This window comes from Diadema antillarum, unplaced genomic scaffold (assembly GCF_040938485.1).
Source record: "Diadema antillarum isolate AM-2024a unplaced genomic scaffold, OU_Dant_1.0 seq00001704_RagTag, whole genome shotgun sequence".
NCBI classification, from domain to species: domain Eukaryota; kingdom Metazoa; phylum Echinodermata; class Echinoidea; order Diadematoida; family Diadematidae; genus Diadema; species Diadema antillarum.
The window spans coordinates 202,481-346,659 of record NW_027272394.1 but is presented as its reverse complement, the minus strand read 5'-3'; the positions used below and the strand labels follow the sequence as shown (position 1 = coordinate 346,659).

General features: G+C 39.3%; 2 protein-coding genes across 2 annotated transcripts; one reads left to right on the top strand and one right to left on the bottom strand.

The window, feature by feature from the left end:
- Positions 1 to 4,636: 4,636 nt before the first annotated feature.
- On the bottom strand, positions 4,637 to 30,056 carry LOC139711797 (serine hydroxymethyltransferase, mitochondrial-like). Its single transcript, XM_071623649.1, has 13 exons — positions 29,806 to 30,056; positions 28,694 to 28,855; positions 20,585 to 20,664; positions 18,460 to 18,660; position 17,855; positions 16,941 to 17,021; positions 15,738 to 15,860; positions 14,975 to 15,114; positions 11,750 to 11,915; positions 10,398 to 10,497; positions 8,585 to 8,740; positions 8,099 to 8,206; positions 4,637 to 6,826 (listed from the first exon to the last, which is right to left on the bottom strand). The coding sequence occupies exons 1-13, from the start codon at positions 29,842 to 29,844 to the stop codon at positions 6,705 to 6,707; spliced, it is 1,479 nt and encodes a 492-aa protein (XP_071479750.1). The 5' UTR covers positions 29,845 to 30,056; the 3' UTR covers positions 4,637 to 6,704.
- A 30,506-nt stretch (positions 30,057 to 60,562) lies between these two features.
- On the top strand, positions 60,563 to 123,602 carry LOC139711799 (kinesin-like protein KIF23). The gene is made up of 22 exons (XM_071623651.1): positions 60,563 to 60,689; positions 62,633 to 62,696; positions 63,445 to 63,534; positions 64,408 to 64,443; positions 66,031 to 66,136; positions 66,933 to 67,069; positions 67,668 to 67,807; positions 69,369 to 69,533; positions 73,605 to 73,717; positions 74,493 to 74,614; positions 75,155 to 75,337; positions 76,356 to 76,475; positions 77,026 to 77,122; positions 77,666 to 77,766; positions 79,034 to 79,136; positions 79,884 to 80,092; positions 80,945 to 81,055; positions 82,049 to 82,328; positions 83,167 to 83,309; positions 84,342 to 84,506; positions 95,795 to 95,862; positions 122,609 to 123,602. The coding sequence occupies exons 1-22, from the start codon at positions 60,679 to 60,681 to the stop codon at positions 122,622 to 122,624; spliced, it is 2,580 nt and encodes an 859-aa protein (XP_071479752.1). The 5' UTR covers positions 60,563 to 60,678; the 3' UTR covers positions 122,625 to 123,602.
- Positions 123,603 to 144,179: the final 20,577 nt, after the last annotated feature.

Sequence of the window (144,179 nt, the reverse complement as noted above, 5' to 3'; positions counted from 1 at the left end):
TCTTGACCTTTTAATCGCAAATATCTCCATTTTGGCAAAATATGGACTTATTGGTTTTTTGCGAACAAACTCTATATGACTACATATCTCACAGTGAGTAGTTGGATGGTTTAATACATGAAAACACATGCATGAGAAAAAATTCATTCTGAGAAGAAAAAACACACAATACAGAAACTTTCATTACAATCGTTTTTGCATTTATTTGGTATTCACACTCCATGTTTTTCTCCACAAATATTTTTGCCTTACAGTCTGGTAGAAATGTCTGGCATTGCTAGTGCATTTATGCAGTCTGATCTGCCACACAATATATATTTTGCGATAAGAAAAGATATTTAGAAAAACCTGTATCTAAATGGACACATTCATAGCCTTGTGTGTTGTATCACAATCCAAGCACCACCAGTATATAAATACCAACATGACAGGACACGGGGAAAAATAAAGAGATAACTTTTTTTTTAAATTAATACATTTTAAAACTCTTAAACTTTGTTTAGGATATTCAATTGTTTTTTGTATAAAATAATTCTGTGATATGCTTTTCACACTTTGAACAGTTGAAAACACTTCCATCACTCCCTCAAAGAGACCCTGCAATGCCTCTGACATTGCTATAGTCTAATACCAAGAGTCAGGAAATACCCAATATATACTTTCCTTTTGAGTGATTAAAAGGAAAAACATCAATATTCAGGTCATATATGACAGTGAAGAGTAGGTACTTGTTACCTACAGAGTGTGAACCAGCACTCCCCTTTCTTGCCCAAACACATGCATATGTGCAAAAACATTGCTGCCAAACCTCTCGAGTAAATATTTAAAGCTTCGACCTGGAAAACTTGACATTGCGCACTGCAAATTCCTAGATGCACTGGCATAATCGACATTACCGGTACACATACGGAATCCATCTTGCTTCTAGAATTTTTGGTTTGCATGCATCCACCCAAAAATAACTAATTTTTCTCTGAAGAATATCTACAAATGGCAGATTTTCACATATTTGGGTTGAATACTGGCAAAATACTGCTTAGGTAGTTTTTGGTTTTTATTTGCCAGGGCTTGCAAGTGGAATACAAAATCCTAAGACCAGCAGGGCACAGACCAAACAAAATGTGGCTCACATCCTGTAATGTGAAGGGAAAGTGCTTTACCAAGACATACTGGGTATCTACAACCATACGTAACATGACATAAAAACACATTCCTTCCTCCTTTTTTTTTTCACATTTGTCACTCTTTAAGAGGATGGCCACATGTGACAATTTCACATAACTACACACTGTACCACAGACTAACAGTTAATGAACTATGAACAATGACATTGACCCCAATTCATCATCTTACATCCCACTATTCTTGACGTGAGACTATTTTTGGTGTGTGTGTGGGTTTTTTTTTTGGCACAAGTGTTGTTATGATGCAAAACAACAACTATCATTACTAGAAATAGAAGAATTTCAATAAATTTCTCATACATTGTAGGAGGATTAACCCTTGCCCTCTTCTCTTCTGGCTCTGCTGGTCTGCATCATTAGGGAGCTTTAAATTTTGACGCGCAGACGTTTGAGACGAGTGCGCTGGACGTTCTCCTCTCCCCTGCGTCGTGCTGAAAAGTAGCTTTAGATTACGCTGGGACGCAACGTATAAAAAAACAATCGCGCCCCCACATGATCGGTGCATGAAGTAGTTCTCTACGTTGCAACTGTGTGGATGGAAAAATAGCCCAGTACGCGTAGTGAAAAACTCAGGCGACGCAAGCTAAAAATAGATCAACTTAATGGGCACTTCTGCGCATGCTCAGAACATGTTTTTTTTCCCCTCTGAACGTCCACGCATCAAAATCTAAAGCTCCCTATAATGAAACACCTCATATTCACATACCATAATACTACACGCAATGGGCAAAGCAAATTTAAAGTACCATTTGGTCCACGACAGCAAAGCTGGCACTTCCTATCCTAGTTTTAACAAGCGTACATGTAAAATGATTTAAAGGTAAACATGAGGGATGTAAACATGGGCTTTATTTAATGACAGCAAGGTTGGATAGGGCTGCAGCAGTGAGACTGAGGAATTGAGTGCTTGCTGGGTGGGTGATGAGAACAAGTTGAGATTGGCTCAACAAGAAGCAAAATTGCAAAGACTATCCTTACTCTACAAATAATATACAGAATACCCTACCCTTACTCTACAAATAATATACAGAATACCCTACCCTTATTCTACAAATAATATACAGTATACTGTACCCTACAGACTACAAGCAAATAGACACAAAGAACTATCAACGACACACATAGACTAGGTAGCCAACAGATTACTGCGGACACAGACATTTTCGCAGTGTGGAAATTTTAGTGCATTTCATGCAACATGAAACTGGCACAAAAATTTTTAAAAACACAGTTTTTACTTGTGGTTCCCACATACCATTTTATATTTTAAGTTTTGCAGAATGGAAAACATAAAAAATTCATCTTACCCAACCACACCGTAAAAAAAAAAAAGATTAGAAGTGAAAAATAATCATAAATAAAAAAAATACTGATAAATTTATACTTTTACAGTATACCACACTCACACAGATGTTCCCATAACAAATGCCTGATTTCTGATTGTACAATGCATCAGCAAACATGTAAATGACAGCTTGAAACATCTAGTGAAGTTAAATGGATTGAAGCATACACACACACATTTCATGTTTAAAGTGTAAAATCCACTTAAGAAACTCCACTAGCAATCACATAGTACATTCACAATGCACAAGGGTTCTTCACAGTGTAATAACGGGACAATTACAGTAGCAGAACTGTTTTATAAAGAGAAAGAAAATAATTCATAGTGTGCAACAACAAGAACTACACACAGACAAACAAACAAATTACTATAAAATTTTGTCAAATACTTTTGATTCTCAATCCCAGTTAGAAAAAATCAATTTACCATTTGGGCAAGAATTGCTACAGAGTAGTACAAATTACATTTCAGACAGTGATTATCAATCTGGCAGACTTAGCTGAACAGAGTGCCGGTACGAGTAACTTCAAGCGATGAATAGTAAATTAATCAAATCACATGGAATGACTTTCCTTCTAAAGCGCAACTTTCTTCATTTGTCCAACACAAAAGGCTGTATGCAAGAATTTATGCAAGATGATGTACAGTGTGAATGTCTGTTGATATAATGAAGATTTTACAAGACTGATTGCCGTTCAAAAAACTGGCTTTTAGGTCTTCAATACTTCAGCAGAAAAGCTACATATGTTGTAGGGCGAAGTTGATTTGGTAAAAAAGAATGTCAGTGACACTTTTTCTCCCTCTCGTTCTCTCTATGCTTGCTTCTCTCTCACTCTCATCAGAAAGGTCGATGATCATTCCACCTCCCTGTTCCGGGCTCTCACATTCCTTTGATCCATGAGGAGTACAAAACTTGAAACATTTGGCTCCCGGGATACACACTATATGACACTCGGGAGTAATCCTTGGCAACCATGAAACATCCTACTCTATCTTGAGTTATCTCGTTTGTTTTTTTCTTTTTCTTCCATATATTTTTCTATCATATAAATACAGCAAAATATCTATTTCAAGCTATTTGATAGTTCTAACAAGGAATATGTGGCTATTCATTGCAAAAAAGAGACACTACATCCCACAATGGTGACATATTCGCTCCTATCACATGGTACTATTGTTTCATTATTGCAACGCACAAACACACACATATATATTATATAAATCTACTTCATCTGACTGGGTTACAAACTACACAAGAAAGTGTAAGTAACCAGACAGTTTGATTAAATATGATAAATATGAGGCAATGGTGCTATGTAAAAGTAGTACAAGCTATTAAAATCGATGATCATTCATATGATCCACATCATTTATCTGCTAGAATGTACAATTTGGAGACTTAAAAAGCAAAAACATTGTCATATTGCATTTCAACTATTCCAGACTGTGACAAATACAACAACCTTCATGACATAATAACCCTTGATCAATACACAGTGTGGTATCACTTGAGGGATAAAATCTAGCATTACTAATCCTCTGGCAAGAGTGAGTTCCTTAGTTATGGAAAGTTTTCATTTGTCCATTTATCAAAATCTTTCTAAACCAAGGAGGCATTACACTTTGAAATACCCTGAGACATCTATTTCAGAAAATACCTTCCTTTGAATCTGAAAACAGTACAAGATAAAAATGTATCTCTGCAGAAATACAGATTCAAAGGTTATATTTTTTTCTCCAACTTAGCTTCCATCCTTTCTCTACTGTACAAACCAAAGATCACTGTGAAATGGCCTTCCTAATCCTCCAACAATTTCTTTTTCCTTTACTTAGACTTTTCAGTGAAAAGTCTTCATATTCTGGTAAACAGAGTGCCACCATAACTTTTGACTCTTCATCTGAGACTTTTGAACACCAAACACACATGCAGTGACTCCAATGTCACATCACTGTGGACTCACATACATGTTTATGATCAAAGGTAATGCAAATTTTCTGAAGTGCCGTGCAAACTTGCACCTTATCATCCAAATAATGCACAGGCTAGAGTGCGTTAGTGGAAATGCATTGTCAATACCTGAGAGTGACCTATTCCAGTCTCCACAAACGTTACAAACATAAACCTGTGCATTATTTGTTTTATGAAATGGGTCAATGAACTGCGATATCAAGTAGTAAAACTTAGTATTTCAATACAATGGGGCCACTCTCTGACTGGTCGTGCAGATGACCATGTGAATCAAAGTGATGTTTTGGTTGGTGCAGAGCAAACAGCTAGCTGCACATGCAACGTAAAGGTACAGGTACTGGAGCATTCGGATATCTGCCATTCATGTACACCTAGGATAGAATGCCGTGCAGTTATGCTTTCTTGCTACACATTTTTTTTACCACCCGTGCATGTTGGTACAAAAATAAAGAGGATATGCATGACTCAATTTCAGTGCTTCTGATTGGCTACATCCCAAGATGTTGAGCACAAATATGCTGCCATGTTCAACTTTCTCCTACATAGACAGACACAGGAATGGAAAATTGTTTCACATCCTTCAAGCTTTCTGAGAGCCTCAAAACACTTGCAGCAATGTGTTGCAGCATAACGAGTTGTCCAACTGGGCAACTGTAATTCATAAACCATCCCTGTTTCAGTCCATAAATGCTTCAGCTAATTCTTTCACAGGATAAACCAGAGTATCAAAGTGACATGCTGGGTTGAAGCAGGTGTGTCAAATTTGTAGTTGAAACATGTCACATATTAATTTTGGGAAAAGTAAAGCATAAAAGGAGTTCAAATTTACAACATGAGTACAGAAAGTAGAGCAAAAAGAGTCAATGGTTATATTTTCGTTACTGAATATAAAGCTACTTAAAGTAAAAGCAAATAAATCTATCATTTTTAAGGAAAGGAAGATAAAAAGTGATGACTAACAGGCACCAACCACAAACTCCTATAACTATTAAGTGGTACAAGATGATTCCGAAGTGTTTAATAGTACTGAGGAAAGTGTACGGTTCTCTACTTTGAAAGAATGAAAAAAGAGTGGGCCATCACCCATATTAAAGAGTTCATCCTGCGGCACCAATGGTCTATAACATATTTTACATATTCATCCTACAATGTGTTAGACCTTTCTATAAAAGGCTACTATTCAATGCTCTTTGTGTCATAATGTTAATTACAATTTCTGGATAAAAGTCACACCTCCAATTCTAAATATGGAGGGCTTTTTAAACATGGCGGGATTCTGGACTGTTTCAGTCAGGATTCCTATGTTCCATGACACAATAGTATAATCAAATCACAGTCTACATACATATCCCATATGACATGGATCATTAAAAGCCAAGTATCATATTCAAGAAGCTCAAAACCCAGAGGAACATCTCCTCAGAGTCAAACAGACCAGCAAAACGATTGCAATTTTTTTTCTGGAAAATTGGCGAGCATCGCACCACAGCAAGCAATGTGCTACACACTAACCACAATTACTTTGATACAGATATAGCACATGTGCAGAAAAAAGAGCTAGACCTAAGATAAGCTTTTAAATACATTTTTGCATTCATCTTTCCCGAGGCTTTAAATAGATGTTTGCCTTTACACAAAATCTACAAAAATAGTTTCAGACATACTCTCAAAAGGTTGGCTTCACAGTCATCCAAGAGATCAGGAAAACAAAAAATCACACAAGAGTCCACTTGATGACATTAAAACAAAAGTATACATCATCTTAAATTGCTGACAGCAAATTGTGGTACACGGAGCAGACTTTACAAGTCTCTCTGAAAAATCCACCACATTATCTTCGGGTGTGACTGGAAAATGAGCCAGCATTTGCGTGACAAAATTTTGACATCCACCTCCTATTCTGTGTGGCACTTAGAAACTTCACAGCTTTTGAATTTTCATCTTTTTTTCTTTTCTTTTTTAATACAAAAAGCTAAGCATATCTTTAAGGTGCTTTTATACGAAAATGTTTGCTAGACCATGCAAATGAGACAAAGTGACCATGACGAGACTGTAGTGATATATTCACTACGGGCGGTCTGGAAATCAGATGATTTGCTCACGGAGTATGGCTGTGGTTTAGCAATGTCCAACGCAATAAGGTGTGAGGGTATCTTGCCTTGAGTGATTGCTGCAGTGTTTGCACCAGGTCTGGAGAGGTGTGACCTTACAATCCAGGCATGGGGTACTGGCGGGCGAAGCTCTCCACACGCGATTTCAGATCAGCAATCTTGCTGGCTGTGTCTGCATCATTGGCCAGGTGCTCCCTGAAATCCTTCTGCTTCTTGCCTGGAAGTGTGAGAAAAAAATAATAATAATGATGAAATAGGAAGGAAAAAACAAATAAAACCTAATTATATTTTTCAAAACAATTACGAGCAATAATAGATAAATAAATAAATGAATAAATTATAAGCAAATGAAATGTTGAAGACAAAATGAACTGCTGCTTTCATGATGACTTTTAATATCTTAATATTTTGTATCATACCTAATTTGCATATCTTTTAAATAGAAAATTTCATCCATTCAGTTTCACCTTATTCTAACTGCTTGGCGTGTTGAACAAATAAAGAGTGCTCTTCTCGTATGGTAACTACAACTTCTCGCTGGACACATAGGTTCTGTGACACTCCTATGACAGAAACTTCCTGTCTTGGTCGAGAGGACCGCACCAATACATCATCCATCTCAGTTTAATGATACAGTGGACAAATTATGACTCATCAATTTTGCAAAGACATTCTGACTTTGTTGTACAGGATTTAAAGTAGGAATGCCAACCTTGTAAAAAGCATTGTTGCATTCTGAAGGCTGTGAAAAGTGTATTTTCAGTGAAAAAAAAACAAACAGTATTTTTACATTCCTGCAGGAGACATACATTTCTGTGAAACCTGAAGCATTTTGTGCGAAACAAAATGCAAAACAAAATGCTGTAAAAAAAAAAATAACAGTTTTCATCTCTGCAAAAGTAAGCCATTAGGTCTGTCTTCATCAGACTGAAGTTTCAAAACAATGCATTATTTTGCAGTTAAGAAATTAGCGCAATGTCAAAATAACCCGCTATTTGTGCAAAGAAGACGCAAATAGAACACTATTTGATTGGGAAAATTTTCCCCAAATTCTCGGTTTAGCTTAGCTTGTGAAATAGCGCGAGAATTCACAAATTAGCGCGCTATTATGGTTGCATTTCCATCAGCCTGAAATTTTCTTGCTTCGCCCACACTGAGCCCACAGAGCTCTATATAGAGTTCTTCTCCTAAAACCGCAAAAAAAAAAAAAGTTCCGCTAGTTTGAACTTTGGTCTGATAAAGACATGCCTATTGAGAGATTTCCTTCCATTGGGAGACATACACTTTTATACAGCCATCTCCTTCAGAAGAGCTGTCTGAAAAATAATTTTCTGTCAAATCAAAATGCACTTTGGGCAAAGGTAATCACTGACAGAGATGATCAGTTCGTAATTTTGACCATTGCATGGTGGCAACTGACTTTCCATTCAAAAGGAAATACCCAGCATCAAATGTCACCAAAATAAAGACTTTTCTTTGCTATGCTCACCGACTTTGCTGACAATGTCCTGTGAGAGATCGACTGCCTCAGCGATGAAATCAGCAACCTTCACAAATTCTTCTTCCTTGAAATTCCTTGTCGTCAGAGCAGGGGTACCTGATACCAAAGCAACAAACAATGACAACAATCTTCATTCAGGTGGATCGAAAGTCACATAACAGTAGTCATCAGTTGACGACATAGTCAGACTGAAGTACATTAATGTATCAAGTCCATGGGTATTCATCCATTTCAAAATTGCATTGTAGTGTGACATCACGTATTCACACAACTCTAAATTTTATGTCATGACGTTGATTGAAAAAAGCACTGACCACATTCTGCAGCTCTATACATCTGTTCATTTATTCCTTTTTTTTTTTGCTTTTTTTTTTTTTTTGCTTTTTACGTGAAGAGTGAATTCATTTAAAAACTGAAACATGTCAAAGCTGCAGGCTATTTTAGCCAGCTAAAGACCATTAAAGAAAGACTCACCAAGTCGCATGCCGCCAGGCGTGAAGGCATTTTTGTCGCCTGGACACGTGTTCTTGTTGACTGTGACAGAGATCTTCTCCAGAATCAGTTCCACCTTGGTTCCGTCGAGGCCCATGGGTCGAAGGTCAACAAGAAGAAGGTGATTGTCAGTGCCACCTGGGAAATGAACAGAGAAAGATCATCAAAATGAGAATGAATAATAAGACCTTGCAAACATTATGTGGAATAGAATTACATGACTTGAGACATGTCCCTGTATACATGAGTCAAGCTCTACCCACTACCATGGTGGCTACTGCTAGCCGATGGGCGACTCAACCTCTGATGCCACAGGTAAAACGCCCATGATGTTTGAAGTTTCCCTTTTACATAACTGTGGCAGTTCCTAGAAAAAGCTGAAAAGACTATAACACCACATGACATATCTGCTGCACCAAAACATGAGAAGATTCCATTTCTACGTATGCGAAGTAATGCTCTGGAGATATCACTACTGATAAACAAAGATACCGTATACACCAATATTTCGCGAGGTTTTCATTTTCGCAAACTTCGCGAGTCAGCTGCTATTCGTGCAATTAAAAACACAAGAAAATATTGACTCTAATATTGACTCTACATGAATGTGACTACGGGTATACATTTCTTCATTCCGTACAAGACTCCATGATTGCGAATTTAACCACTCGCGAAATTGTTGGGAAGTCCAGATTCGCGAAAATTTAGACTTGCAAAATATATGGCGTATACAGTACTGTTCCTCAGACATTTATCTCAAAGTGTTCACAGCTACATGTATATGAGATAAGCATTATGCAGAATATTACAGATGTATGAATAGATTGCTGCAACTAAAACTGACCGAAATTGACCTTAAATGCTACCAGCTAGTGACCACACAAGTTATCCCTTCTAGAACTTAAATGATAAAATCTAAAAACGTATCATCAAAGTTGATTACAATTACACATCAAAGGCAAGGGCATTCAGGACAGCAACTAGGGGGAATTGTGTCTTACCCATATTGACATTTCAACATGTAAAAACACAATTCCTCAATAAGGGTGATAATTTATTACTGTATAAGCCAAATATTTCGCGAGGTTTTTATTTTCGCAAATTTCGTGAGTCAGGTGATGTTCACGAAATTAAAGACACGCGAAAAATATTGACTCCTATCCCAATGTGAATGTGACGTACGCCTGTACTCTTCTCCGTCAAGTACAGGAGTTTACGATTGCGAATTTAACCACTCACGAAATTGTCGGGAATTCCCGATTCGCAAAAATTTAGCCTCACAAAATTATGGCGTATACAGTACTTTGTCAAAACATGAGTATAAAGGGACTGTACAGTACTGGTTGAGGTAAGGATTCATGTTTTGAACATTCCTACGTGAGATGATGAAAAGCCTCTTATGAAATATGAAAGAGCATGTAATTTTAAGAAGGATTCAATGTTTATTTGATGAAAATTGGTTTTCAAATGGCTGAGATATCCAAAAAAGTGCTAATAATAAAAGGCGACATGCCCCAACTTTATTAGTATCTCTTTGTTTCACCTTGTTTTTGGATATCTCGGCCATTTCAAAACCAATTTTCATCGAATAAACTTTTGATACCCCTTAGAACTGCATGCTCTTTCACATCTCATAGAGTGGTTTCTGAATATCTCACAAAACGTTAAAAGCTAAATCTTCACCTCGACCAGAACTGTACCCACCCTTTAAAGTGGCATGAAAAAGAGAGAGAGAAAACAGAGGAATGTGATGAGATTGGGGAGGGCGTAAGGAATGGGGAGATGGAATCCAAACCTGTAAGCAGAGTGAATCCTTTCTCCACCAGCCTGGCACCAAGAGCCTGTGCGTTCTTGATGACTTGCACCTGGTAATCCCGGAACATCTGGGACTTGGCCTGACATAGCATCATCCACACACAAAATGGATTACTCTTCCACTGCCTCCTTCAAATTCATGGATATGCCTAGTACTGACAGTGAGCTGACAAAGAATTTTTCTGTTTTGTTTCAGTCTTATGTTGACTTGCTTCTTTCAACCCTGCTTCATCAACTAGGAATGAATTTTACTAGCATACATTGTCACTGTACCCAAGATTTAGTGTTCGCATTTAATAGCAGTAATGGATGAGAAAAATAAATGATAATGTTAAAGGCATAATTTACCATTTCCAGATGAAACAAAAACCCAGCATTAGTGCTTTAAAATAGTTCTAAAATATGAGTTAGGGATAGAAACAACCACTGTAAAACTTTGAATTAATAAAATTGATGCTAAGTACTGATGAATAAACAAAATGTGAACGACAGTTATAATAAAATTGCTCCCAGACTAAACCATCTACAGTTATGGTTTACTGAGAAAAATACTGATATCTCCTTATATTTAAGGCTTCATTGCAAAAATTTTATATGGTACAATGTTTTGTGGTACAGCAAACCTACGCATATGCATCAAATGTGATAGCTTGAACATTTTTTAAATCACTTCTCCGAAAGGTAAACAGGACTTTTCATATCCGAATCAATGTTTTTATAACCACACTTACTGTGCTATGTCCACCAGAGCCAACTGTTAATTCTTGAACTGACATTTAGACCATGAATAAGGTGCTGCCAAAACCCAAAGCTTGGCACTCAACCAAGAACTGACATTATTACAATCATACACATGTTGGCACATAAACCATGACGAATGTAAAATTTTTGATCTGATGCTGTCATACAACCAGAGATACAATTGCAATGAAACAAATATTTAACTCTTTATTACCAGAACTTATGTTTTTACAGTCACAAATTTTTGTCTCTGCATGTGAAGTCAAGTGCAGGTCTCCCAACATTCCCACATCCAAATCAGGGAGATCCCACATCCAAATCAGGGAGATTCCACATAGCAATATAAAGGGAGATATCTGTGTGCTACACACATTTCAATGGGCAAAAATAATTCCCAGATCAGGGAGACTTTAATCTTCTCTTATTCAGACATGAACAGATTTTTAGATTTTCAGGGAGACTCCTGCAGAATCAGGGAGACTTGGCAGCTCTGCAAGTGCTGCATTCAGAATCTAACATCACTCCATCAGTGGCTACAGTTACAAAGACTTTGTGACTATGTCACTACCACCAATGCTGCCCTTGGCTCACCTGCTTGAGTGCTACGGCCACTCCAGCAATCTGCATGTTGTGAGGACCCCCCTGGAGCCCTGGGAAGAGGGCCTCATCAATCCTACTCTTGTAGTTGTACATGATGTCCTTGCCTGTCTTTTCATTTGTCCCCTTCTTGCCAACGCGGTAGAAGATCAGTCCAGCCCTGCCAAAGGTTTGTTTCATTTATTCAATTTTCTCTTCTTTTTTGTTCTTGTTGATTCAACAACAAAATTACAGGATTATAGCAAAACATACAGTATTTCACATTCCTAGTGAATATATTTTTAGTCTACATGTCGAGTACAATCATGTCTCCCGCATTTTTTCTAAACCATTGATTAAAAACAAACAAACAAACAAACAAACAAACAAACAAACACATCCGCCGTATCTACGGGATATCCCATGGTTCGCGCAAACGCTGCGAATGCCAATCTACAGGATTAATCCATAGCAGAAATGGCTTGGACGATGATGTCATTTATATAGCTTATTATAGCCTGTGAACTCTGACCTGATATCCCACAGTCCTTTGCATCACTTCCTGTTACTGATATTTTCATTTGGATTTGTACTCACTTCAGAGGTTTACAGAAGGCTGCTGACAGAATAGGTCTACATCTATGTGAGATCGAATACTACTGTACGCAAACATATAGGCCTATTTCACTGTGGTCCGCAGAGCACAGATCTTTGAGTTATTATTACCTCCGCCAAGGGAGGAGGTTATGTTTTCGTTACCGTTGGTTTGTTCGTTAGTTAGTTCGTTCGTTAGTTAGTTTGTCCGTGTGCAAAATAACTCAAAAAGTAGTTAACGGATTGGGATGAAACTTGCAGGAAAGGTTGAGAATGACACAAGTACCAAACGATTAACTTTTGGTAGTGATCCAAGAATTTTGGGGGAATTTATGAAGGATTTTTGACATTTTGGCAGGTAGGGTCAATGAACTTGGGAGTTCAGGCTGCGCGTATGTGAGGTTTGCCTGCGTGCATTTGAGGTTTGCCTGCGCGCACTAAAGCGCGTGCTCTAGTTTCTGCTGGGGTGAGGCCGCCGTGCAGCTGAGTGTTTATGACGTAACAAAGGCTTCTATATAGGGAAATCTGGCAACTTTCAGCACCAAATGCAGTACGTATGGGTGGAAATCACTAATATGTCTACGGAAGAACAAGATCAGTGGTGAAAATTATTTGCATGCTTGGCGGAGGTCTGCGCTCTCAGAGTGCTTTTCTAGTTCTATGTCTTCATATTTGTAGGCATTATACCCTATGGGTTATTTACCATCGGAAAGCTTACACTATGAAGATTTCAATATTGATACTGTATGAACTGAAATTTTCGCGGTGGTTTTATTTTCACGAATTTTGCGAATCGCCTTTGAACTGCGAAAATTACAACACATGAAAATAACAATGCGTGAATAACTACATACAGTTAGACCCTCGCAACCGCAAAATGAACAACACGTGAAAATGTCCGCCAAGAAGCAATTTGCAAAAATATCTGCACACGAAAATTTCAGCTTGTACAGTAGTTGTTTTTCTGCATAAAGGCTATGGATATTTTTCATTTGTGGTTTCTTTTGAATAAGTGATGTTATTATTCATAAATATGTAAATCATACAAAAATACTAAAACCATATGACGTCACATAATTCATGACATGGCGCTGATTTACATCTTATATGAAAGGCCATTACTTTCTCTTTCAAATGATACATATTTCTCAATAGTTTTGTTTTCATAAGTGTCGGTGACATCACCTTGAATTTGAGATGGCACAGTTCAGTGAACGTTCGGGAAATAGCCTCCGGCAGCAACAGCCTTTAAACTACATTACACAACCAGCAGATATGGGTAAAGATTGCTGATGTTCAGATGTGGTAGCCTCCAAGATAAACATTAAGATTGATAAACTTTTTTGTCAGATTGTACTATTTATTGTCAAATTTAATGAAAGTCTGGAATTGATATCAACGATAAAAAAAAAACAATGATCCCAGGAATTACTTTGTATGATTTCTTGAAATTTTTCAATTGAATCATAACACAACTCAAATCACTCTATCTCAGCCATAAGTTGAAAGTATTCAAATTCAGCCTGAGTTGGGCCTTTAAAGGATATAACTTAATGAATCAAAATGTAAGCTCCATACATCACAGTTCATTATTGTCCAAAGTGCGACTGATATGCTAATCAAACACTTCCTGGAGTTCAGCTTCCTTAAAATTCTGATAAGCAGACATGCAGCCTGATAGATGAGATATAAAACTATCCAGGGTTTTTACACTTCCTACATCACCACACAGCAAGGAGTAATTATCCATTTTCATGGGCAGACCTGCCTTATAAATCTCAATAACGACTGCAGCACCTCTCTTCATTATAATCTTGGAATATAATAGGCAAAAGGATAGTGACTGCAAGATTTTTCTACAATATTTCCTTGGAATTTCTTGTGCATGCAAGAATCAATCAAAGGCAAACTCACAAGTGGCACGTTTAATCTCTTAACCCTAAAAAGATTAGGGAGGGCATCATGGTCATAAACTACATGCATGCCAAATTTTTTCAACAATCGACATTCCATGGCTGAGATCTTAATAGCCCAGGCCGTTTAGGGTTAATACACTGAATGCATTTTCGTATCGGGCTGAGCACTGGTATTCGGACCCAGGATTGAACATGGCTGATGGGAATGACAGACATGGAGTACTTCAGAGTAAAAGAGAGAGAAATCTAACAAACAGAAAAAAAAAATTATCAAGGAATATTGATGCTGTCTCATCTGCCAGAAAGTAAATGCTTCTAAACTAGAAACACTCAGAGAGCATAAATTGCTGTCATATTATGGTCACTAATGCCACACAACTGTGAAGGCATTCTTTCAAAATAATTCTGAATCTGCATCATGATAACCAGTGAAGGGTAATTACCTGTTCCTTTAATACCACAATGACCTCATTTTATCAAAATATCATCAAAATCCCTTCATAACTTTTCAAGTAATATTGCAAACAGACAAAAAAAACAAGAAAAAAAAGAACAAAGACAACCTCTTTGGAACTGATTGACAAATTGCCCTACATAGACGTAAAATTTACGTCCATGCAGGGCGATTTGTCAATCAGTTGCAATGAAAACACCTCGACGGAAGAATTTCATGTATTTGAAAGATAACCTCTATGGTTGAGGCAAAAATGTAAACGGGAGAGCACATTACCTTGCACCTCTCAGAGTCTTGTGGGTTGTTGTGGTGACAACGTCAGCGTAGTCAAAGGGAGATGGCGTGACCTTTGCTGCCACAAGGCCGCTAATGTGCGCCATGTCTGCCAACAAGACTGCACCAACATCATCACAGATCTAGAATGGGGGGGGGGGGGGGGGGACAAGAAGTCATCAACTCTATGCAATGAATTCCTTACAACCATGGGTAATTGTGGGTGATTATACCAACAGACAGTAATATTACTGCATTAGGGTTTATTCTGCACCTTTTACAGGAAAGCTCAAGTTGGCACATTCTTTTGTACACATGCTTGAACACAATTTTCATATACTTTGGCACATACAATTCAAAGACAACTCTTGTTGTCTCCACCCTATTATATTACATTCAACTTCTTTGAAAGAAATGTGCAACATCAACACTTAATCAATCGAAGATATTGGGCTAACGAGTTCTGAGCAAACTTTTCCTCTGGTACTGAAACCACAAGTTTTGTCAAATGCTTAAGTGAACACGCAGGACAATAATCAAAGGAGTAACAGTGAAGACTTCATGCAGGGCCTCATGTCATTAAAAGTTGTCACGGTAACAATTTTTAGCTGCAATGGAAAAGTGTCATGGTAATGATAAAAGAATCCTGCTTCCTGATTGGCTGTTGCTATGGGAAGTTGCTATTCTAGCAAGAGTTTCAATCCTAACATCTTTTATGAAATGTGAGCCTGGTTATGGCTGCCTCTGCCCACTTGCGTCCACTTACAGATCGGTATCTGTCATACTCCAACATCCTTGGGTAGGCGGAGTATCCAGCGATGATCATCTGAGGGCGGAACAGACGGGCAGTCTCAGCCAGTTTGTCATAGTCTATCAGGCCAGTCTCTTCCTGTGAAAAAGACATGGATTCAATATCGATTACAACAACTCAACCTCCTCAAAGACAAAAAAGATAACAAGCTGCATGTGGAGGCCACTTGGGATATCAAATTTTGAATTTAGGTTTTTGAGTGATTTAATACTGCATACAAGTATGCAAAGTCAAAGTTGATACATACACTGTAATGAGGGATCTTGAATTAGCATAGGCTCCTTGTAGAATACCTGTAAACTAATGGCTAATTCAGTAGACATACGATACAGCATGATATTTACTCATGGGTTGCTTGGAAAGATTTGAATTACATCACTGCTAAAGATGACCATTTCATGAGGCAACTCCAGCATACAAAGACATTCACAAGAAGTAATTTCCCTTCTAAAACAGGCAAATCTTTCATTGAGCAAGCAACATCATTTCTACAGCAGTTCATGACCAGCACCTTGCTATGAATATATCCAGATCTACCTCTGAATGCTGGAGGAATTTTTCATACTGCATCAAGATGGTAATGCACCATGATTTCTTTGTTTTGTCTTGTTTTGTTTCATCTAGAATCTTCAATATGTGATAGAGCAGATGAGTCTTCATTCTACGCTACAAGAACATGCATGCTAGCAAGCAGAGAATGTTGTGCGGCATGAGTTAGTCAACTCATCAACTCGTATAAGATGTTAAACTTTGCATTTTGTTTGAATAAGTCATTTTTCGTGACTATAATAGAAACTATAACATCATTTCTATTTTTTTAAGTGTTGACAATAAATATTTGTTAATCCACTTCATTACATGAAGCCAGATACGGAAGTAAATGACCAATCTTAAACTCTAAAGTATTAGCTAATTTGGTTGAAATTCAAAACTGGTTTACATGAAGATATTTTGACACTACATGCTAGAAAGATCTATTTCTGCTTATGACTCCAATAATATATTTTTGTGTGGGTGTGTGTGTGCATGTGTTGTGTGAAGGTACAGTCAAGTATTAAAGTAACACACTCCATAGGAATTGAGAGTTTCAAGATACACAACAGCTTGAAAAAGTGCAATAAAACAAAAGCACAACCACTTTTCAAAATGATAACTCACATTTAGCCTGTATGGCATGGACTCAAAATAAATCGATGTAGCCGAGATTCTTTTGGTTGGGGTCATGAAGCCATGGTCAAACTGAAAATAAAAGAAGAAACATTGGAGTCCAATAAATGTAACATACATATGCATCTGCAGGAAGTTAAATAGAAATATGCAAGATTTGAAATGTTATACTGCCTCTCCCCCACCCTCTCTATGACTTTCCCACCCCTCCATGACTCTTCCCCCACCCCTCCATGCCTCTTCCTCATCCTCTAAATGCCTCTTCCCCACCCTCTGATTCTTCCCCACCCTATGATTCTTCCTCACCCCTCCATGCCTTTTCCCCATCCTCTCTGACTCTTCCCACCCCTCCATGACTCTTCCCCACCCCTCTTGACTCTTCCCCACCCCTCAATGACTCTTCCCCACCCTCTCTGACTCTTCCCAACCCTCTCCATGTATCTTCCCACCCTCTCCATGACTCTTCCCAACCCTCTTTATGACAATTCCCCACCCTCTTTATGACTCTTCCCCACCCTCTCTATGACTTTTCTACCCCTCCATGCCTCTTCCCCACCCTCTCTATGATTCTTCCTTACCCCTCCATGTCTTTTCGCCATCCTCTCTGACTCTTCCCCACCCCTCAATGACTCTTCCCCACCCTCTCCATGACTCTTCCCCACCCTCTCCATGCCTCTTTCCCAGCATCTCCATGACTCTTCCCCACCCTTTCCATGCCTCTTCCCCATTCTCTCTGACTCTTCCCCACCTTCTCCATGCCTCTTCCCACCCTCTTCATGCCTCATCCCCACCCTCTCCATGTCTCTTCCCCACCCCCTCCATGACTCTTCCCACCCTCTCCATGACTCTTCCCCACCCCTACATGACTCTTCCCCACCCCTCCATGCCTCTACCGAACCCTTCACACTCTTCCCCACCCTTCCATGACTCTTCCCCACCCTCTCCATGACTCTTCCCCACCCTCTCCATGACTCTTCCCCACCCTCTCCATGCCTCTTCCACACCCTTTCCATGCCTCTTTTCTACCCTCTCCATGCCTCTTCCCCACCCTCAAAATGCCTCTCCCCACCCTCTATATACCTCTAACCCATCCTCTCCATTACTTTTCCCCATCCTCTCCCCCACCCTTCTGTCTCTTTCCCACCCCTCCATGCCTCTTCCCCACCCTCTCCATGCCTCTTCCCCACCCTCTCCATGCCTCTTCCCCACCCTCTCCATGACTCTCCCCCCACCCTCACACATGCCTCTTCCCCCACCCACTATATGCCTCTAACCCATCCTCTCCATTACTTTTCCCCATCCTGTCCCCCCACCCCGCTATGTCTCTTTCCCAACCCTCCATGCCTCTTCCCCACCCTCTCATGTCCTCTGACCCACTCTTTCCATGCCGCTTCCCCCACCTTCTCCATGCCTCTATCCCACCCTCTTCATGCCTCTTCGCCACCCTCCCTTGACTCCTTCCCACCCTCTCTGCCCCCCCCCCCTTTCCCATCTATTCATGGTAACTCACTGTCCACCATGTGGAAGATCAAGTCCCATCACTCTCTCATGTGGCTTCAACAGTCCAGTGTACACAGCAAAGTTCGCAGGAGATCCAGAATACGGCTGCACATTCACACCCCACTTTTCTGGGTCAAGGTCATATACATCTAGCGCCCTCTGCTGGCAGACTCTTTCGAGCTCATCGATCATATACGCGCCACCGTAATACCTGTATCACAAAGGAATAAGAGACAAAAGTTTCAAGGCTTGAATACACTGTGTAAATTCTTAAAGCACTAGTGCTAACAACTCTCCACCACTTTGCTTGTTTTTACAACAGCCTCAGGGGAAGACAGCAAACAGCGTGAATGCGAGCAAAATTCAAAACAAGATTTCATGCCACAAGCAAACTGCAAGGGGAGAGGCATTCAAATACAGCTTCAGTGTGGTACATCAGTTGTTGTTATTTAACAGCAGGTCAGACAAACAAGTGCACATGCATCAATGATGGATATACACCACCTAAAACACATTAAAACTAAATCCACAGGGCATTGAAACAACCTCAAGATTTTGCCACTCTGCTTGATATCAAGACATGCATTCAGAATCCACAAACTGAAAGGCAACCATAATCCTCATTCCTATCCTACTCCACGTGTCGGATAGGCAGCATTTTTCCCCTTATTGTACAATGCTTTTCTTTCCTTTTCTTTGGATATCTCACCTATTTCAAAACCAATTCTGAACAAGTAAATTTTGAATTACTAGTAACTGTATGCTCTTTTACATTTCATAAGAGGTTTCTCATTATCTCACAAATAAGTTCAAAACCTGAAGCTCCATATCAACCAAAACTGTATCATCCCTTTAAACAGGCATACAGCAGGGGTACAATCAATACTGTACAAGTAAGCTGCGGGTTACAAGAGAGCACCAGTACAAAGACAAGTAGGAAAAATGATCACTTATCACTTTGAAACTGGCAGGGCATGCTGGTCTACTGTTCAGGATAATGTTGGCACGTAATTACTAAAATGCATGTGGGCAAATTCCAAGATAAAGGGGAGCTGATATGACATTTAAGTGTGTTGACGTATCAATCAGTTCCATCATCACTGTTCATAAAAATGATTTATATGTTTTCTGCTTTTTCTTATTGTACAGGATTTCTAGAACCCATATTCATGTTTCACTATCATAAACATTATCTCAAAAATTTTTATGTCCCTCTAATTTTAGTGAGTACATACTTTTTATGGTAATCTAATTTTATCTCATTTTAACAAGTACATACAGCTATGTTTACATTGACCCGATCAAGACTTCCAGATTTGTATTCCAGAGTTTTTAGTGTGTGATTTCACCTCACTGTTAAGTAACAGCAATTAAGTCTGTTGGCTGCTATGCTTTACTAATACTATAGATATATATTTGTTTGCTTTGCTTTGTTTTTAGCAAAAAACAATTCAATTCAATTCAATTCAATAATGACAATCACAAAACAAAATCTACCGTGGAAATTAATGTTCCCCTCATTTTCCCACAGTCGGGTTTGAACTAGACAGGTGGGTGTTACAGGTAATGGTAATACTGTTAATAATACACGTAGCATGCCCTTTGAATTTTTTAATTCTCTGAAGTCTGTTTTGGGTTGGTTGGGTTCTTTAACCCGTTGAGGATGGGCTGACTTCCTGCCACACGCATTTCCCATACAAAATGTAGATACTTGCCAGAATATACTTGGACTCATCTTCAACAGGTTCAGGAAGCCAGGATCCTTGCAATACATAAAAGTGATGTCCTGCACTTTACAAGCTCAAATCTGTCCTGAATATTTTGTTGATTACTGCATTTGCTGTGTGAAACTCATTGGAATCTCAGATCTGTATGCAACACCAGGGGCAGATCCAGGAATCCTTGTGTCAGTGTGTGTGTGTGTGTGGGGGGGGGGGGGGGGGGGGGGGGGGGAGGGGGGTGTCTTCCCCCCCAACAGTAGGGAGATTTTTTTGTTTTTTATACATTATGTCTTTATGTTGGTCATCGTGCGATTAGGGGGCATGCCCAGTGCGCCCCCCCCCCCCCCCCCCCCCCCCCCCCCCCCCCATCTGCCACTGAACACCCATCTCTCTCTCTCTCTCTTTCGTGCTCACCTTCGACCTGGGTAGCCTTCTGAATATTTGTTTGTCAGGCATGATCCCGATGACTCCATCACTGCCCTGCTGGTGAAGTTCTGAAATTGGAAAGAACAATGTTATTTAAACTGTACAATGGCTGTTGCCCAGTGAGCTAGCCTTCAGTGCATGCAGTGCATGACAATGTCTATCGTTTCATAAGATTTTCTTTTGACAATTTACTGACTTTCATGTTGTCAACACGTAGTTTGAGCATTTGCATGAAATGATTTTCATCAAAAATAATTTGCTCCTTTGGAAAAAAACCTTGGTGTGTAAATCATAAGGAAAAGTGTTTGCTCTGTTTTGCACACTGTTTTCTGCAAGACCTTGAAACACAACATTTGCAATGTTAGTCTTGCTTGTTTTGCTTTGTTTTTATTTTTGTTTTTTGACAAAGAATGTGAAGCAATGCACCGACCTTGGAAGAAAATATTTCCAATAATGAAATGATAACAGGCTCACAACAGGTTGGGTGGGTCCCTTGGCAGAATTGGTGTTCAACTCAAGATTGATCCTTAATTTCATTCAATTCCATAAATCCACATTTTATAACACTGGATGGAGAGAAAAAGATATATCTCACATTTCTTCAAGGACAATATCTCCTTCCTATCTCTTTCACGGTTCTGCTGACTAATCAGTGTAAAGTTACACACAGGTACAACCTGGTACCATGATTATTTTATAAGCTTGTCAGTCATTAACATCACAGAGCATGAGCCAAATATGGCTTTATTATTGTACTACTTATCTCTGAATGAGCCAAATATGGCTTTATTATTGTACTACTTATCTCTGAATTTGCCATATATTGACATGTCAGCAGAAAAATGGTTGAATCAGCTGTCACTTGTTTACATATTTGGATATGTGCATGCTGTGTACATAGGCTACCCAATGTACTTTGGATAAGAGAATTTTGTAGTTGTATACAACATACATTTTATCAGTTACTGAATGTATGACTTAATGAATTGTTTGATTAGCCAACTGAGGTTTTATCACCAATTGATATAAATTAATGCTCATATCTAAGTATGCTGTAAAAAAAATCATTTCAGTCTGCACCAAATGGCCACATTTTAAGATATAAAATGCAAAAGCTCCCTCCCTTCTTGCCAATATATTCCTGACTTCTGTATCTGTTACCGACTCCTCAAAATTTAATAAATTATGACTTACAGTGTATATTGTCTTGCTGAAGGATGAATGTCATCATTCATACTCTTGTTTTTAAGTCCTATCCTTTGGATTGAGATTGAAGTGCACATTCCACTTTCTTACTACATGTAGAGGCAGAGTTAAGCAGGATTGACTAGCTGTGGAAGTATCGTCAACTCTGGAATACTTGTAAATGGTCAGAAAAACTTTTTACTATGTACTCTAGGAAGGTGTAGCAAGTCTGCAACTTTTTTAAAATGCAGTTTTTAACTTACTGATTACGGAGAACTGGTAAGTGACCCACACAGGTTTTATCACCAATTTTAAACTCCCCCCCCCCCCCCACCCCCGCTCCGCTCCCTCGCAATATCTCACTCTCACCTGTCAGTCAATGTTGGCAGCCCTGAAGGCTAGCAACACAGTACAGCTCAATGTTCCCCGCGCATACACAGTACGTTGCATAGAGATGCACTCACGTGCAATGAAGCAATGCAGGTATTATGTGTGAACAGCCATCCATGTACTAGGCGTAACAAAAAACATTTCCAACTTACATGATCCTTCATATTTCCAAATCTATCAAGTAACACTGACATTGATATGAGAAACAGCTCATTTAAAAATGAAAGTATAAACACATAGTTTAAGGGTTCAGATTTTGTTCTATTTTCAACCCTCTGTACAAAACTTTAACTTTGCACCAGGGTGAATTGGTGTGTTTAACAGGGCATTCAGACGCAAAAAATTGATACTAGAACGGTATAGCTATACCAAAACGGTATAGCTATACGATGAATTTATACATCTGAACGCTGACTAACGAAACCATGTATAACGAAACGACGTATAGCGAAACGACGGTCAGAGCATCGTTTCGAACTAGAACTCGATAACGAATCAGCATTCCACCATGTCCATTGTGCGTCTGAACGTATGGTGACTATAGAACGGTATAACTGGGCGGGGCTTAATGGGAGCGAGCACGAAAGGTGACCTTGTACCTGTCACTCATGGCCATAACAACATGCGCAGTGAGAAAATGCCCATCTATGCGACGTTTTTCCAGAATGGTCGAAATTAGCGTATGAACGGTCTATCGGCTATACGATGATTCTTTATACGTCGTTTCTTTATCGAGTTGTGGTATAAACTGGCTTGCGTCTGAATAGGGGGATAGGAGTGCATGGTTTAACACCCAGATAATGGTCCTGAACAATGACCAGGGTTTGAATGCTATATCACATGAGAAATTCCACTATCACAGCTAGTCTTTATTCATCCTGAATTGTAGTGTATGCCTTTTTTCATGTGCATGTACTTTACCCTGTTACCATGAATTCAGACTAGCAGTGCCAAGGGCAATCCATCATAATAGAGCATTCATGTGCCTTGAAGCAAGAGACCAGGGTTCCGTAATATCAAAAGATATAATCAATCAACTATATAATCAATTATAACTCTTCATAAAACAGGGCCCAGAAGTGTAGTCAGCAGAGCTCTGAAAAGGTGGTATTTGTTGTATTCATGTCTATTGTTCAAGGTCATTGTACTGTAAGCACACAGTCATATACGCATCATTGGTTCCTGTGTTAAGTTCAATTTGTACACAGGGTTCAAATTTAACCAAAATCTTCAACTCAACTTTAAAATTAATCATGGTTGTAATGAAACTGACTCATGCTTTTCTGTTCAAATCACCTCCAACTACATGTACATGTAAATTGTACACTATTCAGCTATTACTCATATCAATGGCAGTGTTATGTGATATATATAATTTTCGGACTATTATCAAGGATCAAAAGTGGGAAATGTTTTTGTGACACCTAGTATGTGCGACGAAAGTTGCTTAGTCGAATCATGGATGACAACTGGTCCTTCTTGTTTTATCTGGAGATCTTGACAACATTGTTATCGGCATTGATATTGTGGTTTCAGTCTCTACTCATTTCATCACTGCTGGTGACAACTAGCTCATGCTAGTTGCCACAGTGTGTATGTACCTTCACAGACAACCAGGGCATTCAGACACACAAAAAAATCTATACTAGAACAGTATAGCTATACCAAAACGGTATAGCTAGATACGATTAATTTATACGACTGAACGCTGACTAACTAAACGACGTATAGCGAAACGATGGTCAGAGCATCGAATCAGCATTTCGTGTGCGTCTGAACGTATGCCAACCATAGAACTTTATAACTGGGTGGGGCTTAATGGGAGCGCGCACAAAAGGTGACCCCACAGCTGTCACTCGTGACTAAATAACAGCATGCGCAGTGGGAAACTGCACATCTATACGATGTGTCCCAGAATGGTCAAAATTAGTGTCTGAACGGTCTGTCGGCTGTACGACGATTCTTTATACGTTGTTACGTTATCGAGTTTTGGTATAAAATGGCATGCGTCTGAATAGGGGGAACATTGTACATAAGGACGAAGCAAGAGTAAAGCGGTAACATAAACCACAATTTGGCCTTGTAGGCAGTACTGTACCGAGTTGTCTTGAAGTATCCTTATGAATATGGAGACATTTCTTTATATCACCGTGACGAATGCTAAGTTTTTTGACTGACATGATGGAATTCTTTTCAGATATGATCAGATTCTAGTTACCAGCACATGAAAAAGTCCTTTCAAAATGTCATCAGATTGTGAAATCTTTTCAGTCTCTTTCTGAAATACAGTACTCTCCGCATAATCGGGTAGGCTCTAGCAGAGCATTTCTTACCCGATTAAGCGGAGTACCCGATTAACAGCAGAACACGTCTCATTCACAATTGACATACACAATGTGTATGTACATGCATTGTGCACTGCACCAAACACCTACACTGTATGCATAATTACGCGTGCTTGCACAGCACATTATACATACAGTTGTACCTTACACTTGCTCAGTCACGAGCAATAATTTACACTCTTTTTATGGACAAATGTCTTTAGACAACTTTGTCATTTGACTATAGACTCCTCGCTAACACGCAGGCGTTGAACACGTCTCTTTGCGTGCACTAGCCACGTAGAACGTTGAGTCACTTTTCGAGAAGTGACTGAAGAAAAGCAAAATTATGGAGCTGGTGCATGGCCTGATTTTCTTTGCAAACTTCTCATATTGTGAATGTTGTTGCGAAGCAAGGGAGGAGCGCAAGTGTGTTCAACTCCTGTCTGTCTAGCAGTTGTGAGTGCCAGCTATGTTCGTTTACGTGTGGAAAGACGGTACTGGTACATGAGTTTTCATGTTTAATCACTCCCCAAATGATCGGTCTTCTTTGCAAATTAAGCAGGGAATGCGATTAGCAGTGGAAAATTTGACATTCATGATTTCTTAAAGTGTTATATCTGCGATAAAATATGGGTAGAAATTAGATTAGAAGAAATTGTTTACCCATTTATGCGGAGAGGCAACCCGATTATCAGGTAATTTTAATGTGCATTGGAATTGATTTTGACATTACTACCCGATTAAACGGAGTACCCGTTTAAGCGATACCCGATTACGCGGAGAGTACTGTACTATGAATTATAGTTTATTTGTTGAGTGTAGACCCATGGAACTCTTAATTGTTAGGTGCAGTGCATGTTCTCTGCTTTATCAGTGATCACAGCTATATTCTATGTTTTGTACACTGTACAAATTGCCAACTTAGATTTGAGACTGAATAATCATAGATTCCTAGGGTGAATTCAGAAGTCACATATACATGCCAATATTGTTTCTTTGTCCGTCCTTTGAATCAATTATCATTTAGTACAATGTCCAGTCTTTTTAAAAGAGAAATACGACTTTAATTCACATCTTTCTCACTCTCTATTACATAGGTCTGCAATTTACTTTCATTATGGAAACCATGAAAACAGTCAAAAGATAAGGAATGATTTCATAACATCATGGGTATTGAATCCAAGCAATGACGGGGAGAGATAAAGAGAGAAATGGTGTGCGTATACCAGTGTGTGTGTGTGTGTGTATCTGTTCCGTTGTTTGGGTGTGTAGGTGCAAGCAATGATAGCTCGTTCTATAAATTGTGAAATGCTATAGATTTGCTGGCTTGATTGAAAAACAGGTAGGCCCAACATCAAATCTTTCCCATATTTGTGCATCATTTTCTCTATCCCGCAATTGTTTTATTCAGTCATAAAATGTGTATGTGTATGTGTATATATATATATATATATATATATATATATGTGAATATACATTCTTTTATTTGTTATTGCCATTAATTTGTGTGTTCTTTTTTTTTTTCATTTGATGTCTTTTGCTTTGTCACTTGAAGTCCAGATACTTTCCGAGAGGTAGACTGTGCTATGCAAATAGCCAGTACCACTGCATCACAAAGAATGTGATGATGATGCCCACATAGAACAGTGTAACAATCAGGAACATGTCTTGTTCTTCTGCTGAACTGGGAGGTACTAGTACATGTAGCTCCCTTCCATAGCTCTCTACTCTGACCCCTGCCCTACCCTACCCCCATACTGTACATTTGGTAGTGACCAGCATTCATCCTACTGAATTCATGGAAAATTTCTGGGCCACGCTGCACACCTTGAAGCATGATGGAAAGTCCCATTGACATAATAAACTTAGAATTAATCTTGCAGACCCTTTGATGAGCTTTGTTGGGGGGGGGGGGGTTGGTGTACAATTCCAATCACCATGGTTCCCACTTTGACTTGTGGGCCTCATAATAAAGCTGCACACTGGAAGTGATTTGTACTCAGACTTTATTGAAACAATAGATCAGTGCTCTAGTACTAATAAATGCTGGTCATACTCTGAATGGACAAATACTGTCTGAATGACTAGACTAGTGAGACCAAGGTGCTGGTCAGCTGTTCAATTAGTCTTACAACAAGCCTTTTTAGTGCAAGACTGCATATCTCGCAGGGGTAGTGCATAGTATATCAAGGAGCTCTTTGATAGCATGGACAAAAGCATTCTGTTTATGGTCTGTGAGCTGATAGCAGCTGAAACTATGCATACAAAACTAGGAGCACATCATGAATGTTGTGATTCACCACATCTTTACCACATAAAGATTGGTGTTCCTACAACATGAATCCAAGCAAACACAAGTTTAAAACATAACATTCATAGATTATTCCTGAGGTGAAGTGCACTTTATCATGTAGGCCTACTGTTCAATGACCTGATATGTTCAAAAGTGTGCATGCGATATAAATGAAAAAAAGATATGGCAGGCAATAGAGAAAAATATACCAACTAAACTTAAAATATTTTGTCTTATATACTAACCATAGACAGGTGAATAAACATCTCATCACAAGAGACTAAATGAAGAATATCAGGACTACCTTATTAGAACCTATGCTAGCTCTTGGTTCTTTTAGCAACATCACTGTTTACATTATCACCATCAATTGTACGTTCAATATATATTTTTTTTTGATAAATAGTTTTAGAATACTTAAAATCATTTATCTATTATATATATTGATGTTTCTTAGATTGTTTAGACAGTTATGTGTGCTATTTATTAATATTGATGTCAACACAAAAGTGAAGTGTTACATTACCATTGTGTCCCGAATTCAAACTTTCTTAGATATTATGTTGTTTTTATGAATACATTACCATTCACTGTGTATTCAGACTTTCTTAAACATTATGAGGTTTTGATAAATAAACTCTAACTCCCTGTATGGCGAAGAGAGCCCAGCTCCATGGGGTTGCGCGAGGGGCCTTTTGAGATTTGCTTCCATCCTTTTGTTAAACCTTTGAATTACCAACTTTTGCTCACCGATTTTGGGAGCAAAAGTCAACCAATCAGCGTATGCGAACAAGCATGACAACACCAAGATGGAGGATGTGGGGAGCATGCCATTCCATTCGTCCACCAGAACCCATTAATATGAATATTCAGTAGGGTTCATGTATTATTAATATTAATGTGTGAAGAAGATCTCAAAAGGTCCTTGCGATGTTGTGCTCGGCTGGGCTCATTTCACTCACCCATTACAGCGAGAGAGGCTTGACAAAAGGCTACTGCACCGTCCACTTCACAGTACCAGAACAGCATTTCCACATGAATGCACCATGTGTGAAAACTGGGGTCATCTCAAGCTACACACTCTATGAATGTACAACTGACTTCACATTAAATCAATGGTGCTCACTGATAGAGCCCTCCAGTCTTGCTTATCGTTACCCCTTTACATTTGTATGTGTCCAAGCTTGGCTTGGACACATTACTCTACCATCTGGTGATCAATACTTTGTAGACTATATCGATCAAAGGTTGCTGTGTAAATGGTACCTGTGTGCTCATCTCATCTCACCTTGCCATAATAACCTATATAACATACTTGTATCTCAACTTACCAAGCTTTTTCACAAGTATAAATTAGAATTAATATATCATATCTGGACCTGCTAATAGTTTAACATTGCGTAGCATGCCAACTCAGGTGTAGCAGTCTAAACAGGAGGACTATGCTAAATTAGAAGATAAGACTTTTAAGAGGGATTACACTGTAGGTAATCTCTACTCATTGACAAGTAGTTCCCAGACAATCTATACCAATGGCCTGGCTGAAGAAAACACTCCAGCCTGCATGCCAATTGGCTGTTAACAAAGCACAGTAAGGGTGAGTAAGAACCAATAAAGCTGGCAGCTGACAGATTTACTGTATCATCTGGTGATACTATGTAGACTGTACAAATTATTGATCAAAGGGTCCTGTGTAAATGGTACCTGTGTTGTGTGCTTATCAATATCTCACCTTTCCATACGATACCCCATCACAACACAACTACCCCCCCCCCCAAAAAAAAAAAACACCCACAGCAACACACACACAAACAAACAAACAACATCATTACTGACAAACACATAGATACACATCCAACTAACATGCAAATACTTTTTTTTTTAAAGTCAGTTTTGAAATACCTCTGATGCAATCAGCTCCAAGCCACGGACTTGCCGATCTTTTTCCTGCTGAATGATGTTGTAAATTTCTGGATCCACATCCACCAGTGGGTCATTTCCTCCCCAATCTGATGCTGCTTGCGTTGCAGCTGCTTTGGGTGACTGCGAGGTGGCGGTGCTCAACTTGAGATTCATTGTTAAGACATGAGCAGAGAAACAAAGTCATGATCGAGAGAATTATGGAACTCTTTACAGCAAGGCAATTCCAAGCATTGCAAGCATCTTGTAGGCTCACTGATGTTTTCTGTTTAAAGCCATGCGCATCCAATCAGTCTGACAACACAACAGATTGATTGTTCCAAAATCTGTAATCTGTACAAGTACTAGTGTTCTACACGGTACAACTAGTGCATGTATAAATAATCAAAACTTTGGAAGCTTGATCTTGGATTGTTCCCAAAGTAGTCTCTTTGAACTTTGCCTGAATGTACAATTTCTCTACTATATAGGGAAAAAAAAATGTGGCTGGGTATAAAAGGCCAACCTAATCTACACCTGTGTTTTACTGCACCCTGGTGTTTTACTTACCATGCTTACCATGTCCATAGTAAGTAAATTACAGTGTAGGCCTATACGGCACCTAGACAAGAGGTAGAATTAAAATTAACATATTTTGTATAGTGTGTATGTGGACTTCAGATTACACATTGTTTGTAGTCTAGAAGACTAGGATTGTAGGAAGGAAATACATCGTAATTCGTATTGACATCAGAGAGTGCCGACTGCTGCTGTTGCTTCATTATTTTTTCCTTAATTCTCTCTCCAATATGGCACAGAACTGGATTTTTAGACGTGAAGTTTGCAGTCTACATACTGGTACAAATTTAACCAATGGAGGTAGACCTCCATATGGTTAAACAGTGCAATTTAGCTAGCAACCCAACCAGCCTACTACTTTCTTTGTATTTAGTAACCCCGACACCGGCCGGAGCGCTTCGGGTATGATGGGCACGGATCGGGCTGGTCGGAGCTACTCGTACTCCACACCGTGTACACCATAACAGCCTACTTACTACGGACTACAGATTGAGGTCATCGATATGTGGAAACGATTTTAAGAAGTGTAACCATACCTGTCTAAGAGCGGAACGAATGAATTGTCTTGACAACATTTTGTTGAACTATTGACAGGTGACGTAATGGAGATTTAGAACGAAGATCTGTTCTTTTGTGCCTTTATCGTCCGTGGGGATGATCGGGAATGAACAGCTGACGTTGACGTTTCACCAGCGGGATCCGGATGGCTCGTTCGTCGGTTGTGCGTGTCACACATGTGCACACGTACATGCACAGTCGACTCTACAAGTCGTAGGTGGATCAGCCTCTGCGTGAAAAACCGTTGCACAAGTCGAAGCTCAGCCGCACTTGATTTTGCACGCGAGTCTCGGCGCCGCACGCGCATGCAGCACACCGCCGGCGCCAGGCCCAAACTGAACCCCTTTTCTGACGCAACGATAGGCTTTTCACAAAGGCTCGGTATACTCAGCACAGCTGTCGTTGCATGCCAAGTTATGCGTTCCGATTCAAATCATAGCCTTATAAAAATACATCAGTGCTCACACATTTTCCTACTGAAAAGCACAAGTGTCGCGACAGCTGGCGTACGGGGAGACGTCTGTGATGATAAGGCAGGGCTACAGAGCTGTAAAACAAGGCGTAACTTACTAACTACTCAATTCTGAGTGATAGGAGCCTATCAAGCCATTAAAACCAAAATAACAACAACAATATTCAGTCTCTAGGCTGTTACTAACTGAAAAAATGGAGGGGAAGCTAAAAAGCAGATCTTGTAGCCAATCCCCTCAAAACCATAATTTAATAGTAAGGTACAAAAAATTTTACCGTGTTCGGGCAGAGAAACGCATAGGCCCTAGTAGGCCTATATAGAAGTGACAACACATCGTGACGACAAAACTAAAACCGGCTTTGGCCCTTCACAGGGTCCCCTTATGACTATTTGGGACTGGGAAAGGAAGTTGCAGATGGAAAGTAACAAATCCTCGCACAAAACTCCCGAATTCGTAGGGAGGAGAGGAATATGCGCTCTGGATGATATCAACTGAGTTGGACGGATTGCATAAATCAAATAATAATAATCAACAGCTTGGGGGTATTGGATTTAGAGCGGAACAGGCATCGACACATCCAGAAGAGTTTCTGAATTTTTCTTTATTTGACTCCGTTTTGTTTTTGTTTTTGTTTTTGTTTTTGTTTTTTGTTTGTTTGTTGTTGTTATTTTTTTTTGGAGGGGTTACTTCTCTTTACATCCGTATGTGATACCTGACACGTTACAACTAAGAATTTGCCAACAACATGATCAAAGCAAATGAAATAAAATATACCATATCAATTAATTCATTCATTCATTTATTAAGTTTTCCACACGACTTACTTTTGTAATATACATCTACAGATCGATAGAATCAAATATGCGAAAATCGAGTGTATACCGCAGACTTAACGTAACAATATACATGTATTTCATAAATACAGAATGAGTCTAAATCGGTCTAAAGTATAATTTCAATCGGAAAATTAAGGTGATGCGCGGGGATTTCAGAAAAGCAGATGCTTCAATTATAGGACCTCGGAAAAGAAGTCGAACACATACACTCACTCTTACCAGGGAGGTGGAAGAGGGAGGTGGAAGAGAGCCTTCCCCCTCCCTGCTCTTCACACTTCTTTTTTTTTTCATTCTGTTATATTCGCATCGTTTCGTTCAATGCCACAAAATTCGCATTCACAAAAACAAAACAAAACATTTCACAAAGACAAAATGCATTATAGGGCCTTCACAAACATTGTACAGAATTACGATATGTAAATCTTTCATTATGACTCATTTGACCAAGAACGAAATCCGGTTTTTGTTTCTTTCTTTTTTAACACACATCTATTCTCGCAAAGTGCCCTCAAACGAGGACACGATAAATGTAGTTTGCTCAAGGCAATTGGGCACATTACCAGATTACGCACATACACACACTGCACGGTCACGCATACGCGGTGCATCTGGCCAAGCATGCACACACAAGCACACACACACACATACACACACACCGAAGAAAAATAAGAGAAAACACCAACGAGACAAGGAACAGCTACATAGAGATGGGTGCCTGTAGCTACGAGGGAAAAAACAATAACATAAACTTAGACATTGTAGATAAAATCCTGTGGACCTGTTCAACAACCATTCTATAAGAGTATCTACTATCTTTTATTGCACCATGTCGAGCAGTCTAATCGAACTCACTTCAAATCATCCATTGATTTATGCTGTTACCTGACTATACTGTATATGCACAAAAAATGTGTTTATTATGGGAGTTCATATAAAGTTTGGGGCCATAAACCAACTTTGCAATATTCGCACTCATGTGGTATGCATGGTACGATATGTGTACATATCACTCTGATGATAATACGTGTTTTTTTATTTTTTTATTTTTAGGACTCTAAAACTTCAGGCATTTTACACTCTTATTCAATTCATACATCAAAACTCCCACGTTCATTGATATTCATAATCTATTTGAAGAATTTTACTTTCTCACAAAAAAAGAAAAAAAAATCAGTGTGCACAAGTAAATTACAACCATCAAATGCCTTACATGTACACATAAACCTTTCTTTTTTGGATATCAATATCTTATCAATGTTGATCCTAGAGCTGGCCTATAGCTTTCCCATGTAGGCCTAAAGTAGGCTACTCACTAATTCAAGCATGCATGATATTCATATCATAGTTAAATATGATATCAATAATATTTTGATATTTTTGAAGATTGTTATAGTTTGTAAGTAACCCCTCAAAATCTCGAAATAAGTTTATTGAAGTTTATAAATTAATGAAAAGTCACCAAAACTTCGTTGAATCTAATCAATTCGTTTTCGATTAGATACAACCTGATGATTTCACCATAAGGACAAGATTCGGATCAATGATAAGGGCATACACCAAATAAAATGTATTTGGAAGAAAACTCATTTTTAAAAAAAATCAAAACAAATACCTATCCATACTGCTGTTTGCCCGACAGGTAACTTCTGAACCACTCCATGGCCCTCCCACAATACCACATCAATGGTTCAGAGTGTCGAAGGCTTATTGGAGAAGTCCAGAAGAATACCCACGGTGTCCTCATGATTATCCATGTATATAGAGCAGAAGAAAATTGATAGGTTGAGTGATTCTCACGAAAATCAAATTGTGTTTTAAGTAACATATTTTGTCTTTCTTTTTATAAACATAGCTGTTCTTATTATCTTATTTTGTCAAGTATTATCTTCGAAAAAGATGCAAGTATAGGAGCTTTAGATTATACAGAGACGGTTAAAGGATCCCCATTTTGAAAATTGGCATTCATTTATTTTGTATATAGTTTAATCCTAATACATATAGCAATTTTCATTTCAATGGTATACACGCAGTGCCAGTATAATTGATAGTTTGAAAATATATATCAAAGCATAGATTATTTTTAGGAGCAACATCTTTCAAAAAATTATATCAAAACAAAAACCATGCCTGTTATTTTTTAAAGCTGTTTTATTATTGTTCAATACTTCATGTTCATTCGTGGGGTCAAAAATATAGCTTCAGGTACGTGATTGTACATGGGATCATGCCCAAAAAAAAAAGAAAGAAAAAAAGAAATATGAAACGGCTTTGGAGGGGGCGCGATTCTATTAGCCAAATGGAGACCTATATTATTCACAAAATACTAATCACTAAATTCTTCTGCTGTTACTTGACTCATTGTAAAATACAATTTATGTAAATAAATCTGATTTGTCATGCTTGCATTATTGAAGAACATGTATATATACATGTAATGAGTAGCGGTTAGAAAATGCTGATGGCCGCATAATCCCTGCACGCACGCACAGCTCCATTATAATTATCACATGCCAGACCAAGGAGGCATAATAATCACAGGCGATACTCTATAGACGAAGTGGAAAGGATACAGACTTTAAAAATCAAACAGCGTGAATTTTAGACGATCAGCTGAAGAGTAACATCCTTTGGTAGACTATATACAGCACGCGGATTAACCATGGATTAAAAAACAACAACAGCAAATTATACTGAACGGTTTCAATGTAAAGTAAACCAGGAGGAAATAACGTCGATAATAGCCTACATCCGCCTTTGCACGCAGCGATGTTCTCTCCTCGAATTCACTAAGTGCAATTCCGCACCAAGCTAAAGTTAACTTTAACGAATATTGATGAATAAAATGTTTGAAATTTAACTGCATGCGATCATATCGATTTCAATTTCAATCTTATTTCGGTATTTCTCGATGGAAAATACATGAAATATAATAAATACAGGTATGATGATACATAATGTTCAGCTTATAGATAATATATAATTGTATACAAAAAAAAAACTTAGGACACTGCATGTGTCAGTTTCAATCAAAGTAAAAGAATGCTATAGAGAAATACGATGGAACTTATGCTAAAAAGTAAAGCTTGTTCAGTGTAGGTGCCAACAAAAGCCTATAGTGTGAACAACAGGATGAAGAGCACGGGTACAACGTTAGACCAAACTAAACTAAAAAAAAAACAAAAAAAAACAGAAAAAAAAAACTATTAATATGCTCGGGGGTACAGAAGATTCTTCTCAAATACAATAAGATGAGTAGGGCCTACAAGTAACCACACGCTACAATGTATACAATAATAATGATAATAATAATAATAATAATAACAATGATAATAGTAATAATGGTAATAATCATAATAATAATAATAATAGTGATATATATCTATATATATATATATATATATATGTATATATATATATATATATATATATATATATATGTGTGTGTGTGCGTGTGTGTGTGTGTAATGATTCATGTGAAACCGAAAAATTCCACGCTACGCCTTATATTTGATGATCGATTTTGATGAAACCTATATTGAACCAGACTGCTTGTTGGTTTTGCTCTATACAAGGCTATAGGTGTCGTGTCATATTCCAGGGAGGTGGGAAGAGATCACCTCCCTGCGTATTCCCAAATCCCCTGGCCGCATCATCAGGATACGTTTCATCACCTAACTTTCGAATGATAACACTCCTTCCTGCACAGCGCAAACAAACCAGAATTCATCTTTGTATATTATAATCTGCAGTGATAGTCATATACAAATAGTGTAGATTAATTAAATGGGAATTTAGCCGAAAAGGTCAGATTTACTACTGACATGTGATATCATTTTCAAAAGCAATGTAAAAGTCCTCCCACATAACTACGTTGATTCTGAAGGAGACGTAAAGTAAGTCAAGGGGGACGCCATTTCACTGTGCTGATGGAGAAGTGGAAATGTGTCTTTTTAAAAAAAAGACTTGAATGTTAATATTATCTTACAGAAGGTGGCTGTCAATTAAATTTGGCATGATTATCATCAGCTCTATGTCGTAAGGATCTAAATTAAGAGAAAGAACGATTAAAACGATGCGATAAGCCTGGGTAACTCTAATACCCATCACCAATATATTACAATCGTTTATGTCTGTCACGTTTTTGTGATTAGTTTCTGGTGAAGAAGAAGAAGTTTTAGATTTATCTGATGATCCCTCAGTGCTTGCCTTGACTAGCTTCACATACTTTTTTTTTTCTCTCTCTCTCTTTCTCTGTCTCATGTACATGACTTATGCCCATATAGTGCCGTTCCAATGGAATATCAAGTGTTTTTTAACTTTGCAATTTTAAAAATTCCGTGCACCTCTTATAGGCCCTACTATTTCAGCGAACAGCCTTTGTCTGATACGCCTCATGGTCATTTGCATGTTTAGGCCTACATAATCAGATTTCGATTTTAACATTGCGGTCTGCGTATTTTATTAAGTATATACTATAGGCCTATAAACATCCCGCGTATCCTAAAAACAGGTAAGTGCAATGATGTGTGTGAAGAGCAGAGTAACAATATACATGTATAAATATGTATATGCTATATGTTTGTACGATTGTTTTAACCCCTGGTCATTTGAGGAGTTCATTTTATCGGCACTATAGTGAATTAGGGAATGAGGATCGACTGTGTTGAGAAGAAATCACTGGAGATCGCACAAAAGAAAAGGGGATTGTGAGAGTATAATAGCAACCCACGATGAAATCAATGATTAGTATTAAAACACAGCAATTCGTGAAATTTACTCTAGATCGTCATACATCGAAGAGAGAACAGAGACAGAGGCAGAGAAATGCATTCTTATATATATATATATATATATATATATATATATATATATATATATATATATGTATATCATAGTCAAATTACAGACAGGGGGAATTATAGGCGATTAGGCTTTCTCTGGAGTTGCGATGATTAATTTTACGCACTGTCAAGTAGTTACAGTGCTGCGCAGTGAATGCTATCCCAGCAATGCAAGAGAAATCTGCTAGTAACCCCTTCCACAGAGCTTTTTACTCATCTCCAAAGGAAGTAAAGTTTTTGTTTTCTATAAAGGGCACCCGTACCCACGACCTCATTGTACCAGTATCGTATCACAGCCCAGTGAATCCGACTCGGGTTGGTCGAATAGCAGGTCACTGGGCGTAATCCAACGTAGTCTGGTTTGCAGACCCTTCAACAAAATGCGCACTCCGCAACGACGAAGTCGCCACTTAACATGCTTAAAGTCAGAGCATGAGCTGAGGCGTCTGATACTGTACATGCGGGACCAGCCAGCAACTGCTTACTCGGCTAATTCTCTCATTAACTTATATACAGAGGGTTTATTTAATAGTATGGAAAGGCTGGCAGATGGTCTGGAAGCCAGACTATATCCAATAAGGCGAGTGCGTCCGATGAAGGAACTAAGTTCAGTTCGCCATTAGACGCCATTTTCGGTCGGAAGTCGAGTCAGTCAGCGGTGGATAAGTGTCGAGTCAGTCTGATGTGCGTCAGCTTTGTGTTGTGCTGCTATCGGGTGTGTACAATGACAGTGCATGCAGTCTATTAGATCTGATGCATAGCAGTCATCGGACTCTTAATGATTGTGATTGTGAATATAATCTGAGGTCTACCCGACATGTTCAATAGCCGCCCAGCACAAGTTCAACACTCATCGGAGAGCTAATGATTCTTCTCAACCGTCTGGTATCCGTTGTGAAATCGGAGGGTTGTAGCTCATAATTCAACTGCAGCTCGACGCTTCTCGCATAAGAGTGGTGACCCTATAACAACAACTGACTGCGAACGGTGGGTAAAAGAAGGGTGCACGTGCACTGATCTCAGGGTCATGAGCCAAGTTTCTTGACAACCGCGCAATAATTAGCGTTTCACCATTTAAGATACTGATTGTGAAGATGAATCAAAGGAAGAACAAGACAAGTCGAGGACTTAAGATAGAGAGCCCCTCGAGGAGTCAGTGTTCAAGCCCCCTTCCAGCATCGCACAAGCCAGCAGACTCTCCTGTGCCTCTACCTCAAGTACCAGCGGCCAAAGCTCCCAAGGATTTAGAGACGGAGGATGATCACGCCCCCTTCTGCACCCCTATAAATAGTGCCACTGCTGCTGAATCCCAGGGATCACTCGGCGTTAATGGTAAGCCTATAATAAGTATAAAGTTGAGTTTAGAAAATCACAATGAAAAGTAAAAAAGAAATCTGCTTATGATAAAAATATTGTTGTTTGTTGTTGATACAACTTTCTTAAATCAAAACTTCAAAGATCATGGTTTTGGCTTTTCATTAAGGGCAAAGTGGAATAAAACGACCACCTAACTTTGGCAAATCATTATCTCTTTAATAAAAAAAAAATGACTCTTGAGAAAAAGAAAAACTATAAAGCGTATTATGGTGCAATATCGTGGATGGTGCAATATCGTGAATATTGTGCATAAAACAGACCCATGCGGGTCAGGTGTATGGGCAAAATGGACCACAGATTTTCCATTGATTCTGATATGATTGACTGATTTAATTACCTGATTGCAATAATTTCTGCTCAAGGCCCAAAGTATATTTTTAATGGACCGACACGGACCTGTATAATGTGTATATCACATATATGCTGGGATGATTAGAAGAGAATTTGGTAATACAGGTTTCACCCTTGTTCTTGCGCAGTGGACACTCAAACCTCGATTATTAAAAACAAAACATGCATAAAACATACACATTTAGGGGCAATCGGTGTATACTGTACCATCAAAAAAGTGGATGCTCAATTAATGCCGATAGTACATTATAGCCCTTTTTTACACTTGTGTTTCTTAACCCCGGACTTTCTCTGACCCAGAACTATCGTTAGTCCCGTACCAATTTTTTTCAGCTTTTTACACTGGCCAATTAGTCCCGTACTATCTCTTGTCCGGGGCTAAGGAGAAACTGACCTTTTTACACTCGTATTTATTAGCCCCGGACTTTCCAAACCACATGAATATTCATGATTACGCTGTGTACTGTACACGTACACGCACGCACCGGCAGCACTTGATTACCTCGTTTCTGATTGGTCAGTGAGGGTCGGACTTCGTCTCCATCGCTTAGCCCAGGCTTATTTTTTCGTTCTGTTTACACTCACTTGCTTGGCACTGCAATTGCGGTGCTAACCCTGCTACAGTATTTTGCAGGGCCAGATAGTACCGGACTATCGGTGGGGCTAGCCCACTTTGGCAAAAACGAGTGTAAACAGAAAGTGGGCTGAGGATAGTCCCGTACCAACGGTGGGGCTAAGCCCCCCCCCCCCCCCCTTAGCCCCACCGTTGGTACGGGACTAAGCAAAAATTTACAAGTGTAAAAAGCCCTTATAATATACACATACCATGTGTATATAATAATGTATATTATACAATCACATTTGCGGTCAATCGGTGTATACAGTGTACCATTAAATAAAAAAGGAATGGAGATAGGCCTACACTATTAATGTCAATGTGACTTGGTATGATCATGTCAACAACGTATCCATGGATGCAGCTCAATATCTATAGGTATATTATACAAATTAAAGGAAATCCAAACCTAAAGAGAAATGTGGATTGAGTGAAAGCAGCAACATTAGTAGAACACATCAGTAGAAGTTTGAGGAAAATCAGACAATCGATGCAAAAGTTTTGATGTTGGAACAGCTGGGTGAGGAGAATAGTAGAGATTATGACGTATATGTGGACAACAATATAAAGAAAATATAAAGGGAATTCCACAAAAAAAAAATCATGAAAATTACACAATCCATCAACTTGATACTGACATTATGTTAAGGGTAGCAAATTATTCCCCCTGCTTTCTGAAAGCGGTTAGTCAAGTGCTCTTTCATTATGCTAGAAAAGTTAATTCTTGTGGAATTTTCTTTATATTTTCTTTACATTGTTGTGCACGCATACGCATAACGTCTGGTACAGTATAGTCTCCTCATCCAGCGGTTCCAACACCAAAATTTTAACAATTCATAACTTTTGCATCGATCGTCCGATTTTCCTCAAACTTTCACTGATGCGTTCTACTAATGTTCCTGCTTTCATTCAACCCACATTGCTCTTTGGGTTTGCGTTCCCTTTAAGATTTGATATACCCATATTCTTTTTTAATGTCCTATGCAATGCCTTTATTTTTCCGCGTCTGAATTATTAGCAACATTATTTTGGGGAACTGATGCAAAACCATCAGATCGAAACATGATCTCATTATTACAAAAGAAAGCAATAATAAAGAATATGCCCACAGTCCAATTACTTTGATCATAATTATTATCACTCCCATTTTCAAAGACAGGAAGACATTCAAAGTTGAAGATATCCACATATTCCAAACGGCCTTTTTGATGTCTAGATATGTCACACTTTTACATCCATCTTCATTTGAAATATTTTTCGCTAACAATGCAAGTACATTTAACATTTCTACCAGGGATTACCCTGCGCGACGATCATCCAACTTCCACCTTAAAGGACAAGTTCACCTTCATAAACATAAGGTTAGGCACGGTCAGACTGGCAAAAGATCGAGAAGTTATAGATCGCGAAGTTTGGGCCATTCGTACGCACGCAAGAAAGAGTGCGCCGTCCAATGGCTAGTGAATGTGATGTAACAATGCACATCTGTACATGACAATGGCCTCGCGCTTCGGAGACACCGCCCGCAAACAGATCGAGAAGTTTCACGAGAAGTTTTGTGGGAAGTTTGCGGTCACACTGGTAAAACTTCGAGATCTTAATATACCCTTGATCTTTGTTAGCACACAGATCAATGAGACATCATGATCCTAAGTACCTTTTCTTTTTAGTGTGTTTGCCATTGTAGAGACATAATATTTTCTCACTTGGATAGGATTTTATGTATATTACGTTTTGCTCGCTCCTCTCCCTTCAAAAAAAGACTGCGCAATGGCACGTTTAGGCCTAAGCGCTGAGACTTTAATGGGTCAGTCCGTCTTACACAAAGAGACTTGACAGGCCGATCTCTTTGGTCTTACCACAGGGGTCCGTTTTACCCCTCATTTCCCTCGGCCATCTTGGCCCCAAGACTCGTACATCTCTCATTGCATTTTTCAGGCACCTTTAGGCTAGGCAGCTTTCACAGGACTGTTGCTCCCACCATCACGACTACCACCACCTCTGCTGCCGTTTCCACCTCGGGAACCACTACCATAACTGCAGCTTCTGCTACTGCAGCGGACGAAGACGATGGAGATGAGCCGGATCAAGAAAAAGACATCACTGATGACGAATTTGAAAGCACCCAGCCCCCAGCAAAGAGAAGACGCAGAGCCCCGAGGCCTCCCGTCCTCTTATCCGAAGAAGAAATGGCAGAGATGGCCGAATTCCTCAAAGAGAATGATAGCTTGTACAACAAATCAAGAGACCTTTGGAAAGACACCCAGGCAAGAACACGTCTGTGGGATCAGCAAGGTCATGTCATGAACAGGACGGGAGGGGAATTGCAGCAGTGGTACGAGAGCCTGAGAACAAAGCTTGGTCGGTTAAAAAAGAAAGCACAGAAGAGTGGGTTTGGAGCTGAGGTCCTTACTGATGCCAACAGGCGCCTGCTGCAGCTCTTTGACTTCCTGACCCCCCACATGTATGCGGTTCAAAGGAGGAACATGGTTAGTGTAAGTACATGTACTTAAAAAGAATGTATGAAATACATGCTAATATATTGTTGAAAAGATTATACGTATTTTATTTTTCATTAATTTTGTTTACTGATCATACATTGTACTATCTTTGATTCATAAGTTCTTTGCATGTTCTATTTTCAGCTATTGGAAGGTGAGGCAAGAGGACAAACACTTCAGGAGGAGGTGGAAGAGGATTATCAGGAAGGAGGAGCTGAACAAGAGGTCCAGGCAGAGGACCGAGAAGTGGCTGCCATGAGTGAACAGTCTTTTGATGGAGCTAGCAGTGATTGTACTCCAGTCCCCTGGGGTGGAGGTAGCAGGGGTAGGGCAGCACGGAGGTCCTTGATACAGCAGGAGACAGATGTGCTAAACCAGCTTCTGAAGAACCAGCAAAACAGCGAGCAGCTGATGGCCCTTTCTGCCCAGGTGTTGCGTACGCTCGACAGACCTCAGCCACAGCACCCTGATCGCGAGCATTTCACCAACTATGTGGGGTCGGTGTTACAGCAACTCCCTGATGACTTGTATAGGAAGGCGAACAGGCTTCTCAGTAACGTGCTTCTGGACATACAAGATGAGGCCAGCACCAGACGTCAAAAATCTCAGTCCGTGAGACACCGACCAACAGCACTGTGACCGCTCATTTAAATCCTCCACCAGCACAGCCCGGTACCAGTTCAGGTTTCAATCACATTTCCTGTCGAGATGGATGGCCAGCCATTCCCCACCTCTGGCCTACCAACCTGGTCTCAACCAGCGTCTGGCACTCCGTGCAGTACTTCTACTTGGCAGAAGGGGTGTCTGGGATGAATGACCGACTGGCACCCTCCTAAACCACCCTGCAGCCAGATTGCAACATTGCACGCTCTCCCCTTCCTCTCAGCAGGCCGAGCTACCAGGGATTGAAGTGACTAGAGGATGACAAGCTCAATTGTTCTTTAGGCATCTTAAATACGAGACATTTGAGATGTCCCAGCAGCAACAGCATTAACCAAGTCTTCACAGTGCCAGGACGATTAGTATACAAAATGTCGAGCCAGGGTCCTAGAACACTATATTCATCATAGTAATGAGGAGTAATTTAGGATAGCCATTTGTAGATTTTGTAGTTTAGGCCTTGACATATTAATACCCATGAATACATGACTGAAAAGGACGCGAATATAACTTCATTTTTGCATTATTATTGTTCATTTTCAGGTGTAGACATTTTATACTTATCAGAGCCATTGTATGACATGTGGGAGCCTACATAATAATCTTTGCCATCTTTGCCATGTTTTAGATTTTTTGTATAGGAGGTGGGACTTGATCCGGTATACATGACTGAATAGAAAACGGAATACAAACTTCTTCTTTTTTGTATTAGGGGTTTGGATTTCACTTCTTATCAGACCTATCGTTGTCATGATAAAATCAATTTTATTTACATGTTCTTTGCCATGTTTATAAAAAAAAAATATGGTTATTGTTGAATAAAGTATGTACATGTTGCAGCCATGTGGAGTTCAGTACAGTGTATATGATTTTATATGATAAGGACATGAGTGAAAAGGAGACCAATAAGAACTTCTTTTTCGGGGGGGGGGGGGTTAGGTGTTCGAAGTTTGTTATTTATCTAACTTATCATTGTCATGATATAAGATATACATGATTCATTACTATGTTTATGAAGACTGGTTTTCGTTGAATAAAAGACATGTTGCACATTATTATTCATAAACCTGTATTGCGTTTATGAATTTTCCTTCTTTGGTTTGAAAAGAGCTCCTTCCATAATAATGCCATTCATGTTTTGGTTATAAAATGAATGAACTATAGTTTTTTCTTTCCCATTGAGAAATTTGCATTGTAATTTTTATTTAATGTAAATAAGTCTTTCAGATTTAATTATGACTTTGTGTGCCTATTTCTTGTTATGAGACAGCATTACTTTTGGCAATATATATATTTCTTTGGCAAGTCTGAAAAACATCACCAATTACAATAACCTTGATTGTTTCAATACAAATACTTATGCAATCTGAAACGTTTAAAATGTACTCTCTAAAAAAAATCGAGTGAAAATTTTCACTCTAAAAAGAGTGAATACAAAAAAGAGTGAATTTCGAGTGAAATTGGAGTGAATTTTGAGTGAAAATGCTCATTTTCACTCATTTTGGAGTGACGTCAGGGATCACTCCAAAATCTTCGAGTGATCCCTGACGTCACTCCAAAATGAGTGAAAATGAGCATTTTCACTCGAAATTCACTCCAATTTCGCTCGAAATTCACTCTTTTTCGTATTCACTCTTTTTAGAGTGAAAATTTTCACTCGATTTTTTTTAGAGAGTAGATTTATACATTTTCTTATATAATAAATGAGCTATAAATGTGAACATTACTAAAGCGATGAAACACGTCAGGGTCAATTATATCCGTCGTCATCTGTTAGTTCACTTATAAGGTAACAAAACAGTTTGTAACAAATTAGAATAAAACATCAGGTTGAGATTTCAAACACACGTTGCATATTGTGCATGAAGATTTTCATTTTCCTGCCTGGAGACAAAACTATCATAAATTTATCCGATAATTTGAATGAGTACTTCCCCAAATAGTATAGGTTATAATACCATATAGTTGAGATATAGGGTATGTGATTTGAACTGAATATAACATTAACAACGTGGTGTCGGGAAAGTAGAATTCAAATTTGTTGATGACACTAATATTAGGAGATATTGCGTGACAAACAATATCAAATGTGCGGATGGCTTTAATTCAAGAGCGTTTTTTTTTCTCAACTGGGGAACTAGAACTCCGTTGATGCAACTCCGTCGGTATAGGTGTGTCAATTAAAACACTGTATCATTTCAGAGACTGTTAGGAAGTAAATTAGGGCCTACTTAGTAAAAACATTGTTTGGTTTTGAGGAGGTTTAAAAGCAATTTGTTTCACCATGTCCTTTTAAACGTGTTTCGAAGTTTAGAATTTAAGGAGGCCACCAAAATGAGGATCTGCCCGTGGATGCGACAGAAATACCTTTAAATTTCCATGCATATCTTGCATTGGAGAAAATTATAATTGATAGAACTACAGCTGAATTAATGACATCTTACGATGCTCAAACTCAGAAAAAATACTGCATTGAGATCTATGTATGTTCTTTTGAATTATGTTGGCAATTTTGATAATCATTTATAAAGGCCTTTTTCACAATCAAAAGAGAGTTTTGACAACTCTGCAACGGAAAACGAGAACAAAGGGCCATTGTATTAAAGTTGTTATTTTTTTTTTAATCTCCAGTGATGATAATGAGGAGGAATACAGCACCAGACCCGCGAAATAATGCATTCTATATAGGACTTACGCGATTAATTAGTAACAGTAAAAAGTATTACGAATTTAATTGAGAGGTCATGATAGCTATATATGCCACCCAAATTTCCGGCACCATCGAATCAGGTTCCGTACTCAACAAGATATAAATCGATTTATATGAAATATACATGTATAGGGTATAGTGCCAAAATCATACATATCCCATCTTATTTGCATACAATGGACACTGCCCTTGATTCCAGCGTTGCAATCGAGTTTAACGTTACTGTTCCAATTCAACCCTGTAATTTAGAGTCTAAGCAATATGATTTGAAATATATATGTATATATATATATATATATATATATATATATATATATAGGCCCTATATTTTCCAAAGTACGAATAATAGCCAAATAATAATACAATTATACACTGATATCGAGTTTAAACTCTATGTGGTCTATACATGAGCTTTTATTTGACTTTGGTGTGTTTATAATTATGTACCACGGTTTCATCAATGATTATACAGTGTAGGCAATAATATACTCGTATACTACAATATCGTATGTTAGATTTTTTCATACTCACAACTTCGACGAAGCACAGTCTAGCCCGCCAAAAAGAAATTTAGATTTCAGGAATAAGCTGTGATTCTAGCAGGATCGGTGCATTATACCATCAGAATAAAAGATGAAGATGGGTGATGTTGCTCTACACGCGTGAGATTTAGGAGAAACAATATCTAAACATACAGTCAAACCTGTTAGCGGCCACCTGTCTATAGCGGTCACCTGCTTATAGCTGCCACTGAAAAAAAAATCCCCACATGAAATTGCTGTATTGTAGACCCTTTACATAGCGGTCACCTGCCTAACGCGACCAGCTGCCACTCATTTTGTATCCGGTATCCTGCGTATAGCGGCCACAAAAATTTAGCTGAACTGCTAAATCAGCCATGAATAAATTGGCTTTTACGTTCATTGCATGCAATTCTACGGATTCCTAGCTCAGTCACAATCGCACAGACATGACTGACAAATTTAATGCAGCCCTTCTCTGTGAAAAGCCGTCTTACCACTAACTTGACTAGATCTATAGGCTTCAGTAATGCCTCCCTGAATAGATGCTACAAAGGCAAAGACAGCTCGTAATAACATCATAGAATTTTACCGAAATCTCGACTAATTATTGTTTAAAATACCTTTCAATAAGGACAGTAGGGTACTTGTCTGATTAGGTATTGTTTGATGCTTCGCTCGTTAACAATCCCCTCAAACGCACTCGTGAACACCATCATTGTAAACCGATTTGAACCAGTACAGTTCCTCCGGCCCGAAATGTTATTTTAAAAATCAAAAGAACAAAATATTTATGTATACACACACACACACACACACACATGTATATATATATATATATATATATATATATATATATATATATATAATATACATATATAATGAAAATATATATATATATATTTATGCTTTTATACAATGCAAGTGTTGAAATTCAAAATGGCCACCGACCTGTCTACAGCGGCTACCTGTCTATAGCGGTGCACGTCATGAGACCGACACCCACGAGTCATACAGCCCACAAGTCATACAGCTCACAAGTCATACAGCCCACGAGTCATACAGCTCACAAGTCGGCATACAGCCCACTAGTTTATACAGCCCATAAGTTCCGACACTGAGTAAAATCAGCATTAATAAAGCCCACGAGTTCGACATCAAGTAAAATATGCCCACGAGTTATACAGCCCACGAGTTCGACACTATGCACAAAAGGCTCACGAGACCGACACAAATATACGCAAACAAAGCTCACGAGACCGACACTAGGCAAAGAAGGCCCACGAGACAGACAGGACGAACAGCGTCCAGATAATGGCATAAAGAAGATATGAAAGATGGAAAAGGAGAGTTGCTAGGGTATTACCCCGTCATATGCCCTCCTTCACCTTCTGAACTATTCAAGATCTTTGCGTCTGCGTGTATGAGTGTTTGGGGAAAAAATAAACAAAATTCAGTAAAAGTGCATGAGATGTTTCAACATTAATTTCGAAAATGCCAAAACACTCTCATTTTCCTTTCCGCAAAACACATACCGGTGTACAGCTTCTTAGAAACGAATGATGTGGACATTCAGATCAAGCAACTAAAAAAATATCCAGCTGTGAAATGAAGTTTACAAAGAAAAAAATATTTCAGTGCACACCTGCTTTACATGATATCGAGGGGGAGTAGTCATCTGCGAAGGTGTTAATTTAGTATGAATTCACAGAAATAATAATTAGTAATCGTCAATTAAGGTAGCGTTAAGGATTCGGGAAAAGAAGATGCATCCATGAAAACAGCTATTCTATTTTTTGAAAAATGTACTGTTTTGAGGACAGTAATTTTACAAACACAAGCCACAAATCGAGGCCAATCGCTACGATGTAAAACGTTTTTATCTGTTCAATGTCATACATTAGATCCCATATAATTACAGAGAAATTTACAAATTGAACTCTAAGCAGGCTAGAAATTGGGAAAGTCTATCAAAAATAGCACGATAACATTTAAAATTAAACCATACATCGTTCTTGTCCTGTATCATTTTCTTCATACATCTTTTTTTTTTTGGGGGGGGGGAGGGGTCTCATGAAGAGGACAATATTAAAAAAAAAGAAAAATTGGTAACAATGTCGCTCCCCGTCGTAGCGTGACAGAACTGCCCCCTAAAAGCCACACGTGCTGTATATAGAAATACATACTTGATGTCGTTGATATGTGTAGTATGGTGCTGTTCAATCAATCTCTCGCTCGATAACGCGACGAAATTGCACCTGCCACCACGCGGTTTCAAAAGTGGGGGGGGGGCACTTCTGGTTTTCATGAGCTAACAAGCAAAAAAAAAAGGTCTTAGCGGAAAAAACATAACCTTACCACCCTCACATTTCAAGATCTCTATATTTCTCTTTAGTGCCACTTTCGTACTTCAGGGTTAAAAAAAATGGGGGCCCAAAGTGATGACACCTTATGTATTTCTTTGTATGGTGCACAAAAAGTGGGGGGAGGGGGGCGAGCCCCCACGGCCCCCACGGTTCGCCGGCCATGCGCCAGTATGTAATTTTCCCCTTCATGGAACACCCTGTACAGGTGCATAATTGACATGTAGATGGTGCTGTTCATCTTGTCGGTCTCGTGCTTTCTTTGCCTTTGTGTCAGTCTCGTGGGTTTTCTTTGCCTATAGTGTCGGTCTCGTGAGCCTTCTTTGCCTAGCGCCTAGTGTCGGTCTCCTCGTGGGCCTTCTTTGCCTAGAGTGTCGGTCTCGTGAACCTCTTTTGTCGGTCTCGAAAGCCTTTATTGTGTTAACACTGGCGTAGCCGGGGGGGGGGGGGCGATGGGGGCGATCGCCCCCCCCCCCCCCCCCTAAGATTTGGACCGGGGATTTGGGAGGCGGAAAAAAAGTGCGTGTATACTGTATATGCATGCACATGAAGCGGGTCTCCTTTGCAACCTTTCATCAAATTAGATATTTTTGAATATTTCACTCAAAGTGTGCACCAGATCGTTGAATTTCAATTCAAAATATGCAAAATCTCTCGTGCTTGGGAGGGGGATACCCCCTCCCAAACCCTCCCCCTCTGTGCCTCTTTCCCTAGCTTAGTACACTTTTTAGATTTACAAAAAATTATGAATAATTCTGAGTGCACAAGACTTATCACTTATATTCCGAAAACTCAAGGCTCCCTCATGTATAAACGGGAATTTCCCCTTTTAATCGACCCTTTCCTCCCTCAGCCCCCCATCAGTTTTGTGTGTGTGTGTGTGTGTGTGTGTGTGTGTGTGAATTCCCAAATGTTGATTCCATCAAAAATGCGTAGATGAGATATCTCAATTTCAACCTTAAAAAGGCAAAAGCTCGATCGGAAGGGAAGGGTGGGGATAACACTCGCCCACGCCTTCTCCCTGCTCCCCCGCCCCTCCCCCCCCCCCCCCCTTCCACCATGCATAGAAGTATAGACTGTGGCTATACCCAGATCGCTTTATTTCAATTAAAACGCAAAAGCTCCGCGAGCGGGAGGAGGAATCCCCCTTCCTCTATATACCTCACTAGACTTTATACATACACACAGATGGTGCACATTCGGAATAAGAGCTAAATTCCGTGATTTTATCACTTCGATGAAAAAGTATTGCACCAAAAATTTGCAACAGATCGCTGAATTTCAGATCACCTTCGTGTGGGAGGGGATATGCCCCTATCTACATCCTCGTATGCATGCTTTTTCTTTTTGACTGCTGAACAGACAGTGTTCATGATATTCAGTGTAAGAATACCAGAAGATTATTTAAATGATACCATTTTATAGGCAAATTGTTCAATAATAATCTACACTAATTATACTGCAACTTTAAACAAGTGGGACTGTTTCATCTCGTTAAAACACGCAAAAACATGCATCAAATTGCACCATTTGCAACGTCAAAATGTAAAAAGTTCTCACCGTGGGAGGGAGTACACCCCCTCCCACACCCTCCCCTCCCCCCTCGCTCTCTCCGCTCTCTCGGGTTCAGTCGCGTTCATGATATTCAGTGAAAAGAAGTAATACAAGAAGCGTATTTAAATGATAGCATTTTATAGGCAAATTGTTCAATGATAATCTACATCAAAATACACTGCAACCTTAAACAAGAGGGACTGTTTCACGTCGATAAAACGCGCAAAAACATGCATCAAATTGCACCATTTGCAACATCAAAATGCAAAAATTTCTCACCGTGGGAGGAGGGACACCCCCTCCCCTCCCCCCTCGCTCGCTCTCTTGCTCGCTCGGGTTCAGTCGCGTTCATGATATTCAGTGAAAAGAATTGATACAAGAAGTGTATTTAAATTGTACCATTATATAGGCAAATTGTTCAATGATAATCTACATCAAAATATACTGCAACCTTAAACAAGTGGGACTGTTTCAACTCGTTAAAACACGCAAAAACATGCATCAAATTGCACCATTTGCAACATCAAAATGCAAAAAGTTCTCACCGTGGGAGGGGGGACACCCCCCTCCCCTCCCCCTTCACTCGCTCCGCTCGCTCGGGTTCAGTCGCGTTCATGATATTCAGTGAAAAGAATTAATACAAGAAGTGTATTTAACGTATACTATTTTATAGGCAAATTGTTCAATAATAATCTATACTAAAATATACTGCTACCTTAAACAAGTGGGACTGTTTCACGTCGATAAAACGCGCAAAAACATGCATCTATAACCAAATTGCACCATTTGCAGCATCAAAATGCAGAAAGTTCTTACCGTGGGAGGGAGTACACCCCCTCCCACACCCTCCCCTCCCCCTCGCTCGCTCCGCTCGCTCGGGTTCAGTGGCGTTCATGATATTCAGTGAAAAGAAGTAATACAAGAAGTGTATTTAAATTATACCATATTATAGGCAAATTATTCAATGATAATCTACATCAAAATATACTGCAACCTTAAACAAGTGGGACTGTTTCAACTCGTTAAAACACGCAAAAACATGCATCAAATTGCACCATTTGCAACATCAAAATGCAAAAAGTTCTCACCGTGGGAGGGGGACACCCCCCTCCCACACCCTCCCCTCCCCCTTCACTCGCTCCGCTTGCTCGGGTTCAGTCGCGTTCATGATATTCAGTGAAAAGAATTAATACAAGAAGTGTATTTAACTTATAGCATTTTATAGGCAAATTGTTCAATAATAATCTACATCAAAATAAACTGCTACCTTAAACAAGTGGGACTCACGGTTTCACGTCGATATAACGCGCAAAAACATGCATCAAATTGCACCATTTACAACATCAAAATGCAAAAAGTTCTCACCGTGGGAGGGGGACAGCCCCCTCCCACACCCTCCCCTCCCCCTTCACTCGCTCCGCTCGCTCAGGTTCAGTCGCGTTCATGATATTCATTGAAAAGAATTAATACTGAAAATTGTTCAATAATAATCTACATCAAAATAAACTGCTACCTTAAACAAGTGGGACTCACTGTTTCACGTCGATATAACGCGCAAAAACATGCATCAAATTGCACCATTTACAAAATCAAAATGCAAAAAGTTCTTACCGTGGGAGGGGGGGAACCCCCTCCCCCCCCCCCCCCCTCGCTCGCTCCGCTCGCTCGGCTCGGTCGCTTCGCTCCCTCGCAGACTAACCGCCCCCCCCCCCTAAGATGAAATCCTGGCTACGCCGTTGATTGTGTATTGTTGGTCTCGTGGGCTTTCTTTGCTTAGTGTCGGTTTCGTGAGCCTACTCTAGTAATTTGTGCGTATAGCGTCGAACTCATGGACTGTATGACTCATGAACCTATTTTTTATGTCGGTCTCGTGGACCGTGACTCGTCGGTGGGTGTCGATCTCGTGGGATGACCCCGTCTATTAGCGGCCACTTGTTTCCCTTGGGTGGCCGCTGTAGACAGGTTTGACTGTATTTTATAGGCATGTGACCATGAAACATATATTTTGTATTCAGTTCTCATTTTGAAAGAAGATCATTGTAATAGGCCTACATGTATTCATATGTAGATTCAAAACTCAAAGCGAGTCTGACCAAGGAAGTTGATCTGATGGAATGTCTTTTTTTTAAAGAAAAGGCACAAGACTTCAGAATCCCTCTGAGACGTATACTGTTATCCTCTTTGTGTATAACACATCACCAACGAAGGATTAAAAAACTCCTGAGCAACCACTACAAGCTATCGTTTATCAGGACATGATTATCGAGAATAGTGCTCATGATTATTATCAAAGTATCAAGGTTTTCGACTACTATTTAGCCTATATAACGTTCCTTTGCTGTTTTTACGAACATCTTATCGTGTCCCCAACAAACTTGGGAAATGGAAAAAGAACGCGATAACACAAATGTCAGACAGACGAAACATAGGAATAATTTCCACTTGATTTTATGCTTTTAAACTTCGGGTTTAGAAAGAAGACGGATCATTCTCTCAAAATTTGATTGCAACGCTGTTCACCCAAACATCTTTTCTCCTTCTTCTTCTTCTTCCTCTTCTTCTTCTTCTTCTTCTTCTTCTTGGAGAAGGACGCACCTTTCACGAGCTCCTGTAAGTCCAAAATTTTCACGCTCTGACCACTTGGTCACCTGATTACAACTCTCATATATGTGAGAGACGGTTTCGTAGCAGTACCTAGACCAAGTCCACCCACAAAATATATGTGTATTTGTTGTATATAAAAGGGTTTTTCATCTAGAATTTCTTGACTTGTGTACGCGGCCATTATGGCCAGCGAGGCTGCACAGGTCCCCCGGGACCAGCCGGGGACTAGTACCTCGCAGCCCGCACCAGCTGCCTCCAATGCTCCCGCTACGCGAACGGAGCCCTTCAGCTCCGTGAGCAGGGACAATGGAATCTATTTCGCTGCCATGCCAGATGTTTCAATTCATGAGTATGTGAAAGCTCTCTCATTGACTACCTCTGCCGAATCTATTATCTCTGCATCACGAATAAGCAATCAGCGCATTGCTGTTTACCTGAAATCACGACAAGCTGTTCTGGAAGCAGTCAACAGCGGGTTGACATACCAAAACACGTTCATACAGATTAACCCCTTGGCACTGCCCACAACCAAGCTTACACTCTCTAATGTGTACCCAGAAATCCCAAATCATGTTCTGTCAAAGCATATCTCAACCTTTTGCAAAGTGGTGTCCCCAATCAGACCCATCCCCCTTGGCTTCAAAGACAAAAACTTCTCCCACATCATGTCTTTTAGACGCCAAGTCCAAGTCATGATTCTGCCCAATGTAACACCACCTGACCATCTGAACATAAGCTACAATGGGGGACCTACCGTGTCTTCGTGTCTACTGACTCTGTAAGGTGCTTTGAATGCGGCGAGCTTGGTCACGTGAGCCGGGCGTGCAAGAAAGTCGCAAATCAAGACCCCATCGGGAAAGGGAAATCGGACCCCAAACATCCCCCCAAAAAATCAGTAAACCAGCACCCCGACCCCACCACTGCCCCTCCAAAAACCCCTACCCACGGTGCTGGCCCATCAAATGCCAACCATGACCCCACCCCCACTGAATCGCCACACACCCAAAAAGAAAACTCCCCTACCCGCCAACTAAACGACACTGCCCCGCCCCCTGATGACAGTAACAAATCCCCCCACCGTGACGCCCCCTCGTGTTCATCAGTCTGGGGCTCACCCCCTAGACCGGTTAGGCTGTTTTCTGACGTCGTATCTAAAAGGAAACAAGACCCACCAAATTCAGCTGTGGAAACATCCCAGCTCACTGCACTTGAATCTCGAACCCCTCCACGCAAACTCATGAAAAAAGCCTCCTCTCCCACAAGTTCAAACCCCACTCCCACCCCCACAAAATCCTCCAACCCCGCCTCCTCGGGACCCCCTACCCCCGGGCGGGCGACACCAACACTTCCCACCCCCGTGACCCCAAGTCCATCTACTCCCACACTAACGTCAAACCCACCCTCCCCAATCCCTTCCTCCCCTGTCTCTGTTCAGGATAGCAGCATCACCGATGCAACTATGTGGGAAGATGCACAGACATCCGATGACGAATCCGTTGATTGGGCATCATCCTTCCCCTCGAGCCAAGGACCCCTCTCTGACAAACAACTCATTCACTTCCTGAAAGTGGTTAAGTCCCGCAAAAAACCCCTCGAAATAGCCAGGAAGTTCACCCCAAACATCCCTGGACTTGTTCGTCAACTAAGACCACTCAGGAACAGTCCGCTCTTTAAAAAGAGCACACAGCAGCGAATAAGTAAATTAATCAACAAACTAGACGATTGCATGTAAACACATTAGCTATGGATAGAGCCCTACATGCTTTTCTGCGTTACCTTATGACGCTGTCATTGCTCACCCTAAACTCTGGGGGCTGCTCTTCACCACTGAAGAATGCTTCCATTAGCTCATACATTGAAAACATTGCCTGTAATCCTGACATCGTATTTCTTCAAGAAATCAACGATCTACCTCAAAACTCCCCCTGCTGGAATGTATGGCCATTGTACACCCCGGTGTGCACCCCCAGTCGTACTCGAGGCTCAGGAGTAGCGACCCTTCTAAAACACACTGTTAATGTTGTAGACTCTGCATGTGTCTTTGAAGACCACATCTTGTATGTTAAAGCCGAGTCTAACGATACTCTTTATCATTTATACAATGTATTGATACCTCAAGACGACAAATTTGCATTGGAAGCTATCCGCCGTCTCTCCGTTGACCTAACACAACATGAAGACGGTGTAATTATAATTGGAGGAGATTTTAACAGCACTCCAAATCCTTTATTAGACCGTTTCTGCACATCACAAGAGCACAGACGCAAAATATCTGACTCTCTTAAACACGTCCTAGAGAGCAACCACCTTTGTGATGTCTGGCGTAGATTACATCCCCTCGACCAGGAGTACTCCTGGCAGAGAAACAACCCCAGCATCACTAACCGCGCTTCGAAAGCTAGACTAGATCGCTTTTACACACCTTTCAACCTAATGCCATCCATACATTCATGCTCTATTGTTCCCTGCGCTCTGTCAGACCATTCTGCTGTCATCCTGAAAATAAAACCCCCCTCTTCACAAAAAAGAACCAAGAACATTTGGTATTTTAATAACACCCTCCTTGAAGATCAAGAATATCGAAACACCATCATACAATTCTGGTCCAACTGGCGAAGTGAAAAGAGTAGTTTTCCCAACGTCTCCCTATGGTGGGACCTCGGAAAAATACATATTAAATCACTCACGCAAATGTATAGTTCCAAACTTGCATCTGAAAAGAGAGAAGCTCTGATTACCATAAACAAAAAAATCAAATCTCTCCAGGCTGAATCAAATATGTCACCTGACCTCCAACAAGCCCTCGCTGAACAAAGGAATGAATCTAACTCACTACTTATGAACCAGGCCAGAGGAGCCCTTGTCAGATCGAGATTTAAACTCGCAAACGAAGTAGACACGAGCTCCTCATTCTTCTTTAACCTTGAAAAAATAAACTCTTCCTCCAAAACAATCAACAGAATCAGACTCCCCACAGGCATTATCACTGAAAATCAAAGTGATATAAAAGCCCATGTACATGATTTTTATGAAAGGCTTTATAAACGTGTCGACACAGATCAGAACTCTTTTAAGACTATATCGTCTGATCTACCAAAACTCAATGCTGAAGACTCAAAAAATCTCGACACCCCCTTCACGCCTGACGAAATTACCACAGCTGTTTCACAACTCGGAAAAAATAAGTCCCCTGGCCTTGACGGCCTGACATCCGAGTTCTTTCAAACCTTCTGGCCCACTCTACGAAACGACTACATTGAAGTTCTACAATACGCAATAGCCTCCGGAAGTTTACCACCATCCTTCCGAAGAGCTGTAATCACTCTCATCCCAAAGAAGGGAGATCTAGCAGATATCGCCAATTGGCGTCCTGTATCTCTTCTAAATACAGACTATAAGATATTTGCCAAAGTACTTGCTAACAGACTAAAACTGTGTGTTGATGAAATTATTCATGAAGATCAAACCTATTGTGTACCGGGCCGCACCATACATGATAACTTACACCTAACCCGAGATGTAATTAATTACGCCAATTATAACAATACTCGACTCGCAATTGTTAATCTTGATCAAAAGAAAGCATTTGATAATGTGAGTCATGTCTTTCTTTTTAACACCATGAAAGCCATGGGTATCGGCGACTCAATTATCTCTTGTATCAAACTCTTGTACGAAAACGCCGAAGGCATGGTCAAAGTGCACGGGTCCCTCACCGCACCGTTTTCCCTACAAAAGGGGATCCGACAAGGCTGCCCATTATCCGGCCTTCTGTACTCCATTGCCATCGAACCCTTTCTTCACACACTCAGGCACAGACTCAATGGCCATAGCTTTTTATTACCTAACACCAGCACGCAGTGGCGTATCTAGGGGAAACGGCGCCCGGGGCAAGCGCGAAAATTGCGCCCCTAATTTCTGAAAAAGTGTTCAACCCCAACCCCATCCCGGTAGGGACTTTAAACAAAGTCTCCATGATATGCTTTTTTCAAGCACTTAAAAGGGGTCTTTTGAGGGTGATTTAAATGTAGCGAATTTTGATAAATTTTGGCGAGCGAGCGCAGCGAGCGAGCCGAAAATTTTTGTATTTCAGCTTACAAAACATGGAATTCTTGCCATTTTTTGCTTATTAAATCTTACAATTCTAATCAAGATATAGTGACGGCCTTATAGATAACGATTTATACCAACAAAGTGAAGACTTTAAAAAAATACTCTAAATTAGTGCGCGCGAGTGAGCCGAAATTTGTGTATTTCTGCGTCATCATCACGTTTTGTTCTTATCTCTCTTTTTATATATATATATATATATATATATATATATATATATATATATATATTGGCGAGCGAGCGCAGCGAGCGAGCCGAAAAATTTTCTATATCAGCTTACAAAACATGGAATTCTTGTCATTTTTTGCTTATTAAATCTTACAATTCTAATCAAGATATAGTGACGGCCTTATAGATAACAATTTATACCAACAAACTGAGGACTTTAAAAAAATACTCTAAATTAGTGCGCGCGAGTGAGCCGAAATTTGTATATTTCTGCGTCATCATCACGTTTTGTTCTTATCTCTCTTTTTTTTATAATAATATATATAAATTTTGGCGAGCGAGCGCAGCGAGCGAGCCGAAAATTTTTGTATTTCAGCTTACAAAACATGGAATTTTTGTCATTTTTTGCTGATTAAATCTTACAATTCTAATCAAGATATAGTGACGACCTTATAGATAACGATTTATACCAACAAACTGAAGCCGAAATTTGTATATTTCCGCGTCATCATTACGTTTTGTTCTTTATCTTTTTTTGATTTTTTTTTTGCGCCCCCCCCCGTATGTTCGAAACCGTTGGCGTCCTCTTTTGATCCAATCGGCGATCGCCTTCAGAACGAAAGAAATTGCAGCCGCTGCTCAGTGAAACATTTTGCCTGCTAAATATTAAATGACATGTGTGAACACAATAGACATTGTCATTTTGTCCGCGTCGTCACGTTTTGTTCTTATCTTCTTCTTCCTTTTTTTGATAAATTTTGGCGAGTGAGCGCAGCGAGCGAGCCGAAAATTTTTATATTTCAGCTTACTAAACATGGAACTCTTGTCATTTTTTGCTTATTAAATCTTACAATTCTAATCAAGATATAGTGACGGCCTTATAGATAACGATTTATACCTCCAAACTGAGGACTTGAAAAAATACTCTAAGTTAGTACGAGCGAGTGAGCCGAAATTGGTATATTTCCGCGTCATCATTGCGTTTTGTTCTTATCTTGTTTGATTTGGGGTTTTTTGCGCCCCCCCCCCCCCCCCGTATGTTCGAAACCGTTGGCGCCTTTTGATCCAATTGGCGACCGCTTCAGAACGAAAGAAATTGCAGCCGCTGCTCAGTGAAACATTTTGCCTGCTAAATATTAAATGACATGTGTGAACACAATAGACATTGTCATTTTGTCCGCGTCATCATCAAGTTTTGTTCTTACCTTCTTTTTTAGATATATTTGGCGAGCGAGCGCAGCGAGCGCGCCGAAATTTTTTTATTTCAGCTTACGGAACATGGAATTCTTGTGTGAACACAATAAACATTGTCATTTTGTCCGCGTCATCATGTTTTGTTTTTATCTTGTTTGATTTGGTTTTCTGCCCCCCCCCCCCCATCATTCTCCCTCCCCCCCCCCTTCCGGGCGAGTTTTTTTTTTCTTCTTCTTCTTCTTCTTCTTCTTCTTTTTTCTTTTCTTCTTCTTCTTCTTCGTTTTTTTTCTTCTTTTCTTCGCTTTTTTTTTCGCTTTTTGCGCCCCCAAGGAGTGGCGCCCGGGGCACGTGCCCCCCTTGCCCCCCCCTAGATACGCCACTGCCAGCACGTGTGTTTCAGTGTCAGCGTACGCTGACGATATATCAATCTTTGTTACCACTGACACTGCCTTTGATATTATTCATGAGGTGTATTGCATATTCAGTAAGTCATCCGCAGCATGTCTTAACTATGACAAGTCACAGGGACTGTGGCTTGGCCAATGGGCAAATCGTAGCGACAAGCCCCTCGGATTTAAATGGAGTAATGAGGGGCTTGTCATCCTCGGAGTACACTTAGGCAGTAACAACAAACACATAAATTGTAACTGGATTAAATGCAAGGAAAAACTAAGTAAAACTCTGTCTCGTTGGAGTTCACTCTCCAAAAGTCTCTCCCTCAAAGGCAGAACCTTAGTTGCCAATCAACTAGCTGCCTCCAAAACATTCCATTGTCTCGCTATTCTTTCACCACCTCAGCGTGTTCTGTCTGAATTACAAGACATGCTTGTCAATTTTATCTGGTGTAACAAAAGACATCTGTTAAAGAAACAAACCTTGTTTCAGGAATGTGAAAAAGGTGGACTTGGTCTAGCTTGTCTCCAAGCACGAATTTTTACCTTTCGCCTTAGTTTTGTCCAACGGTTTCTGAACCTTTTTCCTCACCCCGCGTACAAAATGTGCTCACACAATCTCCAAAAGTACAAGAATCTCAAACTAGACTCTCAACTTTTTCTCACTGACCTAGAACCAAAACATTATCATAGCTTGTCACCCTTTCATGCTGAACTACTTAGTGCTTGGAGAATATCCGGAGCTCATATTGAAGCGTCGTCCCTCTCCTTCAACCATGTGATGAATACACCCCTGAACCATCCCCTATTAATTCCAAGTTCAGTAGTAGGTCACACGGCTTTCCCCGCCAGACTCTTCGCAAGTGGTACCAAACTCGTCAAAGATCTCATCAACCCAACCCATGGCAAGTGGCTCCCAGCCAGCGACATCAAGCTTCCCCCACTTCTGCGACGATCTTCACTCCGCCTTCTTGATCACGAACTTTCCCATCTACACGAGTCTCTCATCGAACACTTCCCTGCCCTCTTCACCATTGACGGACTTCGGTCATCCACACACACCCCTCATCACATCTCCGCAGGCATTGTTTCCCCCCTTCCGGCCAGAACCAGTGACAATCGAAACCTCCTCATCACGCCCACCCGTTCCATATACCGCATCCTGAACAAATCAGTGAACTCTTTGCCGTCTTTCACCTCAACAGCCTGGCACGAAAACGGCGTGCTGTCACCAACAAAGACAATTCACTGGTCGGACATTCATCGTCCCCCCTCCTCCAAACGAGATGGAGATACACAGTATAAACTGTTGCACAATGTCCTGCCACCACTCACAGTCCTCCACCACTTCAACCCTGACATTTCGCCGATGTGTGGATGGTGCAACGAAAGGGGGACCATTCTTCACCTGTTCCTCACCTGCGAGGCCATACAACCTGTCTTGGACCTTCTCCACAACCTGCTATCGCGTCTTCTGCCTACGATTAAGCTCGACTTCGACCTCTACTGGACACTGGTCCCACACGCGCGGGGTCGAAGCAGGGAAGCCGTGTGTCTATCCAATTACCTAATCATCAGCCTAAAGAGCACCCTCTATTGGCTCTATCGTACCTCTCGGTTCCTAGACCCGATCCCCTTTTGGACAACAAAGATAAAGAACAGGATCACTCTTGAATATGAATTTTATAAGCTACAGAACAACACGAGCACCTTCACAAAACGATGGTGTCATAACAACTCACTCTTCACGATGCACGGGGAAAACATCACATGGTTGATATAATAATTGTCAATATTATGACCTCCATTTGCTTTTGTGTCACTCTTGGCTCAATACACCTCAAGCGAAAGTATGAGATTTCTTCATGCTGACTGTAAGCACAGTCATATTGTTCGCCTTGTATCATAACATGTACCAATGTGAATAGTATGTAAGTGTGATGTAAACAAAGCGTCTTTTTCAAAAGCCACAAAGTTTTTCCTTTCTTCGGTGTAGAGCTCACTGCCTCCCCATAACGCGGCACAATGTTTTGCTATGTTTATATATTATCCGCTGCTAACACAGCATAGATACGCCATAACCTGGCAAAACAAGCACATTTGAGTTTTTCATGTACACCCGCTGAAAACAGCTAATTATCCTTAATATTGTCACGAGCATTCTGCTTACAAGCTGGCTGCACCTTGTAAAAACCTCCTTTAGTTGTTATAATAATGCAATCATGCCGACTGCAAACGCAGTCCTCGATTAATGTTAGACCCGACAGTTACACAGAGTCTGTTCATTTCCATTTATCACCGACTGAATCCCCTGATTTGTATTCAACACCTCGATTCTACCGCATGGAAATTGTAAAATCACCCGTGATGTATTAAATGTTAAAAAAAAAGAAAAGAAAAGAAAAAAAACATAGAAATGAAAATGTCGAGGGCGAATATGTTTCCCCCTTTTTTGTTGATTTGTATGTTTACACCGCATTCACCATGTGAAAAGTGCGCAAAATGCAAAAATGCAAAAAAAAAAGTGCAAAAATTATTGTCTTCTGTGTCACTCTTAGCTCGTTATGAGAAATCATCATGCTGACTGTAAGCACAGTCATCAATTGTTTTGACTTGTATGTACACATCATAACATGTATCAATGTGAATAGCTTGCAAGCATGATGTAAACAAAGCAATTTTTTTGAAAAGCCATAACATTTTCTTCCTTTTCGGTGTAGAGCTAATTGCTCCCCATATTACGCCGCACAGTACTTTGCGACGTTTATATACCATCCGCTGTCACCACAGCATGTACGCCATAACCTGGCCAAATAAGGATATCTGAGTTAATCATGCATATATACCCACTGAAAACAACAATTAGTTCTCATTATCATGGTTACGAACTTTCTGCTAACAAGCTGACTGCAACATGTTGTAAAACCTCCTTTAGTTGTCATGACAATGTAATCATGCCGACTGCTAAATACTGTTATACTTCATTTGATTTGCATTTAACACCTCGACTTTACCCCATGGAAATTGTGAACCACACGTGGTGTATTAAAATGCAAAAAAAAAAAAAAATTAAAAAAAATGAAAATGTCGAGGGCGAATGTACCCCCTCTTTTAAAATAATTTGTATGTAAACACTATATTCACTGTGTGAATAGTGTGCAAGAGTGATGTAAATAAAGTACCATTTTGAAAAGTCAAAAAAAAAGTCTTCTTCTTCTTCTTCTTTCAGAATACCCCCATCCGGAAAATAATGCACCCATGTGCGAGATTGTGAGCTGATAAGTACACTGTAGTAACCTAACGCTAGGTGGCGCTTTTCAAGGCTCTGCTGAGAGCTGGGTGGTGCGTGCGTACTTCTGATATCTCTTCGCGATGCGATTGTGATTGGCCCGTTCATTTTCTCCGCGCGCAGCGCATGCTTTTGAACGGTAAAGCTACAAAATGTACACTAAATACACAGCTGGCTGCGATCTGTACGTGCATGCATGATATCACGAGATAGTCCATCAAAACATACGGTAGATTTGCTTTCCAAAAGCAAAACTTAAAAGGTTCTGGATCTGGAAGGAGTGTGAGCACAATGAAGCCGTCGTGAGTATTATTGGTTCATGTTAAGTTTAAACCTTAATGCAGTAATTAAGTAGACCCTACAGTATATTGTTTTCCGTGCGTTGAGTGCAGTGTGCTCAACTTTTGCCACCGGCCTCAGCTCTGCTCTTGTCGTATTGACGAATGTGTATAATTCACGTAAATTAGATACAATGTACGTGTATCTACGCTACGCGGATATGACCATGTTTATCGTCCTGCACAACCAGTAATACGAAATAGTAACCAGTTCATGAATGATAGCTCTACCTGAATTTATTTGAAACTTGGTGCTCGGCGGGTGGTCGATGATAATTGAATCACTCGAAATGACTAACAACAATAGAAGTAGAACGCGCTGATAGACTGAGTACAGTTGTTTGGAAAACCTGTTTCTGCCGAGAAAAGGAGAGTTGATATTCACCCTATAAACGCACCCTTTCGAAAAGGCTTTCCGAAAGGGCTTTCAAAACAGCTTTGCATTTATCAACTCGTATAAATTCCTTGAAAGCTGTTTGGAAAACCTGTTTCTACCGAGAAAAGGAGTTGATAAACGCACCCTCTACACAGCCTAGACAGAGAGAAAGATCCGTCTGTCCGGAGGACTCTTTTATATTTTGCCATTAAGGCTGTCCTCCGTAGACAGACGGAAGGTATCAGTACCCATTGCTGTGTGGATGTTCTTAACCACTGTCTCTATGGAAAATTGGGTGAGGTACCTCACCCTTCTCGATTGCGTCTAATTCACGGCCCTAGGTCGGCAAATTTAAGCTTGTACAGTGAAATTAGCTTTTTAAGAATACATTAAACTCACCAGATTAATGAATAATCCAAAATTTTAGTAGAATTTTCAACGTTAAACACAGCCTGTCGCGTCGTCACATTCAAACTGCAGAAACATACACTATGAATCTATTAGCCAACACATGCGAGGTACAACTAGTTTCTACGTGTTTGTTTTACTAAAACACGTACCTCGCATGTGATTGGCTTACAGATTCAAAATGGCGACTTACTGCTTGCGAATGGCGATGTTGCGATATTGATAAATTTCTGCGTTATAACCGAGTTTATGTGAGTATTTCGATTGCAAAATGTGAGAAATTTATCCCAAATATTGCTGCATAATGTGTATCATGTCAAACTTGTTTGAATGTAAAAAAGCTGTTGAAAATTGGTTTATCGTAACGTTTGATCTGTGCGCGACTGCTCCACACAGGAGCCGGGATCATTGACTTCGGTCTGTATACAGAGGGGATCCGTGAAGCCAGACGCAGTCTCCGCGGAACATTCCCCGACGGACAGATACAGACCGATCTTTCGGTCAATACACAGCCCAGTCGCTGTAAAAATGCACAGCGTCTGGTCGGGCGAGGACCAGGGCAATCCTGGTGACCTCTGGTTGGGCTAGTAAAGGTTGCTCGTAGCAGGCCTATCAGAGTCCTTCTAAACTTCTAGGTTCCAATTTTGGTTATGTTTTTAATAGTAGGAAGTCCACAAAACAATGCTTTTCATCGCATCAGGGGGTGTTTTACAAAGAATTGAAGTCGAACTCAAAAGTTAAGATCGACTAAAGATTATGGTATACCACTGGTTTCTCTATTCAGTTTTATAATGTTTTCATAATCCACTTCAAATTGCCATCAAACTTGACAGAAAAACCCTTTGTCCCTTACTTTATTTTGTTGATTGATGCCTATATGAAAAAGTCTCCTAAATTTTAATTCTTTTATAAAAGTTAAAACATTTTAAAGTCACACACAGCATACAATAAATTTAAAGTTGGACTTAAAATTTAAGTTCGACTTACATTCTTTGTGAAACACCCCCCGGGATGCAAGTTTTGCAAGTCACCGTGCTCCGTACAAACTTCAAAATTGGTATGAGTTCCACTCAGTTGAGCCTTTATAACAACAATTTTTTTCATTTTGTTCTACATATTCTAGGAGAGGCAAAACGCCAAAGAAGACACCGAGAAAGCCTGTCAGCAGTGTCAAGGACCCTGTGGAGGTATTACCATGGGATTCATTGCTTTGCATTTTGTATTGTGCGTATAAACTGGCTGATACCCATTACTGTCCTACCTTGATAGCAGAATAAAGCAAGTCAAACAGTAAAATGTGCTCTTTCTTGTATAAGCAAGCAAACTGTACCTGTTTAGTTACAAATCAACTCAGTACCATGACACTTCATCCAGACTTGATATCTTTCAACAGGGTCAGTACTTTTAATTTAAATACCTTTGAGGTGGTCATGGTGAGTGCAATGTGAAGATGTGAACAACACATTTGCAGGTTTGGATGATTTGCATGCATCTATTCTTCTTTGTACATTCTGTAATTATGTAGATTGTATTTAACATATGTGCATATAATTCCATTTCTAGTCAATGTACATTGCATATGTACACTGGCATGTCCATCTTTAGTTGGAATTGGTTACTTTGTTTGTCCACTGTGCCATCCTGTACTTTTGATGCATCAGGGACAGAGGGGAAAGGGAGAGAGCTAAAGAATCATAAAGGCAAAAAGAAATTAAGACTATGGCAAAGTTATAAGCATCTGTGACAACTATATTTCATTCTTGTTTGATCAGTGTATTATGATTTTGCTTAAAGAACGTCTAAGTGAGCAGTGTCAAACAGAACACATAGTCACAATAAAAAACAAACGAATGTGTTTCCAGAATATTGGCAGTATTGATCAACTTCAATATGATTCCATTTTTGTTTGTTCATAATCTGCCTGTTTCAAAACAGGTTTATTGCAGAACGAAGCCCATTGGCGATGGACAAGATACATGCTTGGACATTATCAACAGCAACACAATACAGCTCAGGCCACCAGAGGTAAGCAAACCCTGTTACTGCTGAATTAAGTGCATTGTAATATTGCAATGCTGTTTGCAAAAGAATTATCCCTGTGACAGGTACAGTTGTATATATGTGGATTAAATGAATTAGACTACATTTTGCATACATGTTGACATACATGTACCTGCAGATATGTGATTTTCTATATTTAGGCTGTCCATAATGAATACTTTCAGGCAATTCTGAGTTGTATTTGCATGTTATTGGGTGGATGAGTATATGACAACACAACAAGCTTGTAACCAGCTTTAACCCTCCATGTTAGATAGGACCCAATAAACAAGTGGTGCAACTATGGATGTCTATTTGTGCATAGCAAATCAGTGAAATTTTTTAAGAAAGTGAGAAATATATTGCATGCATTATGCCATCAACACACAGGGTCTACTGTATGTAGACCCCTAATATTAGAATCAAATACTGCAGGAGATGCGTAGTGTACAAGAGACTACAAACTCACTTCTTGATGTTTCTTCAACTTCAGAGTTCTTGAAGGAAAGGTTGTTATACAGTACATGAACAGTTTTTATTTGTTAAAAGTTCTGATAAACAATAGCTTTGCTAGGAGTAAATGTGATTGAAATGGTTTATTCCAACTGCAGAATTTAATTTGTTCCAGACTTGTGTGAAAAATCTCATGAAGCATCAATAAACACCCTTTTGAATAACATTATATCAATATCTTATTTGATGACATGTAATGTGTGAAGTCAACAATTTCTTTACACAGAAAAAATGCACTTCATAAATGATACTAAATTGGATTTTGAAAGATATGCTGAAGTTTATTGCATGTCTGCTTTGTCATTGCTCCTACAATGTACCTGTTTTCTTTCTTCCTTTTTGTAGGGGTCACATGCTTACAGAAATGGCAATTACAAGGAGGTATGTACTCATACTGTTACTATACATATACGACGTGTATGTGTGTCAGATACTTTGCAACATTTTTCAATCAGGGTCCTGCTGTATCATAAACACCTCCACTGCTTGTGTCTGCTGCTCTTGGTGTATTTGCATATGAGTTTGCATTGCTCACTATATGTGACCGTGCACCTCAAAACAAACAAAAAGTCGCCAGACATGAATTTTTAGTTAAGACCATATTCTGAAAGAGCAGACTTTAAGCTTTAAAATGATGTATAACTCAAATCAAATTGACTCTCCTAACCTATCTAAATATTGGAAAGAAAGCACAAACTCAGGAAAAGTGTGAACTGAGAAAAGAGGCTTTGAAGTACAGTGTCTATTCAAGCGCTTAATCTTTACCAAACCGTGCTGGCTGTGCGATGAATGGGACAAAAAACAGGAAGTAAACCACCAGAGTAACAACAATGAAGGGATTATCAGATCAAACTGAAATTAAACATGCCTCATTAACACGTTCTGTCCATAATTCATGCCAACTTTCAAAGCAGTAGCACTATCCTTTCAAAAGTTATTAGAGTTGAAATTGAAGAGTGTGGACAAGGTTTTTCAGAAATGAAAAAGGGATTCTAAAGACACACCTAATCACACTATTCTACCAAAAATGTTCGAGATAAACTGCTAAAAAAACACACTTTCCTTCCCGTTTTATGATACCAAATTTTAGCATAATGTAAAAGAAGACCCGCTCTTTCAGAAAATATGAAAAAGTCAAGTTCGGCGAGGTTGACCCATTTCACTTATTTTCAGCCCTCACGCAAAATCAGTGTGTGCGACTTTATGTTCGTTTTGAGGTGCACGGTCACATATGTGCCTGGTTCTTGATGGAAATGTCTTTCAGAAGTAACACAGAAAATAATGTGAATGCACTGTATAATCTACAAAATAAGCAGGTACGTGTAAATAAGTGATGCAGTGATTACAACTGATGTTATGTGAAATCACTAAAAACATTACAGTGCTTGCTAAAATAGTTTGTACAGTGCATGTGCAGAAAATAATACAATTGAGAGAAAATGCATGCAAAGGGCTTCCCAGTAGCTACTGTATTTCATAATATGGTAGACTTTACTGTTGCTTGGGACATAACTCAACCTATTCACCTCATTGAACTCCTTTGAAACTGAACAGAAAATGATTTAACACATTTTCATTATGTGATTGCCATCTTTGTCAATCTATATCATGATGATGAGGAGATTATTGGTGGAAGTGTTTATTTTCATTCACCCTCTGCTGACAAAATACTGTAACTGTAGTTGTTAGTCTGACACTCAAGGAGAAATTAGTTTTGCTCGCGGGCAGTTTCCAATGTGTTCTATTTTTGGTGGCTTCTTTTCAACGCCTAAAATTCATGCTCCATAATACATGTTCATAGAATATAACGTTTAGATGTAAGCATTCTTGATACTGAAAAAGCTTGTCCATGTTCGGCCCAACACATACAGCAAGCATTGCAGAGATCTTTGATTTATTATAATGATGCATGCTGCACTTTACAGCAGCTGTATTTTCACATGCCCATCTGTTGCTTTTTTTGCAAAGACCCAGCACATGTTCAAGTTTGTCTTCGCCGAGGATTGCTCGCAGAAGGCCCTGTTTGACCACATAGCCCTGCCGCTCCTGGAAGACCTCATTCACGGCAAGAATGGTGTGTATGACTTCTCCCTTCCCTCTCTATCTTTTCTGTGCACATACAATGTGTAATGTACTTCTTCTGATTGAGTGTGGCAAGAAAGGGAATGCTCATTTTCAGAATCCTCCCAAAACTTGTTCTTTCCAGTCACACACATGTACAGAGTTTGGACTGGAGCATCAAATTGAATCACTCTCTGAGATCCACCATTGCATTTTATAATGGATTTTTTAGTGTCCTGATTTTTTTTTCCCCAAAGAAAATATGTCAAACATGGTCTCCAGTTGAGAGGAATGTTTTCATACTGATACGTCTAGAGCTGATATCATATCATTTACAACAGATCAGAGTTGCTTAGTCTATATCAGCTTCTAAATCATGTAGTGTTGCAAAATAATGATGATAATGTTCTGAGTACCGGTACTATGTTCTTGATCTGCTTTTCACTTGACACATGTTAGTTCAGAATACCAATTTACTCACCTCTCATGTGTAAAGATACTGTGATACTGCATACTAAGGAGCTGCATGTATACTCTATGTACATATTGTCATGTTTTTCCAAATTCTACATGCTGCCCCCTGACAGCAGATAGCACATTCTGTCTTAACAATATAATTCATTCAAAATGGTTTTCTTTTATCTTGCTCAAAATTGTCATGTGCAGTATCCTTAGTCCAAATGTAGCAGCCTGAATACCAGTGCATACTAGTGCATTATTGTCTATTACCACAGCAAATTAGTGAGTGTATACAGTTGTATGAATTCCCCCCAATGTTGGTCCTTGCTTTCTTACCCCACACGCTGCAGCATTACTCTTCATGTATGGTGTCACTGGGTCGGGCAAGACACACACCATGCAAGGGAGCCCCCAGAACGGCGGTGTGCTGCCTCGAAGTTTGGATGTGCTCTTCAATACTCTTGGAGATCTCCAGGCCAGGAAATACGTAAGACAACTAACAACTGTATATTGGCCTTTGTGGATAGGAAATGGTGAAGTGTTAGAATACTGTATATGCCATATATTTAGCGAGTCTTAATTTTCTCGAATCGGGACTTCCCGATGATTTCAAGAGTGGTTAAATTCATGATCATGGAGTACTGTGCTGAACTGAGAAATAGATATCCCCAAACAAGGTAAAACAAAGCGATCCTAATAAAAGGTGGGGTCCCCTTAACAAAGTTATATTTGGCAAATTGCAATGAACCTAGAGTACATTGATAGTGAAGATTGGTGTTTATTGTTGAACTCATGTCCAAGGAGATAATGCAGTAAGAATTCGTGTGCAAGTAAATAGAATACTTACATGTGTATATTATTCTTTCGCTTATTCATGAATTTATTCATGCTTTTGTTTTACTCTGTTCTATCCATTTATTCATCAATCTCTTTACCTGTGAATTAATTATCTGCTGCTTATTCCATTATCATTTTTTGCTTTAGAGAGACAATGAAAAGTTTGCCAACCTCTGTTCAGAAGAATAGTGGCACATTGTTCCTTGTGCAGTAAACTCTTATCAACAGTTTGCCCTCCACTTTCCCAGGTGTTCAAGCCAGACAGAGTGAACGGCATGGACGTTCAGACAGAAGCAGACGCCATGCTGGAGAGACAGAAGAGGGAGTTGATGCCCCCACCCGTTGCACCTCGCACCCCTCGCACGCCTGGCACACCCAAGAGAACCAGGTACAGCACCATACCCTTCTGTCATGCTGTTTGTAAATGTTACCTTGCGGAAGGGAACTGATTTTGATTTTCTTCTATACCGCCCTGCCCTTTGTATATAGACTGATCGGACCTGCTGGCAAATCCATCAGTACTGTTCAGTGTTCCATGTGCGCACATGTATGGTGAATGCATGACTAATATTGCAATCGGCTCGCTGCATCACGCATCCACCATATGCATCAGTGCGTGAGACACAGCAGTAATGGCGAATCTGTTGCCAGGTCCAATTGGTTTAAATCATGCCAGAGTGATAGCCAGATGCATTAGCTAGCTGTTTGCATTAATCAACATTCTATGTACAAGGAAAGTGTTTGTCTGTTTTTCTATTGATAGTCCATGGAGAAAGTTAAGGAGGCAATTAGTTGAAATGTAGGGTGGGAGTAGTTTTGAGATGGCAAGAAATTGGTGTGGAGCAATTTAGGACACACCACATTTGACCTTCAAGTTCATCCATGCTGTTTTCTGGTAGATAGGCAAAATTCTTGTTTGATACAGGCTATAATTCGGTTTTCCCTTTAGGTTATGATTGATTGAATTGCAATGATATCTCAAAGAACTGTGTTCATCCATGGTGGTTTCATTGTCAGTCTTCTCTTTGAGTATGTGCCTTTAGTTTTGGTGTAGAAATGTTGAATCAAATTGTTTGAATTTTCATTAACTCTTGGATGAATATGGACTAGCAAGAATAAGACAAACATTGAAAATTTAGTATAAACTATTTTTACTATTAAGTACTAACATAGACATGCTCACGTGGAACTGGCAATTATCAATGTGATTATTTTAAGCACACAAACATTTTTGTGCACACAAGGAGTGTCAGTCCTTATCTTATCTTGATCCGTTCATGCGCATATCATCTAACATCATTAATGTGGCTTTAAATAGAAGTGAAAGTTTACCTTTTTCAGATTGTCAGGGCTACACAGCTATACAATCCTCTTTATCATGTCAACCACATTGAATCATGCAAGGGCAAATTTAATTTTGTTTTTGAGTACTTTGTTTTATCTTTTTGTTGTCGTTTTCACTTGAAGCAAGGCTTATAATCCAGGATAAAACCCACTTATGTCCTCATCTGAAGGCAATATCTATTTCCAATACAGTTTTCTTGACAAAGAGTACATGCCAAAACTTCATAATCAAGCAAAATCTTTTGTTCAGTAGATGTGTCATGGTTCTTCCATGATGGAAGAAATTTTTATTTGTTTTAACAGGCAATATCAAATGCCCAAGCTGACTAGCAAGAGTTAAATGCTCTGTTCAATACCTCAGTAGAAAAAGTAGTATTTCAAGTTAGTATTCTTGCTCAAAGCCCATAACACTTTGTGACTTTGGAAAGTTGGCATGTAGAGCAATTGTCTCATATTTAATCTGAATTCTTTTCTCTGCCAGGTTTGTTTCTTGAACAAAGCTTTTTATCAGTGAGTTAGCAAGCTGCATTTTTTCTTTTCTTTCCACAACATTAGTTTGTGATGTGTATTTCACTTCTGAATCTTTGTGTGACTCCCATCAACAGGAAAGAGCAGATAGACTTCAGTCAGGTGGCCCGCGTGCCAGACGTGACTCGTCTCAGCAGCATCGATGAGGACAACAACTACGCCGTCTTCGTCTCCTACGTCGAGATCTACAACAACATGATCTACGACCTCTTGGAGGACGTGCCGGTGTCGCTGCATGCAAAGTGAGTGGTTTGATTCTTGACGGGTTGATTTTTTTAGCTGTGAAGAAATGCCCCGTAAACTTTGCTATGATCATGAGCTGTGATGCAGCAATTTACATCTTTTTTTTTTTTTTCTTTCGTTGATTTGATGATGGCTAGTTATGTTTGTCAAATTTTCTGAACATTTTCCCCTTATTTGCTATGTGAATATTGAGGGCCATGTATAATACTACAACGCTGTTGATATCACTCATGATGTACTTCAGGCTTTCTGGTCAGGTTTGAAAAGGAGGTGCAAAAATGAATAGTACAGTGCACTCCTGTTGTTTACAATGAATATGGTTATAACAAAATTCCGGTTATGATGAAGTAAAAATGCAGGCTGGAACATTATCTGCTCTAAGTTTTTTGTTGTGTATTTGTCCCATTATAACTAAATTTCGATATACGGGTAATGAAAAAATACTGCTGGTCCGAGGGACTTTGTTATAACAGGAGCCCAGTGTACCAGGGAACAAAAATTGTAAGTGGATTTCAGTACATACATGACATATTTAGAACAAAATGTCCTCATGCACAAACTGAAATTCTGAAGATTATCTTATCTTTATCTTGTAAAATGTAAATAGGCATTACATGTAAAGTCTGGTGTCATCTACCAAGTATACCTGGTGACACACAGTGCAGGTTTCAGAAGTGAATGGGTCCATATCGTGACTTAGCATGATGTGAATCGTGCAATGCCAGATGCTTTCCTTCCAGAAAACACAATGCAAATATATCTAACACTTTTTCTTTTTCTCTGACAACTCGTCGCGTTAACTCTGTCACAAGATCATCTCATTTTGTTCTTCTCATCCCCTATCATTCTGTCCTGTAACAGGTACTCCAGGATCAGAGATGATTTCTCGTATGTCATCAACCATTTCTGTCATTTATAACCCCTAATCTAGCCTGTCTCTCTGCATGCCTTGACCGGCTGTTCTGTGCTTGAGACCTTTTCCTCTCTAGCCCATTTCCCCCAATGACACACCACTCACGTTTAGTTTTTCTCTCATTTTGCTTGTTTGTTTTTCCTCATGACTGTCCAAATAGAGTGGCAACTTAAAGGGGATGGCTAATAACTGATCAGTGGGAGTCAGTGGGAATGCTGGAGGATGATTGTTCAAATCCTTGTGAGATTCATTTAAGAGTACATCATGTATCTATTGTTATGTGAAAATTATTTGCTTCAGAATGGTCTCATATTCAAGTAATGTGCAGTTTACTGTTTCCAGGTTAGCGTGCCTGGTCAGTGACGGGGCATTAATCTGCACATTACTTGAATATGAGACCGTTCTGAAGCAAATAATTTTCACACAACAATAGATATATAATGTGCTCTTAAATGAATCCCACAAGGATTGGAACAATCATCCCCAGCACTCCCACTGATTCCCACTGATCAGTTACTAGCCATCCCCTTTAAAGGGATGGTACAGTTTCGGTTGAGATGGGGCTTGAGGTTTCCAACATTTTTTTGATGATTCTTTTCAGTTATGAGAAACCTCTTATGAAATATAAAACAACATATAATTCTAAGAGGAATTCAAAGTTTATTTGATGAAAATTGGTTTTGAAAATGGCTGAGATGTCCAAAAGAAAGCTATCCTAATCATAGATGGCACCTACCTTTTGTAAGGATAACTTTGTTTTTTTATTTCAGCCATTTCAAAACCAATTTTTGTTAAATAATATCTTGCAGAAAGTTAAAAGCTGAATCCTCGCCTCGACCAATACTATACCATCCCTTTAATGGTTTATATATCACAGTATGAAGGGTTTCAGCTATACTGCCATCACTTGTAACTTTTGCAACTATTCATTATAGTCAGTAATTATATAGATATCAAAAACAGTTCTTAATTCTCTAAACACACATACAGTACACAGAAGAAATAGGCAGCCATATATGCACACACAAAATATTTTTGGTGTATCGAAATCAATGAATCAGAATCATAATCTTAGCAATGAGCAGGAAATGATGATATATTACTAAAATCTTGTATGATTCAAGGAATACACTCTGCCCAGTAAAACATTTTTGAAGATACTTTTGCCAGTGATTATGGCAGAGAGTTGCAGCTTACTTCTCTGAAATTTTGAAGTGAATATTGATGATATTAAGCAAGAAGTTAATTTCTTGATAAGTAAACAATTCAAAGGCACCAGTCACAATGGATACCTATATCCCTTCTTAATTATGGCATATTTTTTCCGTTTCTTGTTTGTTTGCTTGGGTTTTTTTTTCTCTTTATTCTATGCAGTATTTAAGAAGACCATAAGTTTTGGGCTCTGTTATATAACAAGGAGAGCTTTGCATGCACTTCAATCATTCTTATTTCTCCTTGATTACTAACGTGGGTTTGTTTTTCAGTTTGACTGGCACAACAACAAGCAATAGTGTTTGGATTTCAGATTATTGCGTGTCACGCCTGCCACCAAGTTTTCTCTGAATATTGTGCATTGTTCTTTTTCTTTTTCTTTTTACAACACTTGCATTGCTGATGAATTTGACCTAAAACTCACTTATTTGAACTTCATACAAACCTCCGATGCTGATATATTTCCCTCACTATCTACTGTATATCAATATTTTCACACCTGTATACTCTTTCCACTTATGCATGCACCTTTGATGAAGTTTGAGTATCCAAAAAATAGACCTTTTTTATGCATATAACTGACCTCCTGCACCCCACCTCCAGCCCTTGATCCAACATGCTGCTCTGACAATGTAGTTTGTGTTGTGCTGCAGTGAGCAAGAGCCCTTTCAGACTGGTGACAAACTTGTTTGTTAACTAGTATGATTATCTAGACACACATTTCATGCTTTGCAAGTGTGAAACCCCTCTGATCAAGACAGACCTTTTTGCTGTGACTTCATGCGATCATGTCTGTATGTGGCTGGGTGCACGTAATATCTCACTGAGGACTCCACTGTGGTTCTCTCTGCAGCATTCTACACTCTGTGCCCCAATTTCACTGTGTTTTTATATAAGAGTGTGATCTTGCATAATCAAGTAGATGAGAGCAAAATGCAAGCCAGTGCTTGTCTGCAATCAAAGTATTGGCAAACTGCAGAAACTTGTTTCAAAAGAGGGCAGCAACAGATTAATGGGAATTCCCTGAGGAAAAGTGGACAAATCAGTAAAGTCATACATGTACACCTTTAATTTGCAGTAAATCATCAAACATGTCTAGTGGCCACTGTGAAGTATAGCTGCGTTGGACATTTGAATGTCAAATTGTTCGCATGTAGCATTTTATTGCTTGTTGCATGTACCCACCAAGGTTAGATAAGAAAGAAAAAAAAAGGGAATCTCTGCTAGTCGTATGATTTATCTTTGATATGCCCCTGCTATACCTTGGGAAGAATATGTTTGAGAGTGAGTCTCCTGGAAAAGGGAAAGAGAGTTACAATCCATGTATGATACATATGAATGATTATAATAGTGATGTTCAAGTCATATGATCCTAAGACAATACAAGCAGTGTCCCTGTTGTGTACCACGTTAGACGATTATGTGACTTAAGCCCGCCGCACATTATACGATCCGACTGGTCATACGACCTTAAGACTGGAAGTGTGACGTCACAGTCTTTCCAGTTTCCAGTCGTACGACTGGGTCTTAGCGCCAGTCGTAGAGATTTGACATGTTGAATTTCTACGATCGGTCGTGGGCTTTCAGCCATTCACAATACAGTAAAATGCAAGCGCATGCAGTGCGCACTGTGTGCGCTTTAATACTCATTGGTAAAATGTACTGATAGAACAGTTGTATGCCTGCTCATAAGGTCAGGTCGTATAGTGTGCATTGGCAGGTCGTACGACTGGGTCTTATGGTCTTAAATAGTCGTATGTCGTATAGTGTGTGGCGGGCTTTATGCACTGCCGCAACTCTCAGAGTGTTCATCCAAGTTTACATACATACCCTCGAGCATTTGTTGCTTTCATCCATTGCTATTTCTCCTTTGGAAACATTGCCATCAATTCATCAGAAACAGCATCTAATTTAAAAATATTTAATGTTATTCTTCCTCTGGTAGGAGTTTAACATCAAGAATTCTACGAGAGGACGCAAACAGGAACATGTACGTTGCCATGTGTACAGAAGTTGAGGTCAAGACGACTGAAGAAGCCTACACAGTCTTCCTCAGAGGTGAGATGAGATGGCTTTTCTTTCCTCTCCTTTATCTCTTGAACCACCCCTGCAGTTGCCCTGCCTTCAATATACAAACAAACAAACAAACAATCTGATCTGACCCTCCCCTTTTTGTATGTTTCTTTATTGACAGTATTCGCGAAGATGATATCCTACCATTCACATTATTTAGCCCAAACATCCAACAATATATTCTCTATGTTACCATGTGCATTGGCGTATCTTCCTTCACTTGAGAAATCACGCTCTGATGTTGGTTTGCCCACATCTAGAAAGTTGCCTCTGTCCTAATCTCAGGTTCAATTGTTGTCATCAATGGATGTTAATGATGGCCAGGGCCAACACAAGGTTGCCCACACCCAGGTTTGTAGGTTTGCCTACATCTAGAAAATTGAATCTGTCCCGTTCAGTGGTTCAGTTGTTGTCTTCAATAGATGTTGATGATGCCAAGTGCATTTCTGCATCTGTCCTTCCTTTAGGCCAGGGCCAACGCAAGGTTGCCCAAGCCCAGGTTTGTAGGTTTGCCTACATCTAGAAAATTGAATCTGTCCCATTCAGTGGTTCAATTGTTGTCGTCAATGGATGTTGACGACGCCAAGTACATTTCTACATCTGTCCTTCCTTTAGGCCAGGGTTGAAACAAGGTTGCCCATGCCCAGGTTTGTAGGTTTGCCTACATCTGGAAACTTGAATCTGTCCCATTCACACTGATTTAATTGTTGTTTTCAATGGCTGTTGATAACATCAAGTACATTTCTCTTCCTACCTGCAGGCCAGAGCCGACGCAAGGTTGCCCACACCCAGCTGAACACGGAGTCTAGCCGCAGTCACAGTGTCTTCAACATCAAGCTTGTCCAAGCTCCACTAGACTCTCTGGGACAGGAGGTTCTCCAGGTACGAAGAAATACTTAAGTGTTTCCATCATATCTATCACAAGAAAAAAAAATGCACCTGTCTTTTTCCCTTTTCAAGACTTTTACATATGATAGCAGTAGGTCAATTTTTTTAGTGCAATTTATTTTGATGCATTGTCAATTTCCATATAGTCATTTGAGTTTGTATCTGATTTACATGACAAATCATGCAGTTGATATTCATTTGTGTAAAGTTCAAATTGTCTTAGGAAGAAATCTTGTCGGGGACACTACGATCTATGAGAATAATGAAGAAAAAGTAGCATGTAAGCCTAGTTGTTTTAACAGAACGAGCAAGCAGACTCTGCCGCAATCAGTCTTTGCATTCAAACATGTATGCAATTATACATGTACCACAGAACTAAGTATCAACTTGAGGTAAAACTGGCTATGGCACTCCAATGTTCTCAAGAGCCTCCCTGCAAAAGATGTCCCATACATAAGGGACACGATATGAAGGGCAAAGACCTTTGTGTAGTATTGATGGTGCCATTGTCTCATTTCGTGCGTTGCCATTCAGGACAAGAGCCAGATCTGTGTCAGCCAGCTGTCCCTTGTTGACCTGGCGGGCAGCGAGAGGACCCACCGCACCAACAACACGGGGGACAGGCTGAAGGAGGCGGGCAGCATCAATGCCTCGCTCATGACCCTCAGGACGTGCATCGAGACTCTCCGCGAGAACCAGACAGAGGGCGCCAACAAGGTCAGTCCCATTGGTCTGAATGCCTCTGTCTGCCCAAGCTTCTGCGCCACGTGACTAACTATCTCCCAGGCCATATCTGGGGTCAAAAATTGCATGTTTATACAAAACATGTTGAAGATACTGACAGGTTGTAGATAGTCATCCATATGTGCCGTAAGAGGGGACATACAATTTGTAGTTAGCAGTGCTGTGCATAAAAATTCTACAGCAATTCCAACTGTTAATTTTTTGCAGTATTGTGTAGGGGCTGTGGAACATTTTTCACGGTGGGGGACGGGTCAAGGTCACTGGTCAATGATGTCAGAGATTGAAAGGGTGAATTTCTTTAGATCAAAGACTTTGTGGAAGATGTTGTTCCTTTTCTTTATTGAACAATGTAATTTGAGTGGGTCTCTGACTGTCCTGGAAGTGATATCAAAGAGTTGAGCTCTTGTATTGATTTTGTTTGTTTGTTAGTTTGTATGTGTATATTTGGTTGTGTGTGTGTACGTTAGTTTGTTTGGTTGCAATAAAATCTGGAATATCATCTCAGATTATTTATTTATTTATTTTATTTATTTATTTCCAGCAATAGGGTTGATGGCCCTTTCAGCACAACTGATTTTCAAAGGGGTCCACTTGACATATAAAGTTCATATAAAACGACGATGATAAATACACATTAAAAACTTGTACACCATGGGTATGAAATCATTGTAAAAAAAAAAAAAAGTGGACTTACAGTCGACAAATTAATATGATTCATTAAGATAATTTCAATAGCAAAAGGAGAAAAAAAAATTATTATAAACAAAATGACTTATAGTTGACATATTAATATAATACATTTAAATAATTGCAGTAATAGAATCACCAGACAAAATTATCAAGAGAACACAAAACAAAAACAAAAAACACCCCAGAAATTGTACCTCTTCATTTATGCAGATATCAAATTCTGGTATGAAAGTGAAGTGGGGTAAAAGGCATGTATGTGCTTGTGAAGTCACATGTCATTGACGTTTGTGTTTATCAACAGATGGTCCCATACAGGACCTCCAAGCTCACTCACCTGTTCAAGAATTACTTTGACGGAGAGGGCAAAGTCCGCATGGTAGTGTGCGTCAACCCAGATGCACGTGACTATGATGAAACCATTGTGAGTAGAAGTTGTGACATGTGTGATGTCTTAGATAGTACAGTGTAAGAGATATGGCACCTTATTCGTGGTAGCAGTATTGTTAGAAAAGGAGGTTGCAGCTATCCGTTTATAGCATATGGTATATGAAATTATAAAAATAGAATTAAATATTTGAATAATTGCTGTTTTTTTATCATACTGTACATATAAGAACTTGTGAGATGTGTCTCGATGGTAGACTTTATACATGAAAACTAATCGTGCAGTACACCATGTTAATGTGGTTCTTATTCAAGAAATCACCCTGTGGATGATGAACAACGCGTAAAATAATATATCCTCTTTGTAAACTGTTTAAAGTAGGGAAAGCAACTGGCTTGAAACAGTGTTTTGTAATTTGGCATTAAATCCATTCCGATACTCAGATGTTAGTGCATTTTGAATTGAAGATACTGAAATCAATATCAGGACTATCAGGAAGAATTATGTTGCTAGTTTTGTTTGTTGTGTTCCTTTAAGGTGAGAGTTTATTTCATGATCAAGACTATGCCCTGTTCTTGTCCTTCAGCATGTGATGAAGTTTGCCGAGATCACACAAGAAGTCCAGGTTGCCCGGCCAACAGAGGTCAGGTTTGACATCGGTCTCACACCTGGAAGGAGAAAGGGTAAGATGGCAATATAGTCGAATCCCGCTATAACGAAGTCCTCAAGACAGACAGTTTCCTTTTGTTATATAAAAATTTTGTTTTAACCAAACAAAATTAATAACAATAGAAAATATAGAGCTGATAATGCTGGGGTTGTAACTGGAATTTTGTTATAAGTCCATAACCATGTTTGTTATAACAGGATTGTACTGTATGGAGTTCTGTTCAGAAATGTCTTGTATGAAATATGTTCAAGCTGATTTGATGTCAGAATCTTCAAGTCTATGTACGGGTGATTGTTCACTACCGTACAGTATCTTTGCAGGAGCCTGATACACAGGTTTTTGCTATTACTAACAAAGATATGCCAAACTTGGAGCAGTCTGTGAGTCTGATAATGCTTAATGGCTTTTATTGCTTTCATATCATTTGTTGCCACTTGTATAGACTTTTCATTGTCCATATTCAATGTATTCGCAATGTCTTGGTTACAGGAAATTGGCAATTAGCTCAAGCTTAGCTAATAAAGCTTGTTCCTCAAACTGTTTTCTCCCTCCCCAGCCAATGAAGAATACAGAAGACTGCTGGCAGAGAGTGATGGCAAAGTGCCGCCTCCACCTCCACCAATTCTCAGCCTGGGTCCCCCGTTCCCTCTCCTACAGGTACTGCTGTGCTGCTTCTTACAGCCAATCCTGTCTTGTTTGTAACCACCCGTCACTTTTAGCAGCCACCTGTGTGTAATTGCCAACAGAAGCTATCAAATATTTCAATGTAGTCAAACAGTTTTCTCACATGCAGATGTTATCTTGGTAGTCACTTGTCAAAAGTTCTCTGTCTTTTGAGATTTTTCTTGTGACTGGATAAAACTTCAAAAAGAAAATGAAAAACATCTCAGAGTAAAATTGATTTGGTGAGTTCAGAAGTATTTTTCTTTTCTCTTTATTGTTCACATTGCACAAAGGAGGAAAAGAAAAAAGAACACTGAAAAAGAAAAATCAGAGCAAATGAAGAACACTGAGCAAATTATATTGGTCTTTACCCATCAGAAATTGTAGAAGATGGTGTCGTAAGGTTGCAAAGATCATTACTCTGTGAATAATTCATTTGATTTACATCATATGTGACCGTGCACCTCAAAACGAACGTAAAGTCGCACACACTGATTTTGCGTGAGGACTAAAAATAAGTGAAATGGGTCAACCTAGATGAACTTGACTTTTTCATATTTTCTGAAAGAGCGGGTCTTCTTTTACATTATGCTAAAATTTGGTATCATAAAACGGTCAGGAAAGTGTGTTTTTTTAGCAGTTTATCTCGAACATTTTTGGTAGAGTAGTGTGATTATGTGTCTTTAGAATCCCTTTGTCATTTCTGAAAAACCTTGTCCACACTCTTCACTTTCAACTCTAATAACTTTTGAAAGGATCGTGCTACTGCTTTGAAAGTTGGCATTAATTATGAACAGAATGTGCTAATGAGGCACGCTTAATTTCAGTTTAATCTGATAATCCCTTCATTGTTGTTACTCTGGTGGTTTACTTCCTGTTTTTTGTCCCATTCATCGCACAGCCAGCACGGTTTGGTAAAGATTAAGCGCTTGAATAGACACTGTACTTATTCAGAGCCTCTTTTCTCAGTTCACACTTTCCCTGAGTTTATGCTTTCTTTCCAATATTTAGATAGGTTAGGAGAGTCCATTTGATTTGAGTTATACATCATTTTAAAGCTTAAAGTCTGCTCTTTCAGATTATGGTCTTAACTAAAAATTCATGTCTGGCGACTTTTTGTTTGTTTTGAGGTGCAGGGTCACATGATTAAACTCCTACCTGTATTACTTTGTAGTTAGTGTGTATGTGAATCAGTCCCCCCACCTTCCACCTTCCAATACATTTGTTTATTCATACTTAGATTGTCTTGTCTATTTGACAGATCTCAGATCCCAGCGATGACACCACCTTGCCCAACCTTATTGCCTTTCTGGCTGAGAGGGAGAAGAGGCGGAAGATCATGGAGGAAGACCTGGCCAGAAAACGTAAGAGCTCAGTTCCCCTCCAACTTGAAATTCTTACTCTGGCTGCCTGTTTTGTCAGTTTGTTTGTTTATTGTTATGGGTTATTAGCATTACATCTTTGTGTTTATCCATTTACTTTACTCTACTTAAATGCATCATTGAACTGTTGCAATCACTCGAAAAGCTCTCGGACAGTGCAGACCTCCTCCATGCAGCTCATTTCCATCCGCATAAACGTATGCTAAAAATGGCCCTATTTCCCAATGATAAAGAAGCCTTGCTACATTAGTTTCTCTACCTTAGCTTCCAGCTGCGCCTCGAGCACAGACACAGTGTGCATATGCACATCTCAAATATTCACAGCTTGAATTCCCTCGTTTATAGACCCAATTTGCCAGTGACAAAGAATCCTTGAAGGAAAAAAAAAAATCCTAGATCCAGATGATGATCCGGATCACTACCAATATCTAATCATCTACTAGTATTCCTTGTGTCATGATCAACTTTTCCTCTAAATTTTGTTCAAATCCAGTCACAACTTTTTGAGTCATTTTTGCAAACAAAGAAACAGACAGACAAACAATGCAACACTGGCAAAAAAATAACCTCGTAGGTGGAGGTGATAATTATGAGAGACTGGGGTTTGTCTTATATAACATCTTTCCACTTTGTAGTAGTTCTGCAAGCACTTGGCAAGTTATGATTGCAGCACATTTTGTATTGTACATCCTTTGCCTACTTCCATCCTCTTTTGTCCCGTTATCGCAGAGGGGGCATTCCGCGCCATGCTGGTGGAGGCGGACCACGAGCTGGATCAGCTGCGGGCGGCCAACGCCAAGCTGAACAGCAAGCTGAGCTCCAAGACGCGGGAGTGCGACCGGCTGGAGAAGAGAGTGCGCTCACTGGAGCAGGACAACCACGTCCTCCAGCACACGCACCAGATGTACGAGGCTGACAAGCGGAGCATGGAGACAGAGGTTAGTGCACAAGCTTTACAGCCCGAGTCACATATCGACATCTATTTTTATGGTTGAAGGTCCAGTTTACCTTTGGGAGCAGTGATTCAAAAATTTTTCAAGATATCACATTTGATGCATATGTCTAGGTCTGGTGTATCACAAAACATCCCACCGTATAAAATGTTTGCAATAAAGCCCAAAATATGAGGAGATATCAGTATTTTTCGTAGTAAACCATAACTGTAGACGGTTTAGTCTGGAATCATTTTTATTATAACTACTGTTCACATTTTGTGTATTTAACAATACATCGATAATATGGATTCAAATTTTTACAGTGGTTGTTTCTATCCCTAACTCACATTTTAGAAATTTTTTTAAGCACTAATGCTGGGGTTTTGTTTCATCTGCAAATGGTAAATTATGCCTTTAAGACAACATTGTCAAAATATTTGGCAATTTGTGGGCTCACTGATTTAGAAAACAAACTTAGTCAAAGATGCCAACTATTACTTCTTCTTTTTTTTCTTTTTGTTTTGCAGGCCAGTACTTGTATTTTGTAATTCACTTTGTTTTTGTGTTTTGCCTCAATAGTGTAGGTTTCATAGAAAGTACTGTTTCCCCCAAATTGTATTACTATATGTGTCTATTGCAGGAAAGGTACAAATACTGCTTTCCACCAAAAATATGCCTTTTCTGCCCTTGGAATACTCCATTGCTGTTCACGAGGTGTTCATCCCTCCTCAGTTGATTTCCTTGTCATTTTTCTCATTTTGAAATCTACAACACCACCCCTGATGCAGTGAGAGATGTGATAAGCCACACATTCACTTGTATCAATGCCATGTCTGATTTTCTCATTACGCTCAGCTGACGGAGAAGGAGAAGAAGATCCAGATGGAGACACAGGAGAGGGCAAGGCTGAAGCAGGCCCTTAAAGGGGCGGTCAGCAGCCAGCGGGACAAGTGGGAGAAAGAATGCGTAAGTGCTCAGGTTGCTGTTGGCTTTACATTCATATTGTCACCCCGGTAGCACCCTTGTTGTGAAGGCCCTACCCAATTTCCACATGGACTTTCAAGGTCACACCAGACAGGGTTATCAATTATGCATTGGGCTTTCAAGCTACACACTAAACTGGAAAAATTCCCAAACTTCAGAACCCCTGTGATAGAATACAGTAAGTGTGAATGTACATATTGTAATCTGCAAAACATTTTAATTCCCTTCTTTGACAAGGCTACCCCATGGGAAAAAAATGTATCAATGGATTTAATTTCAGGACCAGAAAGAGAAAAATAAGATGATAAGAAGATGATTTGACAGCAAAGACTATAAAAATTATATGGTCAGAGGAATAATAAAACTTTTTATTCTTTATAATTTCACACAGAAACTAAGGCCAGGAAGTGTCTTGGCAGTTGTAATAGAAAAATAGCATTTGTAAAGTAGATCAAATGATATCATACTTTTGTAGTAAGATGCCACAATATTTTCTGAACCGTGAATGTTTAAGTATTTATCCATTTGTCTGTAAAATGAAAACATTGTTGAAAACTGTTTATGCAGACACTGTCATATGACTATGAAGCAAATGCTGCAATGAAATATGTGTACTGTATGAGACAGTGATGTGATCTACTGCAATATACCTTTCTGTCCCACACCAACCATATGTTTCACTTACATTATACATATTTTGTTCTCGATATTCAGCTTCTTTCTTTGGTGGCTCTTAAATGTTTGAATATGACATTTATGGTGGTCCAAAATAAAGGGGAATGTAAGGATTCACTCAAATTTGAGCTGCTCAATCTGGTCACCAAAAAGATGGCCTTTTGGGAAATTTGGTGCCCCAACATTGATTTTTAGTGGCCCAGGGCCAATGCTAATGTTGAGCTCTGCATATCATGCAACATAAAGGGTTTTTCCCACCATCTCAACTTCCCTTCTCTCCCCCTTTGTGATGCGGTCCAGGCCAAGCGGGTGAGGCAGACGGAGCTCAAGATGCAGACAGAGATGTGGGTGAGGGAGGAGAAGCTGCGGCAGCTGAAGGAGATCGTCCAGGGCCACGAGGAGAAGGACAGCGCCCGCAAGGCCGAGAAGCAGGTGCTGGCGGAGAGCTTCAACCGCTCCCGCTCCCCGCCCCCGGTCCACCGCAGCCAGGTCCCGCCCGTCCGACTTCGGCACCGGCGGTCGCGCTCCACCTCCAACAACGTTTGGATCGACCACCAGCCCGTAGAGATCCTCGACACTGGTAAGCTGGATCCGAAGTGATACAGCTTCGAAGTCTCTCCTCAATATATTCCCTTTCTTTAGTTTCTCATTCTTTCTTTCTTTCTTTTTTTTTTTTTTGGGGGGGGTCATCTTTCTTGTATGTGTCTCCATGTGTACATACTATCTTTGAATAATGTTACACAGTCTTTCTGAGTTAAATCTATGGTTTGCAGTTTGTGCACTCATTAGTCGGTCAAATGTTTCTGTGTCTTTATTCTGCTTTCTCATCTAGACTGTAAATGCCATACTTAACCCATTGAGGACGGACTGCTTTTGCTACAACACGCATTTCCCATGGACACCTGCCCGAGTACATTCGGGACTCGTCCTCAACGAGTTAAAATATCGGGGGGGGTTCACAAATACCGAAGTATATTATGTATGGCACGGGTGCCAATGATCCTTCTTGGCCGAAATTGACCAAGTTATTTATTTAATACTGACAGATTTCACAGTGATAATGCTGTGAACAGTGGAAACTACAAGTGACCCCTTACAAATAGATGAGACAAAGTATGGGGAATGTAGCCACAAAACTTTGCAAGGTTCCAATTGAAGCATTAGAACTGTGAATGAAATAAATGAGATGTTGTTACGAAGCCCTCTGTAAATTTGTATCAAAATGTTTCCACCCTATCTTTATATCAACTAGACAAATCCTGTGAGTACAGGGGAACCTTGATATAATGAGGACCTAAAAACCAAGACAATTACCCTGTGATATCTATCTGTCTGTCTATCTATCTGTCTATATATGTCTGTCTGTCTATCTGTTTATCTATCTATCTTCCTATCCATCTATCTATTTGCTGATGCAGAGACTGTGCTGAAGCCAACCAAGGGCAAGAACACAAAGCGAGTGTCGCAGCCGTCGGTGAAGGACATCAAGTCCACAGACAACTACATGCTCACACATCAAGAGGAGGATTCGGCAGGGGAGATCGAGACAAAAATCTTCAAGGTATAACAAAAACTGTGTTCAAATATCATTCTAAGTCTTTTAAAGACTAAGAATGATAGGAATATACAGGAATAAATGCCATGATATTATCAGCTTTTCAGGATTATCAGACATCTTCTTACCCTTTAAAATGACGGTGCATCGCAATCATCAGTATTGATACACTTGCAGCAAAGGTGGAGACATAGGTTAAATTGCACAGGGATCCCTGATTGTCCTACTCAGTCTTCTTATGATCAAATTCAGAGCCTTATGGTGCCATCATTTCAGTAAATGGGTTCAGACAGACAGATTTTGTCCATATGGAAATTAACTATTATTAGTTGTCTGATTCAGGAATAGTGAGATAAGAAACACATTATTTAGTAGACATATGTACGCCACGCAGACACCCATACAAGTATATATAAGAGTGGCTGTTGTCAGTTGGCTAAATTTTATTTTGAGGGTTAAGTACAGATGGTTCAGGTTCGTTCAAATAGGTTTAAGGTATCTTTCACGTGCTGTGAAATATAGGATTATGTAATTTTCAGGTAAATGTTATTCCTTGCCATGTAGTAGAATATTATAATACATTTGTGGGGCATAAAAGATATACCACCTTTTGTCAGCTTGTGATCCCAAACCATAAAAGATATTGCAAGTGCTGTTTACTGCAGTATGGAAAAGAGAAAGGAGCGAGCTCACTGCAACTCAAAATCATGCCTGTTGTGGATTGATAAACATCACATAATTCTGACTGTAGTCATGTAGCATCCTTGTAATGACTTAAACTTCTTTTCTTTCTTTGAATTGGAGATGTCTTGGTGTTTGACCCCCTCCCCTACACTTTCAGTCAGTTGACCTAAGAGTTAGCCTATGGCAATCTCATTCCATACACAATCTCAAGAGGGAAAAAAAATGCTGAAATTGATTAAAAGGCTTTGCAAAGGGTGCCCAATGTTTACCTTGACGAGTACAGAGTTGATATACTGTAGAATGCTTGAACATGTCCTTTTGATATCCTCCCCCCCCCCCCCCCCCCCCCCTCAGGCCGAAGTGATACCCACAAGGGGCGGGGGACGCTCTGTCCAGTTCACTGATGTAGAGAAGCTGAAGACAGAGGACCCCCTCTCCCAGAGCGTGCTGAGGTCCAAGCGCCCGGCGGAAGATGACCCAGAGCAGTACAGCGGGGAGTGGACAGATGTCGAGACTAGGGTAAGTGTTCACTCTGTTTTGGTTGAAGCAGACTGTCTTATTGCCTGATCAAAGTGCACTCTTATCAATATAGCTTGCACAAAAGGCTTGCTCTCTGTACTTTAAACTATTGCATGCAAGCAGTTGGCAAGTACTGTATAAGCTGTTATTTTCGCGTACAGATATTTTTGCGAATGACGAGGTCACAGACATTTTCGTGAGGTGTTGTTTTTCGTAATTGACACCGAGGCTGTCATATGTGCACTCTTACACTAGTGCATGGCGACATTATTGCATTTTGTTGAATTAACGGCACAACTGTAATTTGCAAAATTCACGAAAATTAAACCCTCGCGAAAATAACAGCTTATACAGTAATGAAAAGTATTCAGGAGGAACAGGTAAAATGAAATGCTTTTAACAACTTTCTAAGAGAGCGAGAGAAGAAGAAAAAAATGAAACCCACAAATTTTAGCTCACTAGTTAACTGCAGTATTTGCATGAGCCCTGGATTCAAGAGCAATTATTCCTTTGGAAACTTACTCTTGTAAAGCCAACATAATGTGGATCAAATTCTTTCTTACACAAGTGGTTGATTGTTGAATGTCATATTGTCGTGACTTTAAAGCAAAAAAGGTTAGGCTAACAGTAGGAAGGTGGATTTCTACGTAGTTATTGTCCAGAAGGTGTTCCACGGGAATAATTGCCCTTATGACATTTGGTAGTATGGTAACAATGATTGCTTGTCAGCAGGACTCATTATTAGCGGGTGGCCCAGGGCTGCTTAACCCGTTAAGGATGAGTCCCGTCTGTGGGAAATGCGTGTTGTAGCAAAGTCAAACCGTCCTCAATGGGTTAAACTTGAGGTCAGGCCACCAAATTTCCAAAAAGGCTAGTCTTTTGGTGACTCGATCAGGCACTGAACATCTAAAATGGACTGTTATGTTTCTGTCAATTTCAGCCACTACTTTTTTTCTTTTCTTTTTTGCAGGCCGCCAAAAATTTCACACTTAAGATTTTAGTGGTCCAAACAGGCTACCTTTTATCGTAGCTGGTATGACATGGTAATAACAATGATTGAGGGCTCACATGCCTAAGGGCAACAGTATTAAAATATTACTTTTGTAAGCCCTAGCCCATGTGTTGCTGCCGTGTTCATACTATTTGTGTTATACGTCAACTATGCATGTGTTATATGTTGCTTCTCTGTTCATACTTTTGGGTTATACGTCAACCGTGCCATTTCCATGTGAATATACATTATGTAACTGGTATTGTCATTTTCATTTGGCAGAATAAATAGTAATTCCTTGTCGGTATTATCGATAAATGCATGCCTGGAAGTAATCAGCTGACTAGACTAGGGGTGAACAGTCTGTGAGTTTGGAATGAAATCGTTAAGGGATGTCTGTTATTCATGGTGCTGTTTGGAGAATAGATTCATTTTCTTCTTCTGTCATGGATTCTATTTTATTTGAGGAAATGGACCTTGACACCAAGAATTAAGCATTAAAGACACTTTCAAAAGGAAGTGAAAACCACAAGTTCTATATGATGCCACACAGTGGTGTGACTAGAAGGTGTAAAGACCTGTGTGTATCATATCATGTGCTGTAAATCGTGCAGTGAATAACAGCAAATTGGAGAAATGACACAGTGTTTTTATGCTAACTGTCATATCAATTGAAGGCTAATATGGTCGAGACTGACTCAGAAAGACTGGATGGTACTAAAACTTATGCCCCGGCCATTCACATGCAGTTGCTAGACATGGTTATAAGATATAAGTTTATAAGATATAAGTTTGATTGATTGGCAGGTGGATGAATGGATGGATTGATTGATGGACGGATAGATGGCTTTATGCCAGTGTAGAGAGAGATTGAGTAGTTGGTGGATGCATGAATAGACAGATGTTGAACAACCAACCTGCAGTCACAGTTTGTGACTGCTCTTGCTTGTGATTTGAAATTGGGTGAACAGTTGGCAACAAAATGAAAAAAAAAATATGGAAGTAAAAAATAATTCTTTGAACATGCACCATCCATGGTGATAGCAATAATGACCTTAGGGAGAAATGAGGGGGATGCAATCAATACACTGGTGCAGCCAATTCAAATCTTCACCAGAAAATGATGTAACAGGTGCTCTGATTGACTCTTTTCCATTGCCTCCATTAAAAGTTGGAAATCAAATTCGACATACAGACATCGCATGCTGTGTCACCCCACACAAAGGCATCTACATGTAGGCAATACCCCAGAAGAACTTGGCTGAATTTGCCAAATTGCTCACGCGAATCACTCAATGCCAAGTATTTTTTTTTTTTTAATGGAATTCCTGTTCACCATGACCTTCAGAGAAAAGGGTAGTAGTACTTTTAATGTTAAACTATGCTTAATGCTGTAGCGCTTATCATATACATGTACACTCCTGAAAAATGGCAAAATCTCTTTTGCAGATATGTAGAAGGATTTTGTCATATCCCCCCCCCCCCCCCCAAGCACTGAGCATGCTCGTTGGTTCATTTTAGGGGAATGCACTTCTTGACACTTAACCAGTGATTGGAGACTATTCTGTCATCTCGTGAGCAAACACCAATTGTATGTCAAATGATATGTAATGACATAATGAAGGCTTTCGCTGCACTTAGCTTGCATTATTCTCCAAAACTTAATGCTAAGGAAGAATCGGGAAGAATGATTTTGTCATTAGTGTGGGGAAAAAAAAACATCTCTATATTACTAGGATAAGGTACTGGTCTGCTGGAATGATGTACATCGTCTTCATAAAGCTTAAAAGCAAGCTTTCCTTTACATTCTCACTAGTGGTGTTACGTGTTATGAAAGTATGTCACCAGTCACACTTTTTCTCTTCCTTTCAAGCAAAGACACGCAGAAAAAGTTGTAAAGAGTACAGATGTAATAACTGCTGTATCTTGTGGAAAAGATTGCATATTGACAGGAAGTGTTAATCTAATGGGAACAATTCATTCTCTTTCCAAATGCCTTTTCTGCTGTATTTTTCTCTTTTTGTTGAACATGCAGGCACACACAATAGGTATTCATAACAATAATGATTTCTTACTGCATGTTGCTCAAAGCATTTATAGACAATGCATTTTTGTCCTGTCTCCCTGACAATTCATGGGGTGTAACAATCAGTTCATCCTTTAGCCCCTCGTGAATATTATTGAACTGCCATTGGCCGTTCTAGTTTGTGTGTTTCTGTTCACCATGTAGGGTGTGTTCACCATGTTGGGTGTGGTGCAGGTAAATTAAATTCAGTTCAATTCAGTACATTGGTTATTTCAATTGTATCGCAGTCGGTGACTAAATGGCATGATGTTTTATCAAAGAGATAATTGAATGTACAAAATTGATGAAAAGATTGTAGAATTGCAAAGAACATTAACATAATCATATTTGAACAGGATAGGGCCAAGAGAGAGAGAGAGAGAGAGGGAAGAGAGAGAGAAGCAGAATGAGGGCAGATTAGAGAGAATTGAGCAGAAATGAGGGAATCTGTGTAAAGTCAAATACATATCATGTACATGTATGTATACATAAAAGTATAATCCTGTTTACTATGCCTACACATTTTTAGATTACTGAAGAAGAAAAAAAAAAACAAGTTTCTTTTTTGTTTGTTCCTACAGTTCAACGTGAGAGTTTGAATTCCAGGAACATTTAACAGAATGTCATTCTAAAACCAAGTTTACATCTCATGACTAAAATGGGTACCTGCCTCACCCAAGTAATTAAAGCCCACCGCACGTTTCATGACTTTGCCAAAATTTACCGGTTGCAGGACCATAAGACCATAAGAAGGACTTAAGTGCGACTGGTGATCAGTTCTTTTGCTGAATTACTGAGATTCTGATAAGTATTATAGCACACAAGAACTGATCACCAGTCGCACTTAAGTCCTTCCTAACTTTAAGAACGGCTTTGTGAAACACTCCCCTGAAGTGTGATGTCACTAGCCTTGCCAGTCTCCAGTCGTGCGACTGGGTCTTAATGCCAGTCATAGAGATTTGACTTGTCGAAATTTCACGACGGGTCATGGGCCATCAGCCAATCATGCTACAATATAATGTACTGAAGCAAGAGCAGTCGTAAGCCTAGTTGTGTAGTCTGATCATATACATGTAGAGTGCGGTGTCGAGTCGTGCAGCTGGTGATACTAGTATAAACCAGCTCGCCCCTCTAGTCGTGTGACCGGTCTGATCGTGTAGTGTCAGGTGGGCTTTCAAAGCAGTAGGACTGTGAGAAGCAGCTTCCATTATTGAAATGTCATCTGAATCTCGCATATACTTGTTATATTCTAGATTGCTTCTTTGAGTGAGCAGTACGTCTATGAATTTTTAAATATTTTTTGTTGTAACTTTTGATAAAGAGTATTATCCTTCCCGCTTTAAAGGGACTGCACAATTCTCGTTGAGGTGAGGATTGAGCTTGTAAAGTTTTGCGAGATATTTAGAAACCACTCTATGAAATGTTAAAGAGCATACAATTCTAAGGGGAATCAAAAGTTTATTTGATAAAAATCAGTTTTGAAATGACTGAGATACAAGGGCTGTATCTAAAAACAAGGTACAAAAAGAGAGATCCTAATAAAAGTTGTCGCCCGTCAATTTTGTTAGGATCGTGTTTTCTCAGCCATTTCAAAGCCAATTTTCATCAAATAAACCTTACATCCTTCTTGAAATTACATACTCTTTCATACATCATAAGAGGTTTCTCATCATCTCACCAAAAAATGTTATACACCTGAATCCTCACTTCAACCAATTCTGTACAGTCCCTTTAAGCTACTTGTCAATAACTTGAGCTGAGATTTTAGCCTCTGGCATCCTTGTACCAATCACAACCTTTAGGGAGATAAACCCTTGATGTGTTTTGAGTGCATTTTGGTCTACTATGTGTATAAAAGCCCTTAGTGTTTTACACACTGTCCAAAGTCCCTAGCTGGCATAGAAAGGGTTAAGGCTTTGTTGGTATGTGCCAAAACCTCTAGCATGATGGAGGCAGAGCTGCTGTACTATAAAGTACTTCAGAATGTCCCTTAACCCTATAAAGCCCAGGCTATTTTTGACCCCTTCCCTTTAGGGGCAATTTAGCAAGTGAGACTCCTGAGTGAGAGAGGATTTTCTTCTTTTTTTTAATAATGTCCCATAACAATTAAGTGAGAGAAATATTTTAGTTGTTTTTTTATTTGTAATGTCCTACATGTATGACAAAGTCTGATTGTTGATTACTTACTTCATTTGTATATGACCAGGCTCAAATCATCATTGTGTTTAAAATATTTCTCAAATTCTACATTTTTAGTTTATGTACTGTACTCATGTCAAGTACTGGTATACTTGAGCAAGATTACGCTACCTGCCCCATCCATGTTACTTTTTTTTTGTTAACCAGCAGGCACGTACACTCGATACATCACACTATAACAGTGATGGGGTGAGTTCAAGAGATTTTTGGCTGGATTGAGTGACCTTGTAGGAGGTATCTAAATCACATGACAGCCACTTAGTACGAGCCAATATAGAATAATAGGCCAGCACGGCCAGTATTTCCCAATATAACTAACAAATTTGACCTTGGTCTGGTGGATGTGGTAGTGGTGAGATCATTACACAAGACGGCAACTGTCCCCCCATCAATCCTGATACTGGTGTTGGCTAGTGTCTCATTATTCCCGCCCCTGTTGACAAACAATATGACATACTTTAATTGTGCAACGTAGTGCAGTCCCAGTCTAATTAAATTTGCACTTAACCCCACACATTTGGGCTTGCACGCAATCTCCGCACAGATAGTAGAGAACAGCTCCAGACAACGCAGGCGTACCATTTGTAAGTTACGTGTGTGTGGTTTTTTTTTTTGGGGGGGGGGTTGGGGGATGAATGAAACACATGATACAGTTGGAGCACCTATTTTTACATGCTTAACAGGTGTTCCTGGCATTTGTGGTTTCAAAATTGTCCCAGGTGAATTAAATACCTGCTTGCAACACCTTCTTAATTTCCTCTTCTTCTTCTTTTCTGTCTCTCTCTCTCCTTCTCTCTCTCTCTCTCTCTCTCTCTCATTTTTGTGTGAGATTACTTACCTTATAAAAGACTTTTAATGATTCAGGTGATTTCGCTGTTTTTTTTTAATCCAAGAAGCTGTCATCTGGTGTTCAAATCTCTAAATTTTCCTCGATTGCTAGAATGAATACTATTACTATTGAGAGATGAAGTGATCAGTCATGTCAGAGCAACGGCAGAAAACAGAACACTCCTTGCATGCAAAATCAAATGTTTCTTTGCTTCTTGACATGAGAGCATACATAAAATCCTCCCTGATCGATCCTTAGATCCTACCTGTTTTTTTATTTGTTATGGGGGAATTATTGGTTTGTCACTTTTAAAAATTGTATATCGATAAAATCAATTAGTAAGCTGGCAAGAGCACATTTTTGTGCTTTGACCATTGAATTACTCTTTCATGGGTGACAGGAAAAGTGATTCAACTGGAAAGCCATCATAAATGCTGCATAGAATCACATCAGAAGAAATTAATAATTCCCATCTTTCCCTTTCGGGTTTTTCTGGGTTTTTTTTTTTTTCACTCTGCTTTGCAAATTGATTTCAGATCTTCATTAGAATAAACCCTAGACAGCATTCCACGTATGTCATCGTTGCATGGCAACCCTAACTATCCCATTAGCTGTTGAAGCATCAGAAAAGAAAGACCTTATGATTCATGTTTCACACCTATGGTGTGACTTTTGCCTCTGAGAAAATCCATAGCTTCCTTGGACAGGAAACAACTTGTTTTCAGAAATTACGTGTAAAGCAATTATCATCAGCAACATTTCTGAGGAGCACGTGATGGTGAAGATGATTTATCAGGTGACCAGGACATAATTTAGTGGGGAAAGATCAGAAGCCGAAGGAGAGGTGATCCAAAGAGGAGGAAGGGGAGATGATAGAGATGTATGTGGATGCGTAGGCGTTTGATTTTTTTTTTTTTTTTTTTTTTTTGCGCTTTGACAGAAAAGGAAGGACATTGTCCCTTTGATAAATTGTCCCTATAGGCAGCCAATTATTATTAAAGTCTTGAGTTGACCTACTTTGCAAGACAGTCTGCTGCAATTCCACACTGGCTTGAATGAAGAGAGTCAAATCCAACAGAAATAGTGTTGCAGTTTACACTATGATAGATTTTACATCTAATCTAGATTTACCCTTCTTATTTGAGTCAACTTTGATGGTGTGAAAGTATCCTTTAAAGGGAAACTCTACCCACTACACAAGTTGGTTGGCATACCCGGTATTTAAAAAAATAAAATAAAATAAAATCCTAGCCAAATACATGTAGGATAGTTATATGTTTTTCATAAAATCAGACTGATAAATAGGAAGTTGTTAAAAAATAAAGCTTCAGATGCTTTCACATTCTTGTGGTCCTTGCCTCAAAACTCTCCATTACTCTGCATTGGTTATCGTGAAAATGTGAAAAATGTTTTACATGTACTTCATACTGTGATAATAAAGGTACATTGTATGTGTAATGGAAGCATTGACATCATTTGTACTAAGCAAAAAGGGGTTCTAAAGCCTCTTGTAGCAGCCTCGAGCAGCCTTCAAGCTCAGGTAGAAACAGACAGAATTCAAACAAGGAGATCCAGTCAGGTCCAATCAGGTCAGGTTCTGAAACCACGGGGGGGGGTTCAAAGCCTGGTATCTAGTCTCAAAGAGACTCGACTGCGGTGTAGATGCTAGGGGGGTTCGAGAAACCGCTTTTTTGCCAACCTGGAAGTTATCACTAAAATCATCACCAGTTAACGTTAAGCGAACCAGCCGTCGTGACTAACAGCCACTGATGAACGCCGCACAAATTGCACACTTTCGCACTCAATCACATTTGTGGTTACATTGTATGTTAGAAATTCAAACGCCTGCGCCATTGTATCAGAGGGGAACTCGGTTGTCATTGCCAGTCGTGCCTGATGCTTGGGCGAAACCAGCCCGAGCAGTATAAATAGACAAGAAGATCCCAGACTGCTTTAATTAGCCAGCTTTCAAACCACCTTGAGGAGGCTCTGAAATCTGCCTGCAGTACAAACGGGGCACCGGTTATTGTGAAAGCTTTCCTGTACAGAACAGGATTGTTAAGTCAAATTAAAGTGAATATGAATGAATTACTTGATACAAAGGATATCATTAAAATTTCCTATAGTGTTTTGTCTGGCCACGGTCAAACTTGCACCATCGTGTTTGTTTTGTTTTGACTCTAAAAATCAGAGTCAACTTCAACACGGAGTAGAGTTACTGTAAATTGTTATCAATGTAAATGTTATGCGCCTCAGACAACTTGCCCATTTTGTTTGCATACTATGTGTATACTGTGATGCATATTATGACAGTTGCTTCCAGGGCATTTTGACAGGGGGGTTGAATTGCCCGATGCTTGGCAACAATTTCCCTTAGGAAGCATGATGCATTACAGATGTTTGTGACTTGAGGTCTTTGCTCTCTTTGTTGCGTGCTTAAGTTTTTGAGGTCATTGTTCTTTTTGGGTGTTTTGTTTTTGTTTTATTCCTAAATGAAGTGTCGGCTAGGATACATATTATTTTGTGTGTGATCTGCAGAGTCACTGTCAATGAAATTGACTGTTTGCTCACTCATTGTTTTTGTTATCTTTTGTATTTTTCTCCTCCTTTGCAATATATATCTGCACATACTGTACATTATAGATGTGTATTATACTGAGACCAAGGGATTTTCTGAGGCTCTTTTTTATGAGAGGAGCAGGAATGGTATTTAAGTCCTACCACCTGAGTAGGAGAAAGCAGATTATAGGACTAAGATCTGTGATTTAGCAGGGCATTACACATGAGAAATAAATGTGTTTCTGCCTCTCCTATGAATGCCTATTTGGATAAGACTCCAGTATGCAAGTGCCTATTCATTAACATGATAATGCCTGATGGTGGGTTTTTATGGTAGTTGCTTTTGGCAAGAGTTTGAGTGACCTGTATTGCATCCATCACCTATTTTGCTTGTTTTGTCAAAATGAATGGCAGTTTATGTAATACATTTATCTATGAGTGGAGTATGCATCTTTTTTTCCCCTTTTTTGACATCAGAAATTTAAAAGTAACATTGACAAAAATCAAATTCTAATATCTTGAAACAAAGACTTTGTGGATCAGGCAAAGTCGAACACTCAAATGTTAGTGATTTTATCGGCATCTGACATCTCTGTTGGAAATGAACTTTGCCCATGAAGCCAGCTTCAAGCACTCCTTCAAGAATTTCAAGACAAAAATAAGTGTTGTGTTCAAGAGTGGGGATTGGTTTTGACTTTACTAACGAAATTGCTAAAAGTAGTAATAATGCTTGCAATTGGCAGATACACATCATGCAGACATTTTGCTTGAAATATACAACTTAGAATGCTGTTAAAAGGTTTACAGAGCACTTCCATGTTGCACTTCCATTGCAAGGTTTTTATTTGCACTGCCAACCCTGCTACCTTTAACTGCATTGTTTACCAAAATACTCTTCTTTCTTGCTTGTTGTACACTCAATTTTCTGGCTTCCCATTTTTATGCCTTCAGGAGACATTTTGGACTATAACGATAGAATGCATGCAAAAGACAGAAACCTGGCTGACATTTTAATCAGATCTCCTTCCCCCTTCCCTACCCCACACCACACCATCCAACTTGTATTCCCCAGCATTAGCCGCATTCACACATACAAAATAGCAGGACAACGATCACGATCCATATCTCAATTTTTTTTCACAAGTGTTCACATGGACAGAAATGACCTGCTAATTGGCGCACGCAAGGTGCGCTTTACTGCATGCGCTTCTCTTTGCCCTTTCTTCTTGCGCGTTGCAGTGATGCGGTGGCCACAGTGTTGTGATGTGCGCTTTGAATGATGAAATACGGCTGTATAAATTCTGGAGATTGTTTGGTCCTGCTTTCACACAGTCACCGCGAGGTGAATTATCGTGAGAATTAATGCAGAAGTAAATGCAAGATTTCTTGGGATTTGCATCACGATGCTGATCCCGATAATAAGTGGGATTTTTGTGTCCACACAGGCAAAAATCTCATGATTTCGTTCTCAATGTACATCTCAAAATTTGTATCCTGTTGATTCGCATACGTGATGTACATGTGAATCCCTCTGTGTTGTCTGCTAGTCTCTATGCAGTCCCAGTCCCATGCTGTGTACGTGAGTGGATTACCTTTCGCTTGGGTCATGGAATTGTGACAGCTTTAGGAGTATTTGGTTTCAGTTTCAAAATTTCTTCTTGAACCTGTCTGCTTTGCTAATCACCAGCTAGTAGAGGGAGTTAAAGCCATCCCACCTCCCCCCCCCCCCACCACCACCACCACCACACACACATAATAACAAGGATGCTTATCAGAGACAGGGCAATGATGATGTTTCATGTGTAAGGTAAAACTTGTGAAGGACAATTTAGCTTTCGTTTTGATTGTTTTGAGTTTGTCTGGCATCAAGTAGCGCGGAAACCTCATCTCAAACAGAAAAATGCATTTTGCACAAAACCAGAAATTATTCTGTGTGGTGAACAAACAAACAGGAAAGTGTACTGTCATGCATTCCATTTCCTTTACTTTTATCGACATAAGTTTTACATAATTATAACTAAGAACAAATTAAAACCCCTGAGGAATAAAGAAGTTTTAGTTCAGCATACAGAGATTCCAGAGGGGTGGGGGGGGGGGGTGGGGGGAATGAAGCTTTACAACACTACTGCTCCCCTTGAGCAAAGCATACTTATTGTATGAAGGTGTTGTGTGTGTGTGTGTGTCTGTCTGTCTGTCTGTCTGTCTGTCTGTGTCTGTGTGAATGCACATGCCTGCTGAGTGAGACTGGTAGATGAGGTTGTTTGATGAAGGAGCACATACATTGGATGAGGAGGAATTTTGTGAGGTAGCAGATGGAATAGGGTGTTTGACCTCTTGACTGAGGCGCTACAGCTCAGGTCATCTTCCTAATTAACTTTACAGGAATTCTTTGTTTGTCCAGCGCTTTCGTTGTAATTAATGTCAGTCAATGTTTATGAGCAGAGATGCTTTACAATATGTACACGTATGTTATTGACAAAGTATTCAATGTGATGTGAGAATGATATCTGATTCTTCTTCTTTTTTTATCTTTTATTTTTTAGAAATGCATTTCTTATTTTTATCCATTTCTCTTAATTTTTTCTTGCAGTTTAAAGGAAAATGAAATAATAATGAAATTTGCATACCTTGTGATTCCTTTTCAGTGTGCTGTTGGAATAGAGCACCGTGCTGGTCAGCCCATGCTTGCAGCCGTTCACACAGTGACCAACAAGTGAGTTGACTTTATACTTTTACCTCTTGTATTTCACTGTCTCCAGTCCCTCTCACGCAGTCTTGCGTAAGTGACCAAAAATATGCTTTGATAAGATGTCTTGTCTGGGCTCTTATCAAAAACTTTAATGATAGTTCTTTTCTTTGAAACAAGCTTTTCCAAACTTTCTCACGTATGAGATTGTGGCCTATGATAGGAAATGAAAATTAGAGCAGAATGAGATGTTCCATGACCTTATACAGTCAAACCCTGCTTTTGCTTTCACCCAGGGAAGACTTAAATAGTGATTTTAATATAAAGACAGGTTCACAAGCCATGCACATGGTGTATGCTTCTTATTTTGCAAATAATGCAGTTGGTACAGATATGTATCTTTACGTGTGAATGTGTTTGTTTGTGTACACTTGTGTGTCTAATTGTGACTTTTTGAGTGCTCTATTTTCAAACTGTGAAGATTGTTGACTGTGATGGGTTTTCATTCTAGATATTTGCCACCGAAGTTCTACTGACACTTTATTATTCCAAGGCGATCTTAGTATGGTATTGCGTGTGTTGTGTAGCTGGATGTAAACACTGCTATGATGAGTTGCAAACTTCTAAAGAGGAAGTGTAGAACTACTGTATACATGTCCGATATCTGTAATCATTTATTTGTTTATTTGTTGCTCTATCTATCCATGACATACGTACTGTTGTGTACAGTAATGAGAAACAAAGTCTGTCGCAAATCAATGCCAAGCCAAGCTGATATAGGTGCAAACACTAAACAGGAAATAGGGATTTCTTGTCTTCTTTTTTTTTAAGGTGACTCATCCCAAATTTGCGTGCTGATTGGTCTTTTCCCCCCTAACCATGCTGTAACTCTAGTGTCGGGAGCAGGGTCCGGTCAGACTGTCAAAACCGCACGGTTAAACTTGCCCCTGTGCCGAACCCTTGGCAACAAGCCACTGTCTTACCACCTCATTGGAGGACGAGGGACGGGGAGGGGGCTGTCGCGTTGCCATCCTGACAGTTTTCGTGCCGCGACCCCTCTGCCAGAGTTTGTCTGTTCTTTGCTGTTTGTTTGCGTGCCTTGTTGGCTGCGGTTTACAAGGTTTCCAGGGTCCCCAGTGTATGCAACGCACCTCTTCTCTCTTTTCTTCTTCCTTTTTTTTTTTTTTGTTTAAACTATGATTTTGTTTTTGAGACTGTAGGAGAAAGTATTAGTTCCAGACTATCAGTTGCTATTCCCCGTCTTGGGTAATAACAAATCAGAGTTGACTGGAGGTTGCCATGGCAACTCCCTTGGCATCACATGCATTGACACCACTTATCTTTTGACACAATTTATTGATTTTGTGAAAGTAGTCAATATAGGAGCTTATCTGTCCACTAGTTAAAATTAGAATCTTACTTTTCAGTACTTTAATAAATCCCTCCTTATCTTGTCTGTCAGTCTGCTGACTCCAGTTCTCTCCATGTTTGTCTGTCTGTCCGTCTGCCTGTCTTGATCTCGATTTCTCTCTATTTTCACGTGTCTGTCATTCCTGGGTGTATGTTGTTGGCAGTATGGTATGAGAAGTGAAATCAGATGCTATCCCTTCTGAGTTGCTAGGCGTGCTGATCATCATAACGAACAATATGTGCTTCTATGTATGTGCAATCAGTTACAAAAAACAACAACGGATAAAAAATATATAAAGTAGCATTATCAGCAGATCAAAACATAAATTAATGATGTTTATATATGGATAATAAAGTAAAAAATCAAAAACTATATATGTACAGAAATCAATTGGAGGAAAATATTTCCTTTGTGGCAAATATAATGAAATGTCAATTTCAAGGTCAGTGGTCAACAACATCAATTAGCTAAATTGTACAATGTAGTACATAATGTAACTGAAGGACCATACCTACAATGTACATTACATGGCACATATGTAACATGATTGTGTTATAATGTGGAGGCATCCCAGTGGACTGTGTACTCCTGTCAAATTGCTGTAAAATAGTTTTCTGTAAAACATCATAATGATCTACAGTGTAAACTTCTCTGATCGCTATCACATCTCCTTTGAGGGAGATTAAAGGGATGGTATACTAAAGTATTGGGGAGATTACAGGGATGGTATAGTATTAAGGGAGATGAGAATTGGGCTTTTTGGACTTTTTGTGAGATATCAAGAAACCTTTTACAGAGCATACCATTCTAAGAAGAATTCAAATTTTATTTGATGAAAATTGGTTTTGGAACGTCTGAGACACCCAAAAACGAAATAAAACAAATCAATCGTTACAAATGGTGGGTCCCACCTTTTCTCAGGATTGCTCTGCTTTGGATATCTCAGCCATTTCAGAACCAATATTCATCAAATAAGAAATTGAATTTCCTCTTGGAATTACATGCTCTTTCACATTTCATAACAGGTTTCTCATTATCTCACAAAAAAAGGAAAAAATGTTAAAAACCTGAAGTTAGGTCTCAACCAAAATTGTACGGTCCCTTTAACAGCTTCATTTGCCAGTGCATTTATATTGTTACTGACTGGTTTTAGTCAGGATTTTCTGGCATTTTAGAAGTATTGATGAAATACTGATGTACTGAGATATCTGTCTTGTCTTCTCATTGAGAGGAGGGAAGACACAAACACACTGTAGAAAAACACACAAACAAACAATATATCATGTATAATGTTGATTGATGAAAGCATCAATTTCCAGTCATGTAGTCCATTAGTACATTTTAAAGTGTACAGTAACCCAGCAAGACAATCTGAAAGGGTACACCCAAAGAAACACATGGAATTTTGTAGTTCTCCAGAGGAATACTTCCACCCCAACCATCACCATGGTAACCAAAAGATTGTGTGATGTCATGCTGACAACCTGGCCACTAGAAGTCGATCTGTACTGCAATTGTCATATGAATTCTTTAGCTACTCTTCTCAATCCCCAATTACCACAGTATGCACGAGGTCGATGCCATGTTTGGTCTTCCCCCACTTTCAAGAGCTCAGTTCGCTAAAACCGCTCTCCCGTTGCCATGGTGAAAATCATCCCCGCTCTGTTGAGTGCTTTTCTTTATTTTTTTGTCATGGTGATGAATTGTCTATGTCATTCTCTCATGGGGGGGGGGGGGGGGGGGGAATGGTTCCACGCCGCCTCCCCCCCCCCCCCCCCCCCCAAAAAAAAAGAGAGAAATAATCATGGTTTTGGCCAAGGGGGTTTTATTGCCAAGGTGAATTGTCAGCGGGATAGGGTGAGTGGGTGAGACCAATGTTTCACTCACCTATATGGGGGAAGGAGGTCGCAATTTCCATGAGGCCAAGAGGAGGCAGCATGGAGATGGAGAATTCAGGATGAAAGAAGAATAGCACTATCAGTGACCGACTGTAAATTGCACGAAGATATAAAAGAAGCACAGGCATGTCATGCGCAATAATGTTGAGAAATGCGAAAAGGAGCACAATGCCTTTATGTGACTATGCAATGAAAGAGAGAGGGGAGAGAGAATGGATGAAATCTTTAAGTAGGTGACAAGTGGGAGTAGACACAGAGAAGAGAGTCGGATGTAGAATACATGAGGGATAAGAGAGGAGGACGGAAGAGAATTAAGATGAGAATTCATCAGCAAGGAGACAAAATTATGGAGAGAACAAAAATTGATGAGCGAGAGATTCCAAGGAAAAGAACCCTGCCTACTCATTGTCATTGTCACAGTTAGTTAAATTGACCTTGTCCTGTTTCTCTGTGTTAAACATCTTAGTGGGGGTTTTTTCAACTCTTTGCACATAATATGTGCAAAGAGTTTGAAAAAAATGATGTAGAAATTTATTAGAAGAACATTATTTTTTTTTATTTAGCGTATATTAATGTAGTGCTGTTTTATGTATTGATTCCGCAGATTCAAAAACAAGCAAAATTCATCTTGCCCACCTGAGTGCGAAAAATTACTCCCACAAAATATTTCACTTTTACAGTGGTTTGTAGATGAAGAATGGTGGAAATGCTTAACGAGAATTTGCTGATTATTCATGAGAAAACAGCCATAATTGAAAGTAAGGAAGAGAAATGAATTATCATTCAGCACAGTCCTAAGGGAGGGGACCTTTTACGTCTGAGTTTTGTATTGTTTTTAAGTTTGAGATGAATTCCACTGCAAGCATTTTTCCAGTATGGGGGGGGGGGGGTAGTTAAACCGTATCAGGACCCCTCCCCCCTTTCCCAGCTAAGTACAGTTTCAAAAAGTGACAGGGTTATAGTAAAGATTAGGTTAGGAATTGCGCCAGGGTTAGGATTAGGTTCAGGATTAAGATTAGGGTGAGAAAAGGGGGAAGCGTGGGGGGGGGGGGGGTAATTGTCCAGGGGGTAATTGTCCTAGAATCAGTTACTGTCACTTTCCCCTTCTTTCCCGTGGACTCTGATACTCACATTGAAGATTCTCAAGATATGTGTTTTCAAATAGCCTGAGACTTTGTAATGAATTTAATCTTGTATAATTTGGGCACTGTCATTAAATCCACACAGCAGAGCCCGTCAGAGTGCTCCATTCCATTTCAAATGCACTATATGCTAGTATACGGTACATATTCATGGCAGGCAGGGAGAGGTGTCGAGCATGGGTCATTGAGTAGGAATCTCATAAACAATTGCAAGTGAGAAGTGCACCTGTGCTGGGGAGGAGGAGGGGGCGGGGGCGGAGACGGGAAGAGGGGGAGGGGGATGTGTTTTGTCGAGTGGGAAGGGGAAGCCGGGGAGGATAACAGGAAACGCGACACAGACCGATAACTCTTTGTGGTGCAGGTGCAAGCCGCAGTCTCAGATTATGCGGAGGACTTGGAAAGAGAGTGAATGAACGCTGCTGCTACAGCAGATTTAGTACAATTCTCATCAGAGCTGAATTTTTAAGCACTGCGCTGTAAACTTATAAATTCAACTAAAGGGGTTATACTCGTCGTTAGGTTTTGTCAGTGAGTACACTGTGCACTACAGGAGTTATGACCCTGCAGTTTTCAACATTGTAGTAGACTTTCTTCTTTTTTTCATTACTCACACTCCAGTGGAAGGGAAAATGGCTGCCAGTCAACCATTTGTTGAAAAGTTAAGGAAATTCTGCAAGGGGTTAGCTGCCATTAATTTTAGATAATATGAAGAAAAAATGCAGAAAAATTAAAACATGATTACAGTGGCATCAGCATCTTTCCCTCATTTTAGCTCTTTGTAATGAGATTTCTCATTTTCTCATCTTCTCAGATTTGTCAAATGTCTCAGTGTAATCTCAAGACTTTTCCCAGCTGTGCCTTTGGCTTCATTTACTTTCATGCTATGCTGTTATCATCCCAGTAGTCAAAAAAGATTGTGTATGCTATTACAGTGCTCAGATCTCCCTCTTATCCCCCCATGTGTGTATTTTCTGGTGTAACGTTTTCAACTCATTTAAATTGTAATCTGCATTTTTGTTGCTGTCTTATGGCTATCAGTTTTCTGTTGCTATGTGACTAATGCCAGCTTGTCTGTTTCCTGTATCGTCTTAAATACATCCCGGCTAGAAATTACTTTCTCTCATTTCTCAGAAGTCTACCTCATCCTAACTTCTAGTCACAATCTTAAAATCCTGATTGGGGGATTAGATCGAATGATAGAAGGGAATTAAATCATGTCAGATTCATCAGAAAATGTTTATACATGTATCTGTTTCCGAAAGAGAGGTTGCTTTGAGATTGATCATGCATGGGATATCTTGGATTTTAGCTCTCTGTGTGCTAACTACATTGTAGGGAATGATGGGAGGGCTCTGGTTCAGCTGTGTTTACTTACTGTGAGCTTCAACCAAAAAAAAAAAACAGACTCCATCAACTTTCCTCTGCTGGTGATGGGTTTTTGCCTGATATTTATGATTTTTTTTTTTCTTTTTTAAACATATGACGCATGCGTTATGGATACCAATAAACCACAAACCTGTGACAGTGTGAGGCTTCCTTGATATACTTTTTGCTCGAACGTGCATGCAGTTCTAGGATGATGTTGTGCAAGATCAGTTTTAATTGCCGTTATTTTGATGGCGTTTTCTGATCATGTCCGTTAGCCTTGCCCCTGGCGATAACATCCATCAGTCATGCACAAAAGCTGACACGCATTTTAGATGACCCTTCCCCATGACAGTATGTGACAAATCTGGGATTACCAGTAGGATGCCATGGGTTGATTGGCATACTTTGGCGCGAAGTTATGTTCATCCTTTTTTTTTCTTCTCCTTCTTTTTTTTTTCTTTTAAAAGGAAGAAGAGCAATCCATCATTTTTGGTAATGGTAAATGTTGGCTCTATGTTGGTATCCTCAAACCAAGATTGATGGCACAGAGTGCCTATCCACGTGCCCACAGGTAGCTTTTGGAAGCTCATTTGTGTTCATGAAACGCAAGGACAGTGGGCACGTACTTCTTCCTCCTGGGTGTATTCCTTTTTTCTTCTTCTTCTTTTTTTCCTGCAGTTGGATGAGGGTCACATGCCCTGGTCCTTAAATCACAATGCGATCGCTTTGCCTTGAGCGCAATCCCATAAAGTCCTGCAAGCCATGCTTCATCCCGCGCAGTCACGTGCGCTCTGCGCACGTGGAAACATCGCCACATCAAAGTTTCTCGGAAGTGTCTCACGTCGAGTGTGATTATCTCCATTTTCATATTTTGTGTGCTTTTTTTTAGTTGAAAAAGACATATGAAACTCTAATTGAAAGGACATTCTTCCACCTCGTAGTCTACAATGTCATTGCTGATGTCATTTTCCCCTTAATTTCTCCTGCATCCATGAAATATGAGTAACCCACGTACAGTACAACTGTGCCATCAAGAAAGAGTGTTGTGGAACTGGGCTATGTGTTGCTGTATGTGATTAATTTTAGACGGTTTGAATACCTCATCACCATCAAGAGCCGGTGCACAAGTAGTTGTGGCCTTGCTTCAAAATTGAAATATGCCAATCCATTCCAGGAACTAGGGCAACGGTTCTCTTTTTGTAAGTCACAATCCTCTATACAGTATTTCAGGTTGGTTATTTTTTTTTCCATGCGATACTGAAAAGAATTTTCCACTGTGCAACCAGAAGGTCACGTATGTGCCCACAAAGAGCATACCACTGATTACAACTGACGTACATAGTCACTGATTCCATATCCACTGATTTCATATCCACTTTAAGAAACTAATCACCAATTCCTCTTAAAGATTGAGGTATACTAGTATTCATGACTCTTCAAAAAGATATAGATGTTATTATCTAGTCATTTTTTGACACCCCCCCCCCCCCAAAAAAAGAAGGAAGTTTGCAGACACTCTGCCATGTGCCTGAAAGCATTGATACACAGATTTGATACTTTCTTATTATACGTCTATATTTTTAAAATCGAAATTATTGAATAGTACTGCATCTTACAATCTTGTGTAAGTTTCTTGACAGTCAAGAGGACCATGCAGTATGTGTATCAGGGCTCTGTTATCACACGTCTTTCAGAACAGGGACAGAGAATGATACTTTTGCACAAAGTTTGAACACACACTAATAGGTCAACGGGCTGAAATCACATGTTGCTGTCTGTGTACAGAAAGCAAATGAGACACATTGCAAGAAGTTGCATTATCATTGTTTGGTTTTTTTTTTCTTAGAAGCCTTCTTACACAAGACTGGCATTTGCATCAAGGATGCATGAATAACATTTTTTCACAGTGTTATTTCATCATTATAACATTTTGCCTGATTAATAATAATAATTGATATAAAAATAATATAGATAATGATGATGATGATGATATTTAATAATGATAATAACTAGTTTTTATATACAACGTGTAGCACATTTCACATTCTTTAGGTATCTCAGTGCACTTTACAGACTAATATTGATTAGATGTTTTCTTCAATGATGTGTTGCATCTTTCACTCCAAACAGCATTTTAGTATGGTAGGTTACCTGTCCCCTCCCCCCTTTCATGCTTTATCTGCGTGCATGATTTTGCCTTTATAGTACGGCAGATAGGTGAAAGAATTGTGGGTTTGGTGAAACAAGCATGAAATTTGGCATGCGTGTAGACTATGCCCCAGTGGTGATTTTTAGATATAGGGCCATCGCAGATTCGGCCTGTGACAAAAATGGCGGCCATTTTCCAAAATGGCCGCTATCGCTTATTTGAAAGTGGTTAATAATGTAGGTTCGATCAATTCTTGAGGTGAAAATCTTTTCCCATTATGTTATAAACCATACATCAGTAGTTCTACTGTGCAGATAACATATCAGCTTCAACCTGTTTAAAAATGGCGGCCATTTTCCAAAATGGCCGCCATCGCATATTTGAAAGTCGTTGATATTGTAGGTTAAACCAATTCTTGGGATGGAAATCTTTTTCCATTATGTTATAAACCATACATGAGTAATTCTACTGTCCAGATAACATCTCAGCTTTAACCTGTTTCAAAATGGCGGCCATTTTCCAAAATGGCCGCCATCGCTTATTTGAAAGTCATTGATATTATAGGTTAAACAATTTCTTGGGATTGAAATCTTTTCCATTATGTTATAAACCATACGTCAGTAGTTTTACCGTCCGAATAACATCTCAGCTTCAACGTGTTTCAAAATGGCGGCCATTTTCCAAAATGGCGCCATTGCTTATTTGAAAGTCGTTGATATTGTAGGTTAAATCCATTCTTGGGGTAGAAATCTTTTTCTATAATGTTATAAACCATACATCAGTAGTTCTGCTGTCCAGATGACATCTCAGATTCAACCTGATTCAAAATGGCGGCCATTTTCCAAAATGGCCGCCATCTCTTACTTGAAAGTCATTGTTGGTGAGTTCAATTCTAGGGATGGAATTCTTTTTTTCATGCATTTAAAATCACCCTTCTGTTTTTCTGTCCACAGAACATCTCAGATTCGACCTGTGACAAAATGGCTGCCATTTTAAAAATGGTCGCCATCGCTTATTTGAAAGTATGCCTAATTGAAATTGTAGATAAGATAAACTGTAGGGTGGCATTATTTTACCATTGTAATCTAGATCATATGTTAGTAATTTACTGTCCACATAACATTTCGCATTCGACCTGTAACAATTAAGGAGGCCGTTTCTAAGATGGCCGCCATTGTTTGTTTGAAAGTGTTGATATATATGGGTTGAAATAATTCAACTTACATGATAAATCATACATCAGTAATGTTTCTGTCAACAAACCAGCTCAGATTCGACTGATGACAAAAATGGCCGCCTTTGTCAATTAAGATGGCAGCCAGCGCTCTTCCTCGTGGGCCCTGTTACTCAGAACACTGTCCACCGCACTGGCAAAGTGCTGTACACTGAAGAGCCGCCTTCTGACATTTGCAGTGTCCTCTGCAGCCGTTTTTGCAGCCACATCGCAAGAGTTCCCTGCAAGCTTCTGATGCTGCTGGAAGGGTTGTCCAGGTTATACTCCACCCACCACCAGGCTTCTCGTTCCAGCCCCATTCAATTGGTGACGGAAGCTCTGGAGCAGGAGTCATCATTTGGGCCCAACAGTGACCAGCCTGATAGGCAGCTCTCTTGGTGTGTTGGATGAGTGCAGCCTGTGTAGGAGGCAGCCATCAACAGATCTGCCTTTCATGCTGAAAAGCTGTTTCCTTGCTTGATTCACACCCTCCTCAGCGCTTGTGCGATCGTACAGCAGGACCACAAATCTCTCCAGTAATGGCATCCATTCGTCAATGTCATGTGGGTCTGGCATGGCACCCAAAGCGCAGAACGCTTGTGTGACGTCTCTGTAGGTGGTCCAGGTGTTCCATGCAGTCTTCTTGCCCCTGCCGCCAAAACAGGAAACCGTGTCGCAGCCAGTAAAGGCATGGAACATCGGCAAGGCTGTGCATCGGTTAGGACCGAGAGCTTTCGTGATCTCATGAGCAGCGATAAACCTGAAGGACTTCCCAGCTCCAAAGGCAATCCATAGTTCTGTGATCTTAAGGAGATTGACTGCGGCTATTGCAAGAACTACTACATCTGTATCGACTGTGCGTATGGACGCTTTGCTGAATCCCTGTTGTACAGCATCCTGTAGGTGTAGGAGCATGCGAGTGTCAGCCTCCTCATGTGTGCATGGCGATAAAGCTGACACGTCCTGGCGATTGGAGCAAAGAACGTCAGTGCCTTGAGTGGTGATAAGATGTTTGTTGGTGTTAACGTCTGCCACTTTAGAAGCCAGGAAGGAGAACAGCTCTGTCTTGTTGTCATCTCTTCGAAGAAACTCTTGCCAGTTTCCAGGAACTACAGTCGATGGCTCGACACGTCTCCTTACTCCCTTTCCTCTTTTGCTGCGAGTGTCCACCTTCAAGCTATCTGCCATGTACAGATCCCAGACAATATCTAATCTGTCTACATGCTGAAGCTGAGATGTGACATACGGTAGGAAGACATCTGTGGCATAAGCTTGGAATGTCTTTGCGCTCCCTGGTCGCAGCATGTTGATGACGGCAGCACCATCCAGGATGCTGATCTGTACTTTGGGGGAGGAGAGGTCCTCTTTCATTGGAACAAGGTTCTCTAGGCAAGGCAGCAAGTCTGACTTGGTTCCAGTTTTCAGGCCACCCATCTGAGACAGTGACGGTGGACAGGCCTGGTTTTCGTGTTGAAAGAACTGGTCCAAATCACCATGGCGTATCTGGGATGCAATATACAGCCTGGAAAAGAGTGAACAGTCGTTCTTTAGGGATGACATCTGCAACTGCTTCCTTGACTTCTCTCTGACTGGAGGGCAGCTAAACAGATGGAGGTTGTTTCGCTTGATGGGATCTGTGATAGGCACTGTTTGGTTTACAAGCCTCTCTTCAACATATGTCGTATACTGCTCGAGTCCACATTTCTCCATCTGCCGAATTGTGTCTGCCACTGCTGTGTCCACAATGTCTCTACTGTCTAGGACAAGCAGATCACTGCTGTTTTCTGTGAATGGGTTTCCCATCTCTTCCATGGCTTGGCTCAATGATCGCACATCATTTGCAAATGCCATCTGTGCATGTCTCTTCTGTTCATGGTGACGACCGTCTGTGTCCTGCCTCTTCTCAATTGATCCCTCGAATTCCTGAATTAAACGAGCCATCTCAGGACCAGATACCATCCAGCGATGAAGAGCTGCAGGGTTTTCTGTCAGGCCCACTGCACCGCCATCTCCCTTCACAGAAGCATTGTTCTGCTCATGCGCCTGATCAATAGCAATAGCAGAGAATGCACGCTTTGACTTCCTGACGACAAATTTGTCCTTCAGGAACTCAGCATAGACATAGGGATGGAGTTGCTTCAACGACACCATGTCTCGTAGGTGGATCGGCACCCATCTTGAGTAGTGTGTATGGTCCAGGGCAAAGAACCAAGGGACAATCTTGGATAGGGCTTCTATGTAGAGCTGGAAATCGGCTTCACGTATTGCTCTCACATAGACCATCACAGCCAGCTCAAGCTGCAGGATGATGTACCAGAATTGGAATTGAGGACATGTATTGGACCTTGTATCACACCAGTCATCAAATGGCACCACTTCACCTGCATCTTCCAAGGTCTTGATGTACTCCCTGTATGCACTTCGCTGAAGTAGATACAGACTACTTGCTGTGACTTGATGGGCCCGTCTTGTGCGTGTCACGTGGGATGCTTTCAGAAACGAATCTGCTGTTCCACTGCTAGCAACCTTGGCCTGTATGAGTGCTCCTGTCCAGCCGCTGCCCTCCAGAAGATCTCCAAGGACCTTGAGGGATGCCATCTCGATGTGTACACCACCCAACATTACTATGAAGCGATCCTCGCCATAACTTTTAGGCCACCTCCATTGGATCTGCTTTGCGAGAGTGTAGAGTGGCTGGTCACATTCGAGGACTGGAATCTGACCGGGGTTGAGGACATCAATTGCTGTCTTCACGATGTCCATCGAATGGCGGATCATGGCTAAGGAATTTGCCTTGTCATGGAATAAGGGTAGCAAGGACGTGACAGCCACATTCATGTCTTCTGCTGGTCGGGCCGATTGCTGGCTGGCATGATAAGCAGACCAGGAGATCACCTCATCGTCCTTCAGGGTGTCAGAGTCCACAACCTGCTTCATGTGCTCCAGCCAGCTGTAAAGCGGAAAAATAACATTCATAAAAAACATGTACATATGTTTATGAGGTAATTCGTGAATATCTTTAAGTAAAGTGGGATAATTCTTTTCTTGCAATTTTAATTTTGAACAATTATGTATTGTAGAATGTTCAAAACTCAATGAACTGTTAGTAATCAGTATTTTTCAATTTCATCTTGTATACAGTACTCTTCACTTATATCTGTTTATGGAAATCAAATTCACAGATTATCAGACAAGTTTATTGTCTATTCTAAGTCCTGCTTTGTTGGTACTAAGACATGTGCTGGACTATTTAATATATATATATATATATATATATATATATATAACTCATCTCATATTGTAATTTACATAGCATAGTACTATTGAAAATATTTGTCTCATCTTAAAGTGATATCAAAATGTGAAACCTACCAATATTCCTTCCGCAAGGCTTTAGGTATGAGATGACAGTCTGCTCGGTTTGGATCTCCTTGCTTTAGTATCTTTGGGAATTGCCTTTGAAGAGCAACAGGAGGTACATTGGTGTAGGTCTCGGGAAGAGAAGCTGGCATCTTCTTGGCACCTGCGGCATCTGCGGCATCACAATGGGTGTGGGCAACAGCTCGAGAAACTCCACTGAAGTCGTTGTCTGGGTGTTGAAACAGTGAAATTCCAGTCCCATGGAATGAGTCGTGCGCACTGGTAGAGCTGGGGTTGTGGTCAATATTGTCAACACAAGCAGTAGTGAAGAGACCGCCTTTCAGGTTCGGAGGACAAACTGCTTTCTCCATCTTGTAGTAATGACAGATTTTGTCGCCAAGCTCAGTTGAGATGGCCAGCACCCGGTCATAGGAAATACTTAGTCCCAGATCATACAAACGATCCACCAGTTCGCGCTTGCGAGTCTTCGTGTGTACCAGCACACCTAAGTAGATGGGCAGAGGTGTTTCCCTTTCAAGATTGTGTCTTGTTGTACATGGAGCCTGCTGCTTCTCCCTACGTCGTACCATGCTGTTGGACACCAGTAGCTGGGAAATCGTGAGCACCGGCTGGGACCTTGTTGAAGAGCTTGAACGTGTCTTGATGTTTGGCCCATTCAAGACCATAGAAACTAAGGCTAATAGAGACACTGGAACAGAATCTTCCTGGCTGTTGAGTTCAAATGAACCGCCAAACTGGTTTTTCATCTTGAACATGTCTCTCCTCACTATGTTTGCAGCCCTAGCGAGATGAACAGCATCGCCATCAGTATCATGTTCACATGCTTTCCTTAGTGCTGTTCCAACATCTTCATTAGAAATAAGGACTACATCTCGGCCTTGCTTGTGAGCTTCCATGTCTGGAAAGTAGGCCAGTACTCTCTTCTTTATGTCAGTGGAATGGACACGTCCTGCAACCTCACTTCCAAGTTGTTCCAGCCTTTCTGTGTACATATTGACCAGGTCGCTGAGTTTGAAGATGGGTGCGACTACACTACTGTCCATGCGAATATCTTCAATATAAGATATTAGCTCAGCAAATGCAAGGCCATGATTCATTTTGTCCACACCAGAGTCTTCAGATGATTTTGATTCTCTAGTTCTGTTGTACAAAGACAGTAAGCATGGCAAATGGTACCGGGCTTTTTGTGCAATCAAGTCTCCTGCACTAAGTTTGGCCAGTAGGGGTTTGTCCTGCAGTTTCATTGCAGCCTTCCTGACATTGATATCTAGCCCAAATGTTGATACTTTTCGAGTCAAAGACTCACCATCTGGTGCAGGTTTGTCACAGAAGAAGCATGTTACGGCGGAAGCACTCTTCTCACCAGCACTCTTGCGGGTGAACTTCTTTGAGGCATCACCAGAATCATCAACTGCATCCTCTAGGGGTTTCTTACGCTTTTCTGCACGCCTTAGTTTTGTTCTGTTGTAAAGCAGCCTACAAGAGTCGTGCCACTTGGCCTTGTGTCGCTGTAGTGTTTCTTCAACGCCATTTCCATCATCAAGTCTTGAAATATTGATTGATATGGGCAAACAGCCAATTCTTTCAAAACCTACAAGAAGTTCAGCAATTGTTTTGTATCCTACTCCTTGTGTGGCACGTGTAGAATCGGCGGGACAGTGGAGTACATCTGAAATGTCGTCTTGACAAAGAACGCACTTACTCCAGTCAGTTTCTTGACCCTGTGTAGATGTCTCGGACTGTTGGGGATCTATAAGCTTGTAAACTTTGGCCATTGTCACACCTGAAAATAGATATGTGAAGGTGATCAAATAAGCTGGAGTCAAAATGTGTTTCAAAAGAACATCACACATAAAAAAAAAGAAACACTGCATTCCTGAATCCAAAGCTATAACTCCAAGCCACCACATAAGCCTTTTGGCCCCGAATAATAGTAGACATGTACAGTGAAACCCCGTTATAACCAGTTCGGTTATAACGAGGAACCGCTTTAAATAACGAGGTGATCGCGTCGGTCCCGCTTTTACTTTGTGTGTAAGCCTATGGCAGAACGAATCGGTTATAACAAGTTCGGTTATAACGAGATTCCGGTTATAACGAGGACAATTTTGGTGCATCATGATTATGAAAAACATAAGCTATTTGATCGGATATAGCGAGGTTATATTTCTTGACTTGTCGCTTTCAAACACGCGACAAACGAAACATTGAAAACGGAATTCACGCTTTCCATGTCTCTTTCCCGTTTTGCAGAGAAACATTCCTTCCATGTTTTTCTTCTTACCCACGCGATAAGACACAGGGATACCTTCTGATGTTCCTACCAAATTATTGAATATAATCATTCAACATTCTTTTTCGCGAGACACGCTTGTGTGATTTGTCAGACCACACCGCAATGAGAGAAAGAAAAACGCATTCAAAAACTTTTTAAGTAGTCGTACTGGTGGCCAAAAATGGACACTTGTAATGCGTGTGTAATTCATCATTAGATCCTTTCCTTTTTTAGTTCCGATTTACACATTTTTGCGGGTTACTATATATGAGTGTGTGTGACTAAAGCCGAAATGATAAATGAAATCAACGCGATCCTGCGCAGTGACATTAACGTAAGAAATGGTTTAATAACGCATATTATTCTATTTACTCGAGTCGGTGTTCAGAAAAAGAAACAAGTGTATTTAAAAGCTTGAACTGATCCGGCTTTGTTCATTATCATTTGAATGATAATGCAAATATGAGTGTGTATGACTAAAGCTGAAATGATTAATGATATCATCGCGATCCCGCCGAGTGTCAGCTGCTAAGATGAAAATAGTTGAATGACGCATGTTGATCTTCAGAAAAAGAAACAAACGCATTTAACATTTTTAATAGATCTGGCTTTGTTCATTATCATTTAACAAATGATAATGTAAATAGGAGTGTGTATGATTAAAGCCGAAATAGTTAGTGGAATTAACGTGATCCCGCCCAGTGACAGAACGTACAAATAGTTAAATAACGCGTAATCTACTTGAGTCGGGGTTCAGGAAAGAAACAATACCATCAATAGTTTGAATAAATCTCGGTTTCAACGAAGATTTTTCTTTATTTCAGAAAAAAAGGATCAAATCCTTCCAAATTCCCTGTCGCATATATTTCAAGAACGGATGTACAAAACGCGAAGAGATTTTCGAAAGAAAATAACGAACGCGTTTTTAAAACGATCATTCATTGTAGGAGATTACAGCCGAAATGATTCATGAAATCATCGCATTCCCGCTGGTCACCAGCAAATTAAAATACCTCGAAAGTTATGGTGAACGAATACATGTTACCCTATTAAATTGCGCTGGTGTTAAGAAAAACTTAACAAACGCATTTTATACAATCTGATTTTGTTCATTGTCATTTTACACTATACACGTATTTCATGAAACGGAAATATCATTCTTAAGAATGGTTCAATACAAGAGTAAGCGATATGTGTAGAAAGAATCACTAATATTATATGCACAGGTTTACTCGTCAAGAACATAATTCGCAACTATTATACGAAGAGATTTTCATAAGAAAAATAAATAATTAACGCATTTCAACCCCTACTTTTTAAAGTCTTTTTTGTAATGATCCATACTGTAATTGCGTAATAACAACGCATAGAATGTTGTTAAGTATGATTGATGGGTATAACGACGTCGTGCTTATGTTTTTCTTCGTTTTTGATGCGTACGGTTGTAATAAGGTACCGGCTATAACGAGGTAATATCGCCGGTCCCTTTAACGAGGTTTCACTGTATTTTGTTCTAGTAATTTTGTGACTAATACAACAACCACATCCATTGTACCAAAACACTTTACCTATGCCATTTTATAGAGTAGATGAAAAGAAAAAATAGTGCAAGGAACATCAATGCTGTGGCAGGTACAACATTCAAAAAGATATATTGGTATTCATTCCGTAAAATTGCAGGCACTCCGCTCATAAAATAAATCTTAAATTACCCTGAAGTCAAATAAGCACTTCTCTTTCAATGTCTGCAGGATGTAACTCTGACAATCCAACCTATAATAAAAAGAGATATGATAAAATAATATAAACTGTTATGAAATCATTTGCAAAGGATCGCAATATACTAATGCTAGTGTGCAGCTATTTTCCTCACTTCTTGAACTACATGTATATTTCATATCTGTTTGTCGGATATGCTTATCGATGCAAATGAATATATCAATTCAAAGGCACTTTTCATGACACATGTGTCAATCTCAAAAACTAACTACTAGTAATAATCTGACTTCAGTGAGATCTTATGAATGAAATTACTGAAATACCACAAAGGATGGTAAACATCTACTAGTATGTACTATCTACTTGACGTGTGCATACTGAAACATATTCATAAGCATAAACACAACACAGGATCAGTTACACAGGATGATGAATATCATCTAGTTATATTAGCGTTATTCCACTCTTAAAAGCCAAAACCTATAGTTCTGGGACGCCTGCAAAAAATGTCAAATTTCACTCCCAAATGTGCACGTATGCCTAAGAAATGTGTGTAATAACGCTGACCAAATATATGTTTTCACTTTATATACTTGATTATAAGATATTCGATGTTTAACGACAAAAAGCGAAATAATAGCCAAAAAGGTATGCCGGAATCACAGTCTCAGAACTTACCCGATCGGGGTCAGGCTTAACTCGGGGACTCGGGAACAATTCGGCCTCTCTTTGACGGCGGGACGAATTGTCCCTCGGGATTGTACTGCGTTGTACTATGGGAGAGGCCTGTAGCACTTAGCGTTCTTGCTGGTCACAGTATGGTCCGAGTTGATACCAAAGACGCTTAAAGGAAAGTGCGCGCTAATCCTGTACAAAGCAAATGGACAGCGCGCGGTCCTTAAGCGCATATACGCACATCACCTGAGACGCGCAGTCTTTGAAGTTGTTTTGTTGTTTATCAAGGGTCTTTGATTGTCTTTTCAGTACGGCGTTCACGAACTGCGTGTAAATTGTCTGAAATCAGGGCCGAGGTTTCTCTGAGACGAGTTAGACTAAATCCTTCTGGAATAAAAGTCGGTATACGGACTCTTATTTTTGATCTCGAAATACTCCAAAACAACTCCTCATCCCGGCAAATTATGTCAGCCAGGTAAGCTTCTTGGTAGACTCTTTCGATATATTGCAAGCAAAGTACCAGACGGGCTCTCAAACCCTGACCAAATCTATGTTTTCACTTTATATACCTGATTATAAATGATACTAAGTCATGTGCAAAGTATTCACTGACATGTGATGGCGGCCATGTTGAAAAATGGCTGCCATTTTCGTCACAGCTCGAGTCTGGAATGTTATGTGGACAGTAAAATTACTGCGGTATGATTTATGATACGAAGGAAAAACAATCACTTTCCTAAAATTGATTTGACCAAGGTCTTACATTATCAAAGAATTTCAAGTAACCAATGGCGGCCATTTTGGAAAATGGCCGCCATTTTTGTCCAAGGTCGAATTTGCGATGGCCCTATATCTAGAAATCACCACTGAGTCATAATCTACTAGCATACCAAATTTCATGCTTGTTTCACGAAACCCACAATTCGGCGAAATTTTGCACCTATCTGCTCTACTATTAGAGCAAAATACTGTGAGTGTGTGTGTGTGTCTTGAACTTGTTTTTTTTCCTTTAATGAGCTGTACCGCGTACTACAAAAGTATACAAATTTGTATTTACTCATTCTACTGAAAATCCTGTCCTCTTGAAGCTATCAACAAAAATATGGGAGTATATCAATAGGACTATATGCATTATGACAGAGGAGTCATTTTCTGGCTTATTAAATTCATTATCATTTTTCAAAGCACAACCTTTACATTCTTTACAATCTTACAGTGTATGAAAGCTCACACAGTCACATGAAATGGAAGATGAATGCTGTTTTAGGCTGATGTACATGTATACGTGGTAATTCTTTCTTTTTTTTTTCGGCCAGAAGAGAACACGTTTGAAGCCACGTGCATCTTGGGCAGCTTATGAGAGATTATGGCCTTACAAGCTGAAGTGCTGCAATAACAGTAAATATTATGAGTTGGCACTCCATCATGCCGGACGTCAATGCATTCCCACTTTTAAAATCACAAATCCTCGCCTCCTTCCATCCGACTTTGACAAATTACGTAGATTTAGAAAACAAAACACTTTTGCCGAGATTGAACAGAAATTACAAAAGTTACGCGTGTTTATAAAGTTGCTGTTCAGTTTCAGTTTATGGCGTGGGTTGATAGTAGTGCACAATTTTATCAGACGAGGGACTGTTGGCATCACGTACAATGTAACACATTAGCGTCCATTTGCTTAAATGCAAATCTTTAAATAAGTTTCTGCAAACCACCCCCCCCCCCCCCCCCCCCCGTTACTTTGTGACAATGAGGTAAAACAAGGTAAAATCAAACCCTTTATGTCTTGTTATTCTAGGGCTATAATGCTTTGGCGTGGAATGGAAAGTTATAGTTGGCCTATTACAGATGTTTTCGTTTTGATTGAGATGGGGATTCAGGTTTTCACTTTCTGTGAAATGATTAGAACCAAATGTTGTAAGAGGAATTCAAAGTTTATTTGATGAAGATCAGTTTTGAAATGGCTGACATATCGTAAAACATAATCGTCCTACTCCTAATAAAAGGTGGGACCCACCTTCTATTAGATCCACTTTGTTTTACTTTCTTGTTGGATATCTCTGCCATTCTAAAACCACTTTTCATCAAATAAACTTTTGATTCCTCATAGAATTGTATACTCTTTAATATTTCATAGAAGTGGTTTCTAATTATCTTACTAAAAGTTAAAACCTGAACCCCCCTCCCCATCTAAACCAAAACTATATCATCCCTTAAAAAAGGAAACTTACCAGGTAATAGCATTCCATAGCTTAGTGTTATTAGGGAAAGAGGTAGCGTGCCATAGATACCATAGTGGTTAGAAATGTGATGATAGTTGGCAAAATGGAGCCCACTTGATTGAACCACTGAGATAGTTTCATGTACCAAGAATAAACGATGTGAAAGAAGTTGTTCATATCTGGAGGTGTGCGTTAATTCAGTTATCAAGAGTGGAACCTGTAACAACGGCAATGAAGTTGTGTTTTCAGAATTCTCATGGACAAAGTAAAGGGGAGGATAGAAACGTGAAAGGCTATTTACAGGACGTAACTTTTTAAATTCTTTTCTTGTCCAGTTCTGCCTAAACTTTAACCATAATGTTTGACTTTGGTCTCGCCATTCAATGGCAATGTAAACACAAAGTGTAAATTTACTTCGCAGTGACCGTGAAGTCCATCCACCCGTTTCACGTTGCAATCCACGATGTCCCTCTCACAGAAAGTCTCAAAATGCACGTGTCCAGACCAAGTCATGCACGTGGTTTTGCTACTCACGTTTGCTTGATTTTTTTGTTGTAATGCATTGTGGACGTGAGATAGTGCAGCTTGCATGCCATGCATCATTCTTTCTTGCTAAAAGAGCAAGACATCTCCCAAATTAAGTAAATTTTGCCACACTTCTACTTGTGTCCTGTCATACAACTGTAAGATTGGTTTATGTCAGATGGGCAAATCTTTTGAAGAGCATCGATGACATTCTCGACAACCGCTCACGTTTATTGGTGGAGGAGGCGGCCGTTTATTTCATCTTTATTTGAAATTCCCCCATAAGGATGACTGGCTTCTGTTTGCACTCTTCAGAGTGGTGTTGAAGTGTGCTGTTTGATTAGCATTCATAAATACAGTGCTTCATCACAAAGATTGGTACACTTAAGTTTTTTTGTTTGTTCTTTTACAAACATTGTATGCACATAGCACAAGGTTTTGTTTGTGTTTTTTTTTTCTTATAGCCTAACAGAATGCCATAGGCTTGCCTGATGTAGCTGCAACTGTTGCATGCAAACTGGAATCTACATATTTTGATACATCTGTTCGAAGAGACTGATGAATCATGAAGCTTGTTGCCAGCTTCGCAGGGAAATATACCACAACTATGATTGCATCCATGAACATGCCTATTGTAAACAGTGACTCTTCCAAGTCACTCTTTCCCATTTGAATAGAAAATGTACCAATCAAGGATATGTAATCAACTGTGGTATTATCTTTGGTGTGACAGCAACATCTTGTCCCTAAAGTTTCTCTCTGTTCACAAACTGCGTCAAATTCAAGAGGAAGCGATTACTTAGATTTTCTTTTTTTATCATGGTCGAATTGTGACTCTGTCCTGAAGTTTCAAACAAGCTTCCTTGTACCCCTTTCATAAACTCACCCTCCAATTATCCGCCTAAGAATAATGTGGACATTTCCATAAAGAATGCGTTCACAAACTCTGAAAATTATCCGCATTATTTTTACGAGCTCCCATCCTGAAAAAGGCAGATAATCATTATGGTGACTGCACACGTCCCTCCTGCGGGAAAGACAGGTGACATTTGACCGCACCCCGGCAATTATCCGCATTATTTGGGTTTGCGTTCATAAACTCCAAATCTGGTCCCGATGCTGCTATTATGCGGATAATAGAAGGGTCGAAAAAAAGCGGATTATTCTTCCCCCGCTCCGATTTTACGACCAGATGATGCGGATATTATCCCCTTTATCGAGTTTATGAAAGGGGTGTTGGAGAGCTGTTTGCATGTCAAATCTCTTAACTCTTTCTTGGAGTGGGCGGGACAGGCCAGAAACGAACCAGTCTGAGAGGAGAAGTTCAGCGAGGTGATGTACCGTGATGCACGTGTACACCCGCATCCACTGGGTGTGTTTCACTCCCATGTGACCAAGCACGTGGTCAGTGCATGCTTCTCAGCTAGGCCCACTTAGAGACAAATTTGTTCTCTCTCTCATTTTTCCACCAAAAAAAAAAAAGAGCAAGAAAGTCTTCTTCCGCCCACATAGGGCATTGATGGCATCCTTGGTTTGGGTTGACCACTTCCCTGTCCCAGATACTGCTGAGATCACAATTTCAGAAGAGCTTGCGGGTGGATTTCGTTGATACTCGACCAAAGTATCCTACCTGACATGCTGAGATGTATAGATGCACTGATGAGACATAGGGTGAAATCCAGGGAAGGTAAAAGGTCACAAGCATTGGATGGTAGAAAAAAAAAATGCTGAAATTTGAGTGGACCGTAAGCATAAGAAAATAAACAAACAAACACAATATTAAAAAAGTGCCGCAGATGCCTTTAAGAACATACCTGGCATGTACTCTACTTGCATTTCAAAGTTTTGGTTTGTGATGGCTTCATCTGTCACTGAAGCGTACTTATATTTACAGGGTTCGAAATTGGCGATGGTCCGCTGGCCATTGGCCACCCAAAATCACATCGGACTAGCTAAAAATCGAAAAATTCTGAAGTTACTAGTCCGTCAGGCTAGCCAAAATATTGCTTCAGTGTCAAAATTGATTCTAAGTAGTCCGCTTGGCTAGTTTAAAAAAAAGTTAAGTGCGACCCCTGATTTACCACCTAGTGACAAAGTGGAGGGGTCATTGGGATGGATAGGAATGGAACCAGAGTGGGAGGAGACTGGGGCTAGAGGCATCATCAGCTGAGGGATCTTGGATGGGATGGGGTGAGATGATGGGGGATGTAGCAAAGCATAAACTCTTGCCCACATTTGTGTCTCCCATGTGATCCTATCCATGAAAATAACAATCACTGTGCCAAACAGAGCTAGAGAGGAGATCATTCCTTCAAAATCCAAATGTGAGGGGGAAAGAAAAGGAGGTGAAAGAACTGAATCATATTCAAAACTTATTTTGCACCAAAAAGGGATGATTAGCAGCAGCTCAGTTTTTGACAGTCAATCAGAGTAGAGAAAATCCGCTGCTCCTTGCCTCTAATCAGCCTGCAGCAGACTTGTCATCGCTCAGTTTTTTTTGTGTTTGTTTTTCTTGATTGATGGCGAGTTTATTGAAGCCAGTCCTACTTATCACAGTGCACTCCCGTTATTACAAACACGGTTTTAACAAAACTCTGGTTACACAGAAGTAAAACTTCAGGCTGCAATATTATCCGCTCTATGTGTTGTATTGTTTATTTGTTTGGTTATAATAAAGTTTCGATATAAAGAAAGAAAACTGCCAGTCCCAAGGACTTTGTTATAACTGGAGTCCACTGTATAAGGTCAGGCTAGAATGCGAACAACAGCAAAATCTGAATCATAAATAGGATTTGCTCTATGGGACAAGCATGAGTTGATCCCCTCAGCCTCCACTTAGGCATGCTCTTCTAGCTCCGTGGTAAATCCCGGAGTTGCTGCCATCGTGCTGGGCACCAAATTCTTGTCACTTATTCCCTGCACCAGTTTTGTGTTTACAAGCATATCTAGTGTAGATAATCCCTTGTTAGCGTGAATGCCCTCCATATTCCTAATGCAGTGTATTACTTCTCATATAATGGAAAGGGTCAGATTTTTCTGTCTTTCTACTCTGGTGTTTTAGATGTGACCTCATTTCTTGACAGTTTACCCTGACTCCCCCCCCCCCCTCCTTTTTTTGGAGTTCCAAGCAATTAAGGGGCTAAATGATGTTGAATTCTTTGGTGCCATCATTTGATGTATCAGCTACATTGTACACCTGAACAACCAAACAAACAAACGAAATAACACCTGATGACCATCATGTCATGGTGTGCCTTTTTGCTGGTATCAGTTGAAATTCTGCATACTTATATATATGTGGGCAATTCCACGGTAACTCGCGTTACAAATAATGGGTACATTTATGGGATAATGTGCCAATATCTTTGTAATTGGTAGGATCTACAAGTTACTTTTTTCATCATGGGTTAAGTAGACATACACCAACTAAATGAATCCCAAAAGAAAAATAAAGGACAAACATGTTGGGATTCTTGGATCATTTGATTTCGGTAACTCGCGTTACACAAAAAGGACATGGTCAATTCTATGAAGACCTCTTTTTGGAAAGTCTCCTCATACTAGACAATCTTGATAAAAGTTTTCCTACCTTGAATTGATAGTGGGTTAGGACTCATAAATTAACAATATCAAAGTTGAGTAACAATGACCTGGAAAAATGTAGGGAGTCTTTATGTCGGTAACTCGCGTTACGGTAACTCGCGTTACATTATGTCCACTAACACAGGGTGACTCAAATGGATGACATACAATTGTTCTGATGGCACTGAATCTTGTGTTGAATAATCTGAGAGATGCTTATTTGTGTAGATAGTAAAATGAATAAATGTTAAACAAATATTTTACTAATAAACCCAATAGAAGAGTGCATTTAAGACTAATAAGAGCTTCACTCCTCATAGAGACCTTGAATATATTTGAATATCTAGATGATTTAGGTGTATGAAGTGCATTGTAAGTTTCAGAGTGTAAAGATGAAAAATGTTGAAAGTCTTTTTAAAACAAAACATATAAGTATCAAACCCTATCTACAAGTTTACAAAAAAGCTTACAATCTTTCAAAAATTCAAATCCTATTTTTGTGAGGAGTGAAAACTAGTACATTTCTTTGCGACTGATTGACAAAAAGACCAGTTCGTAATTCCACTTTGTGCATGAACAAAAAAAGGTCATTTGTACCAACAGGCATTTTGGTTTGTAAATTCACTGAGATAAGCATCTGTGATGCAATGATTATTCATGCGATCCTGTATCTAAATGATGCTTGCCAGCATATCCACCTCACAGCAAGAATGGTACATTCTGTATTTTGCAATATAAAACTACTAAAAGGAAATAAGCTGTTACTGCATTCAATACAAAACAATGAAATGGATGCCTTCTGAATTATATACTGATGGGAGTATTCTGATCCCCTGATCTAAATGCAAGTTCATTCTTTTTTTTAACATAAAAGTTCCATAAATCGTTATGTCGTGCAAGCTTATGCATTATGCTGCTTTGAAAACAAGTGAAGTGCCGAACCGACTGAGAAGAAAGAAAGGTCATTTGTACCAATGTGTACATGAGCTACAGTGTAATTACAAACTGGCTTATTACCCTACATCGACGTAAATAAGCACTGAATTGATCAGTGTTTTAGTAGTAGCCATGATAAAAAAAGTCATGGGCGTACATACTCAAGCAGTATTCGAACTTACGACCTCCTGATCACCGGACAGGCGTCATCTCTACTAGACCACTGTGCTTTCGCCCGACAGCAAGTGCTGGTTCTACTCCTTATAGCATGCAGTGGGTACTGCGTAATTATTCAAATTCATGAAATTCTTCCGTTGAGATGTTTTCACTGCAACTGATTGACAAATTGCCCTACATCATCTTTGATAAGCTCACTGAATTGATCAGTGTTTTATTAGTAGCCATGATAAAAAATCATCCCATGGGCATACATACTCGAGCAGGATTCGAACCCACAACCTCCTGATCTCTGGACAGGTGTCATCTTCAGTAGACCACCGAACAAGGATTAGAACCAACACTTGCTGTGCTTTATAGCATTCTGTAATAAAAATTCTGTAATACTGATGCAGGAAATTCAAAAGATAAATTGAATGGTCTCATTCACTGCTGGATACATGTACACATGCTGTGAAAGCCTGGCTAGACTCTTCAATGTGGCATGTGATCAGTGGCCTTGATGCTAATCACAGTTTATTAGACTGCCCTCCTTTGTTTCAGTCCAACATAGTGTGTATAACACTGCATTTGATTGTTTTCACCACAATCTAGCTCAATTAAGTGCTAAAATTTGCTTATGTTGGGGGAAACTTGTGTTTATAGTTGGTAACTCGCGTTACATGCCGGTAACTCGCGTTACATGGTAACTCGCGTTACACTTTTCATTGACATTCTTTAAGGTGATAACAGTGTTTATTCAAGTCAGCATCCTGTGTACAGTATCAGGGTGTGATGAATTTAGAAAATTATGATTCCCAACAAATTACCTCCACTGCTTCCTTCAGAATGAAAAATATTTCTTGTTTCGGTGACTCGCGTTACATGGCTCAAGGGCTGAACTTTCATGTGGTGATTAGAATTTTTTGAAGGTGGCATAAAAATTTCCTCATGGGAGACTGAAGTAGAACCAATTTGCTTCTTTAAAATAAATTAATTGAAGTGCTAGCAGAATTTTTCTATTAAAAAAATTTATATTTAAGTTAAGCATGCATTTTAGCAATTTGGATGACTGAAAAATTGTCTTCGACATTTGTAGCTGTTTCTCGGGAAATATTTGACCGATTGATATAATTTTTTAAGTTTCTTTAACTTCAATATATGGGTAATACATAATGAGTAATTTTTTTGCAATATGATAAAGTTGAAATTTTAGTGCCATGTCCACATTCCCATGGAATTGCCCATATATATATATATATATATATATATATATATATATGGGCAAGTTTGTTTACATTTCAGTTTGTGAGCTCTAATTCTGAATAAAAAGTTCTTTTACTGAGTCAAGTGTGACTTCACTCTTGACCCACAGCCTGTGCATGAATGGTTTAAGAAGTCCACCACCATTACAGGCTGAAATTCCTTCTTCTTTTTTGGAAATCTAGGGAAACAGGCTTGGTCAATTTTGTGGTCATACAATATTTACTATGCCTGTGTGGTACAAACACTGATACCAACACTGACACATACCCAGACCGTATATCACCTTTTTTTTTCATGTGTATGTATGTATTGTCATTTTTTTATCTTTTTTTTTTTGCAGGGGGGGGGGGGGGGGGTTACACTTTGTCTACAGATGTCATGTTGGCCTCAGGCCTGGTTCTTTGGATGTTTGATAGTAACACTATGCTACAAGTATCTGCATAGCCTGAATATTTCTGTATTTCCACTAATCTATCGAAAGGGATGACCCTCTAGCACTATATACTTTCTTTCTGCATCTTTCTCTCTCTTAAGAACTCTCAGTACAACAATCTGTATCTATCTATGTATCTCTCCATTAAAAAAAAAAAAAGATGATTCTGGTACAGTTCGTAAGAAATGGTACCCTTGATCAAAGATCCTAACTTTGATTCCTTTGACGAAATGTTTTAACCTACAGTGTTTCCCTTTATCCAGGTGTTGTTATTGGTGCCTAGCAAGACATTACCCAGGGTTAATAAAATGATAACCCTGGGGAACCAAAAAGACCGTTGTATATTGTTGTCTCTGCAATCATCATTTTTATCACCATGGTTACCGTTTCATTTCTCTGTCTACTCTTGCCATCTTACACAGGAAGCAGAAGAAGTAAGCTCATCTGCTCTTGACGAAGAGAGGAGAAGAGTGCTGCCCGTGACATCATCTTCGTAGTTCAAAGTTCGCACGTTCACGCAGAGGTCGTCCTTAGTGCAAACACCCACGTTCACTTACATGTGATATACTTGTTTCTTTCAAAATGCTAATCCTTAACAATAATCACTTTCTGGCAATATCCATGTAGCTGGTAACCTAAAGCTGTGCATTGTAACTATATAATCAAAGCATGGTCATCACTAGTATATGTTTTATAGTATTTACTCTCACCAAGAGCTTCGCTATACATACAAAAAGAGAAGGTGAAATTACCCTAGAAATCTAAAAAGAAACACCAGTATTACCAAATGGCTTCATATTACTCTTCACCAAAAGAAAGACATTTACAGAGTTACATAGGTGTATGATAAGATTTGTCTGCAAAAGTATAGCTCTAGATATCGCTCCCAGCAGCTGGGGCTTGAGATATGCCCTTAAGCCATTCATGCATCACCAAATGCATGAGTTCAAATCACAGTGTCTGTCAGTATTTATCTAAAGTCTGAGTGTCGTGATTGCTGACACAACTGCAACAACAACAACATATATACAGTTGTTTGTTTGCCATCAATCATTGCCATAGTCATTATTCACACATACACAATGTAGCAACACACAGAGAAGATGAAAACTGCAAAAACACCTAGAGTGTGCTTGTGAAGATTTCCAGGTACCTCTGCACTGAAATTGCCATAATTGTGGATTTAATACCATATGAGCAAGATGCATATCGCTTGAGCAAACCCTGATGAAAATTATGTTATTCTAGCATTGCTAGTAATTGGATAAACTCGGGAATGCTAAGTGCATTTTGTGTCTGTTGGGGAAAAGGAAAGAAAAAAAGGTTCCAGGGGACCTGGCTGATATAGCTTCAGTATTTTGATTTTATCCACCTGCTCATGGTGATATATCTATGATATGGAAAATGCAAGCCAAGTTGTTCGTGTGCAAAAAGTGCATATGAATAGTAATTGAATGTAAACTGGATACAAACTAATGGCATGTTATAAACCTCACTCCTCCCCCTTCCCCCTCCCCCCCCCCTCACTCTTTCTCTATTATATCTATTTCTTTTTTTTTTAGATGTCCATCTAGCTTTCTACTTGGCATGTGTTTTGTTTTGTTTGTTTACTCTTTTAGATGTTTGTGTAGTGTGTGCATGTCCTTCCTCTTTCCGCAAGTCCCACATTCCCCTTTAAAGCATCATATGATTCTTTAAAAGTGTCAAGACAATTCCACTCAGTCTTGTCTTCACATTCAAATATCTGCAGCTGAGTACATGGCTAGGGGGTGTTAGGATTCGTAACATATGCACATGGAGCAGGATGGTGCAGCTGTGATGTGTTTCTATGCACCTCACTAAGGGACAATGTGCTTTGAGGCTGGCTGGCAGGAAGTGAATTAAAGAGGAAATCCTGTCCAAATATAAGTTAGTCTGATGAGAAAAAGTAAAATATTACGAGTTCGGCAGTAAAATATGATCGAAATCGGGTGGAAAATAAGGAAGTTATGACATTTTGAAGTTTCGCTAATTTTCCAGGAAACAGTTCTTGAACGGTCAATATGAATATGCAAATGACAAAGTGAGCATGTCATACAATCACAACTTGCCATACAGTGTATTATTTGTACATACAATTTTGAAATTTCCGGTTTTTCATTCAAATGCAACTATGCCCGATTCTCAAATCTTGGTACGTGTATATATCTAACCGATCACTATTCTGAAGTTATTTAACCAGGAATAACATCATGTTTTTGACTTCAGTGACAGAAACATTAAATTTTAGTCATGTAGTGAACACAAGCAACAGAAAATTGTGAAGTTATGACTTGGTTTGCTCACTCATCTGCATATTCATATCCACTGTACGAGAACTGTTTTTGCAGAAATTAGCAAATTTCAAAACCTCATAACTTCCTAATTTTTCATCTGATTTCAGTCAAATTTTTACCTTTGAACTAGTAAGATTTTACTCTTTTTTATCAGACTAACTTGTGTTTGTACTGGATTTCCCCTTTAAGGGATGATTTTTTCGCTTTTATGTTGTGTTTTGTTCATTTTTTTTTTGTGGGGGGGGGGGGGGTTCTTTCGTGTCATATAGAAGAAGGAGATGAGCAGACGGATGAGAAAATATCCATATTTGACCATGGTTAGCTTGAAAGAAGGGGCTCTTGCAACCTAAGAGGGGAGAGAGACAGAGAAATGGGGGGGGGGTGGGGTAGGAGGAGATTCTAGAACACACAGGAAACATGACTTACCCTTAATGTGCACTTACTCCATCAGAAATGTCACCCCAACTGGGTAGAAGTTGGAGGGGGGGGGGGGGGGTTACGAGGGCTCATGCCACTAGAAAGGGGCCTGTGATGTAGGAAGAGAGGGGAGGGAGAAAATCTGTATACGGCATGTGCATATGTGCCTGTCCTACTTGTTTTTTAGCTGGTGACATAAAAAAGCTTGGGAACTTGTTTTTTTTGGGTTTTTTTTTTTTCCAAACCCGGGAAGTGACTGGTGTTTAAGTAGTTTGCTTGACAATAGTGGCAAGTGGAGGTGCAGAGACGGTTATTCAGCTTTTAACAGTCCTGTAGTCCATCGTGATGTTAATGCAATTACCTACAGACATGTGCACATGTCCTCTTGAGTGGGGGCTGACTATGTGTGATGGAGGGCGAAGCAGAATAACAAACCTCTTGTTTTTTGTTTTGTTTTTTTAAGCATTAGTCTGGAGAACTTGTTTTTAAACTTTGCTTGTTGTTGACACTTTTGAGACAGTGTTGTCCGAAAGAAAGAAAGAAAGAAAGAAAGGTGAGGGCAAATGAACCAGCCATACTCTTTTATGTTGATTCCCGCGTACTGTGTTATGACATTGCCATGGAAATCATCAGCACCTGATTAGTTGAAAAACAAAAGAGCACTAATTGTATGTTAGTGCCCTTCTTGCTGTCAGCTGTTGATATGTATATTGCCAAGTTTCAGGGTGAGTTCACCTTGAGAATGAATAAGGGGGACATTATGGAGTTAAGTATAAAATTGAAAATACAGTAATTGAAACATTTTGTAAATATTTTTTTTAACCGATCACAAATGTGCCTCTTCAGAGATCTGATTGAAAACGCAGAGAGATTCAACTATGGCTACCCCCTGTAAAGATAAGATTGCGCTGGATTGTAAATACAAAGTGGAACATTATGCTCAAAGAGAGTGAAGATTGCCAGCTACAAGGTGCTAATGTCATATCTGTTATTCAGTGCGTCATTAGCTGAGTGTGTAAATACAGTGTACATAATAGTTAATGTTGAGTAACGAGTTTTGAGTGTAAGCCAGAGCTGTTATCACTCGCTGTTGCAGCAGAATTTCAGCATGTTTGAATAGGAAAGTTCGGAGAAGGAATAGATTTTGAGAGAATGGGATGAACAAATATGTACCTGTGTAGGGCTGTTAGTCACCAATGATAAGATCTACAAACGCTACCCACCTTGCGTGAAATTGTGGATGATGTGGTGGGATGAAAAAGCGGCCCTGAGTCTCAAAAAAGCAACGATGTGTGATGGAAAGGATATACAGTGTATAGTGTTTTTCCTTCCCTTTCCTAACTGCCAGAAGAAACCATAGAGAGAAAAAAACAAGAGGGAGGGGGAAGGGAGAAGAAGCAAAACCAGCGAAGAAAAAGGATCTAATGACATTAACAAAATTTGTTAATGTTTACCAGAGACAAGTACATGGAGAAGACTTGTTCGTCGTTCACTGACTCATGTCCGTCTCGTATACTTTAATTAATGGATGGTGACCAGTTACAGGGATGATGTTGATGAGTTTAATGAGAATTCAGAAAAGGGAGCGGGTTGAATGTTGGAGAGAATTGTAATGAAAGTTTGTTGACTATTTTCCAATAAAACCCCCATGGCAACTTAGAGGCAGGAAACAAAAAGATGCATGCAAATAGATAAGAGAAATTCGGAATTGTCATCGAAGGAGCAATTAATGGAAATTGGATGTGTGTAATGCACATCACTCTGAGCGAAATTGGTTCTTGTCGCCAGGGAAAGAGAGAAAGTATGTACATGTTCGTCTAGCTCTGTCTTGTCAGAAAGCATGTCTCAAATATTTTCTTCTTTTTTTATCTGTAAATCTCGGAGGGCATATGTGTCTTAATTCATCGGGACTTTTACAGGATATGCGGTGAAGGAAGCAATGTTATTTATGTCTCGGCGCAACCATTATCAGAACTAGAGTTTGACAATGTTGACAGAAACTATCATGCCATACTCTTATGGGTTTATATTCTCTCTCTTGCTTTTTGTAGAAACCTGAAAATATCACCATTCATCTTGTCGCAGTAACTACTTCGATCACTAGGACTGTCGCTTTTACCACTAGAATGTGCAGAGACGAAGGTAGACCTTGAATTCATATATACATGTACTATATAGAAAAATCAAATTTCTTCCAGTAACTACTAGTGCGTAAGATTTGAACGGATGCACCTTGCAGTAATTGAAATCATGTTTTCCATGTTTGTAATCCTGAATTGACTTTCGTTCGCGCCATGTGATGAGAAAGCAGGGGGAACGGTGGTTTTTTGTTTTGTTTTGGTTTGGTTTTTTTAAGTTACATAACAGGCGGGCATACTTAGCTTCCTAGAACAGATAATGTGTTTCATGTACCAAATGTAATTGTAGACTTATTTATAATCATGTGATCGTTTTATTCATCCCCTGTTCTGAAAAAAATCTGAAACTTTCCAATAAACATCGGTAGTTCACTGCAATTAAGAAGAGCTTCGGAGCTTCATTTTGTGGGTTGTGATGTGTTGTAAACTGTGTACACATGTTTGTGTGTGCGCGCGCGCACGCGTGTGTGTGTTTGTGTTTGTGTGTAGTGTGTAACTTCATCATTGAATATAGTACAGTGTATAGTACTACATGTAGTGTACGTGTAGCAATATGGATGTGTCAATAATGTTTACTGTTTGTGAGGTACACATCCTCATTAACCCTATAAAGTCCAAGCTATTTTGACCCCTTACAGGCCCAAGGGGGGGGGGGGGCACATTGTGCCCCCCCCCCCCATATAACTTCTTTATTATGTGATGTATGACCGTCATATTTGGCACATGGGTAGAGCAACTTATACTCTACATGACCCAACGTTTGAAATTTCTCAAGGTCATCCACTGAGGGCGCTATTTACCAAAATATAAAGAAATACATAGGAAATATGCTAAAATAATGTTTTTTCTTTCTATTTCTTTATCCCAAGTATATATGTTTTTATTTCATATCAATCATTTTCATATTTACCACAAAGGAAAAGTAAGTCAACCTTCACTATTTGTTACGGTTGAAATTTCTCAAGGTTAACATATGGGGGCACTATTCATTACAATATAAAGAAATATTTAAAATCTATGATGTATTGCTCAGAATGGATACATATATTGGTATCATATTTCATATTTCCAAAATATTGAAATTTTGAGTTTGCAGATTGATAATATGATAAACAAATGATATTACAGGCAAAGCTTGTGTGAAGATAACACAAAATAAAAGGGTAGTCTTTGGAAAATTGTGTATTTTCGATTATTTCTATTATATCTATTGTTTGATGCGTATGTCATATAGAAAATAAAGGAAATAATAAGAAGACCATTTCAGGGTAATTCACAACCGCCATTACTTCACCCTTTAGTCCTTCAGCAAATTACAGCCAAGAAAAGCCCCATTTCATCCATTATTATATTGTTAACTGAAATTGGAACAGAAAATCGTGCAAAATCTGACGAACATGGTTGTCAGTTTACGGTTGCCATGGCAACCAGCGATATCGGACATAGCTAAATTATGCATCAAAATGTGCCCAATAAGATTTTAGGAAAAGTCACCAAATTTGGTTGAAATCGAGTTTAGGGTGTAGGAGTGGTAAACGAAAATGTGGTAGGGGGCACAATGTTGTGCCCCCCCCCCCCCCCCCCCCCCCCCTTGGGCTTTATAGGGTTAAAGTATCTAAATGTTGCTCAGACAAAATGTGCAGTACTGTATACAATTTGTATTGATGCCGATGTCACTCGAGGCTCAAGTTACAGCCCAGGGCGTAATGCTGACCTGGATATAAAAAAAAGAACAACATCACAGAAGAGCGACTCCGATTGAAAAATTTGCATTCCGTGAAATCGTGTATGAGGCCAAGAAATACAAAAACGGGTGAAATTGCGCTGAAATTTATACAGGTATAGGATCACTTGAATATTGATAATTTCTTGGGATATTGTGCTCAGTGGACCTATATAAAGAGTCAGCTTGAAAACGTGAAGTTGACTCACGTGTGGGATTCTCTTGTTTATGTGGGTGCTTTTCATTGCTTTGTGAGGGTATGTATTAAAGTGGGTGGTCATTTGCGATGTGTTTTTTATCCTATCTTGTTTTTGTTGTGTTGCTGTTGTTTTTGTTAGTTCGTTTGTTTTGCTTTTTGTTGTTGTTGGGGTACCCCTACGACCTCGCGTCGCTCTGCTCAAATATTGTTATATCTCACACCAGACAAGACATTGAAAATAAACTCCTTCGCACAATCTAAACACGAAGACAAAACAAAGCAGAGGAAAACAAAACAAATCAGCACATATTCTCTGTCTGTGAGTTTTGTTCATACCATTACTGAGATGGGAACTCATGTAGGCCTATCCGTAACATCACAGTAGCATTTCAAGGAAAGCTAATATACATCAAGGTCTACTAACGATGTTGACATCTTGGATATCAAACTAACATCCAATCTGCCGTGAATTCACACCTCCGCATTCTTGCCATAATCTCTAATAATGCCATTATTGTTTTTGTGGGGGGGGGGTACAATTGCCTCTTTGAATCAAAAACCCTTCAAAGCCTAAGAGAAGAATTTCCGACCAGTTAAAATAAGTCTGAAAAGAAAGAGTAAAAATAAATAAGCACAACAGTAAAATATGATCAAAATCGAATGAAATTCAGGGAATTTTTGAAATTGTGAAGTTTTGCTGACTTTTACTAACCCTGTCAATAGTTCTCGAACTTTAGATATGAATATACAAATACGTGAGTTGATGATGTCATCACATTACAAATTTCAATTAATCGTGTAAAAAACGACAAAAAATGCTACAAGTAGCAAGTCTGTATAATACTGTATTAAAAAACAATATTAAATGGGTTTAAGGCAGCTAACAGAGGGGTGAATTGAGTCAAATGTGCTCTATTTTCGCTCATGAACGGGAATGCAAATACTTAGTGTGCAGCAAAAACATCAACAAAGAAAAAAAATCCATAGCTGTACTGTGTATTATCCTGTGGAATATTACCAGGTACCAGTACTCTGAGCAGCTAACCCAAACGATTGCTCTGATCAGTTGATTCACACAGACGTCTGCACTGCCAATCGAAGATGGAAGATGGAAGTTTTATAAAATGGGTTCAAGAATGTAGCCAATTGGAAGCGCTGAAATGAGTCACGTGTGCGTGCATTAATTTCTCACTAACATCCACGGCCTGACGTCACAATGTTTACACTAGCAGTGCGCACTCAATCAGTTGTTACAAGTGCGTCGCGCGCTACTATACGCGCTGTCAATCCTGTAAACAACTTCTAGTTCGGGCTGCCGGCCGGCCTTTCTTGTGTGCATAACATGTGTGGCGTACGTATACTCTTATACGTACAGTACTTATATGTGTGGGATTTCCGAGTGCGACTTGCGTAAATGTTTGGGACGAACATCTTCGGACATCTTGACTCTTGAGCGAGTGCTACATGTAGCTGACTGGTATTGACCCACAAAGGTACGTGAAAAATGCTGTTAGTTTTCGACCCATTTTATAAAACAAATGATGCGCAGGATTACTTCGTGGCGTTAGTGGAGATGCAGCTCACAATCTCCACTAACGCACTCTATCCTGTGCATCATTTGTATATTACCAGCTGATACGTATCACAGTTTATAGACCCATTTTTATAAAACTGATGATGCACAGACTCGGGCGAGACAACCTCAAAATAATGACGAGTCAGATGCATCAGGATTTGAGACTGGGGCATATTGCATTTGAAACCCTCCCCCCCCCCCCGCAAATAAAAAAGAAAACATAAAAAACATAAAAAACACAAAACAGGAAATTTCAAGATTTTGTGAACAAACAATATGGCGAAATATGAGGCGATAACATCATCACTTTGTTCCTTTGACTGTTCAAGAACTTTTTCTTTGTGAAAATTAGTGAGACTTCACAGTTTCATAACTTTGTTAATTTCATCCCACTATTGCGTCTATCAAAATACTTGTTCCTTTCAGACAAACTTTTAAATAATCTGGAATTGTCCTTCTTCTTTTTTTTTTTTGAGCGTGAACAGGGGCCACGGAAAATATGGAAAATATGGAAAATACGGGGTTTGTTGTGTTTTGTATACATTATACCTCCGTCACAAAGTGTCGCCGGAGGCATTATGTTTTCGGGTTGCCCGTCCGTCCTTCCGTCCGTAGTCGATTTTGTGGACAGCGTAACTTAAGAACCATTTGAGGCACCAAAATAACCCCTGCATAAATATGTATTAGTGGACGAAGTTGTGTCTATAAACTTTGGGTGTACACGCTCAAGGTCAAAGGTCAAGATCAAATTCTTACAATTTCACTGTTTCCCCCATATCTCTGCAATGCCTGGGAAACATGCTCAGTCTGGGTGAAGGTGCATTCCATTTGTTAATCATATCAGTAATTTAACAATGATTGGCAGAATAAATGATATCACTGCAGAATCTTGTTTTGGAAGTTGTTTTATATCTTATTCTAATCTTTTCCGGACCTATCCAAGCTATCTTAAAAGAAGAAAAAAAATAGATTTATTAATATCAGATATAAAATTATGGCTCATAAGTAGATATTCTTTTGACCACATAAGTAATGATCGGGTACTAGTATTACGAATCGATACAAGTCAAAATGCATTTGCACTGCAAAGTCCCTCTAATGGCTCAGGCTGTGTTACCTCGTGATTCTGGCATCAGCTGGACGACAAAGGAAGATAAACGAGAATAAGAGGGAGTGTCGGGAGAAGACATTGGATTCTGCAATTACAAGAGCGAATGTGATGGTGAGCGGTTTATCTTGAAAGTGCCAGACCGAACGATGATATTATGTTGAGGATGGAGCTATTTTAGGGGCGAGAGTCTTATCGCTGTAATTCTGGTACATGTATCCTTCTGAACACGAATAAAACAATAATCTATAATTGATAAGAGAGGGGGAGGGAGAGACAAGGGATTCTGCAATTAGAAAGTGTGTGAATGTGATGGTGAGAGGGTTTCTTTTAGAAGTCCCAGAAGGAACTACGGTATTTTGAGGGATTGAGTTATTTTTGGTCGCGAGTCTTATCTACTGAAGATAGCGCAGTGGACAAGATGAATGAGCTGTCACCATACACACACCTGCTCCATGACTGGCTAACAGTCGTTTCATTTTCGCGAAAACCCAGGTCATCTCCGCTTTCTTTCTAATCCATTCGCTGTTATTGTTGTGTTTGTCCCCTTCTCTCTTTGTCAGTCCAAAATCTCTCTCCCTCCCCCCCCCCCTCCCTGTATGTAGTATATATAATTATATATATATATATATATATATATATATGTGTGTGTGTGTGTGTGTGTGTGTGTGTGTGTGCGTGTGTGTGTGTACGTGTGTGTGCGTGTGTGTGTGTTTCTCTATGTCTTTGTGGATACAAAAATTGCATGATATAACATGCATTTCTTCTTTATTTATATTGTGTATGACATATACGCATAACATAGTTATGTACGTAATGTAAATCTATGTTTGTATATAATATAATATATATATGTATATATATATATATATATATATATATATTATATATATATATATATATTAGGAATACACGTAGTACAAAAGAAAAGCAGATACAGAGACTCTGTATACGAAATGTCACGCACTTCAAAGTTTCTCTTTGCTTGTTGTGCCGTGGACGTTTTACGTAGGGCCTAACAATTATTTTTCATTTCAGTCCATTCATTCTTGTACATAAGAAATCCATTTTCAATTGTGCCCTGAAATTAACAACATCCAAGCATTGCTGTGTTTGGTTATTCTTTTTTTTTTATTTCGATGGATCACATCTCGCTTATTTGTATCATAATAATGATTTTGTTATCTTTCATGAATCTAAACTTTTCGTTGGGGTTACTTCGCTTAAGAATGGAAGCAGTAAACTCGATTGTGTTTCGTATACATTCTGATGAATCTGTCATCCAGGCATGCCAGGAGGTGTTTCTTTTGTCAAAGACAACTGCCGTGCGTGCCCTACTTTTGTAATCAGCGTTATATTTCACACCTCTGTAACCTGTGTGTGATATTTCACGCATCTCTCGTGCAATGTCCATCTGTTTCTAGTTCTCTTTCCCCAGCGTAGCATGAAATCTCCCATGTCGATTATTCTGTATCCCGCGGCCATGCCAGCTTTCGATATTAAAAATTTCATCGTTGTTCATCGTGGTATTCGGTAAATTGTTTCACTCATTACCCCTCAACCTTTTCAGCATGCGTAGCCTCAGAGTCCTACTAACATATTGTGCTGAGTTAATGGTCTCTTTTTTATATTAGTTTGTTAGTGGGTTTTCCATACCCCATTCCAAAGATCAGGAATATCATTTATTCGCAGGCGAATCTCTGCGACAATTCCTAACCCATCAGGAAGACGCGGGTCTAGTAACGGCTTAGAGCGGTTGTATTATGAATTTATGATCACGTGACTTGTTATCCTTTTAATATCTCTGTGATGTTGTCCTAAGTCCCTGGCCTACAAGCATCTCCCTTGGAAAGTTGTGAAAATAAAAATGAAATCGATATCAACTTGACGGTATACAGGTAACTGTGTATCAGATAGATTTGTCAACCTTCGGATCGGATGAATATGATCACGTGAATAATTGTCCTTTGAATTACCTCCGTGATGTCGTCCCAAGTCCCTGGCCTACAAGCATCTCCCTTGGAAAGTTGTAAAAGAATGAAATTGATATCAACTTGACGGCATACAGTTAACTGTGTATCAAATAGCTATGTCAACGTTCGCACGTGCATGATACTCACACACACTCACGTGCACGCTGCTTCTCTATCATCTGTGTGATTTGGCTACACGTGTATCTTTTGCACGGATCATTAACTCGCACCGTAGCTACGGTCGTTGAGCTGTACAGAAAGGACACACCCGCGTGTATAGGTGTGTCCTTTCTGTACAGATCAACGACCTTACCTTCTGTGTTCAATCTCCCTCTCCCTCCCCCTTTCTCGTCCCTCACTGCTCTTACTCCTCTTCCTCGCTGCCTTTCTGCCTGTATGTCTGTCTGTCTGTCTGTCTGTCTGTCTGTCTGTCTGTCTGTCTGTCTGTCTGTTCCTCCCTTGGTCCCTGTCACTTTTTTTTTTCTGTTTGTCTATATATCAATTTCTGCTTCATTTTTGTTCTGTTTTTTTTTTTTCTGCGAAAAAATTGCTGTCATCGACCCGGGCTGCTCTGCTCAGCTCTCGCTCCTTCTAAACAAAATACAAAATAATTTGCAAATAATTACCGTGTGTTCTGTACGCCTGGCGCTCATGTCTGTCAAGATTTCATTTTCTGCATTGTACATCATGTGTTTGTATGATGGCTTATGTCAAATAAAGACATGAGTGTGTTTTTATGCATAATGTATCATGTATACAAAAAGAAATAATGTATGTATGTATGTATATATATATATACATATACAATATGATTAATATAGTTATTATTATTATTATTATCATTATGTAGTGTGTGTGTGTGTGAGAGAGAAATAGTTAATGGTTATCGCATAAATTGTATCTGTGTCTGTGTATGTAATGTGTGTGTTTGCGCGAGTGTGTAATATTCATGATATGATGTTCAATAAAGGCTTGTTTCCGCAAGAAGGTCGCTGGATGACAAGGTGTAAGTAGGAAACAGCTGATCCCTACCCCCCCCCCCCCTCCTCCTTCAGCATGGATTTTTATTGTTATTTCCTCTTCTTCTTCTTCTTTCCATACTTACGTTTTTTTACGTTTTCTTTTTTCTCTCTTTTATCATTTTCTTCCTCTTCTTCTTATTCTAAATTGTCTTCCGTTTAATTTATTTTGTCTTTCTTGCTCATATGTCCTTTTTCTAATTCCTCTTCTCCTTCTGTGCTCATTCTGTTCCCTTTTCTCCTTTCCGTTGAAAGCAATATTTACCATTTTCAGCTGAAACCAGAACCGGCTTATAGGGACATTCCAGATGATTTTCATAATTTCACATCATGTAGTACATAAATCGACAACTACATGTATAGATTTGTGGAATTTATTGTGATTCTTGAGCAGAAAAATAATACTTTGAAAAACCTCAAGCAAATTACACTGAATAAGGTTGATGACATAGCAGGTTCACATATTTCAGAAATGTAGTCAGTGTAATTGCATTACAATACCGCTTGCTTGCGAGTTCACCTGTGTATAATCTATGCATGCCTTCTTCTTTTGTTCTGCTTCCTTGAGCTCCAACTCATGCATTCTTATGGTGACTCTGCCATGTCATCATCCTTGTTCATTGCAATTTGTTCTGAATTTTGAAATTATTCTATTTCTTCATCCCAATGCTCATAAATTCTGAAACTCTGTCCTCAGTATAACTAATTTATAGTCGTTCAAACGTAAAAATCTGAAAATCATCTGGAGGTCTCTTTTAAGTGCTTCAAACTTAAACTTTAAACAACCAATGTAAACAACCAATATAAAAATGTTAATCAGTATAATCAATGTGATGTATTGTTAAATATACAAAATGTGAACAATAGGTGTAATAAAACTGTTTCTAGACTAAACCGTCTACAGTTATGGTTTATTGAGAAAATCAGTGATACCTTCTTGTCTTTTAATGTTTATTGCGAAATTTTTACATGGTAGAATATTTTGTGATACAACTGTACATTTAACAATACTTAACATTGATTATACTGACAAACATTTTACATCGGTGGTTTCTATTTCTAACTCACATTTTAGAACTGTATATGACGCACTAAAGCTGGGTTTTTGACTTAGAAATGTATGACCATCAGCAAAACAAAACACACTCACACAAAAACCTCACAAAAATATCAATCTGTCGCATGACAACAACAACAACAACAAAAACAAAAACACGGTTTCATGAATACAAAATGAAGAGGTTAGTCCGTTTCTCATTTCTCAAAGGTCAACTCAAAACGCACAAAAACGCGAAAAAACTTTTAACATAATAGAAAAATATAACTTTATTACATCATGAATACTAGATGAAAAAATAGTATTTATTCAGACCTGATCGTAATTATCAAAAAAAAAAAAAAAGATTGCAGAAATAGCAAACATCCCAAACATTCGTATCATTTCGGTATAATATCCGGCAAAACAGGTTGTTCTTTCTGTTGACGTCATTGACGTGAACATGCCACTTGTTTTAAGAAACATTGGATGTGTCGAATTTCAAATCGTCTTCACCAACAAAATGTTTCTCGAGGATGATACAATCTTAAAAGAAGACAAACATGCGTGATGTGAAATGTGGTTTAGAAAACCACAATCACGTGACTATCTTAAGCTGCTAATCGCAATTATTTCTTCAGATGACGCGCTACCGTTGTACTGGTCAACAGCTTAAGTTTTTTTTTTTTTTTTTTTTTTTTTTTTTTTTTTTTTTTTTTTTTTTTTTTTTTTAGGGGGTCAATATCCTCCTTCTTGTACTTGCCTTTCCATTGTTTCTATGAAACTTGAGGTAATTATCTCATTAGAGCATCCCCGTTGGTTTTTATGTGGGAGTCGTTGCTACAGGGGAAACTCGGTATAACGAACACTGCTATAACGAGATATCAGTTATAACGAGGAAATTTTCCCGGTCCCAAATTTCCTTCCACACAAGTCTATGTAAAATGCTACTCTTATAGCGAGATCGGCTATAACGAAATAACTGCTATAACGAGATAAATTTTGTGACTTCCAAACAAAGAAAAACATAGTCAATCAAACCTGCTATAGCGAGGTAAAGCAAAATGCCTTCGGTAAAGCTTTATTTCGCCTGTGCTATCATCTTCCGATATTGTAAAGCTTGATGCGCCAAAAACTGTCTTGTACACACACTTCAGTGCACTCCAGCTAGCACTGCATGTTTTACGTGTACGTGTGTATGTGCGCGCACACTGATACATGCAGAAAATGTGGTGGGACGGCCATATGTGTACATGACATCATCATGACGTTTAGCAGATGTGAGGCAATCTGATGCTGTGATTGGCCTTCTACGTAGGGAATTCCCCATCTTCACACACACGCAGTCATAATGTACATGCAGAATGTGTCACATACACACACAGCATTGTGCAGACCATATTCAAGCTTTCCACGCAACACACACCCATACGATAACCCCATACCAATCCACAGACGATCTTGATACAATCGCAAGCTATATAAATTTATAAATTCAAACATCTACAATTAATAAGAAACACACTCTTGATATTGGATTTCCTTGGCAAAAAACATCTTCTTACCCATAAAGGTGAGTAATTCCCTCACACACAATATCAAGTTGTCAGTATTGATTGAAATATGATGGGTAGTCCCACATGTGCAAATTAATGTCTTTATGTTATGCCTTCTTTTATGTCTACTGATATAACGAGATATCGGCTATAACGAGGAAAATGACTCGGTCCCGACCATCTCGTTATATCGAGTTTCCACTGTACCAGCAAGCCTTGTCTTATCACGGTACCTATCATGTTACGCTGACTGATTGCAGATTAAAGAAGCATCTCTCTCAGTAAAAAGGAAAAAGACTGAAATTCTAAAGATGCAAGATGAGCTTTTGACTGTTGCTGTGATTCACATATCTTGAGAATTCCTGTAATCGAGTCAGAAAACAAAAGAAGAGCTAGAGTTAATCATACATTAGTTGGCGCAAAGGAAACTGCTTTCCCCTTCACTTGAGTATGTTTGATCACTTTTTTTTTTTGCTTAGACAACGCCGTCTGAGGTACTGTTTGGTGTCGTTTGAAGAAATCAAGCTGAGTTTCAAGAAATCATTAGAGAGAAAAATGACCATAACAAACCTAAGTTTCCTTTGATGATAACGATGTTAAAACAAGCAATATTTGCAGAAGAACAATTACTATATGACCAAAAGGTGGTTAAAAAACACAAAATACTGACAAGCAACCAAGGCAATACAAAAAGCAAACAATCTTACTATTAAACAGATTGGTGATAATAATGCAAACGTTATCGAAAAGGTGCACACGTAGAGGTGCAAACTGTTTTTTTTTTTTGGCAGTATTTATTGTTTCTTTGTTTTTAAGTTTGCCAAAAATGCTACAGGTTTCATAGAAAGTACTGCTTTTCCCCCACTGTCTTCTCGAATACCACACATGTCTAGAATAAGTTAGGTAAAACTATATTTCCACTAGACATAAGTCTTTCTAGCCCACAGAATACTGTAATGCATTTCACAAAGTTGGCATCCCTGTACACATGCCATATCCACTGAAGTGTCTACTAGCAAAAATAACAGTTACCTTGGTTGCAGTGCATGTATTCTATTTTTTTCATTTCATTTTAGCATACTTTTAACCGAAATTGTCATAACTTTCGCTCTCTTTCTCTCTTGTATTCACCTGTATTAATCATGAAGACCTTATCCTCACACAACCAGCAAGTTTCTCTTGAAATGTAAGTCTATATCTTAGCCAAACACGTTGCGTCGGGGCCTTAATCTTCGAGCCGACTGAGCTCAACTTATCTTGAGAAATTTGTGCTGGGCGCCATCTGCTCTCCTTGATGTCTGGTGGCAGCTGCGTGAAGCAAGTATAAAGTGCCATCATGCACAGGCATCTCTATCTACAGCCAATCTTCTGTATCCGCGTGATCGCGTTGTCACGTGGTGCGATTGGTGCGATCTTCAAATCGCGCTGTCCACACCGTCTCAAGCCGGAAGGAGAGAGTACAGCCGGAAAGAGAATCCACTTGAAAACAGTTCTGAAAGCAGTCCTGATTTGAATAAAATACTGTCAGGTTGAGCAACAGAGTGATGACGGATAATAACAATCGTTTGTTTGTTTGTTTGTTTGTTTGTTTGTTTGTTTGTTTGTTCATTTGGTTGGTTGGTTTTGTTTCTGCATTTTTCATAATTTCAGTACAAAGTGATATTCACTGATAATACGTGTATAAACAATCGTTTGTTTGTTTGTTTGTTTCGTTGGTTGGTTTTATTTCTGCATTTTTCATCATTTCAATACAAAGTGATATTTATGAACAATATTTTTCAGCATTTTTACGGACAACAGGATAAATATAACTTGCAAATCTAGTATGAACGATGATTATAGACGTCAAATAAAAGGAATGTGCATGAAGAGAAAATGCATTAAACCACATACCATAAGCGTATACTTAAAATGATAGTGAAATTATATATATATATATATATATATATATATATATATATATATATATATAATATATACATATATATAATTTCAAGCAAGAATAAACCGGTAATGCAATATTTCGCCAATATATAAGAAAGAATAAGTTACTCAATAAACTCATTCTTTCCTATAATAATTGGCGAAATATTGCATTACCGGTTTATTCTTCGTTACATTGGAGCCAATACGTGAATTCGCAACATATATATAATTATATATATATATATATATATATATATATATATATATATATATATATATTATAGTAGTCATGGTAGATAGGTAAACGTTTTGTGCAAGTATACGTAACATTGATATGTCGTATGATTATACCTTTTCTATTGCCAAATTCCCATGTAGGCCTAATGAAAATATTGGGTGTTATAGTTATTTTCTCTGGCTAACAGAAGGTAGGAACAACTTCGTTTTTACAGATGATTTCACCGCCTGAAATTTTAAGAAGCATTTTTTTTTTTTCAGCCAAACCACTTTAGGGAATGCGACACGACATTTGCGGCGCCAGTACAGGACGGAATCGGGCCAGCTATGACACTTTTAACTCTCTGCATTCTCAACCTATGTCCGTAGGTAAACGTGTGTGGAATTTGTGCACTTTTGACACATTGGCAGACAAAGGGTTAATCGAGAAACACGCCGTCGCATTCAAGACATCGTAAATATTCGTGACAAATCATGACAATACCTTCGCACTGTTAACATCTTTTTTTTTTTTGAAACCGTTTATTTGAAATACACACGACAACATAAAATTAATTTCCCCTTGATCAAAATAGCGTAACTTTTGAACGATAAGGTTTTGATCAAATTATTTTAACAGGGATATAGATTTCTGCACTAGTCTTATTGAGCAACTTTTGTGTGAAAGTGAGAGTGATTTGTTAAGTCATGCTTGAGTTTACATACATCGGAGACAAAATGGTCACTCTTCAAAAGTCACAGGAGTAAATTTAGAGGTCTGTTAAACATTCTGTTTCTAGCATATGTTTAAGGGCTGGTGTTTTATCATTTATTGTTTGACCCGCTTATGTATCATACCTGATTTATAGTACATTTTGAAATTTCTTGTTCCTTTTTAAGAGTGTGCACCCTCAACGCCAATACGACGGCTTTCTCTTTTGTTGACGCAACATGCACATGTGCTGTTACACGTTATTAACATCTCATGCCAATTCTACAATATACAGGGCTCCACACTAACTTTTTTTTTTTTGGGTGGCCCGACGGGGCCACCAAAATTATCAATTTCAAATTTTTGGTGGCCCGAGAGAAAAATTTGGTGGCCCCCCAAACAATAAAAAACATTAAAAGTCCTGGGTTTTTTTTCTTTGTTTTGTAATGAGTCAAACATTTAAGTTTTATCTTAGTAAGAATTGGAAGCTGGACATCTATATCTACTCATGAATAAATCTCAACAAACTCGCAACGCTCACTCTCAGGCACTCATTTAGTCCTTTTCATCCATCCTTTAAACAAATTTAACTGCTGAATGGTGAAGACTAAGTACAAATATTCATTGACAGGCACATGGATTGCAACATCTAAACATAAATAAATGACATCAAATTACTAGTACATGCAAATAATTAAGAAGCATAGAAGAAAATATTATTTCTATTTCTCAAAACACAAAAGACAAAGTTACTACGTTTGCACACACTTACTGCATGCATTTATGCATTTCCGGCGCAAAAAGTTACGAATTTATTGACATACTTTGCAAAAAATGTTAGCGGCCCGAGGCGGGCCACCAAATTTGCCCTTTTTTGCAATTTGGTGGTCCGACTTTCATTTTTGGTGGCCCGGGCCACCGGGCCACCGTTAGTATCGAGCCCTGAATAATAATAGTGGCTACTTGTATAGCGCACAGGTCCACCTTGCAGTGCTCATGGTGCTTCACAAAATAATGAAAAGATAGAAATGTTCATACATATTCATGTTCAAACAATGTCAACAAAGAAGAATATGGCAAAAAAAACAAACAAACATATACCAAATAAAGAATACAATATTGTTCCGAACATTAATGACAGCAATTACAGTCCTCAGTGTGAGAGGAAGAGAAACGTTTTGAGTTTGGATTTGAATGTCTCTGTAGATGACACTTGTCTTAACTTAATTGGTAACTGATTCCATAATTTTGGTCCCATAACGGAGAAAGCACATCACCCTCTGCATATTTTATCTCTGGGTGTTTGGAGTAATAATGCATCTGATGATGAACGTAGACTTCGTGCAAGATTGTATTTTTGAAAATATGTCACTATTAAGTTGATGGACTAAGCAATTTTCATGAAAAAATGAATTTTTGTGGAATTCTCATTATATTTCGTTGACTGTGTGGTAATTGGTGGAGGAGTCGGTAAGACTCTCAGTTCGAACCGACAGGCGGGCGAAAGTGGATAAATTATGCACGCGCACGTGATGTAAACGTCACGTGTCGCCTGGAAAACACACACCACCTCGACAACTGGGGCGCTAAAGGTTCTAAGAAGGAAAGCGCAAACTTGAGTCCATTCGGAGCCCTTTGGTTTATGGGATTGATCATAAAAAATAAGGAAAAAACGCCAAAGGCGTTCCTTGTAGTTAGTCCTCCGTTTTGCATTTTAGCACTCCAAACGCGAAACTCATTTTCTCTAAAATCCGCCTTTCCTAATTGCATAGGATCATGGATTTTTTTTTTCGACGATAGGGCGCGTATCACCAATCGACCAACAATTTCTGTCAAAATGTATATTTCACCATCTATATAATATGACTTCATCTTTCGGAAATAAAATCCAGCCACTAAGACAAGTAATCTATATATTGTATACTCAAATTGACTTTGGTGTGATTGACATAATTCGCCTTTAGTTGCATGATTACAACTATACCCCTCCTCTCCGCACACACACACACACACACACACACACACACACACACGCACTTACACACATCTTATATGTCAATATTCTATCGTCTTTTTCTAAAATAAAGTTGAATGTATAATAATCATAATACATGTATGTAGTACATTTTACATAGAAACGAATATAATCAAATACAAGTATAATGATTCAATGTATTTATCCGCTGTTATTCTATAATGTGTGCGATATTTATGTTTTGTGATTATATACATAAATATCGCACACATTGATATACATATACATACATGTATACAATATTATTGTATATATGTATGTATATATACATATCTGTGTGTGTGATTAGTCTTTACTTGTCTCTTGCAATTGATTTATATAGACACAGAAAGATGTCTTCTTGACAACTTTTAATAACATAAATGTATTGTTTACCATCGGGAGCAGTGATTTTTTTTTAAATGTTCGAGTTATCACAGATATTATGTTGAGGTCAGTTGTATCACAAAACTTCAAAAGTTTCGCAATAAAGCCTAAAATAATTATGAGATTATAACTGTTATTCTCAATAAACCATAACTGTGGACGGTTTATTCTAGAAACAATTTTATTATAACTATTGATCACTTTCTGTGTATTTAACAATACTTAACATTGAATATAATGATTAACATATTCATATATGGTTGTTTATATCCCTTACTCTAATTTAGAACTACATGTATTTTGAAACACTATATAAAGCTGGGTTTTTGTATCATCTGTAACAAATGGTAGATAATGCCTTCAAACTATTTTGCCTTAATGTATTGCGGAATTACGCCACGTATAGAAGGCGCCAGGAGAGTTTATAACACAACAAAAACACAACAACAACAACAACAACAATAATAATAACAACAACAACAACATCAGGAAATATCGACTCGGCTACACATCCTCTGATCTTATTTGTCTTTTTTGAAGAAAAAAAAATATACATGTATATATTTATGTGTAACACATCGATGCTTGATATTTAATAGTTAGGCGGATGTATGTCTTTCCTCAATAGCAGTAGGAAAAAAAAATCGTTTCTTTATTTGATATTAATCAACGCTCTCCTTCCTAGGTAGTTTTATGAAATATACATTTGGGCTTAAAATAATTCTAGGATATATTCATTTTTAGGGCAAAATTCAGAACATTGACGTTAATCACCAAAGAGAAGCCAGATATTTTCATTTTTTCACAGAATAACTCTTTGGCTCATCGTTTCGCCACAACGAGCCATTGGTGCAAAATTAATCCTTGAAGGTTTGCATGGTAGTATGAATAACATGAGAAGCGATGCCATGGGCATAGGTCGTGATGAGGACTGGAGAGAAAAGAAATGAAGACAGTAAAAAGAAAGGTAGGAAAGTAAGAGGGAGTGTAGATTCTTCTTATGTTCGGAATAAAAGTCAGAGAAGAACCGATCACCACGTGGGTTAGATATCATAAGGAATGTTGGACATTAGCTGTGCTGTTCGTTTTTCAGAAGTTTCGTGTGTTGTTGTTGTTACTGTTGTTTTTGTTGTTGTTTTTCCGAAGGTTCGTTATTTCGAAGTTTTGTTCATCCAAAAATGAAATAAAATTTGTTGTTCCGAGGGTTCGTTATACCGAAAAGGACAAAGGGTTCGTTATTTCGAAGGTTCATTTGTACGCACCTTCATATAATTTCGGGTTGACGAACCTTCGGAACAACGAACAACATCCACTCTTTTGGTGTAAGTGGTGAAACCGAGACAGGAAGGAACATTGTACGGAAAGAACTGAAGGGTTGCTAGGTTGGGAAGAAGAGAGGGGAGATTGCCCGGGAGAAGTGGGGAGAGTAAATAAAAAGGGCAAGAAGGTAGAAGTAAAAGGGAAGAAGGTAAGTGCAAGGGAGGGAGGTAAGTGCAAGGGAGAAGAGTATTCTTTTGCTATAGAGTTTGGTAAGTGTTGAGAAGGACTGTGGATCAGAGAAAAAGTGACGGGAGGCAGGGAGGCTATGAGCAGTGTTAAGTCAAGACTTTTATCACAAAATATTCGTGTGTATTTCGTGTTTGAGTGAAACTTTAGTCACGCAAACGTCAATACCAAG

Excerpts from the sequence above, each read along its gene's own strand:
- LOC139711797 (XM_071623649.1), bottom strand. The coding sequence starts at position 29,844 with ATGTTGTCAAGACAATTCATTCGTTCCGCTCTTAGACAG. Across the intron at positions 20,665-28,693 it reads TGGAGCTGATTGCATCAGAG|AACTTCACCAGCAGGGCAGT; the intron begins GTATTTCAAAAC and ends TTCCAATTTCAG. Across the intron at positions 11,916-14,974 it reads AAGACTCTGAGAGGTGCAAG|GGCTGGACTGATCTTCTACC; the intron begins GTAATGTGCTCT and ends AACCTTTGGCAG.
- LOC139711799 (XM_071623651.1), top strand. Across the intron at positions 74,615-75,154 it reads TGGGACAGGAGGTTCTCCAG|GACAAGAGCCAGATCTGTGT; the intron begins GTACGAAGAAAT and ends GTTGCCATTCAG. Across the intron at positions 82,329-83,166 it reads CGTAGAGATCCTCGACACTG|AGACTGTGCTGAAGCCAACC; the intron begins GTAAGCTGGATC and ends TTGCTGATGCAG.